General features: G+C 41.0%; 1 protein-coding gene across 4 annotated transcripts; it reads right to left on the reverse strand.

The window, feature by feature from the left end:
• Positions 1-14,549: 14,549 nt before the first annotated feature.
• On the reverse strand, positions 14,550-94,206 carry FAM107B (family with sequence similarity 107 member B). 4 transcript variants are annotated; one of them, XM_010590717.3, is made up of 5 exons: positions 94,082-94,097; positions 77,126-77,202; positions 29,326-29,509; positions 18,940-19,090; positions 14,550-18,323 (listed from the first exon to the last, which is right to left on the reverse strand). In XM_010590717.3, exons 3-5 carry the CDS (start codon positions 29,451-29,453, stop codon positions 18,207-18,209), a joined length of 396 nt encoding a protein of 131 aa, XP_010589019.1. In that variant the 5' UTR covers positions 29,454-29,509; positions 77,126-77,202; positions 94,082-94,097; the 3' UTR covers positions 14,550-18,206. The 4 variants fall into 4 exon arrangements, with proteins under 4 accessions (XP_010589019.1, XP_010589018.1, XP_023404669.1 ...); XM_010590716.3 differs by lacking the exon at positions 77,126-77,202 and having other exon boundaries at positions 94,082-94,206; XM_023548901.2 differs by lacking the exons at positions 77,126-77,202; positions 94,082-94,097 and adding an exon at positions 46,638-47,216.
• Between the last annotated feature and the right edge of the window lie 49,973 nt (positions 94,207-144,179).

The raw sequence follows: 144,179 nt of genomic DNA on the forward strand, positions 1-144,179 counted from the left end.
GCAAACTTTTATCTTGTTCAGAAACCTTTATGTACTTCAGGCTGTATTTGGAGCCTGATACTCAGTGTTGCTGATGTTTTCAAGACACTTGCAGTGTGTCGAGGAAGACAAGCATGGATTCAACCCTGTCATACATGACAAAGCATGACATATGTAAGTGACTCTCCTAGGGCTGGGACGAGGAGGGCGGGGGCATAGCACGGATGTTAGCAACAGCCTCATGGTCAGGGTATTTGAGCTGGGCCATGAGCAATTGGGGAGATTTCAACAGGTGGCAATGGGAGGGCAAGCACACCAGCTATGAGGTGAGCAGTACAGTAGTGGGAAGCAACAGGGGCAGTGTAGTGGTTAAGGGCCTGGGCATCCGAGTCAGGCAGATACGGGTTTGAATCCCAACACTGCTGTTTACTAGCTATGTGGCCTTAAATGCGTTCCTTACTTCTCTTTACTTCTGCTTCCCCGTAGGTAAACAGAAGATACTAATAGGACATACCTCATACAGTTGTAAAGATTAATGGGTGAAGCTATTAGCAGAATACCTGGCACATGGTAAGTTCTCAATAGAGGTAAATTAGCACCAATTACCACTGAGTCAACTCTAACTCATGGCGATCCCACGTGTGTCAGAGTAAAATTATGCTGCATATGGTTTTCAGTGGCTGATTTTTTTTGGAAGTAGATCACCAGGTCTTTCTTCCAAGGCACCTCTGGGTGGAGTTGAACTGCCAAACTTCCAGTTAGCAGCCAAGTATGTTAACTATTGACACCACCCAGGTTACATACTATTATTTCAGAAAACTGACTGTAGCCTGATAAAGCTGGCCAGTTTGATTGGGGCCATAGCTTTCACATTAGGTAAACTGGACTTTATTATACCCACAAGGGGGAAGGTTTTTGAGCAAGACAGTAATATGCTTAGATCTGTGTTTCAGGAAAATAGCAAGACAGCTGACAGTATTGTGAAAGGCTGGAAGCAGGAAAAGGTGGAAGAGAGCTTCTATTAGTGTGAGAAATTATTTAATGGTCTGTCTTTTTTTAATTTTTTTTTCTCTCCACAAAATGCCAGCTTCACAATGGCAGAAGCCCTGACTTCCTTACTCACCCGGGGATCTAGTGCCTGGTGTATACCAGTTTGCAACATACATTTGATGAACGGATGGGAGAGAGAGAGAAAGGAAGGAAGGAAACCCTCACAATACTCTGCTACGGACAGTAAAAATATTGTTAGCCCATTTTACAGATGAGGAAAACTAAACATCAGGAGACTCAGTGACTTTCCCATTGCTCCACAGCAAAAGGCAACACTGGAACCAGAAAATAGGACTTTACACTCTTTGTGCCAGAACCTATCATACCAGGCTGCCAGGTTTAATTTTAATACTCCTCATGATTTAAATTAGTTCATCTCAGACGAAGAACAGAAGATTAGGGTTCTGGAAAAAAAAAAAAAAAAAAAGCTCAAGACCAATAGAGTAATAATAAAAAATAAATAAATAAATTACAATTATTTAAAAGTAAAAAAATTCTTCAGAGGGACACTAGATGGCAGCATCATGTATCATTTTAAAGGACAGTAATAGTAACACTTGCACCCCTCCATTGAGGGTCTGTAGAGATCATTTAAACTTTAAAACTACTCGAGACTGTAGATTGAAAAATCCTAGCATAAAAGGATAAAATCCTGAGTTGCAGAAGCTAGTGACATCAACTTTCCTGTTGCCAGAGCAAGTATGGAGAGAGCTTTCCTTTCCTTTCCTGTGCGCACGCTGGCATTGGGCTGCTTTGCCTTATGTCTTGAAGAAGCCCCTGGGGGAAGACTTGAGTTCTAGATCCGTTTCAGTTAGTTGCTCTTTCTAGTTAAGAATGCGTAGCATGGACATAGATGTCCCCTGGGCCTTAGAATGGGCTGGGAACACCAAACTCTCTGCCTTCCTTCCTGTCCCCCTGACTTCAGTTGAGCTGAGCCACCCTGGTCATACTGCAACAAGCCACACCTGCCAGTGGCCAAGCACCCTCCCTCCAGGACCTGTCACTGAATACCCCAAGCCCATTGATGTTGAGTCGATTCTGACTCATAGTGACCCTATAGGACAGAGTAGAACTGCCCCATAGAGTTTCCAAGGAGTGGCTGGTAGATTCGAACTGCCAACCTTTTGATTAGCAGCCAGAGCTCTTAGTCACTGCACCACCAGGGCTCCTGTCACTGAAGAGCAAATATTTATTTGTTGAGCATGTACTATGCATATTATGCCCCAGATACCAACCTCCACCCTCACATGGCTTCACCTCTACACAATGCATCACCCTCCCCGTGTGTGCTGCTCTCCAGCTTCCTCAGGACTTCTACATTCTCCTTAGGAGGAAGTCAATGCCCTGCGGTTGATGTTCACTTTCTTTAAAGGTACAATGCATCTCAACAAGAGAAAAAAAATTCAGCAAGAAAATTTGATAATACAAATTCACCTACTCAACGTTTTATGTCAATTCATTGGTCTAGATAAGGAACCATGTATTCAGCTAGCAGCTAAGTGTCGAATCAGGATGGAACAAACTTCTGGATATGTTGTTGTTGTTGAAAGTAAATATAACTCCCAGAAAAATTGATTTTTATAAGCCACATGATCTAAAGAAAAGCAGGACATAATATAGGTCATCAATAATAAACTTCCCTCGATAAGCAATTTTTGGTGGAAGATAAATTTATTGATCGTGTCCAGTATTTTTTATTTACACCACTTGGCAAACAAGCTCCCAACAGATTGCCCTCTGACAGAAAGCAAGGCTAACTACCCTCTTGGATAGAGTTTCAAATAGCCAGTACTGAGGATTACTTGGAAATACTGCCCAACCACATCAGCCCAAACTGCTCTTAAGAAAAAAACACCTCTCAAATCTAGACACACACAGCGAGAAGACAGGGTATACGGTGATTCTCACTCTTCTTCACTCACACAGAGAAACATGTATGGATCTGTTTCCATGATTTACATCAGTTACATCATGAGAATGACCTTGAAGATCATAAAGATAATTTCTGACCTGCAGGCAATAAAGTGGTGTCCTTGGCCTTTGAACAATCTTTTATACAGAAATACGTAGAAATCCACATATTTAAGAACATTTCCAGAGTAACCCCAAGCCACGTCAAAAAATGTTGGAGAACAGATGAGATTTTGAGAACTATAGAGCCCAAGACATTCGTTTACCTGCACCTCTGCACATGTATGGCAGGCATTACTAAGTGTTCAATAATATCGGGGTTATTTCCTTCTCACAAGAGAGAACTGTACTTCTCTGCCCCTCAAAGTAGAGACAGTGGGGGCTTGTGTGATGCTGTGATGCTGAACAAGTTTCAGTGGAGCTTCTAGATTAAGACTCGGAAGGAGGGACAGGTTACCCAATAAGCAAGGTACCAGGCTTATTTGCACTTACTTACTAAACCGTAGTGCACAGTTTCATCTGTTTTTCACCACATCTTTGAAACCCACATGAAATTCTGCATTACAATTAGTAAGTAAACACCAGTAAGCCTGTGCCTACCTTGCTTACTGGTTAATCTGCCCCTGCTAGGAAGAAAGGCCTGGAGAGCTACTTCCAAAATCAGCCAATGGAAACCCTATGGATCACAGCAATCTGATCCACAGTTGATGGCAGGGATGGTGCAGGACCAGGCAGCATTCACTGTGCATGGGACCCCCAAGAGGCGGAGGTGACTGGATAGCACCTCATGAGAACAACGAGCCCCCTTGAAGTAGACGTGGCCATGTGAATGGCTTTGACCGCTGATGCGTGTCACTTCCAGGCAGAAGCATTTAACTGGGCTGGAGAGTGCTTTACTCTCCAGTCCACTCTTCACCTGCCACAGTGACTGTGGAAGCAGAGTGACATGTTGTTGCCAAATGATCAAAGCAGTATGGATCAGTCTGAGCCAACACACACAGGACAGCCACCCAGAAAATTTGCTGGACCCAGAGCAGGTTTGTATGACCAAAACCCAAACTTTTGTTGTTGCTGTTGTTAAGCCACTTAGATTCTAGAGCTATTCATTACCGTAGGTCCACCTGGTCTGTCCTCACTGATACACAGGCTTTGAAACTATACTTCCATTCATACACTCAACAGGTGCTTTCCAAACGTATAGTAGATGGTTGGCACTGTTTAGACCAATTGCTAGAAAAGAACATGTTTGGTTCAGTAGACAGCCAAAGAAAACAAGGGAAGCCTTCAGTGAGATGGATTGACACAACAGCCAGAACAATGAACTCAGTTATACCAACGATCATGAAAAGACGGTGCAGAACTGGGCAATGTTTGCATTCTGTTAACATCTCCAGGAGTTGATCAACTCGATGGCAACTAACAACAACAAAGTCACTGTTCCAGCACTGGCGACACAGCCATGGGCCAAAGAAACAAAAATCCCTGACCTCCTCTTGGGCTTTCTCCACCTATCCGTACCAGCCAATCATCTTGTATATGCTTATTCAAGGGTTACCTTATCCTTGATGATCAATGTTGTATTCAGGCTGAAACGTTTGCTGAAAGTTTTACAAACTGCTTTCTGTTCTTTTCATATTAAATATTGTTACGTTCTTTTCATATCAAATTGATAATATTCTTTTCATATCAATCTAGCTACCACCAGATACAATATTCCACTTTCTAATCTATCTTTTTTTATTTTTCGATAAGAATAATTTTCTTAGCCCTCTTCATTTTTATCACCAGCTCTTTTTTTTTTTTTTTTGCTGACTTCAGTAGAATCACACATGAGAACTGGTAGAGAACAACAAAGCCCCACTGAGCTGTGGCTGCTGCTCCATACTCTATTAAGGAAACACTTAGAGGCTCATTTAGAGTACATTAGCGTCAAAGTGTGTACAAGTTCTCTCTTCATGAAGACATTATCATGGTCATACCGAGGAGCGGCAGGGGTGCCAAGCCTCCTCTCTTCACAGTCTGCACCCTTTCCCTTTGCAGCTCTTATCGTAGCTGTCATGTTACATGCATTTGTGTTATTTTTTCAATAATGTCTCCTCACTAGCACCTAAAAAAGGCAGGGACAGGGTATGATTTTGTTCAACATTGTCTCCCCAACACTGAGCACTGTAAAACAAATAGCCTGGACATGAAATACATACTCCCCAGAGCCTCATTCATCCCTGTCACCGTATACCCTCTACAGGTACATGGGGACAGACTACCACTTAGTTGTTATTAACTGTGCCATGGGGGCAGTAGTGGTTCAGTGGTGGAATTCTCACCTTCCATGAAGGAGACGCAGGTTCAATTCCCGACCAAGGCATATCATGGGCAACCACCACCTGTCAGTCGGTGGAGGCCTGTGTGTTGCTCTGATGCCAAATAGGTTTTAGCAGAACTTCCAGACTAAGAAGAAAGGCCTGGTGATCTGCTTCCAAAAATCAGCCAGTGAAAACCCTATGTATCACAGCGACCTCATCCGTAAGTGAACTTGGGGATGGCACAGGACCAGGCAGCATTTTGTTCCATTGTGCATGGGGTCACCTGAGTTGCAGTCCTACTCAAAGGAAACTCAACAATAAAAACTATGCCCCAAGAACCTCAGGAAGGTCTTTGGAAGTAAGCAACAGATACTGCCTACCAATACAACAAGCTGTTGTGCATGTGGGGGCTGTAGTCTTAGTTTGCTGGCCCTCCCTCACTCTTATTATTGTTACTCATAAGAACCTTGGTTAACCTACCTAGTCTTGTTTTTCAAAGATGAGTCTGTGGCGCAGAGTGGGAGACCAAGGAAAAATAAAATTCATGTTCAATTTAAAACAGGGTCATCTAAACCATTAGTTTCCACTGCCTTCCTCAGAGAACGTTTATGTGATCATCAGCCTAGTCATAAAACCATTTGATTTAGTGTGTTTATTTTCCTTTCTTAATGTGTTCCCACAGTTCTTATTTTCTAGGTGTTCATGTGGCATTCTACCTAATGCCTGTTATTCTTTCTTACGTGTTATTTAATGCCTTATCTCGGAACAAGATTATAAACACCTCGAGGGCTGGAAGAAGCTCCTAGGAAGATATCTTGTAGTTGATTGCTCTGGCTGCTTATCTTTGAGAAAGCACTGAAACCACTAAGGAGGGAACGGGGATTAGAAACAAGGAGCATAAACTAGGACAACCCCTCCAGATAACAGAGCACCAGCTCATCAAAATAAAGCCAAGTTACAGTTTTTTTTTTTACAGTAGCCAGAAAATCCTCTTCATCTGAGTTTATACAGTGAGTTTTCTCATTAAGGTCCTAGTGTGTCAATCTGTTCCAAAGAGGCTGCTATGAACCCTGATTCTGGTTCACAGTCCAAAGTAAGACAGTGCCTTCCAGGTTAGCAGTAGGTATTTTAATCACTCTGCTTCTCCTCTTTGTTGGCACATGGCTGACACGGGTGCAATTTTCCCCAGAAATCTCTTAAATGAATAATCACAGGCAAATGACGAAGGGGGTATTCCTGGGAATATACCTCAAGTTTCAACCATGAAGTCAGGACCAGGTGACACTTCAGTCCATATCCTCCCCCTGCTAATTCTATTTTTTGAAGTCCTTGGGGGTTTGTGCAAATGGTTAAGGAGCTCAGCTGCTAACTGAAATGTTGGAGGTTTGAGTCCGCACCAGAAGCACCTTGGAAGAAAGTCGTGGCCTGGCAGTCTACATCGGAAAAATCAGGTATTGAAAAAGCTGTGGAGCACAGTTCTCCTCTGCCACACACGGGGTCACCAGGAGTCAGAACTGACTCACTGGCAACTGATTAATTCCATTCTAAGCCATTCTCTCTTACAGCTTCACAGGGAGCCAAAACTCATCACTTTGCTAGCCCTTGACTAGCCCCTTGTACAGGCTTGGATCTTAAGCATTCAACCAGAAGGAGCAGAAAGAGAATTAAAAGTACTTTTAGTATTATGATGAAAGCTCCACCTGGAATCAGGTGAGAACATAAACAGAAATTCCTTGAGCCCCTGGAAGTTTCAACATCATCTAAGAGAGAACATCTTTCAGGAAGACCAGGCTTGGCCGACCTGGTGCTCCCTCAAGATCTTTTGCAGATAGTCACATAATTCATTAGTGAGCAACAGTTTCTTCACACTCCCAGCCGCCTTGACCCCAGCCAACAGAAACAATAGTTGGAACAATGACAGCAGATTCCTGTAACTACATTACCTTAAATTCCAGTAGAAAGAAAAATGTAAAGGGCAAAGTTGTTTTCATGGTGAAGCCTAAATCCCTTGAATCCCTTACAAGCAGCCCCAGCTCAGATGTCTGTCCTACCTTAAAAAAAGAAAAAGAGAAAAAAAAAAGCAGTTGCCCTCTAGTTAATTCCTACTCTTACAACCCCAGGAAACCCTGATGGTGTCGTGGTTAAGTGCTATGGCTGCTAACCAAAAGGTTGGCAGCTTAAATCCACCAGGTGCTCCTTGGAAACTCTCTGGGGCTGTTCTACTCTGTCCTATAAGATCACTATGAGTCCAAATCAACTTGTCAGCAATGGGTTTGGTTTGGTTTAGCAACTCCAAGGGTGAGAGTAGAGCTGTGCTCCACAGGGTTTTCAATGGCTGATTCCTCAGAAGTAGGTTCCCAGGGGTTTTCTTCCAAAGTGGACTCCACCTTTTGGTTAGCAGCCCAGCATGTTAACTATTTGCACCACTCACCATTAGGAGTCGACACAGGGTCAAAACGTTCCTCGCCATAGTCTAGATTCTAAGCTTTTCTTTATTCCTTCCTTGGGCTCTTAATTTCTTTGACCCAGTGTCAATTTTAAGTCTGTGTCCTTAAAATAATTGGGTTCTTGAGAGTTTCTTAAAATGGATCGATTTTTACTTCAACGTTTTGGAACATTAGAGCCATACTTTCGTAATCTCTCCCTGTACAGGCACGCTACATGCAAATGATTATAAAATGAATAGCATTTACATTTTACGGAATCATTTTGAATTAAGCACACTCATTTTCCAAGTTTTTCTTGGCTTTTTATACCTTTTTTTAAACACTAGTGATTCAAGAACACATTCTTATTGTACAAATTTTTTTTCATTAGAAATATAAGATTAAAACATGGAAAGATAAAAATATATAAATAACAAAAAAATAAAAATAAAGCCCTTTTATCTATGACCCCGGATGCCTTCCCTTCCCCAGAAGCAAACACTGTTAATATGATGGGCAAACTTCCAGTCCTATTTCCAAGCAAATGGTTGCCTAGATACGTAAGGAGTCGCTGGGTGGTACTAATGGTTAAGCACTGGGCTACTAACTGAAAAGTTGGTGGTTCGAGCCTACCCAGAAGTGCCTCTGAAGACAGGCCACAAAAACCCTATGGAGGGCAGTTTTACTCTGAGACACATGGGGTTGCCTTGAGTCAGATGGCAACTGGTTTTTTTCAATGGATATATAATTTCTAATTTTTTCATGCAAATAGGATTATGTGTCTTGTACTGCAGCTTATTTTTTGTATAACAGTATAGCTTCAAAATCGTATTTCTGTATATATTTAATAATAATTTATTATTTTTAAAGATCTACATTATATTCCAAAATGTTTGTTGTTAGATGCCATTGAGTCGGTTCCAACTCACAGCGACGCTAGGTACAGCAGAACAAAACACTGCCCAGTCCTGTGCCATCTTCACAAGAGGTGTATCATACTTCCTGTAGTAAAATACTACTAGATAGGCGGGTTGTTTCCGAAAAAATTAGGAGAAATGCTGCAGTCATATCTTTAAACAACAATCACTGGGCACATAAATGTTTCTGAAGGCCAAATTTCTGGAAATATAATTGTTGGCTCAAAGGATATGTGCATTCTTAAAAGCTTTATTGAGGTCAAACTCACCATAAAAATTACCTATTTCAACTGTGCAATTCAACGATTATTGGTGTACTTACAGAGTTGTGCAATTTTAAGTCATTTCATTCTCTTCAAAAAAATTAACCTTGTGTCCATTTGCAATCAATTCTCATTCCCTCTCCCCAACCCTCAACCCCTGGCCACCACTCATCTGCTTTCTGTTTCTACAGATTTGCCTATTCTAGACATTTCATATCAATGGAAACATACACTACATGGTCTTTTGTGTGTAGCTTTTTTCACTTAGCATGATGTTTTTATGATTTACCCATGTTGTAGCATGTATCAGTACTTCAAACCTTTTTTGTGGCTGAATAATATTCCATTCTATGGATATACCACATTTTGCTTATCCATGGATCAGTTGATGAACATTTGGGCTGTTTTCTTTTTATGTAAAATGAATAATGCTGCTGTGAGCATTTGCACGCAAGACTTAGTGTGGCGTGTGTTTTCATTTATGTTGCATATGCTAAGAGTCGGAATCGACTCGACGGCACTGGGTTTGGTTTTTGGTTTTATATACCTAGAAGCAGAACTGCTGAAAAATCTAAGTTGACCTTTATTAAAAAAAAAAAAAAAAAAAACAAAAACCAAGATGTTTTCCAAAGGTCATCATTTTACATTCCTACCAACGATGTATGTGGTTTCCAATCTCTCCACATCCTCAACACTTATTATCTTTTTGATCATATCCATAGTAGTGGGTATGAGAATATGTGCATTTTTCAACTGGCTTTTCTAATTTGCACTCCCACGAAAGGTATACATAATGCCTCTTTCTTTATATCCTCACCAACAATAGCTATTATTAATCTCTTTAAATTCTTTGTGAATATTTGTGTAAAATTACCTCATTGTTGTTTTAATTTGCATTATCCTGATGCTGGTGACACTAAGCATCTCTTCATATATGTTTATGAGCCATTTTTATTACTCCTGTGAATTGGCTGTTCACATGCTTTGTTCATTTTTTACTGGATTGACTTTTATAGACATTCTGCATGTAATCTAGGTATTCATTAATTTGCTGTTATTTGCTTCTATGTATGTAGTATACCTTAGTCTGTTGTCTTTAACCCTTTTATGATGTCATTAATGTACAAAAATGTTTAATCTTCACTATTAAATCTACCAGTTTTCTTCATTATAAATTTTGTATTATATCTTGCTTAGGAGAGCTTCTTTCACCCCCAGGATGATAAAAATATCCCCTTCTAACTTCTTGTAACACAGCTATAGTTTTATTTTTGTACTAAAAATTTCGATAAATTTGGCTATTATTTTTACACATGGTGTTAGATAGGGGAGCATATATTTATTTGGTTCCACTTGCCCACAACTTTTCACTGAATTGCTTATCCTTTTCTAACTGATTTGAAATTAAGATTCTACCTCAATCATAAATTAAATATGTAAATGAATCTGTTTCTGGATATTACATTGTTTCATTGACCTGTCTACTCCTGGCCCAATGGCAAACCACTTAAATTACTATTGTTTCAAAGTGTGTTTTGGTATCTGGTAGAGCAATCCCCTCTCAAATTTTTTTTTTTAAGATAACATCTGGGCTAGTCTTCGTAAGTGTAATAAAAAGGTTTCTGGTTCAATGGGACCCATTCTAAAAGAAAAATAGGTTAGAACCACAAGAGAATAAAATGGAAAAGGCAGCATGATTTCATATTCTCTTGTCCCATCACTTTTGTCCACAAGCAAATCCCTTGTGCATCCCTAGTGCCCAGATTTTTCCTTCTTGATGGATTCTCCACTGAGTGTAGCCGGGACTCCTTGAAGGACACATAATCCTATATTTTGTGTCAAGGAAAAAAAAAATCAGGATTATCTGAAACATATTGTAGTTGTAAGAATGCTGTCAAAACTCTTGAAAGCAATACTTCACAAAACAGTAACAAAGGAATAAGATTGAAGGGCTTTCCACTGGCCAAGCGGTAACACTTTGGGCATCAAAAAAAAAAAAAAGGAAAATTATAATAAGAAATTGAGTCTGTAAAAGGCTACAAATTCAGAATGATGCTCAAAATAGAAAAGAGAGTTGTAATACAAAACAAGGATGATGATATGTTTAAGGAAGCATTCCTCTAGGTGTGTGATTTGTTTAATAATATACATGTTCATAAAGCATAGGTGTTTGTTTCTAACTTCATATACAGAAAATACAGGAATTTTGTAAGACAAAGAAACTAGAAAAACATTAAGTACAAAAAAAAAAAAAAAAGCTGAGCACCATGTAACAACCAAGCAGAAAATGAGTCCAGTTGATCAAACATACAACAATTAGAGGATCCAACAGTATATCCAAGATAATAAATAACCAAACGGCCCCAAGAAAAGAATTCACCATGTAGGCTTGATGACCTAGGAGTCATTAGACGCATTTAGTAGACAAAATTTCAGAATGATCCCACTAATTATCAATGAGATATTGACAAGGCATAACATAAGTTTTCAATAATGCTAATGGACAGGATCAATCTATCATACAGACAGAACAATGAGTTAGGTCATGCTGGCCATGCAAAATTAAAGCATACATCATTTCTGGGAAAGACACCAAGTTTCAAAAAATTGAATATGAAAGGCAACGTATTAAACATCTGATGACAAGGCCGGTAAAAATTGATGATAAAAAGAGACTTAGCCCGAGGCCTCTGGCTCATGGTTTCATCAGCTTGGAATGTGCTGCCAAGCCCCATATTCTAAGTAAGAACCAGTCAACAATCCAGGTTATGCACTCTCAGTTAACCTGAGGAAGTATTCCTCTTCTTTTAGGTTGATAAGATTACAAATCCAGGAAGGTCTCAAAAACAGTAAAACTGTTTTTGTCATCTGGTGCTGCTGTAACAGAAATACCGCAAGTGGATGGCTTCAACGAAGAGAAGTTTATTCTCTCACTGTCTAGTAGGTTACAAGTCCAAATTCAGAGCATCAGCTCTAGGGGAGAGGCGTCCTCTGTCGGCTCTGGAGGAAGGGACTTGTCATCGGTCTTCCCCTGGTCAGGGAGCATCTCAGCACAGGAACCTCAGGTCCAAAGGATTTGCTCTGCTCCCTGTACTGCTTTCTTGGTGGTATGAGGTCCCCATGCTTCTCTGCTTGCTTCTCTTTTTTATATCTCAAAGAGATTGACTTAAGACACTATCTAATCTTGTATATCTCATCAATATAACTGCCACTGATCCATCGCATTTCATCCTAGTGATAGGATTTACAACACAGAGGGAAAACACATCAGAAGTTAAAATGGCAGACAATCACACAGTCATACGGGGAATCATGACCTAGCCAAGTTGACAGATATCTTGGGGGACACAATTCAATCTATGACAAACTGGATCCCTAGAAGGATATGAAAGTACGTATTGCTATAATATAGTCTCTATCAGTCAGAATTGATGGCAACAGATTTGGTTCAGGCTATAATATTAAGAATGTATATTTTAATATGAAAGTAAGATAAAGCACAAATGTTGATTTTAAAAACAAATTTATGTGGACAGCGGTGGTTCAGTGGAGAATTCTCACCTTCCATGTGAGACCTGGGTTTGATTATCCGCCAAGGTACCTCATGTGCAGCCACCAGCCATCTGTCAGTGGAGGCTTGCATGTTGCTATGATGTTAAGCAGGTGCCAGGACACCTTCCAGACTAACACAGACTAGGAAGAAAGGCCTGGTGATCTACTTCTGAAAATCAGCCAGTGTAAAGCCTATGGATCACAATGGTCTGATCTCCAAGCAATTATGAGATGGTACAGGACTGGGCAGCATTTTGTTCCATCGTGCATGGGATTGCCATGAGTTGGGGCAGACTCAACAGCAGCTGACAACGTAGTCACAACATATAAATTATTTAAAAGCCTGTTAATGCTCATTGGTGTACAAGTCTTGGTTTGAGTCTCTGCTTTCAAGTCTTTTGAGCAAATGCCTAGGAGCGGAATTGCTGGGTCATGTGGTAGTTCTGTTTTTAGTTTCTTGAAGGACTGCCACACTACTTTCCACAATGGGTGTACCATTTTTGCATTTCCACCAGCAATGGATTAAAAAACCAAAACCAAATGCATTGTTGTCGAGTTGATTCTGACTCATAGTGACCCTATAGGACAGAGTAGAGCTGCCTCATACGGTTTTCAAGGAGCAGCTGGTGGATTAGAACTGCCAACCTTTTGGTTTACAGCCACTGGTCTCAACCACTGAGCCACTAGGGCTCTGTAGCGATGGATAAAGGTTCCAATTTCCCCACATCCTCACTAAGATTCATTTTCTTTTTTTTAATCTTAGCCATCCTGTTGTTGTTGTTAGGTGCCCTCAAGACAGTTCTGACCCTATGCACAGCAGAACAAAACACTGCCTGGTCCTGTGCCATCCTCATGAGTTAAGTGGTATCTCATTGTGGTTTTGATATTCATTGCAGCACTATCCACAATAGCCAAAAGATGAAATCAACTAAATGCCCATCGAGAGATGAATGGATAACAAACTGCGGTACATATATGCAGTGGGATACTATTCAGCCAATAGGAGAAATGAAGGCTTGATACATGCTACAATATGGATGGATCTTGAAGACACTGGGCTGAGTGAAATAAGTCCACTACAAAAAGACAAAGATTGTATGACTTCACTTACCTAGGAAGACAAAAAAGGCAAAACAAAACAAAACAAAAAATACACTGGGTATAAAGACTGAATATGTAAAATATCTCAACAATTTTCATGCTAATTACATGTTGAAATGATATTTGGACATAATCTGTTAAATTTTTTTTAAAAGCCTGTTAAATCATTGTATTCATGTTTCATGTGCTGTTTATAGAATTTGAAAGTTTCCCATGAATATCACTTTAGTTCAATCTCCTTTGTTGTGATGTGTGATTTCTGCTCTTCAAAATTTATTCTAATTTTCTTTGCTGCCTGACCCATGGCCAGGTTTTACAAATGTTCCATAAGTTCCATGCACAGTTTATTTTGGACTACGGGTTCCTATGGCCCCATTCTCCATTCTCCAAAAATCTGATCCTGTCTGCTTTCTATCTTTCAGGTATCCTCAAAGTTTCAGTTCCGCTGATATCACTCCTGCTTTGGGAACCGATTCTTCCTTTTACATCTTTTCAGACACTTCATAGGATTTGGGATGGGAGAAATGTAAACAGCATGTATTCAGTCTGTTTAGTCAATACTTCTTCCAAAGTTCTAAAGTGAATATCTACAGTAATGTTTTTAAGAAAAAAACCCACACACGTAACAAGACTTTTTTACATTTTCCTATCATGTAATGGAGAAATGCAAAGATCCTTTTTTATAAAGTACACACAAATACTTGATTATGTCTTCACAAAGAATTTACATTTTCTTTAAAAAAAAAAAATTCTACACGTTTTTACCTAAATTTCAATAGAATGTTATGGAGTCGTTTCCCTACAATCCCATCAATTCTTTCGAAGCCTTAGGATGCCATGGCTGGACCTTCCGAAATAGCACAGAATCCATTTTAATGAGTTTTACAGGACATTAATTACTATGCCATCACTAATGCTATTGGGTGATCCTACCGCCCCAGAATACTGAATGGGTATAATTCATACTGGGCTCATGGGTGACAGCTTCCACTAAATAACCAAGTGTCTTTTTTTTTTTTTGCCAGACTCAGGCTGGCAATTCCCATCTTGCTAGGAAATCCAGGGGCAAGTGGAGAAGAGACACTCAAAACCTCACAACTGACAATCAGAATGCATTTTCGTATGACGACATAGAGCACAACTGCCTCGTAGGGTTTCCAAGGAGCGGCTGATGTATTTGAACTGCTGACCTTTTTGGTTGGCAGCTGAGCTCTTAACCACTACGCCGCCAGGGCTCTGTAGTGCAATTACATGGACTGACAGCCTCAGAACTGTCATCTTGGGAAACTGCCTACTTATCCCAGGTATGCAGGTACTGCTCACATCATTTTTGGAACCTGTCTTCTGCAACGGCCCTTAGAACTCATGATACAATCTCAACAGAAGCAACAAATCTTCACTCTCCTGAGTAGATACAACTTTTTTTTTTTAAGAGTCCAAAGACATTGGGAGTTGGGTGATCAGGCTGTTTGATAATTTTGGGTTGCAAAATACAGGCATAATTATAAAATATGGAGATTTAACCCTCAAACTATTTTAGCCAATGGTATGCTGGAATCATGTGTATAGTCTCCCAAAATAACTCCTCTGAGGATAGCATTAATTTAGCTGAATAAGCAAAAATGAACAAAAATCTCATATTCACACTCCAGACATGCCATATGCACAGGCACTAAAAAAAGGGTCTTTCTCAAAATGTATCTCCCACTGTCCTACCAAGCTACCTAAAATTCAGAATACCTTCATCTGAAGAACTGACAGCTGCTGGTAAAACACCATACATGCTATGCAAAGGGTAGCATACAGAGCTATTAACATCTTAGCAAGAAATTGTTTGACATAATTGCCAGCCTTGACTGACACAAAGCAATACAGCGTAACTGATTTGGGGAGGAGACTGTCAAAGTGGGCCAGTCACCAGAGGAGACCCTGGAACCAACTTCTAATCTATGAACTGAGCATAACCCCGCCCCCACCTTCATTTCTAGGTATGCATATTAAACAGATCAGACAAACATGTTTGCATGGCCCAAGCATGTGGTGATTTTTATTAAGAATAACTTTGGTTCTATGAATTCCAACCTCAATTCTGTAATACTTTCCATTAAAAACAATTATATAAGAGCAAATACAAAAAATATTAAATTATGAAAAAAAAATTCATTAAGGCCCCCTTTATATATATTATATACACTCAAACAAGTCAAGATTTTTCAGAGTAGAAGAATAAAGTCAGCTGTTATAGCTTAGAAAGCAACACTACTTTACCTACTATGAGACTATAAAACACTGAACTATTTTAAGAAAACCATAGAGTGGAAAATGGAGCCATTTTAGTCAAAAAGTGGCTCAAAGCACAAACTGCTCCGATATGCAAGAGTCCTAGGGGTCTGGACTGTACGGTATTGAGGTGTGAGGGGTGACCAACCATCTTTTTAAACTCAGGCTTATGAGTCAAGCTGCTCTGATGACTGCAAAGAGCTTCTCTATTGTGCATCCCACAGTTTTGTCATCAAATATTACTTTACGCTATTTACAACAACGTCTTCTTTTGGCCAGACCTTATACTACCAACTGCACGTAATTCTCCAGATTTATAAGATTGGGAAGAAAATGGTTTTGTAATTTTTATTTCCCCCACAAAGACTGAGTTCTAGGTAAATTCTAGGAACAGGATCGGTCCTTCTAAAGGACCCTGTCAGAGCCCTTGAGAATTTTATCAAGTGGCAGAGTTGCTTCAAGGGTACAGACCTAGAGATCTAAAAACCAGTTAGACAAAAGGGTATGAGACAGTCCTGAATCTTCATTTTAAAAGTCACATCATTAGTCCATATACACAAAGAAGAACTCTAGTCAATAAGCAATCAGAAGTGTACTTTAAAGATGATCAGTCATCGCACTTTCTTCTCTCAAAAGGAAGTTGGATGGAAAAAATATAGTTACCCTTCCACACTTCAACAGCGAGCTATTATAGAGCAACATTTATCTTAAGCATCTCATAGTTTATCCAAATAATACTTGCTGATGAGATAAATAATCCACTTCAGGTGTAATCGACTAACATGTTCCTCTAACGAGCAGTATATTATCACTGCATTTACTTTTATCTTGATCACATTTAAGATTGAATATGGCCCTAATCATCAACTATTAAAACTAAACTGAAGCATTCCCATAGAAAGCTATTTTCTGCTATCCTTACGAAGGACTCAAAGGCTCGGGATCCAGCTTTCTATGAGCCTCTAAAGGAAACGTAAGAAGAATCTTGAATGTAGAAATCACTGCCTGAATTGACTATATGGAGAACGTACTGAACTCACACAAATGTTTCCATCCTACCCCGAGCAGAATGTACTCCTGCCCACACCAGCTGAATCGGATGAATTCTGCACGTGGATTTTGCTCATCTGCATAGCTCGGCCTGTACTCTGAACAGCATGCCAGCCAGAGTGAGTAAGCTGAGCAGCCTCTCCCGGCCTCGGCCCTTCCTGAGCGATGCAGTGAAGTAGTAGTCATCACCATCAGTATCAACAGCATCGTCACCACCAAGTGGTGAAACAGTCTTTCTTTACAAGAAAAAAGAAAAGGCAACGAAATCAGGAACTATTATTAATCAGCAACTTCAAAGCTTGGATTCTCATGATATTCAAAATGTACAAATACTAAAAATGTTCCAATTAAGTTTCCTTGAGACCAGCCTACATTTGCTTCACATTATTAAAATATCCACAGAACTCCTTACTACCCAGCTCCCAAGGGGAGCTTTTCCCACACTGCTCTCAGAAGAAATGAAGAGATTTTGGTCCCTCTACTTTTTGACACTGCAGTTCGGTTATATGGACTAGTCTCCATTCTCCAAAGGCTTGGGAGAATATTTCATCTCAAAGGACTAGCTCAGCAAAAAATTTTCAAATGAAACAAAAACAAATCCTATAAGCTGCCAAAACAATAAATGGATTTACACGATATACCTTTTCTGAACTTAAATGTCACCATGTAGCATACTATTATACAGAGAACCGAAAGGAACTGAAGTAGGATCAAGATGGGTGTTTACATATTTTTGTTTACATATTTTTAACATTTCCTGCCCTATTTCTAAGTGTAAGTGCCAACAAAGATAATCACTGTGCTCAACGTTAACATTGATATTCTCTGGTGTAAATTCTAACATGGGTGAAAGCATAAATTAAACAAGAACATTTCAGGTTCTCAAAATAGGATTTACAGATATTGAATATAACAGGTAAAATGCATTTCTACGCCATCTAAATTATCTCACAGATGACAAAAAGAAGACTTAAACACAGTTTCTCTAACTTTTAAAAGAAAAAAGGCTCTGTGCCCCACTTAACTTGGATTGCAAGAAAAGCCAAGTAGTGCAACTCTCAAAAATGTATTCCAGTGTCCTCTTTTTTTTTTTTTTTTTTAAAGTCTCTGAACACAGGTCCATTATCCCAACTTATTGTTGGTCAACGTCCTTCTTTTGGCGAATAGAACTGTAACTGTCACAGGCAATTTATCCACCCAGATTGCAAGGGGAGGAAAACCAAAACCAAATCCTTTTTTATGTAAAAATTTTCTGCTGGCTGGAATTCTCTCCAGGGCCTTCTGCCCTGAGATTAAGTGGTGAGGAGACACCTAAAGACACGGCTTCTGTGCGGTGGTGGGCTGGGACATGTGAGGTCTCTGGGCAGCCTCGACCTAGGACTCCTGGGCTTGGGCGACTTCTTGGCCTGTTCTCCTGAGATTCCCTTTTACCTTCACAAACTCTGGGGCATTTTCTTGCTCTTCTTGCAATTTCTGCTGCTCAAGTTCAAGCTAGATGAAATTCAGAAACAAGACAATTATTTGCAAGAAAAAAAAAGAAGCTTTTCAAAATACTCTCTTCCCAAAGTCCCCAACTACTTCATTTCCTAATGAAAAAAATTCTCTCCTGGTTTCTCTCTCTCTCTTTTTAATGTATGTTTCTGCAGGTAATTGTGCACAGCAGGGAAAAACAAATTCTGCACAGTAGGGGAAAACCAATTCTGCACAGCAGGGGAAAACCAATTGGTTGTTACTCCAAACAACCCCAAGAGATGACAAAGAATCTAAAACTCAAGTCTAAGAAAACAAAACACTGAGATCAACACCACAGTTGCTCTGGATTCTTAGTGAAGTTAAATTTCATTACATTGCCTGAAATCCCAACACTCTGCTGTGAATTCAATGACATTTCCCTGTTTTGGCTTTGCCTCCTGGATCTCCGTTAGGTCCTCGATAGAATCCTTGTGTCATCCTTGAATGTGTTTTACCCCATCTGCTGACATTTCATCTCAGATCTTTCTTTCATGGTATATACGTTTACATTTGACGTGTCTGATAAATCCTGCTTGCTCCAACATTCCTATTTCTCAGGACAAAAAAGGACGGACTTCACCTGAATCACCCCTACCTGCTCCAACTTCTGTTGCCGTTTTAATAGTTCTATTTCCAAGTCAGATTTCTTCTTTTGTGCTTCTTCTTCCTTCTGCTTTATTACTTGGTCGCGTTTTCTCTTTTCCATCACTTTCTGCAGTTCTGGTTTATTCTGAGGGGCAAGACCCCTGCAAAAAAAGCATTAACAAAAAGTATTTAAAAAAATATCTAATCTAATGGACACATTTTTCACATCAACAGAAATTTAAAGTATCAGCCATAGAAAAAGGGCCTAATAAATTAGCATGACTGTAATATTTACTACAAAGCTAACGAGTTAATAGACTACACTGGTAGTCTCAAAAATTCATAAGCATGAAAGGGCAAAAGCATCTTCCAAAAGACTATGGAAAATTCATTCATTCCAATACTAATGTGTTGAGCACCTACTGTGTGTAGACAAAGGAGGCTAGTATGGGTAGGGATGGTAAGGCTGGGAAGGCCAAGAACAAGGTGCTCAAACTATGGGTATTATGCATACCAGATGGAGGTGCCCAGAATATGAGATGGCTCCACCTGGAGTTTTGGAGAAAGCTTCCTAAGACCTAGGCCCTGATCCCAGGTATTAAATGTAACCTAGAAACCCAGGCTGTTACAGAAATTTAGACAGCAAAATGACCCTGGAGACCTCTTTCAATCCTCCGTTGCTCAGATCTGAAAGAGGGTTCTTGTGTATCTAAAGGCATGCCCAAAGTTATATACACCACTCGTGAGTGTTAGCAGCAGTCATCTTCCTGCTCCCAGTCCACAGTCCATTGCTCCTTTCACCTAACCTGTTTCAGATCAGATGCACAGTTTATTATTTACAAGTCAAGCTTCTGGAAAGTTCTGTATTTCTGAGAGATAAATGAGGCTGCCATCTCTTCAAATGGGGAGAAATAAAATTTAGGCCACTCACTAGCAACCTTCCATCTAAATTGTCTGAGGCAAGACAAGGGGAAGGCATTCATTAGCATCTCAAGTGAGATTTCAGACCACGTTTAATTTCTAACTAAACCAAAAGACCAAACCTACTGCCGTCAAGTCGATTCTGACTCACAGTGAACCCTGCAGGATAAATCAGAACTGCCCCATAAGGTTTCCAAGGCTACAGTATTTATGGAAGCAGACTGTCACATCCTTCTCCCACGGAGTAGCTGGTGGGTTCAAGCCACATCTTTGGGTTAGCGGCCGAGTGCTTAACCACTGTGCCACCAAAACAAAAAAAGAAAAACCCAAATTCACTGCCATCAAGTTGATTTCGCCTCATAGCGACACTATAGGACACAGTGGAAGTGCATCATAGGGTTTCCAAGGCTGTAACCTTCACTGCAGCAGATTGTCACATCTCTCTCTCTCTCTGGAAGACCTGCTAGCTAGGATTCTCCTTTTCCCTATTTCCCCTGTACTTCCGTAGCATTTCTCCAGTCCCGGCTTTCCAAGGTGCTGACTTTGCCAGCCTACCTCCTCCTCATTGTCTTAATTACTTTAGCCAGGCTCCACTAGCTCTTAAGTATTCTCAACTTGGTATTAAAATTTACTAAGAGCATTTAAAATAAAAATGAAACAAAACCACAGAACAGGAGAAACAGTACAAATTTCAGGCAGCAGAGGGTGTAAGTAACGATTACTTGCACATACTGACATGTATGCACACATACACCTGACAAGGATTCATGCTTTTCTGGACTGCAGGAAATGAGCACGGCTGAATCACCCTGCGGCTCAGAGACCGGCCCTGCACCCCACCCCCACCTTCCTGGTGATGGCTGCTAGTCTTTCGACCTCGGTGGTTGTTCTCTAAACTACTTCAAATCAACTAATGTGACTAATCAACTTGGAGTCATTTGAATAACTGTTAAACCAAATAATTTCAGAAGTATGTGCTCTGGTGATAAATTTAACATCATACTCATCTCAGTATCTTTCAAATTAACACTATCATATCTGTATGCTAATCCTTACTTTCATTGTTACCGTTGTTGCTAGGTGCCTTCAAGTTGGTTCTGACTCACAGTGACCCCTGGTGACAGAGGCGAACTGCCCCATAGGGCTTCCTATGCCCATGCAGTAGTGAAGAGCTATAGTTGCTAGCCAAAAGGTCAGCAATTCGAATCTACCAGCCGCTCCTTGGAAATCCTGTGGGGCAGTTCTACTCTGTCTTATAGGGTCACTATGACTATGAGTCAGAATCTTTATGGGAGCAGACTCCCCCGTCTTTGCTCCTGTGGAGCCGCGAGCGCGTAAGCATTGTACTGCCAGGGCTTCCTTCTTACTTTCACGCTTGCTGGTTAAACTAATTATACTTTAAAAAAAAAAAAAAAAACTCTGGCATCTCTCCTACCTACATATTTTTTTTTAATCACATGAAAAAAAATTTTTGTCACTGTTGTTTACGATATAAAAGTCAGGTATCACTGAAGATAAAGAAACACACAGTCCCAGTAATATGTATGTCCCTACTTTTCCAACTTTCATTAGCAGAACTTTTGGCAAAAAATAAAAATATCAAATTCAGTCAAGACTCCAGTGAAACAAAAACGGCAGGTTACTTTTATGACTTCATTTGTTTCAGGTATTAAATGGTATTGGGGGGCAGAAGCATAGAAATAATATTCTGAAAATTAAATCCTTCATCAGCCCCATAAAAGATGCTTATGAGTACTTTAACAGCTCAAAAGAAATTGTTTTTAAATAATCTGAGTGAAGACCCACTTAGTTTGACGACTGTCACAAGCCTCAGTATGAGGCTACAGAAATAATTAAGGGGGTTAAATTTTAGGATTAAGAATTTAGCATAATTTAAACTTCAAACATTTTTCTCTCCCTATATTTCAAAGGCAAAATTAACTTCAACTCTTATTAAATTCTTCTGTATTATGCAAAAGCTTCTGAACAAAATTTGATATATGACACATTAAGCTGACATTCCATCGTAACACGTGAATGGGTTTAACTATTACGCAGTATTCATTTTTTGTTCAAAGATCCCATACAATGGTGACAGTGAGATAAAATATTTAGTAACAGGAAACTCAGGAAAAATTGAGCATTTATATGATAAATGCTCTACACTTAGAACATCTAGAAGTCATAAAAACTTAGTTAATATTTTATTATGGTGGATCACTTAATTTTCTGCACTGAATGGAAAAAGGCAAGTACTGCCCACATGATTCTCTAAAACTGGATCAGATGTGCAAAGCTATTTTCAAGACTGAAATAAAGTTCTCCAAATTTTATAACAATTACAGTATCATTGCCCTTGCATGAGAACAGTTGATTCTCTTTGATTCTAGCATGCATAACTAACGAGTAACGTTAATATCTATATAGAGGGACCAGTCCCTGGAGACATCATGCTTGGTAAGGTAGAGGGTGAGCAAAAAGAAGAAGACCCTCAATGAGATGGATTGACACGGTGGCTGCAACAATGGGCTCAAGCGTAACAACGATTGTGAGGATGGTATAGAGCCAGCCAGTGTTTCGTTCTGTTGTACGGAGGATCACTATGAGTCAGAACCAGCTACATGGCACCTAATAATAACAACAACGTATGACTCACGAGTGCTCAAATCCTGGTGGCTTTATAGCACCCAAGACCAACAGGTACTCCTCAGTCAGCTTTCTGAACATGGGGCTCCTGTGACTGCTATACTGGGCACAGTCAATTTTTTAAATTATTTAAAATGACTATGTGCTCTTTGCAAAGAATATACATACATAAAATAAAAAGCGAAAGCACATCCAACATCCCCCATTACACAAATCACGGGAGCAACATTTACAGCCTATTCAATAAGAATTGTACAAGGTAGAAGCCCTGCGTCCTCACCCCTTCCTATTCCTGTACCAGAGAACACTGTTACTCAGAGTGTGGCTCCTGTTCCCCCACCCTCTGCGCCTGCTCATGCATACAGCCCTCTCTTACCCTTCTTCACACCTGCACCAGCCAGCACAGTACAGAAGTGTCATGATTTTGTCACTCCTCTAACTGACCAACATTTAGGTCGTTTCCATTTTTTTTCGCTATTAGAAACACTGAGACAGTAAACTACCTTGTACATTTATATTTGCACTCTTAACACAAGTATTTCCATTGGCTACATTCACAGAAGAAGAATATCTGGCTAAGCGTCTGCACATTTTACATTTTTACACGTATTGCCAAAATGCCTTCCAGAATGACTTTGACAATTTATAATCCAATCCCACCACCAGTGTGCGAAACGTACAGGCAACTCTTAAAGGTATACTTCACGTTTCACATAAATCACTAAATACACCCAGGGGCAGTGTGGAAGAGTCCACGTTCATTCCATTCGTTCTACCCCCACCTGAACTCCCAGTGCACTTAAACCCACATAAATGAGATTTCCTATCACCTGGGAAAGCACTTAGCCAAAGGGAAGGTTGGGCTCAAACCATAAGAAAACCTGCTCGCCTGCTCACCCAGTCGAACAGCTCTCAGCCTAATTTTTTTTCCCAGGGGGTAGGCGTAGTTTGCATTTATCTTTATCTCTCATCTAGTTTGGCCTGCCTCCCCTACATTGCTGGCTTAGCCATTCTTCTCTGCTGGATACAAATGCAAGTACTTCTATCCTGTATCACTAGAACTTCGCATCTTTTTCCATGTTGCACATCAGCCAAGTTTTTATTGAGGAACTGTTTGTCTAGAAAAGCATGGCAAAAGACGACCAACTAAAAACACAGGAGCAGTCTATTTTGAAAGTAGAAACCAAAGCACCAATTTCAGGGATGTGTTTAAGTCGATGATCATTCTGTTTACCTAAAACAGTATTCTTTATACAGTACTAAATTCTATTTTCTAAATTATATTAGAAATATTATTGATTTTTTTAAGACCTCTTAAACACTGGTCTTTCAACAAAAAAAAAGCCTCTTGAAATCTGTCTTTTTATGCCATCCAGAACATCTATAGAACCCGACAACCTGACAAAGGATCTTAACTATCAGACCTATTAGTAAACTGTGACCAGATCCGAATTCAAACAATTTTAACCTGAAACTTAGCTGGGTCCAAAAGATAGTAAACAGAGGGGCTATATTATACAATTGAAAGAGCCTTGCTGAGTTCGAAGACTGTCATGGATTGATTTGTGTCCACCCAAAATATGTGTCAACTTGGCTAGGCCATGATTCCCAGTATTGCATGATCGTCCACCATTCTGACATCTGATGTGATTTTTCTGTGTGCTATCAATCTTACCTCTATGAGGTTAATAAGGCAGGATTAGAGGCAGTTATGTTAATGAGGCAGGACTCAATCTACAAGATTAGGTTGAGACGTAAAAGAGAGAAGGGGGGCCTCCTATCACCACGAAAGCAGAGCTGGGAACAGGGCGCATTCTTTGGACCAGGGTCCCTGCACTGAGACACTCCTAGACCATGGGAAGATTGATGACAAGGACCTTGCACCAGAGCTGATGAGAGAGAAAGCCTTCCCCTGGAGCTAGCACCCTGAATTCAGACTTTCAGCCTCCCAGACGGTGAGAGAATAAATTTCTCTTTGTTAAAGCCATCCACTTGTATTTCTGTATAACAGCCCTAGATAACTCAGACAAAGACCTGTGAGTATTTGTTCTCCTAAGCAGTGGGCTTGCATTTATCTTATGATCTCTTAAAAACTGTAAAAAAAAAAAAAAAAAAACTCTTTGAATTAACTACTACACAGCTTTGAGCCAATGTGTGGCTATTTCAAACAAAAGTACAAGGCTCCATGTAAAACTTGTTTTGTGTTGATCTCACTTCTGACTTCCTCTCATTGCCCCACCACCTTTTCTAATTTTTATTATTACTGTATTTGATTATCTCTATAAATTCCCTTAAATCCTTTGTTTATTTCCAATCTTCCATTCCAAAAAAATACCATAGTGTGATCTTGGGAAGATCCCATAACTTGTCACTGAGTTTTCTCTTACTCGTGTATCAAAGTGTGATGATATCAATATAACACATAGTACGTTATGAGAAAGACCACTGGATAACATAATATATGGGAAGGCCCTGTATAAACTGTAGAAAACATACTTCCAGTACAGAATCAAGTATGGTTATTCCTTAACCAAAATACACATTCCTGATGTGCTGCTTCCCGTTATTTTAGAAATAAATTTTTTCCAAAATTTTAGAAATAAAAATCCTACAGTCTCTAAAAAGGTGTATGTGACAGATGATGAATAAAAGGGAAGAAACTGCTTGAGAAGTTTTCACTCTGAAACCAGCTGTATTTCTAATAAGAGGACTTTACCAAACTAATATTTTACCTTGAAAAACCCAAAGACATAGAATGAGATACACTCATTTGATTCTGAAACCTGTCTTTTCCCTCTCTCTCTCTTCTAAAATACACTTCCAGTCAGACCAGAACCTTTCAAGGAGAAAAGGAAAAAACAACAAATTTCCAGATGATGCCACATGGGAAGTAGAAGACGGATGGGACTAACATTTAATTGTGCATTTATTATATGCCAGGTACCTTAGTAGGTATTTATACATGCTCTTTAATTTTTATAAGACTGTCTTATTCTCTACTTTGTAGATAGAAAAACAGACCTCAGGAGGTGGAGACCTTGTCCAAAATCACAAAGCTAGATCAAGTTAAATGGTGAATCAGGATTCATACCATTTCTCTCTGGCCTGAAAGCCCATGTCCTCTCTATACCATGGAAACTTCAGGGAACACCAGCATTTTCCCTTACCAGTGGAGATGGACCTGGCTAGAGCCAGCAGTGCAAACAAGGCAAAGAAATTGTGGCCCAGAGAGAGACAGGAGAAAGGAGATTTATTTTCAGTGAATGTGCCTATCCCTTTGCTGTGGAGTGGATTCCGACTCATAGCAACTCTATTCTAGACAATTTGGAAATGAGCTCCAGTGCACAGACCTATAAATTTTACAGAGATGTGACCCAGACTACTAAACATAGTCCTACAGCCTACACTTCAGACAACATTTATTCTGCCGATTTTTTGATTTTACCTTTTCCTCTATTCTGACTTGGGAGTCTTTTTCATCGTTTTAACATTTAAAAAAAAGAGTTTGAGCTAGAATGTTTATACAGACCAACCACATCCCCACCCTCATTTTACAGATAAGGGAACTGACTTTCAAGAGGTAAAGACCATCAGAAAATCCTTCACTGGCCACTGTTACTCTGTTTTGGATCTTCCCAACAAAATGCAGACACGACTTCCTAGGCAGGAGTGCTTCCAAACTCTGCGGGCTATTTACAAACTTATTTTGTCCTGTTTTGCTTTGAGGATGATGATGCCAAATTTATTATTTTTTCATTTGTGTGACAAAGAAGCTAAAGCACATTCACAAAAAATCAAATTTGTATTTGACTAAAAAATTAATCCAACAGTACCACAGCGTATGCTGGGGTAAAGAGGGGTAAGCCACATTCCCACTGTCTAGGAGAGATATATTTACAAAGACTTCCTGGGACAGGAGTTACTAGTTCTGGCATGGGTACACTCAGAAAAAAACCAAAAATTCCCCAATCATTTTTATTTTTTATTAGGCATTTCCTCCAAAACTTAATGTTTAATTGGTCTATATATGTTTCATTTTCAGTTGGATGTATACCTACCTTTCATCAGGGTTTAGGAAAAAGGGGTGAATGGATGATCTTATACTCCCATCACTCAAACCAACTGCTTCATTAAAAAAGATCTCAAAAGATTTCTAAATAAAACTTAATTGTCTTAAATAAAGTAACCTTGTATCCTATTAAGGAGCCCTGGTGCAACAGTAGTTAAGCGCTCGGCTGTTAACTGAAAGGTCATCAGTTCAAACCCACCAGCCACCAGCTGCACCTTGGAAGAAAGATGTGGCAGTCTGCTTCCGTAAAGATTACATCCCTTGAAACCCTATAGGGCAGTCTCACTCTGCCCTGTCGGGTCGCTATGAGTCAGAATCGACTCGACAGCAACAGGTTTTTGAGTTTGTTATCAGGTGCCATCAAGTTGATTCTGACTCATAGCGGCCCTATGAACAACAGAATGAAATGCTGCCCGGTCCTGTGCCATCCTCACAATCCTTGTTGTACTTGAGCCCATTGTTGCAGCCATCTGGGTTGAGGGTCTTCCTCTTTTTCACTGACCCTCTACTTTACCAAGTATAATTGATCCCTCCTGATAATATGTCCGATGTACAGGAGACGTAGTCTCGCCATCCGTGCTTCAAAGGAGCGTCGTTCTTGGTTGTACTTCTTCCAGAACAGATTTGTTCGTTCTTTTGCCAGTCCATGGTATATTCAGTATTCCTCGCCAATACCACAACTCAAAGGCATCAGTTCTTCCGTATTCCTTATTCATCGTCCAGCTTTCACATGCATATGAGGCAACTGAGAACACCATGGCTTAGGTCAGGTGCATCTTAGTCTTCAAGGTGACATCTTTGCTTTTCAACACTTTAAAGAGGTTTTTGCAGCCAATTCACCCAATGCAATGCATCTTTTGATTTCTTGACTGCTGCTTCCATGGGTATTGACTATTGATCCAAGTAAAATGAAATCTTTGACAACTTCAATCTTTTCTCCATTTATCATGATGTTGCTTACTGGTCCAGTTTTGAGGATTTTGGTTTTCTTTATGTTGAGGCATAATCCATACTGAAGGCTGTGGTCTTTGATCTTCGTCAGTAAGTGCCTCAAGTCCTCTTCACCTTCAGCAAGCAAGCAGGGTTGTGTCTCCATGTAACGCAGGTTGTTAATGAGTCTTCCTCCAATCCTGATGTCCTGTTCCTCTTCATATAGTCCAGCTTCTCAGATTATTTAAAATGCTCAGCATACAGACTGAAGAGGTATGGTGAAAGGATACAACCCTGAAGTACACGTTTCTTGACTTTAAACCATGCAGTATCTCCTTGTTCTACTCAAACAACTGCCTCTTGGTCTACGAACAGGTTTCTCACGAGCACAATTAAGTGATCTGGAATTCCCATTCTTCGCAATGTTACCCATAATTTGTTATGACCCACACAGTTGAATGCCTTTGCATAGTTAATAAAACACAGGTAAACATTTTTCTTGTATTCTGTCTTCAGCCAGGATCCCTCTGACATCAGCAATGATATCCCTGGTTCCACGTCCTCTTCTGAATCTGGCTTGAATTTCAGGCAGTTCTCTGTCAATGTACAGCTACAGTCGCTTTTGAATGATCTTCAGCAAAACTGTACTTGCATGTGATATTAATGATATTTTGGATTTGGTATCCTAATAAATAAAGTAACCTCGTATCCTCAGCAATCCCAGTCTACTGGCCCTACCCAAAATCACTTAAAAAAGCAGAGTACGTCAGCCCAACATTCAAAATTATTTATGGCACAGATGGGGCTCAGAAACTGTTTACAAATATAAGGTAAATGTTTTGCTCCTCCCCCTAAAAATTAATAAAAACAGAAATGATGACAATAGTCATTTAAAATGCTACTCAAAAACAAACCAAAAAAAAGCATGTTCTTATGTATTGCTAAGTTTAATGCATCTCTAGGGACTTCTCTCTGCTACGTACAAATGTTAAAGCAGGCAGTATTTTTATCTGATCCCTACACTTTTCCAAATGTAAAGGAACTATTCAGAGATTTTACAATTTTAAGAATGTATTTCTCTTCTACTTGAAAGACTCTCTTCCACCTTTAATCCAGTCTCTTCCATCCGAATTTTAACATATGCACTCATTTCAGAAGGGGAAACAGGACGCAGAGCTCGGAATGTCACAGAGAGTGGCAGCTGCAGGGGGCTTTACTCTAGGCTGGAGTTGTAACCTGGCTCAAGGATGCTAGAAGAAATAAAGAAGTCTTAATAAAATATGGAAGGAGCCCTGGTGGCACAATGGTTAAGCACTCGGTTGCTAACCAAAAGGCTGATGGTTAGAACCCACCCTAGTGGCTCTACAGGAGGAAGACCCAGCAACCTGCTTCTATAAAGATTAAACCCCAAACCCACTGCTGTCAAGCCGATCCTGACTCAAACCAACCCTAAAGGACAGAGCAGAACTGCCCCATAGGTACTTTGAGGCTGTAAATCTTTACAGAAGTACACTGCCATCTTTCTTCCATGGAACAGCTGGTGGGTTTGACCCACCAACCTTTTGGTTAGCAGCCTAATGCTTTAACTACTGTACCACCAAAGCACCCAGTAAAGATTACAGTCTAGGAAATCCTATGGGGTAGCTCTACTCTGTCACATGGGGTCACTGAGTTGAAATCAACCCAACATCACCTAAGAACAACAATAGTCAAGAAAAGAAAAGAAATCTTTGAAGCCTTTGAAAACATAAATAAAATTAAATCTAATTATCTTAAAAGTCTCCTAAGGACTTCACTCAAGTTTCAACTTTGCTCAAGAAACCATCTTACCTTTTTTGATTCATAAGAAGTTCTCGGTGAAGATCTTGATGGTTCCGGGATGTTTTGACAGGATTGATTAGTTTCTGGGGTCTAATTAGTTCAGGATTGTCATCTTCTATATAGTCTGGCTCAGCCATGATGTTTCTTGGAATGAGATATGAGTCCTTAAGGTCAGTATCCTCAAATGGGCTGTCTGAAATAGAAAGATGAGAAATACACATTTGTAGTCCTTTTCCTAAGACTTCTCTCACAAGTGCTGAGGCCCAGGACAGATGTGCACAGTATATGACACTAAAAAATGTCATCATCCCGGTCCACTTCTGTACTTCACACAGAAACCTGCTAAAGCTTTCTCAAGGTGACTGGGGAGTACAAGGTAAGAGAAGAGTGTCCCCATTGTTCTGTGTCGCCTGTGACTAAACAAGAGGCCAGACAACTGGGCCATAGTTGCAGCGTGAGTCATGATCAATCACACCTTGGAGTTTCAGGTCACATGAGGTGCTTCCTCTACCACGTCTGTCTTAACATCTACATAATCACTATTAGCACGTGGGCACCAGGTCCAGGTCCTATACTGCTTCCTTCTGCCCCAGCAAATGAATATGGACTATAAATGTACAAGGAGCCCTGGTGACACAGTGGTTAAGAGCTCAGGCCGCTAACCCAAAGGTCGGCAATTGAAACTCACCAGTCGCTCCATACAAGGAAGATGTGGCGGTCTGCTTCCGTAAAGACTAAAGCCTGGGAAATCCTATGAGGCAGTTCTACTCTGTCCTATCTATCGGGTCAATATGAGTCGGACTCAACTCAACAGCAACGGGTTTGGTTTTTGGTATAAACGTAACAAAACCTGACCACCCTGTATCAACGAGGGGGTTTCTAGAGCCCAGAGTAGTGCTTCTTACTCTGTGGTGCTGACTGTCCTCCTTCTCCCTGTACTTGAGTGCCTTCTGGGCTGCATTCTGTTCCTATCCTCTCAGCTCTTTCCTCAGATGTCACCTTCTCAGAGAGACCTGACCTCCTGACTCCCTGTTTAACAACACTGCAATCCCACCCCGACCCCCAGCACTTCCCCGCTTTATCACCACTACGGGTCTTATGTAGAGCATAAGGAGCTCCGGTGGCACAGCCATTAAAGCGTTCAGCTGCTAACCAAAAGGTTGACAGTTTGAATCCACCAGCTGCTCCATGGGAGAAAGATGTGGCAGTCTGCTTCTGTAAAGATTACAGCCTTGGAAACCTTACGGGGCAGCTCTGCTCTGTCCTTAGGGTCAGTATGAGTCGGAATCAACTCAACAGCAACTGGTTTGGTTTGGCTCTACCCTCAGTGCCTAGAACAGTGCCTGGTTCATGACATACACTAGTAGAGGGAACGGTAGTTTTTTCCTACCCTGTAGAGTCGCTATGAGTTGGAATCGACTTGACAGCAATGGGTTTTAATTTTTTGGAGGGAAGGGAGGGAGGCTGGTTTGTAGAAGAGCCTTCTGTTAGCTTTCTGCTGTTGTTATTGGGGGAACTGTGGAGGAATAGCTATTACTGGAGTGTGTCAGAAAGAACAACTCAATGCTAACACCTGGACAAAATCACTTAACCTTTCTGGGCCTTGGATTCCTGAGCAGTAAAATAAAAGGGGCAGATGAGGACCCCTACAGTCCCTCCTCCCGTTTGTTTTTTAATTGCTCATTCTTGTTCAAGTGTGTGTCTCCTCTCCAGTGAGAGAGGCTCCTGGAGAACAGAGTGTATGTCCCCCTCTCCTTACGCCCCTGTAACTAGCTATCTAGGGCAGCGTGCAACTCTAAAGGCTGCTCCATGAGTATCTGTTACATTTGATGAAGACAGGAGAAAAAAAGCAATGGCAGCAAGAGCTGGAACAAGCCTGGTGGCTCATCAGCTGGAGACAGGCCCTGCCGGTCCACTGGTGAGCATCCAACTGCTGTAGAGCACATAGCTTGATGCGGACCCCATCCCTGCTCCCCTGCCCCCCAAATACACCTGGCAAATATTTCTAGATAATTAACACAGCATTTTATGCTTCCTTGTCCTTGTATGACGATATTATCTTTCAAACCAAAAATCAGACACAGAGTTTGACAACCAGGCAGAATATCTGCCTTGGACCTTCCCTAGAAAATCCAGAGCACCTGATTACTAATTCTCTGGCTACTTCTATGCCACAAACACTAAGAGCCTGCTAAACACTGTTGAAAGGGCTATGGGTCAGCTCGGAGTGGCTGCAGTGGGCAGTTAGCAAAGGTGCAGCAGGAGAGCTGGAAGGCCTGCCTGGAGGCCCTGGTTTCACGTTCTGAGGTGGAGAGGCTCCCTGGAAGTTTTTACACCACTGAATAATAACATCGAATTGCATTTCAAACAGTATGCATTGAAAACCACTACCTGAGGGGAACGCAGCCTTTAATTTCAACAACTGGTAGTGATTATAGTAAAGTCCACTATCTCAGAAGATAAGGAAATTCCATCCTTAGGGATAGCATTTGATACTTGCTCTTCGTATTTTTCCCTTTCAAAGGTTCATTCTGGGGCCCAGCTCTATGCTGATCCCAGATTCTGTGCGTTAACTGCTTCCCAGACAGAGAAATACCATTCCCACTGAAAAATTTCACAACTTGGCTAACAAAACAAACATTTATTGCAGCTGAGTTTCCCCATCATCCTGTTTTAGCTCAACTATTGAATCTCAATGCTACCAGGAGTTCATCTGCATATTACCCCATCAAAAAGATAAAATTCAAAATTTAATCCTGAGATTTAAAAACCAGAATTTAGAGATTAAGCTACTTTTCATGTTTACCTAAGCACTTAAAATCTAATCCTACACAGAAGTACTAATAATTCAAATCTTTTTATAACAATCTCCTGAACTATGATAACACATACAGTTTGCAGGTATATTATAAACCAACCAAACACCGAACAATTAAATTTCTGAACTGCTAAAACAACTTCTGGAAAGTTAAAAATAATTCCAACGCATTCTTTAAGAGAATTTGTTTCCCAGGCTGTGCCTGGCAGATTCTAGAAACCCTCTAGCAATACCCTGTGCAGTTCAAGGTACATGAGATTGCAGGCAGACCAGCTCCAGGCCTGGGTTAGCCTGACAAGAGAAGGGCACTCCTTAAAAAAAAAAAAAAAAAAAGTTTTTTTTTTTTTTTTTAGATCCACCTTAATCTCCCCCTCCTCCTGTTCCCTGCCAGGGAGAATGAAGCTGAGGAGAAAAGTACCAGAGAAGCATGACTAAAGTGGGAATTTCTCCCAAATAGCAAATGACTTCGTAAGACAAGCTCCTGACTTGCCCAGCCCCGGGGCAAATTTAAAAATTCAGTCTTGGACCAGGAAGACAGTGAACCCATGTGGTAACCAAAAGCATTGGACAAGGGACCAGGGGACCTTGGTGGCCACAAACACTACACCAAGGCGTAAAAACAATACCTAACCAGAGCAATCTGGCACAGGCGGAGACATGTTTTTCACAGTCTGCTCAGCCCCACTACTGCCGGAGAAAACCCCCCTTTGGCTCCCTAGGCCAGCCATTTAAAAGAACATGGAAACTCTCAATAAATTTTCCACAAATATGCTGCTGCACAAATGCCAAACAGTGATGCTCTTGGGAAAATATTAAACTTATCTTCTCATCAGTTTTATCATCCCCAAAATATGCACTTTTTCCAAATAAGGCAAATATTTCGTATTTAGAAAATGGGAACGGAGGAGGGAGAGATTACTATCGAGGGGAAGAAACATCAGAAACAGAGAATATACACCAAATTTAAACTGGCCTGGGTGAGACAGGACCAGTCAGTAGGTGGCGATAATACCGCAACGACTAGATGCCAGGAGTTAGAACGAGTATTCCCATAACGACAACCAGGGGGAATGGCAGTGATGCCTCGCCCTGACCCTCAGCACCGTTTGTAAAAGTACACACCAAGGGCGTTTTGTCACTTAGAGATACCCCACAAAAGGAATCCATTTTGGAGTCACTGTGTATCTGCCTCATGGCAAATGGCTGGATGTCAGAACGGAACTGTGCCCCACAGCGTCTTCAGTGGCTGACTTTTAGGAAGTAGGCCACCAGGGCCTTCCTCCAAGGTGCCTTTGGGTGAATTCGAACCCCCAACCTTTCGACTAGCAGTCAAGCATATAAACCAAGTGCCTGGGTGGTGTTTGGTTGCTAACTGAAAGGTTAGAGTTCAAGTCCACGAAGAGAAGCCTCAGAAAAAAGGACAGGCAATGTACTTCCAAAAAAACAGTCGTTGCAAACCACATGGAGCGTAGCTCTACTCGGACACATGAGGGGTCGCCATGTCGGCATCAACTCAGCAGCAACTGGGTTTTGCTTTGATTCGGGGTTTTTCTTTTTTTGGTGTATTTGCCCTAGATGTTGCATATGTATAGCTTTTTGCCATCATTTAATGTTCACATCACAGCCCTGTGAGAATTATTATTCCCCACAGCCTCCAAATGAGGCTCCAGAGCCACAAGAGCACGGGCCCTGGATCAGGCCAACTGGGTCCAAATTCCAGCTTTCTCGTTTACTGTGAGGGGTGACCTACGGCAAGTCTCAACTGTTTAAAAAGGAGTGACAGGTTATCCCACAGGGTTGTTATGAAGAATAAATGAGAAATGCATACAAAACACAGTTTCTAAAACAAGGAATGTCGTGTTTTATTAGTGCTGTCCCTGGTAACAAATAACAGTAAGTTAGTAACAATAACACTGTTTATCACTGCCCGAGTTGCTGTTGCGCAGCTGGTAAGCGGGCAGGACAAGTACCTGAGCTTGAGCCTGATTCCCAAGGGATGTTCTTAAGCATTAGGTACAGAAGACACATTTTCTTAAAACGTATAAATGTTTTTATAATCATGTTCACAGTGGGACTAATTCGTAATTGCCAACTGGGAACAACCCAAATGTCCTCTAACAATAGGATAGATAAACAAATTGTAGTGTGTTTATATCATGAAAACACTACGCAGTAACGAAAATGAACAAACTACAATTACGCTTAGCAGCAAGAGCATCAACAGGGCCAAAATCTCACAAATATAATGTGCTACATTGTAATAATTTTGTTATTTCATCCATTTTAAACCATGTTTAGTCCATGAGAAGTAATGGGGTACAGCGGAAAAGACCACAAGGTTTGAAGACCACCATTCTGCATTTCAATCTCAGTTCTGTCACTTAACAGATACATGATTTTGTAAAGAGTTTTTTCTTTTTTTTTTTATTTTACCTAAGTCTTGATTTCCTCAAGCTGTAAACTGGAGACTGCCCATCTACTTTTGCAGGATTATTGTACGCATTAAGGAAAACTTATGGAAATTTTCTACCATACAAATACCTTCTAGCTTACAAATGCCCAATGCTTTGCTAAAAATAGGACTTTCCTATATTGCCTAGTTACATCAAGCTTTGGTTTGGGGTTTATCTTTTTTTGGTGGATTTGCCCTAGATATTGCTCAAAGCCAAAGTAAAAGAAAAAGCGATTCTTAAGTAATCTGGCTTTGCTAGAAAATTAGAGAATTCAAACTAACTAGAAAATGTTGGAAGATGAAAATGAAAACAAAGACACTCTGGAGTTATGAGGAAAAGAAGTTTCTAGGTAGAACAAAACTAACATAAAATAAAAATACATTAGGTTGCTGGAGTAAAGAAGGGGTAAAAATGGTTTAAGAGATGAATAAAATCCTTTGAGGGCCCTTAGCCAACTATTACATCCCCTTGGCAGGAGGCTGACACTTCGTGATTTTTTTACTCAAATACTGAAACAACCCTGCACACCCCCACGCTCCATCTGCGGTGCAGATTCTAGAACTCCCTGGTAGACTGAGAACGATGTGAATTCTGTGAGCAGTCAGTGATGGGAGCAAGGGTTGCTACTCAGCCTTGGCCAACAGCACACATGAAAGCAAAGAGGAGAAGCCCATACTTTTGGCATCCACAGCAGTGTAGTGACACTTAGCACAGTTGTATGTAGGGGGCCCATAAAATAGAGCAATTACTGGAGGAGAAGCCTGTTACACTTCTTGGTCCTGCATGTCCCAGCCTAGTTAGTCCTACATAAGCTGCAAAAGCACAGAACGGTTATCAACCACACGAATGCATTTGGGCTCATCCCCAGGAAAATGGCTGGGTCTGAGTATTAGCCTGAACTCGTTTCAATCTGAGCAAGGCCTTGAAAAACATCCTTCTTGCAAACTGCTATCTAGAGTGTTGACTGTGCTGACTAGTCGAATATTCCTTCAGATAAAAAGTCCTGTGCTTCCAGCCCTCTACGTTTCTTCACAAGGGCTGTGATCTACTTCCTAAAGGAAAGCCGAGGCAGCCAAGGACAAATGCCACCAGTGGGTCACTAACATAAACAGATTACATGAAACAAATGTGATTCAACAAACACTACCTGCAAGCATTTGCCACCTGCCCAGGGCATGCAAATCAGGAGATGGCACCAGGGAAGGGAAGAGGTTGATGAGTGTCATCAAGTCAATTCCGACTCAGCACCCTACAGAACAGAGTAGAACCACTCCTTTGGGCTTCCTAGGCTGTAACCTTTATGAGAACATATAACCAGATTTTTCACTCACAGAGACACTTGTTTTGTCAGTGAGCCGCCAAGCACTTACCCACCGTGCCATGAGGGCTCCTAGGGAAGAGGTGGAGCCCCCATAACAGCAAGGTTGTTTCTATTTGCATACCTATTAGTTCACGTCTAGGAGGTTTTCCCCCAAGAGTCCTAGGGCTTCTGGCTTCTTTTTACGTTACTTTCTCCTCAGCTTCTTCCTGAAATGTGATGCTGTTGACCAAAGTCTAAACCAAAAAACCCATTACCATCAAGTCGATTCCAACTCACAGTAACCCTACAGGACGGAGTAGAACTGCCCCATTAGTCTTCCAAGGAGTAGCTGGTGGATTCAACCTGCTGACCTTTTGGTTAGCATCTATACCTTTTAACCACTGTGCCACGAGGGCTTCAGCTTGAAAATGAGTCTCTCTGAAAACCTTCTCCTGCTTCCCCCTCACTTTTTTGCCCAAACTTCCTTCTCCAAGACTCAGTCCCTAGCCTTATACTCTCCTCTCCGTCTTGCCTTTGGAGACCCCTCATGTGCTTACCCTTCTACTATGTGAAGCTCACAAAGGGATGGCCTGACTCTTACTCATTTTCATCTGCAGACACATCTCATTGTGCCTTCCACATATTGCTCAACTGAATCTGATCAGTTAAAGCTCGGGCCAAGCCTAGGAAAGCAGGGCTCAGATTTATAGAAGGGGCCAAAAGAGGGGACAATGAGGAGGTGAGACATCAGCCCAGACTCTGAACAAGTTCTCTGTGCTCATTTGATCTTGAAGATGCTCAGAGCTAGTTATAAAGTTCCTGCTTCTCTCAATAAGATCAGTACAGGGAACCAACGAACCCAATTTTCCAACCAGCAGACTATTATACCAAAAAACAAACCTGCTGCTGTTCAGTTGATCTGGACTCATAGCTACCAACAGGACAGAGGAGAACTGCCCCATAGAGTTTCCAAGGAATGACCAGTGGACTTGAACTAATGATCTTTTCGTGAGCAGCCATAGCTCTTAATCACTGCGCCACCAGTGCTCCAACCAGCAGACTAGTAAAAAAAAAAAAGCCAAACCTGTTGCTGTCCAGTCCATTCCAACTCATAGCAACCACACAGCACAGAGTAGAGCTGCCCCATTCGGTTTCCAAGGAGCACCCGGTGGATTCAAATTGCCGACCTTTTGGTTACCAGCCATAGCTCTTAACCACTATGCCACCAAGGTTTCCAAAGCAGACAATGTTGTTGTTAGGTGCTGTCGAGTCGGCTCCGACTCACAGCAACCCTATGCACAACAGAACAAAACACTGCCCAGTCCTGAGCCATCCTTACAATCGTTGTTATGCTTGAACTCATTGTTGCAGCCACTGTGTCAATCCACCTCGTTGAGGGTCTTCCTCTTTTCCACTGACCCTGTACTCTGCCAAGCATGATGTCCTTCTCCAGGGACTGATCCCTCCTGACATGTCTGAAGTATGTTAAGTACAGTCTCGCCATCCTTGCCTCTAAGGAGCATTCTGGCCATACTTCTTCCAAGACAGATTTGTTCGTTCATTTGGCAGTCCACGGTATATTCAATATTCTTCGCCAACACCACAATTCAAAGGCGGCAACTCTTCTTTGGTCTTCCTTATTCATTGTCCACCTTTCACATGCATATGATGCGATTGAAAATACCATGGCTTGGGTCAGGCACACCTTAGTCTTCAGGGTGACATCTTTGCTCTTCAACATTAAAGGTCCTTTGTAGCAGATTTGCCCAATGCAATGCGTCTTTTGATTTCTTGACTGCTGCTTCCATGGCTGTTGACTGTGGATCCAAGTAAGACGAAATCCTTGACAACTTCAATCTTTTCTCCGTTTATCCTGATGTTGCTCATTGGTTCAATTGTGAGGATTTTTGTTTGCTTTATGTTGAGGTGTAATCCATACCGATGGCTGTGGTCTTTGATCTTCATTAGTAAGTGCTTCAAGTCCTCTTCACTTGCAGCAAGCAAGGTTTTGTCACCTGCATAACGCAGGTTGTTAATGAGTCTTCCTCCAATCCTGATGCCCTGTTCTTCATATAGTCCAGCTTCTCATATTATTTGTTCAGCATACAGATTAAATTGGTATGGTGAAAGAATACAACCCTGACACACACTTTTCCTGACTTTAAACCAATCAGTATTCCCTTGTTCTGTCTGAACAACTGCCTCTTCATCTATGTAAAGGTTCCTCATGAGCACAATCAAGTGTTCTGGAATTCCCATTCTTCAAATGTTATCCATAGTTTGTTATGATCCACACAGTTGAATGCCTTTGCATAGTCAATAAAACACAGGTAAACATCCTTCTGGTATTCTCTGCTTTCAGCCAGGATCCATCTGACATCAGCAATGATATCTCCTGGTTCCACGTCTTTTTCTGAAACCAGCCTGAATTTCTGGCAGTTCCCTGTCGATATACTGCTGCAGCCATTTCTGAATGACCTTCAGCAAAAAGCAGACTATACTCCCTCTTAAATAAATGACACAAGAAAACTCTCACTAAAAGTTCGTAACACTAATTACTGTATATGAGCAGTGTGTCCTTTGCTATGGAAAAATAACTCAGATTGACGTCTGGTGACGAATAAATATTAGTGTGTTGGCTTGCATAAATACTCTCATGAAGTAATTAGTTCTTCATTAACATGCAGCACATTAATCTGAACGAACCTCTAAGCAACTGAAATACTGCCCAATTAACCGATTTCTTTAATAATTGATTACCTTAAACTCCCTGGCTTTAAAATTGCCTTACATTGCTAAATTACACTTACCAAATAACATTTGACGGATGCCTATTAAGCGATTCAGTTTCTCTCTCCTTGATGAAATCTCTCTAGCTTGATGAAATCTGGAGTTTAAGGACCCTTCATTTTACCAGTGAAGTGTTCTGCGGCCTAACAGTGTCACCCAGTGGTAAAAGGCACAGTTCAGGTCCAGAGCAGCAGCTGCTTCTTAAAAGAAATAATTGTCACAGTTTTTTTTTTTTTAAACTAAAAAGAACAGGAGAAATTTTTTTTTTTTTTGATTCCACTAAGAAAACTTGACTATGTAAATATTTTAAAACATGGGACTGGCACCAGAAGAGAGCCACTCTGCCTCTTGTATATACTTGTATATAACCCGATGCCGTGGGGTCGAGTCCAACTCATAGCAACCCTATAGGACAGAGCAGAACTGCTCCACAGAATTTCCAAGGTTGTAAATCATTATGGAGGTAGATGCCACATCCTTCTCCCAAGCAGCAGCTGGGTAGATTCAGCTGACCTTGCCTTCGGTTAGTAGCTGAGCACTTAACCACTGAGCCACTAGGGCTCCTCGGGAGGATCATATAGTGGTGTGCAAATCCGAGCTTTGAAGAGGCTCTAACCCTCCAGCTGAAGGCAAACATGGTGAAGTACCAGTGACTCAGGGTTAGCGCAGCAAGCAGTAAAGCCAGGGATCATCCTGGCTCACTGTTTTACTGTCTACTCTTCCTGTTCTGCTTGTCTACCATTAGGTCACTTAAATTTTCCAAAGTTCAGCTCCTCCAGAACAAAGGAAATAAAAAGCATCCACTTCTACCCTGAGATTGACTATCTGGTTTTAAAAGTTTTGTTTTTTTTTTTTAACAATAAGTGTTATGAGAAGCTTAATAAACTGAACGTGACTTAACTTCCCAACAACAACAAATCTGTAAAAAGAGATTAAACCAGATGACCCTTAAGATCCCTTACTACTTCTAAAGTTCTATTAATAAAGAAGAGTTCAGCTTCTCTACTGGTCCCCACAGGGAGATTATAACCAAGGGCTGCAGAGCTCAGGCCACTCTGTCAGGTAACCACCCCAGCCAGTTCGATCTGAAGAGGGCGCTCCTTAGATTCCACACACACCCCACCTTGAACTCCAGTCCTCCTCACCCGCTCCCAAGGATCACTGGCTTCTCCATGTGAAATCTACTTTAAGCGGGATTTCTGGTAGAGATGCTGAATTTCCCCGGATGCATCCACCCTCACTCCAAGTGGAAGAGTCTTAACTATTTGGCCTGAGGCTACAACTGCTCAGACAGGAATGGACAATGGACTAGACCTTTTTAGACCAAAACTCTTAAACCTGAAGGCTTTTAGGTATCACAGTCAAGAAAAACTTTTTTAATTAAGACCCTTGAACTAGCAGCAATCACGCACACAATAAATCAAAATAAAATGATGCTTATTCTTTTTTGCATAAAACCACCTATATCACATACATATTACATCATAACTAATAATTTAAATCCTAAAAACTACCTTGAAAACTAAGTCATAATCTAGCCCTATGACTACTTCCCTGGTTTCTCCTGACATATCTCTGCCTACTTTATTATAATCCATGGATAGTCTTCTCGCCCACCCGCCACTAAAGCCCAGACATGAGTTAAAAAAAAAAAAAAAGAAGTTAATAACAAAGTTCTTTCTCCTCATTCTCTTAAATTCAGAAAACCAGTGCCTACCTTCACATATTATGTCTAAGAAAATGAATTTACTACTACCTTTCTGAAGAGTTTTTAGCCTATTAATTCCACTTCTAGGAGTTTATCTCGAGGAAATAATCACAGGCATACACAAAAATTTATGCATAAGAATATTTATCTCAGCACGATCTGTGATTGTGAAAAAATGAAAATCACTTAATAAAGTACAATGCAAAAAAAAAAGTACAATGCAGCTTAAAAGTCATATTAAACAACAAAACGGAAGAGCGTATCAGGTTGGAAAACAGTACACCCCTTACGTTATCAAAATGAAAGCATGAGTGTGTGTTTCTATCTACAGAAGAATATGTTGTTGTTGTTAGTTGCTCTCAATTCCGACTCATGACAACTCCATGTGTACAAAGTAGAACTGCTCCATATGGTTTTCAAGGCTGTGACCTTTTGAAAGCAGATCACGAGGCCTTTCTTCCAAGGCACCTCTGGGTGGGTTTGAACCACCAACCTTCCAGCTGGTAGTCAAGCACTTAAGCCTTTTGTGGTACCCGGGAATTCAGCACAAAAGCATGGCGCAGTGTTATCCAAAACGGGGTGCCAGGACCAACAGTATCAATCAGGATCACCTTGAAATTTGTTAAATGTAAATATCCTACCTGAGATCTACTAACTCAGAATCTCAGGGGGTGGGGTTCAGCAATCTATGCTTTAATAATTATTTACGATGTGCCATACAACCTTTCAGGTAGATTCTAAAACCAGATCCATTTTACAGATGAGGAAATTGAGGCAAACAGTAATTCACCTAAAACTACAAAGCTACAAAGCTCATAAAAGGCAGAGTCACTCAGCTAGCTCCAGAATCCAGGCTCTGAACCATTTCACTGTACTGCCTCTCTGTATTAACTCTCTTATTTGGAAGCGTGGTCTTTCTCCTAAAGGGACAGCATGGTGCATCTCACCAGTTGTCTGGTCTTCTTCACAGTGTTCTGGTGTTACTGGTTTTAAGAGTCTTTCTGGCATCATCGCTAGCACCACCATTAACATACCTGTAGATGAATACCTGAACATCTTTGAAGTCTATAAAAATAGGTGTAAATTTAAGTGAACATTAAAATACCAGCACTACATCTGCAAAAGCTTTAATGCCCACCAACAACAGCATGGGTCACATGATATGGACTTTAAGATGGATGTATTTCCACTTCCAGCTAAAGTGGTGCTGCCATGTGGTAATCCCATAAACAGTTTATAAATGATGTAGCCTACCATCTCGCACAGGAGTCCTGCTGGCACAATAGTTAAGTGCTCAGCTGCTAACTGAATAGTTGGTGGTTGAAACCCACCCAGTAGCTCTGTGGGAAAAAAGACCTGGCAATCTGCTCCCATAAAGATTACAGTCTAGAAAAACCTATGGGGCAGCTCTGTCACATGGGGCTGCTATGAGTCGGAATAGACTCAACAGCACCTAACAATAATCAGCTTGAAATTATGCAACTTTTGATCAATTTAAGTTCTTGATTTCTGCGTTATTTCAAAATATGTACATAAAGTAATACTTAAACGTTTATTTTATAGTTGCAAAATTCAAATTTGCATAAAAAGTTATCACACTTTATTCCTAAACTACAAATTCCTGAATAAAATGGCCTCCCTTGGTGCTTTTACTGTATATTATTTTTCTAAGGAAAGAATACCTCAGTCATTTGTTTCAGGAAACTACAAAAGGGATGGTTTGGGAATGTGGTTAATTCAGGCCTAGTCATTCCTGAAAGGAAGGAAACTACATAGAGCAGAAAAAGCTTTCTGCTGGACGACCTTTCAGAGACCTCAAATATGCTTGTCTTCAAGTGCTGAATAATAATTCTACAAACTTCATGACCTGGCCCAAAGAACCAAACTAATATTTTTAAAAGAAGAGACTCTACCTTCAAAAGGACTTAATGACAAAGACTTTAGGCTGGAAGGAACACAGAGATCATCTGTTCAATTTCCTCATTATTACAGATGAGGAAACTGAGGCTCAGAGGGATGAGATCTTTCGGTTCTGTTCACAGAGGGGGTGGCAAAGCCAGGACTAGGACCGAGGTCTCACTCTGGGTCTAGACTTAACTATCTACACTGCCTCTCACTCCTGTTGCTACCTTAACCCAAAACCCGCTGCCATTTAGTGGATTTGGACCTATAGCGACCCTGAAGGACAGAGTAGAACTGCCCCACAGGGTTTCCAAGGAGCGCCTGGGTAGATTCAACTGCCGACCTTTCGGTTAAAAGCCGAGCTCTTAAGCACTGTGCCACCAGGGCTCCCCTGCTATCTTAAAATTTCCAAATTGATCTTTGAAATTTTTTAGTGATTTTGTGGCACGTGTCCTTGGCATTACTACTAGCACACCATTAACATTACTTTTGATGAATACCTGGATGGCATCTCTGAAGGCTATAAAAATGTTTAAATTATGTGTACTTTAATAACAGCACCACAGATATACCTGCTTCTGTAGTCTGCTAAATTTAGAATAGTACTAAGCCATCTTTTTTTTTTAAGCCTCTCAAGGTAGAAGGAAACTACCCTTTTGCTTTTCTTTTCCTTGAGATATTAGCATTGAGCAACTACAATGTTAACCAAAAACAGTGACTGCTCGGACACAGTGCCTTCAGATTTCTTCTTCATAGTCTCTACTTACCATCTCATCTTCCTCCTATGAAACCTACCTTTCCTCAAGCATCAGCACTCAGGATAAAATTTAATAACAAATTATTCAGAAAGTGAAAACCAACCCTATCAACACTAGAGAAGTGAAGACTGGTCTTATTGACAACCAGACCCCAATATTCTCAATAGAACATAAAGAATGTTCAGAACAGGGTATAAGGAGCTTATACCACTCCCACAAAAATTATACATCTCCTTTTTCTGACACTTATGACTGCTAATTCTCTACTAAATGTCAATTCTAAACCCACTTTAATCTCCTGCCTCCTAAGTAAAAATTGTTAGGATACCCAATCACTGGTCTGTGCCTGCTTCTTAGAAACATCCAATCTGGATCTGGCCTCATTTCCCTAACCCTTCCTTTGAATCACCCAGCATAAGCACAGATCCTACTCTGCCTTCCCAAGGTTCCTTTGAGGTATAATCGCCCCTGCTACATAAACCAAGCTTTGCTACGACTACGAAAACCCCGGTGGCATAGCGGTTAAGAGCTACGGCTGCTAACTAACCAAAAGGTCGAAAGTTCGAATCTACCAGGCGCTCCTTGGAAACCCATGGGGCAGTTCTATTCTGTTCTGCAGGGTCGTTGCTATGAGTCGGAATCGACTCACTGGCAATAGGTGTTTTTGGTTTGCTTTATAACTACAGGTCTGTTTCTGATGGTTTTCTGCTGATGGGATTCAACACATTTTTGTCTTAGTAAGTTACCAGTAATGCATGGTAGAACAGAAAAAACTCTAAATAAAAAGTCCACAAACCTAAGGCCTGGCTCTATCGCTTCTCTGGGTCTCCTTCCTCCTTGGTACAATGACACCCAACAAGCATATTATTTTACAACTCTTCGTTTCAAATGTGCTACATTTCAGCCATAATGTGGGTCAAATAGGTTCGCTTCTAAGGCAGAGTATGTTCTGACTTCCAATTATTTGACTTACTATTTCATTTTTTAAATGCAGCACAGTTAAGAGTTTTTCCGGAAAAGCTTATTTTTTAGTCTTAAAGAAAAAGAGAGAGACCTTCACGCCAGAAACAATGGTTGTGATTATGATTTTTTGTTTTCTTGTATGGTTAAAATGTTTCATAATTAAAAGAACAAGAGTGACTCATTTGATTTATCTTCCAAGATGAAAAATTAGTGTGAGGATTGGGGCATGTCTGTCTGGGTCTTTAGAGGATTGTCTGTCTCTAACTAAACCCCAGAGAGAATCTATTTACCTAGCCTATGTACTTTTAATTAAAGTTTTTTTTTTCCTACCTACTTCTCTTCAGTCTACCTCGTGAGCTTTCTGTGAACAACAAATAGCCGGTCTTATTATGAGGACACCAAAACCAAGGCAGGAACAGCAAACCAACAGTTGTCAGCAAGATCAAAATCAAGAGAATCACTCATTTACTTAAACATTCACTGGATACTATGCACAAACAATGAGTTACGCCCTGAAGACCCAGAGAGGATTAAAACATCATGCTTGACATCAAGGAACTCACAGCCTAGCGAAGAAGACAGGCATAAACAATAAATACAGTGAGAGAAACAACAATAGCATATAATATGTACACCTTAGGGATAAAGTATAGGAAGGTTTCAGACAGAAGACATTCTTAGACTGTAATTTCTTCCAATTCCAAAAGGGGGAAGGTTTTCTGTTGTAGACTGTATCACTGAGGATGCTTTGGGCTGCAAGGTGCTATGTAGTTGATTCTAACTCATGGCAACCCCATGTGCGTCAGAGTTGAACTGTAACTCCACAGGGTTTTCAATGGCTGGTTTTTCAGAAGGCACCTCTGGGTGGACTCGAAGCTCCAGTTTTAGTGTTAGCAGCCAAGTGCATTAATCATTTACATAACCCAGGCGGGATTCACACAAGAATCTATTCACTCACACAAGAATTCTGGAGTCAGACAACTCAAAGCTGCTTCAGAGCTCAGTGATATCTTCAAGGACCTGGGCTCTTCCCGTCTTTTTGCTCTACCTCGACAGCTCCACGTACATGTAAGAGTAAAGGAAGGCATGGAAAGCCTCCCCTCAAGCCTCTCTTTTTATCAGGGAGGTAGAAGTCACTCCCAGAAGCCCCCAGCAGACTTCTTAAGTCTCACTGGTCACTGTTTCATGTGGCCACCCACATCAGAAAAGGAAGCTGGGAAAATACGAATGTGGCATTTCAGCAGGGAAGAAGGGGGGGAAGGAGTGGCTGCCAGGTAGGCAGTCAACACTGCCACACGTACATACTAAATTCAGTTGTCTTCCAAGGTACCTCAGCCTTCTATCAAGTGGCTCATCACCCCCCTCTATTCTGAACCTCAGCTCCAAAGCTGAAATAGAAACTAGAGCAATGATAATATTTTTGGAAATGTTTACTACTCACAGGATCTATAATAAAAACTGTAATAAGTAACAAAGAAGAAAGACTTCAACGGAAGCCCTTTTAGCCTTAGCTTTTCCATCTACACTAAAACGAAAAACCAAACCCGCTGCTGTCTGAGTCGACTGCAACTCACAGCAACCCTACAAGACAGAGCAGAAATGCCCCACAGGGTTTCCAAGGCTATAATCTTTACGGAAGCAGACTGCCACATCTTTCTCCCGTGATTCAAACCAGTGACCTTTCGGTTAGCAGCTGAACGCTTTAACCACTACACCACCTGGGCTCATCACCGTCTACACTAAACCTCACTTTTTAAACTAAAGGGGTTTTGAAAAAACTTCAAATGTAAACACATCTGTAGTGGGCGTAGGCAGTAGGCACCCCAACAAAGGAGTTAAGTACACTGGCTTTGAACGGCCCCTGCTTGAACTCTGGACATTAATTCAGCTCCCTCAGGAGACTTGTCATTCCAAGACCCAGAGTCTTACCATTTTCCCACAGGCTGCCCTGCCTAGTCGCAGGAAAACAAAAACAACACAGCCCCAGCTACATGAGACTGGTTACCACAAACAGTTATTTCAGTCACCCCCATCTCACAGGCACACCCGAATCCAGAAACTGGGTTTGATCTCCCCACAGAGCTAATGCTGAATGAAGCCTTTGACTATCTATATGCACACTAATAGCCATACGAAAACTTGAAAAATTGGAATTGGTGAAAAAAATGGCAGTAACATACTTGGCAAACAAGAAACTAAGAAAAATTAAAGCCTAAAAACAAATAGCCAGCATATAAACAACCATGTACAAAGTGCCAAAATACCTGAAAAGCATAGCAGCCTTTTTTCTTACTGGGAAGAGAGCTCAGTGTTTGAGGAAAGAGTCAAGATTTCAAAAATTCATATAGTTTTAAAGTTAAAAGAGGCCTTTGAGAAATAACCACTTTATTTTAGTGATGAGGAACAGATACACCAGCCATAACCCAGATCCTAGAGAAGCTGGGTCATTTAATTTATCTTTATTCAAACAGGGATGCTTTTAAAGAAAAATTAAGACTACTGCGATGTTCTCATATTTCATTTGTAAAGCTTCCATGCTTAAGTAAATTATTTCTCTCTTTTAAAACAAAGCTTTAGCAGTCATCCCTTCTTCGCCCGGTGGAATTATATGAGAACTCAAACCACTTACCCCTTTGTCTACAGTTCTCACCAAGTCCTCCAGTTCCGAGTGCTAGGACATTTACCCCAAATAACAACATATCCTCCGTAAGATTACTTCACTCTGGCAACTCACAGCATTTCAGTCAAACCTGTTATTGCCTAATAATACTACCATCAAATAAGGCTCCAAAGCCTCCACACACCATCTAGCTACTTAAATCCTACAGCAGCAATGTTTAAGTAAAAACCAAACAGAAGAGCAAGTGCATATGAAATGGGGAACCCTGTTTCTCTCCCTGAAGTTACCCAAGTTTTAATGTCCTCATTTCTTTTCTTGTAATAGGATCTGTTACTCAAGAACTCCAGACATTTCCCATCAGCTTTGACGTCTCTCACAGCTCTCATCAGAGCTCAGAGCTTTATTTTAGCTGCATCTGTTTGCAAATACGCACAGAAAGGGGCTACTAGTCACTTTAATTAAATAAACAAGATGATAAAAATGGTACGTAAACACAATCATAATAAAAACTTGTCCTTTACTTACAGCTGGTTGTAAAGGAAATCAATAATCGATTCCTGAAGAACAATTATAAAATCATTCTCTAACAAGAAATGACTGATGGATCACGATAGCTAACTACTTCCCCTTTACTTAAAAAAAAAAAAAAAAAAGCTTAATTAAAGTAGGATAGTTATTTTACCTACTGAAATAGATCAAGTATTTGAAGCAAAATGCAACAAAAGGCCCATGGAAAGAAAAAGCTGAGATAATTCTTTTAAAAGTTTTTCAAGGGAATTTAGAGTTCAAAGAACAAAATCTGGAAATAAATTCACTATATTCACTGGTTTGTAATCTTACCAATGTCAAATTGAATAAGATTCCAAGTATTTGAGAGCGCAATTTACCTAAAAATTTTAATTTATTTTATAGTAGAAAATACACAATGGTACATGTGATGTGTTATTTAGGAAGGACAGTAACAATTTTATTTTCTTAATTTCATCTATGAATCTTCAGAATTGAAATCACAAATCTTATTTCCCACTTACAAAATGTATTACCTCTGGAAAAAAAAACGAAACTTCTATACTACCATTTCTAAAAATCATGATGCCCAATAACAATATGTTGATAAGATTTGCCTCCCACAAATGTTAAGGAATCTCTCCTTCTATAGTTTATGCCTGATAACGATATAGTAACAAGATCTGCTTCCCACAAACGTTAAGGAATTTCTCCTTCTATAGTTTAATCCTCTAACAGAATTACCAGTCCTGACAACAGTCATTATTTCTACCTCTTTATGTTTACCAAGTTCTAACAAGGCTCCCTGTGCTGTAGAACGTTTTTGGTGAATCAAGATGATACTCGTTGCTGTCGAGTAGATTCCGACTCACAGCAACCCTACAGGACAGAGTAGAACTGCCTCACAGGGTTCCTAAGGAGCGCCTGGTAGATGTGAACTGCCAACCTCTCGGTTAGCAGTGGTAGCTTTTAACCACTACACCACCAGGGTTTCCAATTAAGACGACAGTTTCCTATATTTCAACCCTGCACAGGTTTGACTACCCTCTTTTCTGTCCACATTTACCACACACTTAGCCTCCTTTTTTTGTGCTATATCAGGTAGTTCTGTTGTAAAGGATCTAGAGCTATTACATTTAATATAGAGAAAACAAAAATGACAACTTTCAGAGAAACAAGAAGGCAATTTTAATTTGAAAATCATGTGTGGTCATATCCAATCTGTTTAACTGTGCATGTGATGGTGTGTCTGTGTGTAACTACCCCACCTAGACATGACCCTTAGAAGGATCAGGATCGTAGTGGGAACCACAGAATTAAGGGAAAACATTATAAAACAATGTCATTGTTATGACCGACGACTGAACCCCTAAAAACAGTCACAGTGAATCACCTCGGATTGTGCCGGAAATGCAGCTAAGACTCAGTTGTAGATACTTTCCTTCTGTGGTACAATCAGACTTACTCAAAATAACTTAAATAAACTTTCTAAAATACCCCAGATCAATGGCTTTCAAACTTTTCTGTAGCCCAGGACACACATGCGATGTAAGAATACCTGAAGCAAAAGCTTCATGAAGCAGTCACTTTTATTACATGCTGTATAATCTGTTTATTGTTCCAGGTTTTGGAAATGCTTGTTGTGACCTACTAGACTGATTTTATCACCCACTAACGGAGTCACCATGAATCGCAATCAACTGGAAGACAACTGACAAGAATAATGGACCAACCCACTGTTTGAAAATTCCTACCCTAATTCATTTACTTAAACTAGCCACAATACTTTGGCAGCTCTCTTAAAAACTAGCTAAGGCACCTGAAAGATCCCAGCATACATGTACACTGGATAAGCTGCCGTGTGCCAGTTGTCATCATCCATTCCAAATGGGAAACACTTAAAAACCAGGATCTTTCAAAATGTTTATTTCAGCTGCTAACTGAAGGTCAGCAGTTGGAATCCACCAGCTGCTCCTTGGAAATCCTACAGGTCAGTTCTACGCTGTCCTATAGGGTTGCTATGAGCTGGAATCAACTTGACAGTGGGTTTTTTGGTTGTTATAGCCAGCATTTTCTCTTCTGTCTAATCTTTAAACTATGTTTACTCCAACCATTAAAGAATAACCTCAAATCCTTCTATCCATGTGTGAATGAGTGAGGGAATACAAATTAAAGATTACCTGAAGAATTGTATTTCTCCAACGTTAGATTAAGATTTTTTCCCCTGCCGACAGGGGTAGTGGTGGCTGAGAAAGTGGTTTTCCCCCTTATTAAAACAGTTTATTAGTTTCTCCATGCACAAATAAAATGATAGATCCTGTAAACCAAACATTTAAATTAGCTTTAACTGTATTTGCATTTTTTAAACTACAGTGTGACTCAGCTAATAATATACTTCCTAATGCCAAAACCATCATTCCATTTACGCAATTTTTTTTAGAAGCAGAGCAAAATTTCACACTCTTAGCTATAGTTAACAATGCGTAAGAGGAAGTCCTCTGCTTCCAGGTACCCATCACTCAAAAGTCAAGTATCAAAGACCATTTATCCCCACCACACAGAACACTAGGCAGAAAATTTTAAGAGGAAAAAACCAGAAACTTACTTCTCTTGATAAAAAGAGATGGGGCAAATCAAATACCATTATGAACAACAGTAATAACTACAAAAATCAGCTGCCATCAAGTTGTCTCCAACTCATGGTGACCCCATGTGTGTCAGAGTAAAACTGCCTTCCATAGGGTCTTCAATGGGTGATGGGGTGGCAGATTGCCAGGCCTTTCTTCCAAGGTACCTCTGGGTGGACTCAAACCTCCAACCTTTTGGTTAGCAGCCGAGCACGTTAACCGTTAGCACCACCAGGGACTCCCAACAACAGCAACAGCAGTGTGAAACAGCAGAAACAGCCTAAGCTTTAGAGTCAGAGAAACTTAGGTTCAAGCCCCAGTTCTGCCACGTGTGAGCCGTCCGACCTTAGTTCAACAATAAGAATAACTGAAAGAATCACTCAGTAAATACCAGCTGCAGGCAGGGCACAATCCTAAATGCCCACCTTCATTATCTCATGTACTTTTTACAACAATGCTCTGAGGTAGGTTCTATTACTATTAATTTACCAAAGAGAACACGAAGGGCCCATAGAGGCTAAGAAACTTGCCCAAATTCATACACAATTAATAATGAGAAAGCAAGAATTCAAAACAGACTGATCCATTTCAAGGAAGTTCATGTTGCCTTCAGAGCCCCGGTTTCCTTATCTTTGCCTCTCAGGGTCATTATGTGGATGAAGGCTCTGGCCTGTCATAAGCACTCACCACCAAGATGATCCAGGAACAGAGCTGTCACTAGCCCTGGGTCACACAGTGGCTCAGGGAAGCCTGCTTCACCTGCTCAGAGGGTTAGGAGCTGGCTTTTTCTTTACCTTTCTCTTTTCTACCCTCCCACTGCCCCACCCCTTAAACATACCTTCCCCAGGAACACTTTTCAATGACTTCAGGAAATATGACCTCTTTTATCAGTACTGTAAACATGAGTAATATAACACTTATTACTGGTGTGTTTACTAAAGGAAGGGAGGAAGGCGGCTAACATTTTAAGGCAGGGTAAAGTTTTCAGGCTTAATTCAAAGCCAAGACAATGACAGAAGGGGGTCACAAAGGCTACTAGCACTTAGACTGAGCAGCCGGAGTGTGCTAGAACAATCGCTCGGGTTAAATTTCTTTACCCAGCAAGGTCTTTACCATCAACAGAGTAAGGCACAACAGAGGCTAAGGCCTATACTGATAGTGTAAAATGGCTTGGGCCGGTTGTAGCTTGGGGATCTGGCAGCAACTAGAGGGGCAGAGCCTCAAATATGCAAAGAATTCTGCTCAAGGCAATCTTCAATCTCACAGTGTGGTGCAGGGTTGCACTGACATCAGCTCTGGAACCAGGAAATACCCGTACCAAGCAGCTAATAAGTTTTGACAGACTTTTTCAAAATAAGATTACATTCTCCCTTTCACCCCGTCTACATTAGTTGGCAAATACCATCCATCCCAAACCCTTACCAAAAAAAAAAAGGGTAGGTAAATAGAGGCAATGACAGGCTATTAAACGGAAATAACCAAAATACATCAACCAAGTTAATTTAACTGAAAAGCTGACGAGAGACATGCCGATAATACACCTTCACCTAAAGCATTTTTTAGATAAGTATGAAGTATCTGTGAGTATGTCTGATCCTGAGCTATATAAAGCAAGTCAGCTATAAATGTTAGACTTCAAATTGTTAGTTATCACAGCAACCAAAAACCAAAACAACCCACTGCCATCGATTCCGACTCACTGAATTTATTCATGTTCAAAACACAGGGCACGGTTGTTATAAAGCTACTTAATAATTTGAAGAGAGATGTTTGTTGTTCACCCTAAAGGAAAAACTGATCATGAAAATGACTACCAGACTATATAACAACAAAAGTAGATTTAATAAATCTATTATTTTAATTAAATTAAGTACCGATGGCATTATGGAATTGGCATCATACACCCACAGACATTATAATTTAATGCCTGACTATAAAACAAACATACGAAATATCCTAGACTAACATTTTGTCTTTAATATAGTTTTATTTTTGCCTGACTCTTATGTTTGAAAGAGGAACAAAGATGTGGCAGTCTGCTCCATAAAGATTACAGCCTTGGCAACCCTAGGTGGCAGTTCTACTCTGTCCTATGTGGTCACTAGGAGTCGGAATCGATTGGATGGCAACAGTATGTTTTAAATAAGTTTTGTTTCCGCCCCATTGGCAGTTTTGTTTTCTCATGTAATGGCTCAGTGCAGTAAGATTTAATTCAGTGAGTTGGAATAATTGGGCATTATATAGTTCCTCATTAAATCGGTTACTGGGCCATTTTCCTTACAGTTAACTAAACATCATATCCTTATCAAAGGGCACAGATCCAAGCATCAGCAGTATCAGGCCCTATCCTCAGCTCTGTCTCCAAACAGGCTCTGTGCCTTCAGAAAACGACTTTTTCCCCCTCGGGGTCAAAGTTTCCTCATCTGTGAAACACGAGTCCTGGACTAGGTGATCAGGGTTCTCGCATGTCGGTAGCGGATTCTCAATGTGCAGATTTCCTTGACACACACAGAGGCACAGACGCACTGTACTAAGCAATGCAGTCAGGCTATAGGAAACAGGCTTTTCAAAGTCACACCAAAAAAAAAAAAAAGAGAGAAAGAGAAAAGTGAGACGTGTTTTTTACCTGTCTGCAGCTATACCACAAATATAAAGGGGGGCTCCTAAGAGACCTGTGATACAGAAGGAATCCACATTAAATAAAGTCTGTGCTTGAAATGCGCCCCTCAGTACAGTGTTCGGGGCTTTCAGTTCTCGGAGGTGACCAAGTACAGAGAACACAAGCTGTGGAAAACAGGGCATTACATTCCTCAGTACTCATTATAAAAAATAGCAGCAGTAACTGATTAACAACTATTAGCTTAAAATGACCTTCCAAAGAGTCCTTCTCCATTATCAGAACTGACTTGATCTGAAGGTCAGTACTTAGATATCGAAAATTTACAACGAATAAAACAGGTCCTTTCAAATGCACAGGACATCCGGAAGCGCTGATTCTTGGAGTTTCTGGACTGTTCCTGGCTTGGCCTGAATACCATGGTTGAAAAAGGAAATACAGCAGTCAGCACAGAGAATGCCAGGTATTAGACCTGGGTCATAACACTGGCGTTTGTCATGGTCCTGACCTAATCAGAGTACTGCTCTTGACAAAACAAAGCTATGCCAGAACCTCCAAACTGCTTAGCAACCTACTGCACGCTCTGGTGCCCCTGTTCCTCACAAAGGGATCTATATACTGTGACCTGGGCCACGGGCCACGGGCCACGGGCCACGGGCCTGGCTTCACAATTCAGCCTGCAATATAATTTCAGGGTAAAAATTTAGGAGGCCACACTGGCATTCCCACTGGTCAAATGCACCTAAGCCAAAATCAAACTTACCGCTGTCGTGTTAGATCCCAATTCATAAAGACCCTACAGGGTCTCTATGGCTAAAACAGAAATGTTTTTGTTATCGAACAGAAAAATGTCAAAGCAGGAAACCTAACTCTAAAAATGGAATTTTTCCCCATTGGATTCTTCTTAACTTGTAAATCAGAGCAGGTCACTCCCCAATAGCTTCTCACAGCAGATGAAGATCCAAATACCTGACACTCCCTACCTGATACAACCTACTTCTCACACCTCCTCCCAACCTCTCCCCTTACCCCAGTGCTCCAGCCACTACCCACAGGCCTGCCTTCATTTCCCTGAAGGCGCCACACTTGTCTGGCTGAGTCTCTGCATGTGCAATTTCTCCTGAATAGTACACTACCTCCCAATCAGCCCCCTAACCCACATCTTTCTGTACTGCTGGCTCATTCTCACCCTTTCAATCTCTACCTTCCCTGACCATCCTAACATGGTTCCCTCCACCGTCAATTTCTGCCCTAACCTTGTTTCACACCTCTCTCAATCTGTAATCGTTTGATTTATTGCTGCATACTTGTTACTTGATCATTTTTCCTCTAGATAGTTAGCTACATGAGGAACAGTACCATTTGTTTTGTGTACCACTCTATCTGCAGGGCTTTAAAAAAAAAAACAAAAAACCATTGCCATTGAGTTGATTCCGACTCACTGCAACCCTATAGGACAGAGTAGAAATGCCCCACAGAGTTTCCAAAGAGCGCCTGGTGGATTCAAACTGCTGACCTCTCAGTTAGCAGCCGTAGCAATTAACCACTACACTGTCAGGGATTCCTCTCCAGGGCTTTAAAAAAAAAAAACACTGTCATCAAGTCAATTCTGACTCACAGCGACCCTACAGGACAGAGTAGAACTGCCCCACAGAGTTTCCAAGGATCGCCTGGCGGATTTGAACTGCCGACCTCTTGGTTAGCAGCCATTTCCAAATGTTGAGTTAACATCTGTTAAAGTGATTAAATATTTCAATAAACTTTACAAGGAGAAAAGATGCAGTCTGTAAACATTCTTGCCCTGAATCAGGCATGGTGCAAAAAAAGCTGTTCATTCATCTTGGTCAAAATAAATTTCTCACCGCCCTATTAAATACCTAACCTGGTGGAGTCTGTGCTTTACTGCAATCCCTTACTTACAAACAGGTTTGTTTGCTATTTAATTGTTTGAAACTTGCAATAGAAAACTATATTATCAATGACTGCTTGGTTCCCAGGTAATCCATAGAATACCATCCCTTCTACTTATTGTTGGTATTAGGTGCCCTCGAGTTGATTCTGAGGTGTGCAGAGCAGAACTGCTTCATAGAGTTTTCAAGGCTGTGACCTTTTGGAAGCAGATCGCCAGGCTTGTTTCAGAGGCGCCTCTGGGTAGGTTTCAACTGCCAACCTTTTGGCTAGTACATTTTGAATGCTTACTGTTCCAGGCTGTCTTAAACTGTTTCAAACACTACACATTTCATCTCATTTAACCCTCATAACAGTTCTACTTGGGGGTTATCATTATCCTAATTGGCAGAAAAGTGGCTGAGGCACAGGGAGATTAGCAACTTTCCCAAGGTCATGCAGTTGGAAGGTCAAGACTCAAGCCCAGTCAGTCTGCCCCCGGAGTGTGAGCTCTGTAAACTCAAACCAGTTGCCATCAAGTAGATTCAGACTCCAGGTGACCCATGTGTGTCAGAGTGGAACTGTGCTCTGTAGGGTTTTCGATGGCTGATTTTTTAGAAGCAGACTGCCAGGCCTTTCTTCTGAGGCCCTTCTGCATTCGGTTAGCAGGCAAGCACATTAACTGTCTGCATCACCACCACCGGAACACTATGTCTTGCTAACACAGTCCATGGCCTAGAAGGAAAGAGAAATGAGGTACAGCTGCCTCTTTCTGTTTTGTAGCCAGGCAAATCACTAAATAAAAAAATAATAATAATAAGTTTTTAGAAAAAATATTAAACTCATCTTCTGATCCGCACGACCTCAGTCTGGGAAATTCCTTCCTAATTCCTCAAACTTGCCTTTCCTGTTCTCCAGTGCCCTCCCTCCCACCTCCCTGAATCCCCTGTTAATACACCTGTTTGCTTTGGAATCCATGATACAGTCCATGATGGCCTGCCTGCCCCATCTATCATGTCATATATGTGTGCGCACACGTACGTACATACATACACACTCAAACTCTCTAGGTCTTAGACGTCAGCAGGTTAAGAACTTCTGGTAAGAAGCTTGCCTAATTATTTCACCCTGAGCTATAAAAGGTAAATTATCTTCTTGACTTTCCTAGAGAAGTGAAAACGTGTAATTTTTAAAAGGCTGCTTGTTAACAAAGTATATTTTGAATTATTACACAGCTTACAATGACCAAATCAGGATTGAAATTTTAAGAAGTAGAGAGACCAACTGGCAATGGCAGATCCCGATTTTCTTAATTATATTCCTTCCTCCATTTCTGAACTCACGGAGTTTATGCTGCTCACAATGGTGTGTCTGGTGAGGGCAAAGGGGGATTGGAAATCTGGGGGGGTGGATGGGGGCCAGAGAGGGGGATTTCTAAATCTAACGTTTAGAGCTGGAGATCACCTATACTTTGTTGAATTTTCTCAAACACATCAACACCTTCATACCATGTTCTGCAAAGTGTAATAAAAAATGTGCCCCAAAGAGCCTGAATTTTTATTAGCTGCCAAGAGCTAAACGTGAAGGGAAATACAAATTAGCAGACGAAAATGTAGGGGAGTGAAAGGAGGAACTACTGAGTTGTGTGGGTCCAAAAAAAGAACAACAAAATAACACATCCCAAAAAATGTGCTGATTTTGTGTATTTACGTGGGAACCAACTGCCCTAAGTTAACCTCCGTATCTGTCAAACATTGTACGACTGTGGTTTTCAACCCTGGCTTGCAGATCATAACCACCTATGGAACCTGACAGAAATACTGGCATCTAGCTCCAGTGCAGAACCACTGTGCTGAAGAATCAATCATGATCACCACATGTACAACAAGGTCCGTGCCATAACACAACCGCACCTTCCATCTCCAAGACCAAGCAAAGGAACCAACCAGCTGCCCATCATTTACTGAACCCCTCTTGTGCCTGCACTGGCTGAGTCCTAGGGATACAGTGGTGACTAATACCGGCAGAGATGCCCTCAAGGAGCTTCCATTCTAGGGGAAACTATACCAGGGAGATTTAAGTTACCTTATTCTTAAAAAAAAAAAAGAAAGAAAAGAAAAGCAATTGAAATTGCTTTTCAATACATGCAATTTCCATACAGTTTTATTACTGAATTTAAGTCCTTCAAGCCCCATGGCTTCTTATTCTGTTCTCAGAGGAGTTCTTTTTCTGTTGTTGGATTTTGTTTAAGGAACTGGTGAGTGCCTTCTCCAAATGTGAAGGGAAGCTCAGGCCTCAACATCCTTCTCCTTACCAGGCTGAAAAATTCTAGTTCTTCTAATTTTTCACACCATCTCCAGGTTTATAAAGCCACAGCACCTGCCTAACCAATCTCATTTCACCTGGCAGGCCAGGCACTATACAACACATTGTCTGGATCAGGCAGCTCAGTAGAGCAATCAAACTATATTGTTCAGTGTCCCTTATGTGCCCCACACCCTCAAACTGGGTAGCCAGCATGTTCCAAAAATTAAAAGTTTGTCCTATCAGCATTCTGTGTCTCATTTTTTTTTTTTTTCTTTCTTTTCTCATTTGGGACAAATGCTCATCACAGCCTTAAAAACCCAACCCTTAGGGGATGATACAAAAGATGTACAGGAGTCCCTTGTAAGAGTTTTAGTCCTTTTGTTAGGAAGAAATGCCTGGCAATCTACTTCCAAAAATTAGCCAATGAAAACCTTATGGATAACAACAGAACACTGTCTGGCTTGCTTGCTTTGAACACGTCAACCAGAGTGATCAATCGCTAGAAAAGAACATCCTGTTTGGTGAAGGAGAGGCCCAGGCAGGGTGAGGGGGAACTTCAGTGAAAGGGACTGGCACAGTGGCCGCAACGATGGACTCAAGTATGCTGGCAATCGTGAAGACGATGCAGGACCAGGCAGTGTTTTGTTTTGTTGTATACAGAGTCCATGTGAGTCCGAGCTGACTCAATGACAGCTATCTAGCTGGTCTTTTTGTAAAAGCTAAACCAAGATATTCAACATATGAATATTACATCCTAATTAAGAACTAAATTGTATAAAGCAGTGAGAAAAACAGATAAGAGTGTGAAGCTCCACTGAAACAAGCCTTGAAAGAAGGGAATGGACAGGTGGAGAGAGCAAAACTGCACAGGATCTTTCAAGGAATATCAAAGGCCCACAGAGGAGGACGCACTACATGGAGAAACTTGGAAGAAACAAGCCTGACTGAATCAAGGAGGACACATCAGGTAAGTGGCAGCAAATAAGGCAGTCTAGGTAGGATGAGTAATTAAGTCCGGGTTCTGAGAGCAAGTGAGGTTTACCTGTGACATGGTCAGTAAGAGAGGTGTGTGGCAGGTCCCTGAGAAGGAGTAAGGCATGATGGAAATTGTTTTAGGCACGTGGAATGCCATCAACTCTCTGATGTAGCCTATAATATATGTCTATCACACTACTTATATGCAACAACAACCTAGTTGAAGCTCGAGTTCATACTCCTTCCATTCCTACAGCCAAAAATCACAACAAAGTATGCCAAAGCTGAATACTAACAAATTAGAAATTTGAAACTGCTTCCCACCAACCTCCCCAGCCTTTTCATGCCCCCATTTTCTCTACTTACAGAGCATACTACTGACCTGAGAACCACTGATAGAGATGAGTATAAACAGCCAATTATTTGACCATCCAACTGTATCTGTCCTATAAGCATCTGAGTATCAACCGCACCTCAAGCACACTGTTTGGCACTGGATGAGTCAAGCTACAACGGAACAAACTCTCCATTTTGTCTTTTAAAGAACATATAACACTGGGGAAGCAATGCAATACTGTTTATAGTAGCCCACAATAGAGAGTCTGGTAAATTAACTCTTCCATTAATTCATCAAGTATTTACTCAGTGTCTGTTAAGTTCCAAGCACTGTTCTAAATGATGTGGAACTAGAAGTAAAGGGAAAAGCCCATGCCCTCAGGAAGTCGACATTCGAATGGGCAAGCAGACAATAATTACGCAGACAGAAATACAGTATCAGGCAGTGATACCAAAACCAAAAACCCATTGCTGTCGAGCAGACAGAAAAGAACTTCCCCATAAGGTTTCCAAGGAGCAGCTGGTGGATTCAAACTGCCGACCTTTTGGTTAGCAGCCAAGCTCTTAACCACTGCGATACCAAAGTCTCTCACTAATCTAAGAAATAATTAAATGCAAAGAGTCATTTCAATAAGAAAAAGAAGAAACCACCAGGTTTATCCGGAGTCCATTTTCTAGCTTCCAAAATGTTCAATGTAAAACAATATTAGCATAGGCAAAGTAGTCTCCTATCTCTACACTTCAAGATAAGCTGTGCCTTAGTAAACAGTCTTGGGAGAAATTCCAAGTACTGATAGTCACTAACGCATTAACTAAGGCCATAAGACTATGCATTCAACTAGAAATGTCAAAGCGATGGTGGTTTCGGCTTTAGGATGGTAAGTGGAAGATGCAAAACCGTTCACTTCATCCTTTGTGGATACTTAGTAGCCTCCATAGTAATTACACAGGGGCCTTGGTGGAGCAGTGGTTAAGAACTCAGCTACTAACCAAAAGGTTGGCAGTTCGAATCCACCAGCGGCTCCTTAGAAACCCTATGGGGCAGTTCTACTGTCCTATAGTGTCACTGTGAGTTGGAATTGACTCAACAGCAATAAACAGTAATTATATCATTGTTGTCTTGTTGTTAGGTGCCGTCAAGTCAATTTTGACTTAAAATGATTCCATGAACTGCCCCATAGCGTTTTCTAGGCTGTAATCTTACGGAAGCAGATCGCCACATCTTCCTCCTTCAAAACCACTGGGCGGGTTTGAACTACCAACCTTCCGGTTAGCAGCTAAGCACTTACCGTTGCACTACCAGGGCTGCTTTAATTGTATCATAAGGAACAGAAAGCGAAGAAGAACTAACGGGATGAGATCCTCCCTTTTCAGGAAAAGGGACCAGTGGATTTGGACTCTAGTCCACAGACCTAGGACAAAAGCCTTAAAGAGGCAACGCTTTAGAACACCACCACATCAGCTGCGTGATAATCAGCAAATACCCTTTCCAAACCAGGGGCTCAACAGGAAGCTAATCCCCAGATGTGAGCTGCTCTTTGCGTTTCTCTGAAGCCACTTCAACTTCCAGCTATAAAATCGTAAAAGAGAAACATGCAACACTCACGCCCCACCGGTAAAACTACTCACCAAAACAACTAAGAAGTTAATTACATAGTAATGTTCATATTATTTCATATTATTTCTCAGCTAAGAAAGTAGCTCTATTATTTACTGTAGGGCAAGATATCCTTTTGCCATTTTACTTGGACAAGGAACAGTGCTTAACTGGTGTATCCTAAATCAGAGAAAATTCTGCCCCTGCTAGATATGAAAATTCAACAGCTAATCACTTTTCTTGAACAACAGTTTCTCAATTAACCGCTATTAAAATAAAGGGGAAAATTTTGAAGCTTAAATAGAGGCATAAAAAGGTTATATTAATCTGTTAAACAAAAACCTGAGAGAGGGAAACAGATCTTTGTTACCACTCCAGTTGCAAACAGCCTACGAAGAAAACAGCTTAATAAACATGCTTATCTCTCCCTTAAAAAAAAAAAAAAAAAAAAAGCTCCCCTGTCCCCCACCACTAATTTTAGAAGCAATAGACTGGTTATTAAAAATTTTAGAAAATACAGAAAATAAAACATCATGCCATAAATGTGCCACTAAACATATCCGTAATTTTGATATTTTTTTTCAATTATACATTTATACCTCTTTTTATTTTTTAGCAAAATAAGTACACTGTGCCCACAATTTATTACATTGTAAGCACTTCATCTATGATAAAATACTTATTAAATATGATTACATAATATGCCATTACATGGGTGTATTACAATTGACCTAACCCTCTACTGTCCTACTAAAATGCAGACAGACCAATGAATTGTAATGTAACCGAGTAAGAAAATATCCCTGTTATGGTTTCAGAGTCCACATTACACTGAAACTACCACTTTTAAAGTTTTTGTGTGGTGACAAAGAATATCCATGAATTATCTAACAATGATGTAACAATACTCTCACCTTTTCCAACTACGTATGTGTGAGACTGAAATTTCTGCATATACTTCAGCCAAAAACCCCATATCACAACAGACCAACTCAGGTAGCAGAACCCAGCTCTGCTCTATTAAAGTCAGTCATGAAAGAGGTTTGCAAAAATATAAAACAATGCCACTTTTCTGACTACACTTTTCTGTTTTGGAAGTTACCTTTCATGAAAAATGGACTTTTTCTTAACATTTAACAGATTTATTATGTTTTTTTTTTTTTTTAATTTTTTAAAAATTCTCAGTTTTAATTTCTAACACAATAAACTCAATAGAAATACCAAATAAAACTTCTTTGGAGTCCTCAAATACTTCTTTTTAAGAGTGTAAAGGGGTCTGAGATCAAGTTTGTGAATCACTGGGCCATAAGATAAAGAGCTTAAAAAATATATAGACCCCTGCATTATTCTGTTTGCTTATCACTGAGTTCTGCTCAAAATGAGGCTGCTTTCATAGATTAGCAGTGTCTTCCTCAGGTGAAATCCTTCCTCTTTTAACATACTTTCAGTCTCTACGTAATCAGGCCCCAAACCAGAACCAAACCAAAACTCGTTGTCATCGAGTCGGTTCTGACTCATAGCAACCTTATAGGACAGAGTAAAACTGCCCCACGGGGTTTCCAAGCCGGAATCTTTACAGAGAGGACTGCCACCTCCTTCTTCCACAGAGCCACTGGTCGGTTCCAAACACCAACCTTTCGGTTAGCAGCCAAGTGCTTAAGTAGTGCACAACCAGGTTTCCCTAATTAGGCCCCAAATACTTTGTATTTCATCATTCTATTACCAAACGGGGCCCTGGTGGTACACTGGTTAAGTGCTTGGCTGCTAACCAAAAGGTAAGCAGGTTGAATCCACCAACCACTCGTTGGAAACCCCATGGGGCAGTTCTACTCTGTCCTACAGGGTTGCCGTGAGTAGGAATCAACTGGATCACAATGGGTTTTTTTGGTTTTATCACTGAACGCCTTTTCAAAGCAGATATTGCAAGCTCATGAAAAATCTGGGCCCCACCAAAATCAGAGATGTAGATCTCCAATGGTAACTATCTCTACTTGTTGGTTAAACAAAAACTGGTAACTATTAAAATGCATCGGGAGTTAAGAGCAGAGCAATTCAGACGGTGGTGCTGACCCACACTTACCTCCACTGTCTGGGCTTCCTCCCTCCTGACAACGCCACACCAATAACTCTGTGAAGTCAGCCCAGCAAGTGATGCCTGCTCCCTGCCAAGTCACAGTGCACACAAACTCAACAGAAACGAGAAAACACCCATTTACTTCCTGCTAACTTTACTTTCTAACCAATAATCAAAAGGCCAAGTATCTCAGGAAAGGAGCCCTGGTGGCACAAGGGTTAAGGGCTCAGCTGCTAACAGGAAGATTGGTGGTTCGAACCCACCGAGATTCGAACCCACCGAGTGGCTTTGCAGAACATCTAGTATCGCTTCCATAAAGATTACACCCTAGAAAACCCTATGGGGCAATTCTAGTCTGCCACACAGGGTCACTATGAGTCAAAATCAACTTGATGGCAGCTAACAATGACATTTCAAGAACAGAAATCCTATTATGCCATTTTCCTACTTTTACATTACACAGTTTCTACAAATGAACAAGACTGCCACACTTTAAAAAAAATCAAGCAGAAATAAAAACTCTTTCATTAAAATACATCTTCAGATTGTACAGCATGTGCCAAGCACACTTCTTTCTCAACACTGAGAATCAGCAGCAAACAAGGCAAAATCCCTACGCTCATGATGCTTATATTCCAATAGGAGAGGCAGACATTTAGCAAAGGAGTAGTGATGAAGTCTGTTGGGTTTTGTAATAGAGGGAGCCCAGGAAACCATGAGAGCAAGATGGCCGGAGTCCAGGAAGACCATCCCGATGAAACACAGGATGAAACGAGAGAGTCCCTAGCAGACACGTGGCAGACATACTTTAAGGGTAAGTAAGATTGGCCAAAGAAGAAGTTCCAGGGAGAAGAAAGGGCATCAACGTGGATCTGGGAGAGAAAGAGCGACCACGTATACAGAAATCCAAAGTCAGAGATCTGGGTAGATGTCATTTGCTGAAATGAAAGAGAGAGAAAAAATAGGTTTGGGGGAGTCAGAGACAATGCGGAGATGGATTTTAGACATGCTGCATTTTAGATGCCTGCCAAACTTATAAAGAACATATACAGGAGGCATCTGACATACATGCTTGAGCTCAGGAGTCAGATGTGGGCTGGATATGTAGATTTGGGAGTCAAACACAAGAAAGCTCTGGAAACTGCTGATATTACTCATCAGGGTAAGAAAAGTGCTCCCCAAAATGCCAAAATATAAAAGGGCGGGTAGAGGAAAAGGAGCCTGCAAAAAAGACTAGAGTATCCAGAGGCAGAAGAAAAATCTGGAGAGCACAATATCCCAGAAGCTAAGAGATACAAGAATACTTCAAAAACAAAGACATTCTCAAAGTGGTAAACTCTGTCAGGCAAAATCTGCTGACTGGTCAAGTAAGAGAACTGAAGTACCCACTGGCTATTGCAACAGGGAGGACGGCCTCTCTGCAGCGCCTGCACCATGAGCACAGACCCCACACAAGGTTTAATGTTCTGCTATCGTCATCTTGAAATTCTTAATAATTTGTGAACAAGAGGTCCCACATTTTCGTTTTGTCCCAGGCCCTGCAAGTCATGTAACTGATCCTACCTCTCTGAAATCAGTTTCAGCAAAATGGTGAAGATTAAAACAAAAAACAGAATATAATGATTTGAGGAGTGAATATGGGTAAGCAATAGAGACATGATGGACAGACTTCAAGGTGGCCCCCATTATCTCCGCCTTCCATCGTTCACTCCCTTGTATAATCCTCCCCCCTTGAGTGTGAACAGGACCTGTGACTTGTTTCTAACCAACAGAATACGACAAAGGTAAAAGGATGTCACTGCCATGATTGCATTACAGGATGTAAGAGTACAGATCCCACCTTGCTGGACTGAGTTTCTCTCTCTCGGTTCCAACTGTGAAGACGCAAGCTGCCATGAAATAAGTGAAATCCCCTGTGGCAAGGAACTGTGTGTGGCCTCCAGGAGCTGAGAGCAGCCCCAATGCTGCAACGGCAAGGAAATGAATTCTGCCAACACCTGGTGAGCTTGGATGCAGATTCTTCCACAAATGAGCCTCTGCCGATGAGACCCTAGCCCAAACCTGGATTGCAGACTGGTGAGACCCTTTAGTAGAACTCAGCTAAGCTATGCCTAGATTCCTGAGAGATAATAAATGTGTGTTATTTTAAATTACTAAGCTTTTGACAATTTGTTGCACAGCAATCGATAATACAAGACAGAGTGTAGAACACCCTTTCAAGAAGTTTAAACAAAGAGACAAAAAATGACAGCAGAAAAAGGAAGGCACCAAGGAAGGCTTTATTTTGGAGGATGTTTTAGGTTTTTTTTTTTGAGATGGGCGAGACTTGAGCATTGTTAACTGATTATAAGAATACAAGGACAGAGGTTGAAACGCAAGGTGGAATAGAATGGTAGTGAAAAAACTGATTCTTAGAAAGTGAGAGGAAAACCTATTTATTATAAAGAGAAAAAGGAGAAAAGGCTGGATCCAGGAGCAGGCTTGATGGCAAAGGTGTAGCAGGAAGAAAGAAAATGGCCTTCACGTGACTGTTTTATTAGTAGTAGAAAGATTATCTGCTGAGAGGGAGAGACAAATTGGAGGAATGGGGCTGAGTGTGGAATGGAGATTTAAGAAAAGCTGAGGGGGTGGAAATAGCCGTCATGGAGAATAAGAGCACTGATGAAGAAAACAATTTCCAAGCAGTGTGGAGGTCCTGCTGAAGATGGTGACCATAATCTTAGAGAAACACCTTTCCTGGGCAGAACTTGACAGTCCAGGGACAGTTGTGGAAATGGGAGGCGGCCCAATCCTACAGGGCTGGGACATGCCCAGATGGTAAGTGGCAGGGGTTCCAATGTGTTCATACAGGCAGGGCATGGCTGACACAGAGTGAAAGCAGGGGGAAGGGGGTTAGAAATGGACCTGGAAGATAAAGAACTGGTATTACTTGGGATAATCTACCGGGTGATCTGGAAAAAAGTTGCGGTCAGGACGTAAGACGTCTGATCAGAAGGAGCTCCAGTATTAACAAGATCTAGAGCAGTGAATCCTTTAGGGTGACTCACTCATCCTGGTTTGCCCAGGACTTTACCAGTTTAGCACTGAAAGCCTTGTGCCGTAGGAAACTCCTCAGTTCCAAGAAAACAAGGATGGTTTTATTATTTCTTTTTATAATTTTTATTGTGCTTTAAGTGAAAGCGTACAAATCAAGTCAGTCTCTCACACAAAAACTTATATACACCTTGATACATACTCCCAATTACTCTCCCCCTAATGAGACAGCCCACGCTCTCTCCCTCCACTCTCTCTTTTCATGTCCATTTTGCTAGCTTCTAACCCCCTCTACCCTCTCATCTCCCCCTCCAGGGGGGAGATGCCAACATAGCCTCAAGTGTCCACTTGATCCAAGAAGCTCACTCCTCACCAGCATCCCTCTCCAACCCATTGGCCAGTCCAATCCATGTCTGAAGAGTTAGCTTCAGGAATGGTTCCTGTCCTGGGACAACAGAAGGTCTGGGGGCCTTGACCACTGGGGTCCTTCCAGCCTCAGTCAGACCATTAAGTCTGGTCTTTTTACGAGAATTTGGGGTCTGCATCCCACTGCTCTCCTGCTCCCTCAGGGATTCTCTGTTGTGTTCCCTGTCAGGGCAGTCATCTGTTGTAGCCAGGCACCATCTAGTTCTTCTGGTCTCAGCATGATGTAGTCTCTGGTTCATGTGGCCCTTCTCTGTCTCTTGGGCTCATAATTACACAAGGATGGTTTTAAAACTTCAAGTCCCACAGCCCGGAAAGCCCAACCCCTCTCCCCAAGTCCCAAACAAGGACGGCTGGTCACCCATCTCTGCCACTGGAATCACCAGGTAAGCTTTAACAAACACTGAGTCCTAGAACAGAAGATTGCACTTTAGATGTCAAAATCTTGAACAAATGAAGGGATATGACTAGTAGATGACAGCAGTGAGAGGCAGAAGACAGAGAATGAGTGAAATGAGCCTCAAAAGGAGCAGGAAATAGAAGAGTAATGATCTAAAAGTGGCAACGAGGAGCAAGGTCCCCATCCCCTGCTTCCAGACCTCAGGTACACGTGGTATGGGACTTCCACTTGCAAGGGCTGCTGGGACAGGAGTGGACTCAGAAAAGCAGGTTTCAGTTAGGACCAGGTGGTGTAGACATTGGGTGAGGAGGCCCGAGAGCTGGTTGATCCCAGAGTAGTCAAGCCTCAAAGCACACAGGAGAACAGTCTGGAAAGAAAGAGAGAAGTGGAGTAGAGGGACAGAGGGGGAAGCACAGAGCAGTCCTAGGAGGGAAGTCCCAGAGGGCAGGACATGGTGAGGTCAGCAGACCAAGAGTTTGGGAAGGTCAACAATCCCATCTCTATTCCATTTAGGAGGAGGCTTGGCTGTTCCAGCAGCTGTGGTGGGCAGGAGCTGGGAGGCAGGGGGAAGCTAACGGAGTAACTGCAGGTGGAAAGGGAATGGGATATGTCATAGGAGGTTAATACCCTGTGGTATGTGGGATGAGTGGCTCGTGACATAGTAAATGACAACTACAGTGAACTACTGTCCCACAGTGTCAGTGGGACATCTAAGCCATAAAAACCAAAACCTGTTGCCATCAATTCCGAATCCCAGTGACCCTATTTTAACACACTTGAGATTGCTATTTGGTACAAAAGAAAGACAACAGACTAGGGATTTTCTAAGCTCCAGAATGGGCTCCTTCTGTCCTCGCCTAAATGTCCCCAGGGCTGAATCCTTTCCTCTTAGGACTTAATTCTCAGATACCCGTTTGGCAAATAATCATCCTTGTTTTGATATTTGAACCTTCACCCAATGCTGAGGTTCTCCCTATAACCCCTTCATTTTGCTAATAACATGTATTTGTCAACCAAACCCAGAAAATTCTCATGGATCCGACAACACAACTGCCAATAACTAATGGAGAAATATATAGTGTAGAAATATACTTCTTGACAATAAAAAAAAAAAAAAAAAAAAAAAACCATGTTAACACATCACCCTGGAAAGAAAAGGAGGACATGTGTTGTGTTTTGTGTTGTGTGGAGGGGGAGGGGTGTGCACACACACTAAGATTATACCATCTGGTGATTTAAGTCGTACAGTAGCTAGAATGACAACAATGAAGCACACTGCTTCTGCAAAAACTTTTTAGCATTATTTAGAAAAGAACATAGGCATAAAAATTTCCTCTGGAAGAACAACTCAAATACCTTGGTTTAGTCTAACCTGGCTCTCAAGTTTGGGGGAAGCAGAAATAGTTAAGCCAGGCCTGGGACTGCGGGGCGCCCTAATCGACCAACAGAGAGGGACAGCAAGCTGGCAGGTCACCAGATGTAACAATTGCTCCATATTTCAGAACCTGAAGGAAAATTAAGAGCCCTTTACCTTGTCTCTCACACAGTCTACAAGTTCTCTCCTCTCATTCTCCCACAGTTCAAAGCTGTGCTGCACAGAAACTACAGCTGGGACTCTGGTGCCTGCCTGGCGGTGGGCAGAGTGCCTCACAGGCACGCTACCACGGTTTCCCCCAGATCTCGGGGAGCAGCAGAGGCAGGCACCTTCTCTGGCCTTGGCCAAGCAACCAATCAAGCAGGCCGGGCAAGCCCAGAGGCGCATCAAAGCACAATATGGAAACTGCAGCAGAAGCTTCCACAACGGAGTCCGTTTTCTACAACACAGTTACTGGTAAATATTTATAAATCATTCTCATACAGAAAAAGCATACTTTCATAAAATAAAACTTCTGAATGGTAAGTCAGTATGACTTAAGACCAGATGGCATTTACCACTGCTACTGAAATTTTTATACATAAGTAGGAACGCACACAAGGTAGGTGAGTACTATACGGTAGTAAGAGTCGCTCATTTTTTCCCCAAAACACACTGCACACGCACCCACCAAAAAAAAAGTTGTCTGTGTGTGTTTGCAGTCTGTCTGTCTGAATCAACATCATCTTTTCACCAAATATTTGTGCACACCTTGGCCATGCAGGACAGTGTGGGGAAGCAGTAAACAGCGAGAGGAGAGAGCGCTTCAATCCCTCTTCTCGTTAGATAGGTAAACACTGTATCCAAAATAGACATGCAAAAAACTATCTTCATTAATCCCAATAAAGGAATAAGAAGCAAATTAAACTCCATGCATACCCAAATGTTTTGTTGCTGCTGGTGTCACTTGTTTTTTTTTTAAACCAACAACTATTAGAAAGAAGGTGAATGCACTGAACAAAACAATTTCAAATCAAGTGCTATTTTACTAAAGTGAAGTACTTCAAAATATACACCAGTCCTGTAATTTTCATGAAGTCCCTCAGCGGTGCACACAGTTAACACGCTCGGATGGTAATTGGAAGGTTGCAGGCTCAAGTCCACCCAGAGGCCCCTCAGAAGAAAAGGTCTGAAGATCTACTTCTGAAAAACCAGTCAAGACAGCAAATAAAAAGATCACAGTAAGAATACACTTCCCAACAACAGGAGTTCCTTACAGTAAGGAAGAAAAGCATCCAAAACAAAGAGTTTATAACCATCCCCCCAAAGACCCTTCTTTCCGGAAATCAAGAAAGTCACAGTTCAAGTTCAAAGGGAGGAGGGAGAAGCTGTACTAACTTCGGAAAGCAGAAAAGCTTGTACGCACATCTCTGTGTGTGCAAGTGAATGGCCTCATATGGCATAGAAGCTAGAGCAAACAATGAAAAACAAACTGTGCGAGCTCTGGTACCAGTCACCAGCCTTCCGAGCCAATGGAACATGCTGTCTCGGGTAGCACAAGTAAAATTCCAATTTACATAATCATCTACTCTGCCTAGAAGCAAATGCTCTCTATACAAGCTAACTGAAATCTATTAAATAAAGCAAACATTTTCACTTACCAATCAGCTCCCTCACTAAGTGGCATGGCAAAGACACTGGGATCTCCCCAGCCCAACAATCACACAGGTAAGCACCGTGACACATGACTGAATCTGCTCTCCAACTGTTTACAAACGCCCTCCTTAACTCAGAAGGCTGGGTTTTAACACTCATTATAATGTCACACCAATACCCGTAGCATACACACATTAAGACAGCTAAAACTTTAACTCATAAAGGTAATTCATAACGTTATGGTCCACTTATGAAATGTGCTAAGATTTTTCTTGTTTTCTTTTTGGGGGGGGTAGTAGGGGAGTGTTTAACATAGTAGAAAAAACCACAACCAAGGAAAGAAGGGACTTGAGTTCTAGCCCTATTTCTATCCAACTGACCACTGAGTTTAAGCGTCCTCCTCTATTTAAAAAAGTAACTGGGGAGATGCTTTCTTCTATTCTAAATTATTATTACTGAATTATTAGGAAATAAATCTAGTTCAGGTCAAAGAGTATGAAATTACACATAGGGAGGCATCTACAGACATATATTTAGTGAATTCATTTCAGCTTTGATCCACAAGTACACTCTAGCTCCTGTGCCAAGCCCAGCATACCAGAGATGCCAGACGCCCTCCAGCAATGCTGTCGTTTCATTCGGTGCACTGTGGGCGAGGGGGCTGTGTGACAGAGAGCTGTGGGAGAGAGAGCCATGCGAGAGACGGCTGTGTGACAGAAGGCCGGGCGAGAGACGAGCACAGAGATAAGGGTACCACAGAGAACGCTGAAAACTGTTTACAAACAATGCTGTTTGGCTCACTTTGGGGCACTCAGATTCCTTCGAGTAAAGCATTGTGGATATGGAATATGAAAATAAAAATAACATGAAGTCCCTGAGTTTATCTGCTCTTCCTGCTCCTTCTTTCATATTCTACTCCTTCCATAATACAGGCAATACTGCATAGCTCTCAACGTGGGAAGTGTCAGAAAATCTTGCAGAAACTTAAGAGTTCAACTCCACTCTGCTTGCAAAAAAAAACTTAACTCACTGAGAATAGGATTTAGTGCAACACACCACCACCACCACACATGCAAAATCTCAAAAAAAAAAAAATCTTTAGTATGTATTTAATGGATAACCCATTGCCGTCAAGTCAATTACGACTCATAGAAACCCTATAGGACACAATAGAACTGCCCCATAGGGTTTCCAAGAGGAAGCCGGTGGATCTGAACTGCCAACCTTTTGGTCAGCAGCTGAGCTCTTAGCCACTGCACCACCAGGGCTCCAATTAATGGATAACAACGGGGTAATATTTTCTCAGGCATTCTAACACTTCTTCACAACCAAATCCGAAAGGATGGAGCCAAAATCATGTAGCTGTAAGTATTTTTTTTATAAGTATATTAATTTCACAAAAAATACTTCTATTATCTTAAATAATTTATAGCCACCATACCAACTAGATATATTCATCCAGTATCTCAAAAGTTTGTCATGGTTTTTGTTGTTGTTTTAATCTATTTACTCTTAAGAATGATCTTCAGTAGGGCGTTCTGCAGACTGGTAAAAACGTAACTTGGACCAACAGCATTTGAGAAACACTGTTCATACCTGTATTTGTAGAGCTCTTATTCTGAGCTCCTAAAGGTCAAGAGTTATCACGATCATCCCAAACCTCAAAACAAAGTAGATGTGGATGATCACAATGGCCAACCTCTTTGGGATAAATCAAATAATCCAGAAACTACTGGTTTGGTCCAATGGATCAAAATTGGCTAAGACAAGAGGCTGAGAAAAAAACTGAGCATAAAGGTCTCTCACAGAATGATTAGTATATTTTAGTAAGCTTATAGAAAAGGAATTAAGAAACTGTTTTCTTAATATATAATATTTCTTAATACTACATCTCACCCCCAACAGAAGTCACACAGAGCCCTATAAATTCTACATAAAGATGGCAGAATCTCCTCCTAATTGGTCACAGCTATTCTTTGAATTCAGGTATGTTTTATTCTAAGATCATGCTACTCTCGGAAACCCTAGTGGCATAGTGGTTAAGTGCTACGGCTGCTAACCAAAAGGTTAGCAGTTCAAATCTGCCATGCGCTCCTTGGAAACTCTATCGGGCAGTTCTACTCTGTCCTACAGGGTCGCTATGAGTAGGAATCGACTCGACAGCAGTGAGTTTTCTGGTTCATCTACTCTCTACTAGACTGAACCACATCTGAGAACACCAGGAAAAGAAACATGACATTCTCTATTAGCATACTCTTTCCATGGTGGCCTTTAATAAAAACACTGACTTTGCTGACCTATGGGATAAGCAGCTCATAAAACCAAGTTTCTGCATCACTCCACAATAAGCACTAGAGGGGTTGAGCTTCTTGCATTAAATAAAGCAGGAGGTGTATTTTTTTTTTAATTCTAGTTTAAGTAGTTTATACTTGCCTAGGTATCATACAGTAGGGTGATTTTCATTAAAGAGGCAGACAAGCTTGGCAAAGAGAAAGCTATCCGTGATAGTCTGGCACTGGCATGACTAAATGCCCAAGGCACCAAGGGAACAACCACACAAGCAACAAAGGGGCTCGTGCAGGACATACATACACAAGATGGCCTGAAGAACTCCAACATTTAAAGGACCTTTTAGGGTATGGCTTTCAAACTTTTTTGACACCCACCTACAGTTAAAAAAAAAAAAAAAAAAAGGCATGCATACATACACAACAGAAGTTTCACAAAATAATATTTAAGCCTGATGTGGGCACCCATTTTCTAGCCTATTATTTTATGTTTTAAAATGCTGCTTGTGACCAACAGTATAAAAAAAACACTGAGTTAGAAAGCAGTCAACGTTTTGAAAATGCCACTAAAACGAAGCCTTTCTATACTCTCAGACATTAGTAACATCGGCGCAACGGGGAAGAAGTATACTGTAGTGTTCAGTAGCATTAGAATCCTAACGGCGTACTTACATCTCTGCACCTTAGTTTTTTCATCTAGGAAAAAAGGAGTAACAATTTTACTATAAAGTAAGGAAGGTCACAATGCTCCAAACGTATTTGCTGATGGAAAAGTTGAGAACACTATGGGAACTTAGTTAAGAATAGAAATTACCAGATCACTGAATAGAAAAGTCTTTTATTAGACTAAATCTTCCCTACGTATTTTGGGATCAGTAGTGTGCCGCTTCTACTAAAAACTACGAAAAAGAAGAAATTAAACACTGATTTCAGGCAGTAAACGAAGATAATCAAGCAAGACTTTTTTGATCAAAAAGTTGTTCCTTTTTTAAAACTCCTTTTATTTTCAAAGGAACACTAATTATATCACAGTGTTCACCCCTGCTTTTTAAGTTGAGATTCTAGGATTTCTTTTACCCTGATCTCAATCCAGTTTCCCGAGCGTTAAGCCCTTTAAGCTTAGATCTATAGACCTATTCTTATACCATGACAACAATGCCCAAATTGGTAACTCTGGTTAAGTAGACCTAATCCTTCTACCACAAATGTGAATAAAAATCTTTACTTATAATCCATAGTTTTCTACTTACACACCACTCCAATATTACAGTTATTTTTTACTCCAAAGTAAACATTTTCAGACAATTTGTATTTCTGTGATTACAGAAGGCCAGGAATACATTTATAAACTAAGTTTTATTAAAGGTACTACCATTGTGTGTAAGACCGCCTTTCTCCCAGTTCTTCCTAACTGAATTCAATCCTTAAACTGACAGCTATTTTAATGTTTAAATGGGGCTTTCTGGGGCTCTCAACGTCTAGGCCTAGAGCACCTGGATGGGGTACAAAGCTTTCTTTTAATTAAGGAAAGTTCAACAAACGAAATGGCAGAGACTTGACTTCTGAGCAAAATGAGCAACTTACTCTGTCTAACATTTTTGTTCACTTTTTTAAGCATGCACCTAACCTCCCTATTAGACTTATGTTCCCTCAGGGTAAATACCCTCTACAGTTATTTGTGCTCAAGATGCTGGATCTTTCATTAGGAGTTTAGGAAGCATTGGTTGAATTAATACAGTCCATAAACTCTGATTGGGTTTACTCATCTCTCTTTACTTGACAAACCTCTCTGAGTTCTTTTCTGTTTGGAAATACAGTGAAGAAAGATCGAGAACAAAACAAGTTCATTCCTTAACACGGGTACACATTTCCTTTCGAGATTCTGAAACAGTAATACTGGCTTGTAAATATGACAAGTTCTCACTGGGAAGAAGAATCTATCTCAGACTTGCCATAAGGCAGGACTTTACCAAACTACTCGCTTTCTGGTCCTGTTTACAAAGTACATGATAGCATTCTTCATTTAGGCTATTTCCCATAGGCAGAAAACAGCCACTAGCCACCGAGAAGGCAAGAAAACTTCACAAACTGCACACTCAGGCAAACGGAAAAATTATTGGGAATTTCTGTTTAGTAAAAGATAGAAACGACTATTTTAGATGCAGTTAAAATGAGGGGAGAACGAGGCAGGAGAGAATTATGCACGTTATCGATAACTAACGCTGATAGAATCAAATATTACTTTAAGGAAGGCAGATACTTAATGTGCCTACAGTTTATCACTATGCCTCAGTGCCTTTTTCAACCAGACTCTCTAAAAATAAAGTTTTTGCAGACTAAAAATGAGAACCTTGTTCACATATTCCATTTTAAGACTTCACAAAAAATTATACTGAACAAAAAAACACACTCATTTTCTATTAATTTCTAGAGACCTCTCAGAAAACTCTGGAAGAGAGCTACTCACTATATTAAGCATTAAACTCAAGTTGGTAAATAAACTGATTTTCTAAGGAGAAAGGAGTTTCCTTAATTTGCTTCTGAAATATTTTTTTTTTTTGAGACACCAATTTTGAAAGCCAATCTATTAAAACGTAAGCTTCTGGAAAGCAGGTTCAGCTATTTCAGGATATTTGTAAACACCTGGAGCACAGGAAGGCACTCACTAAGTTACTGGATAAAAAAACTCAAACGCTTAGGAAACAAACTGTATTTTAATATTCAGAAATCAGTTATTTGGTTTCCCTAAAACAACGCCTATATACCTTAAAGCCTCTACTGCAAAATAGCCAAAATCTTGCACTGAAATAAACCAGATAAAACCACTAAGAGATTCACCTTAAAACTGTACTCTAATGCCACTGAGGTGTACATGTGAAAATGTGTGAAGTGGCAGATGTTTTACATACATGTATTTTTTACCACTGCTTTTTAAAAAATATCGCCCCCAAAAAACTGTTCTCTGGTTATTTACAATTTCCTACACAGGCACACACGCCCACTACCCAGCTGGCAACTATCCAAAAATTGCTACCATGGGTTCACTAGCTAAAGAAATGGGAATTCTACCTATGCAAATATAGAAATTTGTCAACCGTGTTACCCAAGTTAAAAGACACAAGGGCAACAGAATTTCAAAACCAACTTGCTTACTCAATACCTCTATTGGCAGATGAGAGGAAGATAACATTTTTGTTTCGTCATTCTCTAGTTCTTTCCAAACACAACTTGGGTTGTCTAAAAATAAAATTCATATATACAACTAGGTAAATAAAATAGGAAGTCAAGGTCACTTACAAAACAAAGAGCCCAAGTGCTACACGTAAGGACTAACACATTTCCAGACCTGACTACTAAATGTAGTTTTGAGCTTCCTAGTGGCCAGGGGAGAAAAAAAAAAGTTTCGTACTTTTCATTAGCAGAAAAAAAACAGCATCTCAACCTCTCAAAGAAAAGAAAAAATATGGCACTATAGTCTAAAAGAGGTTTCCTCCATGAGGCGCGATATAAAGAACAATAAGCAACAGTAAAGGCAATAATGTCTATTTGTTTCCCTACAAATAAAAGTGCAGCAAACACATAGCTAAAAAAATTAAAAAAAAAAAAAAAAAACCTGTTAAGGGCCAAAAGCATAAGGCAGAGGATGATGATGCCTGGTCTTTAACTCACTGGACTTCAATTCATTTTAATTCACTGTAAGAAAATCTTAGCCTTCCAAGATCCTAACTTCACACCAAGACAAACTTAAAATAACTTATGTGGCAGAATTTTCTTCCCAAATACGAATTCCTTCTGCCAGTCTATGGAGAAGACAGAAAATTCCGCTATCCTCTGTGACTAAGACCTAAAGAGCTCTTATTCTGTCGCTTTGGAAAGTAAGATAAGCAATCTCACTTAGTGGGAAGTCACAAAATACAGCAAGAACAAAACAAAACCCCTGATGTCATTAAGTTTATGTTCTAGTGGCGACGGAAAGACAGAGGAGCATATCATGTATCTGCAATGTACCTGGTGGAATGCTGGAACACAGGTAAAGCAGGCTAACAGGATACACACAGCATGTCAAAACCAACCAGCTGCCACCTAGTCGACTCTGACTTATGGCAACCCCATGTGTGTCACAGTAGAACTGTACTCCATAGAGTTCTCAAAGGCTGTTTTTTCCGAAGTAGATTGCCAAGCCTTTCTTCTCAGGCATCTGGGGGTGAACTCGAACCACCAACCTTTCAGTTAGCAGCCAAGCGCCTTACTGTTTGCACCACCCAGAGACTCCTCGGCATGTCAGGGGGGCTATTCTTAAAGGGCCATAAGAGAAAGCCTCTAAATGTCCAGGTACAAGCTTTCCAGAGAGGGCATCTGGAGCGTCCCAGAAACAAGTATGTGCTTGGCTAGTCTAAAACAGTAAGGAGGCCTACGTAGCTGGAGCAAAGGACACGGAGGAATGGCTAGAAACTAGGTTACAGAGATGACAGGGGTGAGACCAGCTTCTGACTCACTTGAATACTTGAAGAAATGGCTGATTCATGTCTTAGAGTTCTATACCATTGAACGTAGCAGAAATCAGCCAGCCTGAAAGATGCTTAGGCAATCCTGTCACAGTCATACAGCCATCAGAATGTTCCCAGGGAACACCCACTTCTGGCATCACCTGCAGGTATCCTCACCAGTAGTGGTTTTGAAACCAATGCCCAGTTACTGTACCAGGACACACTGTATGCAGGCAGTTTAGTATTGTTTAGAATTGTGTTCTAGCAATTTGAATGTAGGCATAGTGCTGACACAGTCTTTGCAGCAGCAACTAAAACTTCAGGTTATGGTACATTAGAATGAAATCCCACCTAGAGCCATAGAACATATTATCACCATCCTGTTTGCCACAGGTTACTACTCCAAAGACAAGGGTTTTCCGGGACCCTCCCAATTTCAAATATTCTTCCCTGCTGTCTCCATAAATGCAGCCCTGGTGGCACAGTGGTTAAGAGTTCGGCCCCTAATCAAAAGGTCAGCTGTTTGAATCTACCAGGCACTCCTTGGAAAGCCTATGGGGCAGTTCTTCTCTGTCCCATAGGGTCGCTATGAGTCATAATCGACCATACAGCAAGGGGTTCAGTCCCCATAAATGCATGTACAGTTCCTGAACAATTCAGACTCATCTTCATTTGAAAATACATGGTAGCCATACCTCTAAGTGATAGTTCTTCTAAAAACAGCACTAGAGCACTGAGGTATAACCCATATTTTGAGATTTTACTGAGTACTTCTTATATGCAGGCACACTACTAATCATATTACCATAAAACTCTCGGAACCAAAAACCAAACCTGTTGCTGTCGAATAAATTCTGACTCATAGCAACCCTATGCAACAGTGTAGAGCTGGTCTGTAGGGTTTCTAAGGAGCAGCTGGTGGATTCCAACTGCTGACCTTTCGGTTAGCAGCCAAACACTTAACCACTTTGCCAATAGGTCCCCCAAACTCTCTGAAGTAGGTCCTATTTTACTGACAAGGAAACCGAAGTCAAGCAGGTAAGTTCACGTGCCTAAGGTCACAAAAGGAAGCCCTGGTGGCATAGTGGTTAAATGCTACGGCTGCTAACCGAACGATTGGTAGTTTGAATCCACCAGGGGCTCCTTGGAAACTCTATGGGGCAGTTCTCTGTCCTACAGGGTCGCTATGAGTCGGAATCGACTCGACAGCACTGGGTTTTTTAAGGTCACAGAACTAGTAACAGAGAGACCCAAGAGGTGGGCCCAAGCAGTCTGATTCCAGAATCTGTCAAATCATACCACCTCTCAATTTAAACAAACTGGAAAGATAAACATTATTCATTTGACAGCAGTTACCCACAGAGAGGGAAGAGGATGAACCCTTTCCCATTTGGCTTATTAGACAATCCGTGTCTTATTTAAGATCCAGAGTCAGGACCCTTTAGGGAGACATATGTAATCCAGAGCTAAACGTGCTGCAGGCAAAGTCTCTACCGCTCATTAACTGCAAGCAACATGAAATGCTGAACCACAGTACAGATGAAAACAGGATGCAGGTTCACCTGTCTGAGCATAAAACCACCCCCCACCAGCTGCCCTTCTTTTGCATTTTAAGGTTCTTTCGTCTACAGAAGATCACAAGCATGACCCATAGCTCTCCATTTGTCTTACTTAAAAAAAAAAAAAAGAGGAGGAGCGTTACGGAAGTTGTGGTGGACACACCACCCCACCCAAATCATAAAGATAGGGAAGGTGGATGGAGGAAGAAAAAAAGGCTACGCCCAAACAACCTACACATTTACTTGTTAACATCAGCTGCCATGAAGGAAGGGGAAAAATTCACAATGGAAGTAAGCTATACAAGAAGAAACGAGGGAGAAAGAGAGAGAGAAAAAAACGCTAAGCTAACACACACGTTTGTCCACTTACTAGAACAATCTTCTGTATTTCAACATTGCTAGGACGTTCTACTCCACATCACAAGGCCATCTTTTGGGATCCAGGGCCTGGGAACACAAGAGAAAGTACAAGAGAACACTTTCCCCTCAGAGATTTGTTGTAGTTGCCGCTCCTGTTGTCATATGAGCGTGCATTTTGAGGTAAATCTTTAGGATGACAGGTTTTTAGCTCAGGAAATATGGGATTAAAATAATACAATAGCTGAGGTATGAGATGCTTTTTAAAAGTAATCCCTGGCTACTCCTACAGATTCCACGCATGCACGCACACACACGCACACACAATGAAACAAAGATTGATTGAAGAGCTAAGCAAAAAGGCTTTATGAAACTCAGCCCAGGCCTACCTAAATAAACAGCAGCACGCCTGGTCTGAGTCCACTTAGGCAACATCTGACCCAGGACAGCAGCAGTTACTTAGGAAGCACTCACTCTCTATAGGACTCTACCAAAATAACCCACTGCCATCTAGTCAATTACCAACTCATAGTGACCCTACAGAGTAGAACTGCCCCATAGTTTCCAAGGAGTGCCTGGTGGATTCAAACTGCCGACCTTTTGGTTAGCAGCCGTAGCTCTTAAACACTACACCACCAGAGTTTCCATACGACTCTAAAGGGGACACAAAAATTAGGATGACAGGGTCCTTGTTCTGAGTTTCCGATCATATATGGAAAACTGCAACACACAATCAAGTAACCACAAGAGAAATCCAGAAGTGGAAAAACACTTCCAGGGTGGCGGGGGCGGGGGGGGGGATACACAAATCAAACTATATTTTCTCACCCGACAACACTCAAACACTCTGAATCTTTCCTTCTATGTCATCATAAACAAAGGAGTCTCAAACCATGATAATCTCATGTATGACGCTAGTAACCAAACAGCCCATGTGGAAGCTCAAATAAGAATAAAGCTTTTGAGGGAATCAAACTCGTACCACAGGAGATCGAGAGCCCTCACAAACAGGGAAGAAGAAAACACACATGTGGTGCTCCTTCTACAATTATAAAACAGTACCACGATGACATACTGGACCCTGGTCACCCCACTTCACATTCCTCCACTCCCTCACACATTTTCCAGGCAGTCAAATAAGAAAAATATTTTCCATAAGTCTTCTGATCTGGCTGAAAAAAGAGAGTGTCCTCTCTATCTTTCTTGCCCCCTGCCATCTCACACCAGTCCCTGCTCCTAATGCTTTATTCTAGATGGGCTACTGTGCCCTGGGGGGCCTCAGGGAAAGTAGTTTCCTGAGGAACTCCAAGCAAAGAAAGTTCAATTAGTTTCTGATGTGTAATTTTAATAAAGTATATGGTATTAGCTGACCACTACCAAAACAGAATCAACTAAAACATAAGACAGAAAACAGCTCTGAAAAATGTAATGTACAATATTCTTAGAATTCCAGTAGTAAACAAAAAGATGGCAGCCAAGTTCCTCCCATGCAACAGGTAAACCTTGGACTCACCACAGAACCACATTTTGGTCAAATCTTTAGTCAGGATCTTTATTTATACACAACGAATACTTGTCTGCTACCAAGTACATGTAAGTAGAATAACCACACAATTTACTAACCAAACCAGGTCACTACTAGGTGTGAATGAGGGCTCTATTAATAATTAAACCTGAACAAAAGGACATGAACCAGACAAAACAGGAAGTAAGCTCTCCTTCAGTATAAGGCACCACGTGGGCTGTTTCTCCACATCGGTTGCTGACCCCAGATCACCCTTAGTTGGTGATGTTATCTGCCTTCACCTAGCAATCAGTTCTGGCATTAACAAGAACCCATGAAACAACAAATCAATTGGGCCAGATACTTTCTTCAGCATCTCTGTCAACTCTTGGTTACTGATGTTCTGATCTGATTTTCTCCTCTTTGCCTTCAGTTTCCTGACCTACAGTTTCACCTCCATTCTACTAATCATATATCCTCCTTACTTTTGCCCTGGCCACGGACAATCTATTGTCTCAATGGAACACTTCTTTATTTCTAAGAACCCTAACTGCCCTAAGAACCTCTGCTCACCTTGGCTATCCATACCTTTGAGCCCAATGATCCCTCCTCCACTCTCAATTAGGCTGAGAGCTCCAGTTTTGGTTCTCTCACTCCCACCTCCCTAACCTACCTATACATTCTACCACGACTCATAAACCTGACAAAGCATTATAGGTGTAGGAGGCCCACGAGGACGGTACAGGTGAAACAGGCACTTACCCATGTAAGGAGGATGACCACACAATTTACTGACCAAACCAGGTCACTTCTAGGTGTGAGCGAGGGCTCTATTAATAATTACACCTAGACAAAAAGGCACGAACCAGGCCTTTCAAAACAGAACAGGGAGTAAGCTCTCCTTCAGTATAAGGCACCAGGTTTTTTTTTTATAAGTGAGTCCTAATCTTACTGAATAGATTTTGTTCCACTGGATGAGAGTGAAGACAATCCTGATGACATCATAGCCATATACCAACTTGAGGGGGGCACACACAGGGAGAGCACTAACGTTTGTTAACACATATGTGCAGGCACCACGCTAGGTGTTTTACCTGCATCACCTGCCTAATATTCACACTGTAGAGATGAGAAAAGTTGAGCTCACAGAGGTAAAAGAACTCGCCACATGCCACCTAGGTCTATCTAGCGTAAGGTTCACATTCTTTCTAGAGTACTAACGTTGCAACTAATTAACCAATGATAACATACACCTAAAAAAGTTTTGTGAGTAATGGTGATGTGAGAAGTATCCTCCAACTGTCATGGGAAGACCTCACATATTTAATCACAGGAAGCTGCTCAGCGCAAGAAAATGTCAAAATGTATAAAACAACAAACAGCCATCAAAGACAGTTCTCACTCATTTAAACAAATATCTAGGCTTTTATTATTACTATAATATAAATAACTTTTAATATTTAATGTTTTAAAACTTTGTATTAATATGAACAAGAACTAAGAAGGCACATAAAAAAAAGGCAGTGTTGGGGGTGTCAGAATTGTGGGGGGTTTTTATATCTTTTTCTGCAATACAATCATCATCATCATCATCCCAGTAAATAGAAAGCTTTGGTTTTGTTTTTATTATTTTGTGGTGGCAAGTACCAGCACATAGAGTAGGGTGAGACAAGGAAGATAAAGGCAAAAGACATAGTCCTTTGACAAGGAGTCAAAGGAAGAGAGGTCTAGTCCTGGATACAAAGTAATCAACTTAAAAGTTCTTGCCAAGCAGACTAGCAAACTGAAGTGAGCCAGATGCAAGGTTGGAAAAATGTAAAGATTTATTCACATTATTCACAGTTTGCAAACTGGGAGGCAGGCAGGGTCCCAAATGTAAAGATTTATTCACATTATTCACAGTTTGCAAACTGGGAGGCAGGCAGGGTCCCGTGACCTAAGGCTGCCAGCTCCCTGAACCAGGGTAGATTTGCTCCTTTTATAGGGAGTGGCATACATATGCATCAACAGCGAGGGGAGGATCTTCAGTCTTGTAATGCGTGAGCAGTCCACATAATTTTAGTGAATGAGTTTTTGCACACAGCTCTAAAAATACTGCACACAGCCCTAAAAAAAATGGTGATGGCTTGCTGCTGCCATCCCAGGAAGGTCATACCACCAGTAGATTCACAGCCAGCATGCCTGCCTGTGCCTCAGCCTCCTGCCAGGAGAAGAAACCTGAGGCTTCAACCAATCATGGTGAAGTGCTGTAAAAGTTGTAACAAAAATGTAGCAAGAGTAGACTTTTCTGAAAAACAACTATTATGGGATGGTTAATAACCCTTAATAACCCTTTCATGACTGCCTGCTTCAGATATGCACTGAATAAATAGCATTGTAACCTGGCCAACTCACTCAGCATCGCAGGGCTTCAGTTTCCTCTCTAAAATAAGATGGCTACATGTTCTCTAAGGCCTCATCCAGCATTAAAAGCAGATGATTATTGTGAAAACCCCAGCACGAACTGATTACTAGAGTGACACACATTAGGGAAATGTGTGTGTGCACTCAGAGAAAACTACCAAACTAATTATCCATGAGGAAAAAATAAGCTACCTCCACTTAAAAACCTGTGTTAATCTACAGGACTTTAGTAGACAGAATATCTCATGTCTGATAATTATTCTGAGGAGGCTATAAATAGGCAGTATTTGAAGTTAGTCAGCTATGTGCCATGGTTCACCAAGAAGCACATGTATGCAACATGTTCCAGGCTGCATCTGCTGTTTTGTTTCTAGCACAAACGGAGAGGGGGAGGAGAAAAAAAAAGTCCTGGTAGATTTAATCGTAAGTGTTTGAGCTCAGGAAGAATTGCGATTTAGAAGTGTTTAAAACAACGTACTGCAGGAGCATAGATATGAATAACAGCAAAGCCAAATCTGTTTTTATTTTTCATACATTGTTCAAAGTCATCAACTGGCCAGAGTACAACCACATCCAAGGGGACACTGGCCTAGACATTACCAGGCTCTCCATGTTTCCCCGCTCCCTCTGTATCCACTTAACACAGGTCTAATAAACACCTCTGTAACAGGCTCTTTGTTGGCAGCACTGCCAGAAGAAAACGTGAGCCTGCCAGTATTAAGAAACACGAGATACTCAGAAAATCAACACCAAACACCCTCTACCATTTCCAAAGGAGTAACTTCTCACTTCCATCCCCCCACCCTGCCCCTCACACACCTATCTCCTAGAAAGCATACTTGCTCTTCATGCAATCTCTGCTACAGGCTGCCCTTGAAGCTACTGAAGGGGGCAGAGGGTGGGTTGGAAGTGAGAGGGGGAAGAAGTGGAGGAGACGAGATGATGAGAATCTCGTGGAAGAAACTTCTGCTTTCTGAATCCATCAAAAGTCAAATTTCTTGATGATGTTTTCAAACATTCAGAAGATAAATGGGTTTTTTTTTTTAAAAAAAAGAATGATCAAAAGACTATTTTATTTGGTTTGGCACGGGGTATTTATCAAAACAAAGAAGTTATCTGTTTGAACCTACCTAGACATCTTTTAAGAGTCCTGAACCATCTACACCCAAAAACTCTTTTAAATGCTAAAAAGGCAAGCAAAATTACCTATTATTTCAGTAATATTTGTTACAGCTAGCACACCATTTTCCATCGACCATTATTTGTAATAAATTAGACCTGGTGGGATTTTAATATCGATCCTAATAGTATACTGAAGGCCCTGGACAGGCAATGTTTATGAGCCCTTAAAAATAAGGTACTCTGGTAAAGTTTTAAAAAAAAATAGTGATACGAAGCAAGGGAGGAAAAGAATGCAGGAGAGAGGGAGGGAGAAAGGGAGGGGTGGAGAGTAAGGCAGAACACCTTAGGGTATGCAAGAGCACATCCTCCGTAGTGAGCAGAGCTGAGTGCTACGTGATCTTGGGGACACATTAGATGTCTCTGTCTCAGTGTCCTCCTCAGTAGGATACAGTCAATTACCATCTTGCACCACAGGGTTGTTGTCAGGATCAAATAAATCATAAATGTCAAACGTTTAGCACGTGCATAATAAACATTCCATTAGTGATCATTATTCTGGGATCTGTTTTAGTCCTAATCTGCTGATAATTAGCTGTGCGGTCTTGGGCAAGCTATTTAACATCTCTGAGCCTCCACTGATTCACCAAAAATGAGGGTCTGGATTAGGTGATTTCATGATGTTTACAGCTTCTCTAGGCTCAAACCCTGTCTGACAATACAGTAGAGTCTGATTCTTTTAATTTTCAAGTTCTCAGACCTTTCTTTTATGACTCATTGATCACGAAAGACAAAAAAAACCTGTTGCCGTTGAGTCGACTCTGACTCATAGCGACCCTACAGGACTGAGTAGAACTGCCCCGTAGAGTTTCCAAGGAGCGCCTGCACTGATTACAGCCATGGTTTATCTGATACCAAGTGTTTGGTCAAAAGCCCAACTCCTGATTATGAGGCTATGCCTATGGGAATCCTGGAACCTGCTTCATGATAATCCTTTTTACAACGTGGTTTACAGGAACACATTGTGGCAAAAGGAAGGCCTGCCTGTGATGGACAGAATCGATCATTTCCGTTTCAGAGGCCCTCGAACATTGAGGTTGCCCCGTAAGCAGACTGCTTGTGTAGTATGTCATGGTGCAGCCCCGGAGTGACAGAGCATACATAAATTCATTTGCCACGACCACACTCCTTTCAAAGGAACTTCCAATTACTTCCTGCTGGAAATATTGCAATAACTTGTCCCTTCCAAACACTCTTAACCTGAAGTTGAAAGTTGCCACTAGAGGTCTATTTCCATGTATCTTGGCAAAACAGAAACAATTTCAGATTTATCATTCTCGTCTTGTTTTGTTTTTTTTTTTAAGCTCATCAATGATTTACCTTTTCTAAGCAAAGCCTGGACATAAAAGTCCTTACATGTCAGGAAATTTAAAATGATTACTGTAAAGACAATTTATCATGATGTATACCACCACATGGAATTGTATCTCATAAACCTATGTAATAATCTCCTAATTTAAGTAGTGAGCAAACACCCATATTATGTAAACAATAGGGTTAGCATATATGAACGGATTTTAGTGTTGATGTTAAGTAAGACTTATAACAAAATTGATCTGACACAATAATATTTATGAAAAACTGCGCATACAGTAATCAGCTTTAATGATGTCCAGTACTCATAATGACGGGATAAAGCCAAACCAATCTTTGCTTTTCTCGATTAATTCTCTAGCTATCACTAAACTGCCTCAATGTTGACAATTTTCCCTGACACTCTGGCCACTTTAATTCTCATCTCTCTAACATGTTCATTTAGAGAAACATATCAGCAACCTCTAATGAAATAATTTAGGCCACAATCATCAATAGATGCTAACAACATTGGGAGAAAGGTTGATGAGGAAATTCACAAGGGAAGAATGGAAGTTGCCACCACCTGAACCCAATGATGAGCATTAGTAAAAGCAAAACCACCAGGCATCTTACTGATAGGATACAACATGAAGTATATACCACCACCGACAGATTAATCTTTCCAAAAAGGCTGAACACGAATCTAATCAAGTTTCTGTACTGCCATCCAGTTTACAAAATACAGGGACTAGTGGAACAAATTTAAAAAGAAAAGGAAACTATCAGCCAAGTCCGGAATGTGGGACATTCTACCAGACAACTGACCTGATTTCTTCAATAAATCGATAGCATGGGGGAGAAGAGAAAGTGGAAAGAGCTTTTTCTAGATCTCAAGAGTTTTAAGAAGCATAACAATTCATTGCTATGTGTGGATTCTGTTTGGATCCTGGTTCAAGGAAACCAACTACATATTAAAAAAAGACATCTTTGAGCTAATCAAGAAAACATGAAAATGGACTGGTTATTTGATATTAGTGACTTCTTGTTAATTTTGTTAGGTATGAAATGGCACTGTGGTTATATAAGAAAAAGAATACGAACATATTTGGGGTAAATGACATGGTATCGAGGACTTGCTTTAAAATACTACAGCAAGTGGAACAAAAAAAGATCTAAAAGAAGCAAGTGTGCCAAAATGCTGATTAACTGCTGAATTGGGGGAATAGGTACATAGGTGTTCAGTATAGTGTTATCTCTATTTTTGCACATATTTGGAACTACTTCTAAAAATACTTAAATAAGAAGAATCTTAACACTAGCTTCTAAGGGCTTCCTGTGCTCAGCCCTGACTCTTTGATCATAAGACACTATTATGTCAAGATGATTTCCGCTTTAAATAACATCATGCCCAACTCAAACTAAATTAAACAATTAGAAAAATATATATTGGTTCATATAACTAGGTGGACTTCAGGGTTAACTTAATCCAAGGGCTCCAGGGGTGAAATCAAAATTGAAGAAGACAAGATATTCTCAAACGGCACACTCAGCCACTCCCTAGTAGAAAGGGCAGAGCCTAGCCACAGAAAGTAGGCTACGGATGGCCAGGCCCCACCCAGCTAAGCACAGGGCAGAGAAACCATCAGGTAATAAGGCTTGTGCTTCGCCGAACAAGAGGCAGTACCTGGGGCTGCTCAGGAAGGTCTGACAACAGGTTTCCAGCAACTCCAATCTTCATCTGAAACCCACTCTTGTGTAAAAAGCACAAACGCACTGCTCTGAGATTATTAGCATTTGACTGGATTGGTAGGGAAACCAGCGTTTGGTAGAGAAGCTATGAAGTGGAAGAGAAGAGAAAGAACTGAACACCACCAAGTAATAACTTCAATTCTGCGCTCTTGAATGGTGCTCAACTCCAGCACCTCTACTTCCTAGAGGTTTTTTGGTTTGTTCTGTTTTGGTTTTTTGTCAATCTTTTTTAAATAACTGAGGTATAACTTCAATAAAGTATACAGATCTTACACATACAGTTCAATCCATTTTTACTCCCTCCAATTTTAATTTTGTTTATTTGGTTTGGCTTTCAAATACAATATCCCTGTTTTCAAGGTTAGTGCCAGTCAGAAGCAAACCTGGAATGGAAAAAGACAAAGGTTGTGGCCTGCTTCCAGCTTCTAGGCTCTGCATGTTGGTGGCCCGAGCAGCTGAAGCATGTTGTCAACCAAAGCACAAAGACCACAGTTGAACATAGTGGCAACTAAAGATAAGGCTTCTTTCCTGTACCTTTTAAGTCAAGTTTCCACCTCTACCCGAAATCCTACTTTCCCAAAACTTCTAGCTCAAGCCATAAGGAGTTTTAGCCTGCCTCCCCTGTCCCCGCCAGCTGTCCACCGATATGAACAATGGTTGCCATCTTTCCTTGATTTTGAGAGCCTGGCTTTTCACTGGTCAATCTTCATTTTAAAAACAGCACACTCATCTAAAAAATATAACCACTTACCTGTGGTTATAACCACACAGAGATGAACAAAGATTAGAAGAAAATATTTTTAAATTGAAATTTAAAATTGAGTAATTTTTTACTCTTAAAACCAGGTATTTAAAAATAAGTGGCTATTCTGAACTAGTAACTAGATATAATTAAAAATCCCTAAAGATGAAAAAATGTGTTACACTTAAAAAGTGGGTATAATGATGCCATAATTCTACTTCAGAAAGTGAGGAGGCTGTGACACTGGTAAAAAGTGGTTTACCAGAAACCAATGGCAGAAACTAGGCTTAAAATTAGTCCTTATTCCAAAGAATAAGACTAAAATAATATAACTTGCACTTACCAAGCTACTTAATAATCTAAAAAAGAAAACACTGAGGTTAAAAATATTAGATGAGGTTTTTAAAATCTTTTCAAATTTTTTGCAACACCTGTGGTAAACAAAGAATTCCCCTGGAACACGGATTATGAGATCTTCCAATGTGGACTACATGTGGGTAGGAAAAAGTACTATCAAATTCAAAACTTTCCAAAAAGAGAGCGAAATACATTAATATAGAATACAATTATGGCAACATCTTTAAAAATGCATGATGCCTAATCAAATCCCATTTACTAATAAGATAATAGCCTCAGGGATACCTGCTACAAAAATGGTTTCTCAAGAGACAGAAAGGGCCACATGAACCAGCGACTACATCATCCTGAGACCAGAAAAACTAGATGGTGCCCGGCTACAACCGATGACTGCCCTGACAGGGAACACAACAGAGAAACCCTGAGGGAGCAGGAGAGCAGTGGGATGCAGACCCCAAATTCTCATAAGACCAGACTTAATGGTCTTAGACTGGAAGCACCCTAGTGGTGGTCATGGCCCCCAGACCTTCTGTTGCCCCAGGACAGGAACCATTCCGAAGCCAACTCTTCAGACATGGATTGGATTGGACAATGGGTTGGAGAGGGATGCTGGTGAGGACTGAGCTTCTTGGATTAGGTGGACACTTGAGACTAGGTTGGCATCTCCTGCCTGGAGGGGAGATGAAAGGGTGGAGGGGATTAGGAGCTGGCGAAAAGGACACGAAAAGAGAGAGTGGAGGGAGAGAAAAGGCTGTCTCATGGGGGGGAGTAATCAGGAGTGTGTAGCGAGGTGTATACGGGTTTTTGTGTGAGAGACTGGCTCATGATTTGTAAACTTTCACTTAAAGCACAACAAAAATTATTTTAAAAAAATGGTGTTTCCAATAAACACGATATTTAAAACACGGCTCCAACACACAAACTCTGCCTAATTACATAATTACGTGTTTTTACTTTAGTGACATCCTCACGTTATGCCTAATTAAGACGCTGTACTTTCCATATGGGAATTCCAAAATAAAAATTCAGTACAAATACTCTCCTTAAAACTTTAATTTTAGATTTACTTTTCAAGTACATTATTCCAACCGGAATTCCAAAGCCCTACCTGAAGCTAAAAAAGTCAAAAGCTTTATGTACACTATTGAGGTAACACAGAGGAATGGCTGAGACACAGCTGTGCAAAGAGACCACCTGAGTTTGATTCCAGCTTTATAATCACGGCCAAGCTTTTTAACGTATGCTATAGGGTCACGGGAGCCCTGGTGGCACAGTGCTTAAGCATTCATCTATAACCAAAAGGCTGGCCATTCGAATCTACCGGCCACTCCTTGGAAACCCTATGGGGCAGTTTAACTCTGTCTTATAGGGTCACCGTGAGTCAGGATCGACTCGATGGCAGACAACAACGTGCTTTAGTTTCCTCATCTGTAAAACACTATTGGTACCCCCCTCACAAAATTATTTGGAAGATCACAGAAGATAATGAACGTAACAACGTCTGGCATTCAGTAAATGCTAGCTAGTATCATCATCTTCAGGCACAGCTCACTGGAACTTAGTCTCATCAGCACAGAGTACCTCTTTCTGACACAGGCAAAGAACGTTCCTTAAAAGCAGGTGTGTTATGCAATGTTGGAGGAACCTCAAAAACATTATGCTAAATGAACAAGGCCAGACACAAAAGATCACGTTGTATAATTCCATTTGTACGAAATTTCTAAGAAAGGCAAAACCTCTAGAGACAGAAAAAAGATCAGTAGTTGCCTAAGGCTGTGGGCGGGGACGGGAATTGACTGCAAAGTCTCAGACTGGACTGGGGATGATGGTTGTACAACTATATAAATTTACTAAAAATCACAGAACTGTATACTTGCAATGGATAAATTCCATAGTATATTAGATAGTAAAGTACATATATACTCTAAGTGTACAGTATATAATTTATACCTCAACTGAGCTTGTACTTAAAAAAAGAAGATGTGTTTCCAAAGTGCACAGGTACTTTCACACCAATCTGGTATGAGAGTAAATTTAAATATTTCAGAGTAAGTTTATCTCACAAATCAGAAAACGAAAACTCACGGTGCTTATGTGAATTTGCTGGACGTTACGAGCTGGGGCCTGGATTCCAACTCAGATGTGTCTCGTTTCAAAATTTCACTAAACCACATTAAGAAGCCTGGCCCATTGCCCAAGTCCATTCTCCTAATCCTGTGCTGTGACAAAGCAGGACTGGAACCCATGGATGCTTCTGTGCAACATAAACTGGCACTGACAACAAAAAGGAAAACACAGCAGCTAATAGGGAGAGGAGAGGAAACCCTCCAAACCACCTGTACCTACACCTGGCCATGACGAGGACAGATGGTCTCCAGCCTGCGCTTGGTCTCTAACCTGCACTTTTTCTATCTTGTTTTCTGGAGGAGACAAGAAATACTTAACCAAGACAGTTGCATGGGCTTAGCATTAAAGACTTCTAATGATTTGTGTTCGGCTATTAACCTAAAGGTTGGCGGTTCAACCCCACTCAGCCGCACTGTGGAAGAAAGCTCTGTCAATCTGCTTCCATAAAGATTACGGCCGAGAAAACCTTACAGAGCAGCTCTACTCTGTAACCCGTGGGATCACCCTGAGTTGGAAATGACTGGATGGCAATGGGTTTGGGGTGTTTCTGGGAAGTCTAATGAGGTTTCAGGACTTAATGATTCAGTAGCATGACCAGGAAAAAGTAGCACTGCTGAACAGCCCAGGGAGTCCCCTGCCATTCAATGGTCTCTAAGAAGGTGCTTTCCATCACACTCCAGATCTCTCTGCCACAGCTCAGAACCCCAAGACTTTGCTGTATATAGAAAACATTACTGTCACCACATCGCATCTCCAGCATCACCCCCGCCACACACACACAAAACACGATGAATCACAGACGATAACTACTGTTTTACAGTCGCTCTGTAACCAGCTCATCATCTTAAATGAAATCTTTGGTATAACTGCACCGTTAAGAGTTCAGCTATTGTTAAAGCAATACTTGCTCCTCTTTTCTGCACCTCTCCCCTCTTTCTTCCCACAGTTTACCTCATGATTTTGAAAAATATTCTTAAACAAGTCTCCTCACTCTTTCCCCACCAATCCATCTTATCTTTTAATTTATCACAGAGCTCTGCTGGGCACAGACATAGTCGGTTATCCCCCTGCAGAGCACTCACTCTCAGCTCCTGGAAATCCTCAGGCCAGCCAGGAACACCATGTCTCCATCACAACTGGTTTCCCAGACGACTGGCCTTGGGTTTTATCTTTAGCAAAGATATTAGAATACCATAAAATTTCCCGGCCCTTCCTCAGGTCCACCCTACCATATGTTCTGACTCAGCCAAATTACAGACAAAGCTAAACAGCCTTCTTAATATCTTCATCCAAGTACCACCGTGTCCTTCCTTAAATACATTAGTCCTGGGCCAATCATGCTCCTTTCCCTCCAGAACCAAAAAAAAAAAAAAAAAACCAAACCCATTGCGGTGATACCTCCCCCTATTCCACCTATGCGTTACACATTCAGAAACCCAATTCCATGTCATTAGCTGTGATTTACATCATTCTTTCTGAGATGTCTTAATTCATGAAATGCTACTTTCCCTTCATAGCCCTTAACTACAAATAATTTTTGCGTAATTTTGTGCAACTCTTTAAATATCTTCCTCGCCTGCCCTGCCATGAAGGCAGGGACTCCATCAGTCTTGTTAAATGCAGTATAGCCCAAACTGGGCCAGTGCCTGGCACACGTCGTTGCTGGCCGCCAGGGAATTGGCCCCCTACTCATGGCCACACCATGCAGGATGGAACCTAACACTCCCCAGTCCTGCACCAACCCCATGGCTGATTGCTTATCGGGCATTGTGATCCACAGGGTTTTCACTAGCTGATTTTCACCTGGCACATACAAATAAAAAAATTTTTTAAGAGGTGCTAATTAAACGTTTGTTAAATAAAGGAGCGAATGAAAAAAGCAAAGTTTCCACTATCAGCATTAGAAACAGCCCCTCGTAGATTTCTAAATGGCCACTCAAGCCAGGCTGCCAAATGATTTCTTTTACTGACAAGCTGCTGAAATCAATAATATTAGATGGGTCAAGGTGTTGATTCCTTTTCACCGGCTTCGCCTAAGTACTTAGGGTGAGGAAAAGTTCAGATGGATAAGGCCTAGGACTTCTTAACTAGAAAGCAAAAGCGGAGAAATATGGTTTGCTTCCAGAAGGAAAAACAAAATAGGCCAAAATTAGACAAGGAAACTACACAAGGAAATGAACTCAAGTCCTATCAGGTCATCTCAACACTATGCATGCCCCAATTCCGCCTACACTGCCTTCTCATCAGCAAAGCAGCTGTCCCAACACGTGCCCAGAGTGGATGGAAAAATGGGTCCATTCCCACAACTACTTTTTTTAGACTTGAAGAAGGGTGACAACTTCCCAGGACTTCTACACACACACAGAAATCCACTGCCATCAAGTTGATTCCGACTCATAGCGGCCCAACAGGACAGAGTAGAGCTGTTCCATAGGGTTTCCAAGGAGCAGCAGGTGGATTCCAACCACCCACCTTGTGGTTAGCAGCTGAGCTCTTAACCACTGCGCCACCAGGGCTCTGCAGGGCTTCTACAATGTTCGAAATCTAGATTTCCCTTAACCAAACCCAGTGAGCCATTTTCTCACTTTATATAAGGATTAAAACACTTGTATAGAGAACTCTGAAGGGAAAGGTCAGACAGGATATTAACATTAAGCCATATTACTAATCTATAACGTTCCCTCTTTTTCCGTCAGGAGAAAAACCTTTCATGCCTCAATCAGGCCCAAAGAAAATCAGTAAAAAACCTTTTCCACCTTTACTTGTAACATCCTAAACAACCGAAAATCAAATAAATGAAGGAATGAATAATAGCATCCGTCCCTCCTACAGCCCAGGAACAGCACTAGCACTTCCTCCAAGCATAAATCAAGTCTACTTTTAAAACCCTCAGGCATAGACTCTCCAGTCCACTTGAATAGGAGACTGGCCAAATAGCCACAGTAAGTCCTTGACATGAGCCACTCCCAAACTTTCCTCCCTTCTTTGCGAGGCAACAGAAGTGAAGAGAGCAAGCCTTACTGAACTTCGACCTCAAGTCCGGCTTAGCTGTGCAGTTAACATCATTTAAGCTGCACAGGAGGGTTAGTTTAAAAATCAGATTCAGACATTCTAATGTATTTCTTATTTGAGTTTCTTTTGACTTTTTAATGTAGAAAACGATCATTATTTCTGACGGAACGCTGACAGCTGCAGCAAACTATGTGTTTCACACACTCACTACAGCATGTGTAGTCACTACTGCATTGCAACAGCACCCTAAGTATGCACTCAGATTAAGGAGCCCCAAATGTTGTGTTATGGTTGCTGCTGGTTGCCATTAAGCCAAGTCTCACTCATGGCAATCCCCTGATCACAGAGTAGAACTGCTCCATAGGGTTTTCAAGGCTGTGACGTTCAAAAGCAGATCGCCAGCCCTGTCTTCCAAGATGCCTCCGGGTAGGTTCAAACCATCAGCCTTTGGGCTGGTATTCCAGCGCGCGTAACCGTTAGGAACCACCCCCTTACCACCAAAAAAGCACCTTATAGTACGTAACCGCAACTTCCTCCTTATAACTTCTAACTTCAAGAAGTATTGCATCATCCTAATGATCAACCTACTTTTAAACGGCTGTCTCCAAGATCTCTTTTTACTTTGCACATTAGAAAATAGAAACCTCCAAAAATTGTACAAGTGGAAAATTAGCAGATACAATGATAAAACTGTTCAGGAGCCAAATCTGTGGCTGAACAACAATAAATTTTTTTAATCACAGAACACACACACTCAAAACTACTTACTACTTATAGGGAAACACTTATTTTACTGTTTTTTCAGAAGCAATCGCGTATCCAGCTCTAAAATCAGTGCTATTCCTTCTATAAACTTCGCTTCCATCCCGGATTTCCCATGAATCTCTGAACACAATTTTATTTTTCAAAGATTTTTTTTTAAAACTAAAAGATCTGTTTTCATTTTTTTAAAGAGTCAATCCCAAACTACTACTGAAATCCAAAAAATAGTTCATCAAACTTTTTTTCTGTCAACTCATCTTCCAAATTAAATGGAAATTACATTGTTTTTCCTGTTTCTTGTATCACTCTTCTGTATAGGTGGTTATCTGCAAGGCTAGAAGAAAACACATTTCAGAACAACTCAGTTTTAATCATGCCTGAAAGTGGCAAACCACTATTGTAGAACTATGGTTATTAGATACCATGTTTCAAACTGATATAACTGGAAAAAGTTCACAATCAGTAATTCCATCACTTAGTGTCTCTCTCTCACACACACACTCACTCACATAAATGCCATAGCTGCCAAACCATAAATCAAGAAAAGGTGCCTTCAAGGTGTGTTCAAGTGGTGGCCATATGAGTAATATTCTTCTGTATTTTTTCCAGTTTTTTAATAAATATATACAATTTTACAATTGAAAGTTGTAAACTTAAAATCCCTAGTACTAAGAAATCTTTTCTAAACACTATTTCAGCTAAAATTCCCAGAGTCCTGGAAGGAAAACACGATCAGAGGAGAAAACTGATGGACCTGTTGGCAAGAAATCCTCAAGTTTAAAAATAATAGGAAGTCTAAAAAGGCCCTATTTAGTTGTTCTGTATTTCTTTTTCATATCACACTCATTCTAATCAAATAAGCTTGCTCTACTATCACAGACTAAAATCCTTTCTAAGGAAGGTAACCTTTCTTTCTATGGTACCTTGCTGCAGAGAATAGGATCTGTATTTATCCTCAACATAATTCCTCTTCAAATTTCAGAAGGGGCCGTTACCGTCATCCTACACGGCATGTTAAAACTTGGCCATACACATCAATGCCATCGCCTAGTGACCTGAAGATCCCTGAGGGAAAATTACTGGAACCAAATTTGAGAACTCCTTGTGTGCGGACGCCACTCCGTATACTGGGCTCCCTAGAGTAGTACGAACTGAGAACAGTCAAAAAGGGTAAAGTTAACTTTCAGACTGTTTGGGAACAATTCTAAGGTCACCTTCACATCAGCAGGGGCAAGCCCCACGGGCCCCTCCTTTGTTTACAGGAGCAGACCTTCGCGTCTGGCACCCAGCGCCCGGTCCCGCCGCCCCCGGGCGCTCCTGGGCGGCGAGGGGCGAGTCCGGCGTCGAGGACTCGGCATCTGGCCGCGGCGTTCACAGCTTAGCAGCAGCATCCCCGCTCCAGGCAGGGTCTCTCCATTTTCAGGATCAAAGACGCAACAATAAGCCAAGCGGCCGCCTGGGCTCCCTTTCCTTGTAGCGCCCCTCGCCTCCCGCCACCTCTTGGGCGCGCGCCGACCCCTCGGGCCCCGCCACATCCCAGCCCTGCTCCCCAGGACCTTCCCGGCTCGGCGCGGAGTGACGGGGGCTCCCGCACGTCCACCCGCCCCGCGTCTCAGCCTCTCGCGTACCCAGAGACCCCCGCCCCCATCGCCCCTCGCGGCTCTGACGGTTGGTCGCGCCGAGGAGCAAGGCAGCTTCCTTCCCGCCGGAGGGATCCCCCTCGCCAAGGGTCGCTGGGAAGGAGCAGCCGCTGCGCAGTTCCCCGGCGGGGCACTCCTCCTCCCCGGGTGAGCCCCTCCGTCTTTGTGTGCAAAGTAAGTGTGCGAGGCTGAACCTACCTCTCCGCTCACAAAGGAGCGCGCGGCTCGTTCCCCAGCGCTCGGGCGGCCGGGCGGCCACGGCAGCGCGAGCGGCCCGGCTGCTCGGGGCGGCCTGGCGTAGGTGAGGCGGCGCGCTCCGCTGGGTCTCAAGGCGACGGCCCGACCCGGCTCGCCCGTCCCGCTCTGGGCAGCTCTTTCACACCCCGCGGCCCGGCGCGTCTGAATTAAGCGGCGGGGCGGGCCGGGGGCGGGGCGCGGCTGCTGAGTCACAGGCCCGCCCCGCCGCCCGCCGCGGCTCGGTGCTCGGTGCTCGGGCTCGGCGCGCGGGACCCGGGCTCCGCGCTGTGGCTCGGGCTCAGAGCTGCGGCCGCCCGCGTGGACTGCGTGGGGCCAGGGAGGAGTCCGGAAAAAGTCTTGGGATTGGTTCAGGAGCGTTTTGTTTTTGTTTAGTTTGATTTGCTTCTGACACTCTCGAAAGAGGAGAGGGAATTGGAAGGAAAAGACTTAAATGTCACCAGACGAAAGGGTGAAATGGGAAATCGAATGTGGCAGACGCACGTTCACGGGACGCACAATTGAAGACCACATACACACACACACACAAATGCACAGGAGTGTTTTGCTTGTTGGCGTCTTTGCTCCATTCCACGTTTATGATACTTAGCAAGACTGTCCGCGGTGAAATCCTGCCAATAGTCACTGAATAAAACTCAAAAGCAACCCAGGAAAGAAAAAGAAATAGTCTCGTAATTGTACAGCTTTACTGTCAAGTCAGGGCTTTAAAACCCAGTGACCTGGAAGTTCCTCTTTCTCTCTCCGATACCTTCATCAAAGGATAATTGGAGATTTAGGTTTGTGCATAAGGAGGAAAGGATTTATTTTACCTCTTTTCCCTCTGACTTTAGTTTTGTTCAGTTCTCTTACAGGAAAGTGCTTCTCTGCTGAATCCCAAGCCTCTAAGATTACCATCTACCTGAATCACAGCAGGCACGAAACAGGAGCTATCCGTCTCAGAGTAACCAAGGCAGCGAGTTGATGGACTCCAGATCAAAAGCTTTTTAATTTTGACAACAGATGACTGAGGGTTTATTTATAGGGAGACATTTCTGAATAAAACAGCTTGGGTCATGGTCATAAAGAAGCCATATCAATTATGGATTTCGGTAAACAAGGTACTTATTCCAAAGATGTCTATCTTACATAGACCTTAAAGCCACAGACTCTTAGGGTCCCTGAAGCTTGCCACGGAGTGGAATCACCTGCCACAGGATTGAGAATGAGAAAAGCCGCTTCCCAGCTCAGCTGAACTGCAGGAAGTTTATCCATGAAGTTTCCTACCATTCTTCCTTCTCTCCCAGGCCCTCCAGTAGGTTGTTTCTATCCTTGAGAATGGTTCCACTAGTCGCTCCACCAGAACCTGAGATCCATCTGAGATTTCCCCCCTCACTCCCCACATTAGAGTCAATTCCAAGCCCTATGTATTCTGCATACCTAGATGTTCCCCTCCCCCTCCCACTTGCACTGCCACAGTTGGTCTTTGGAGCCCATCACGGGAACTGTGGCAGTGATCTCTTGACTGCCCCCTCCGTCCAGTCTCACACACTTTTCCTCCTAGCTGCTTCCTCAGTGAACTTTCCAAGCATAAATCTGCTCAGATTCATCCTCTGCTTAAAACTAATGGCATTCCAATTCCTCCTACAGGATGGAGTCCAAACTCCTCAGGGAAGTACCCCAGCGCAGCATACTTCTCTGATGCTGTCTGAACCGCTTCTGTCTGCTGCTTCTTATAGCCACCCAACTCCCAGGCTCCACTGGGCCAGGCTGCCGTATTTGCTAAATGGCCCTGCTCTATCAACACCCATTGGCTGGAAAAAAATGAGCATTTCACCTTGCTGTGCTCTCCCACACGCGTCTCCCTCTGTCTAGCATACGTTCATCCAATGCCACTCCCTAAAGAACCCTTTTACTATCAAGATCCCGGTTCCCCTAATAAACCTTCCGTGACTTATTCAAAGCTGAATAGATTTTTTTATACCCCTTCCATATTGAGCAGGGTATTGTGTTTATTGCGCTGTATGTAAATATGTGCTCTCCTTGAGCACAGGGTTTGTGACACACACACACACATACACCTTTACATGCATGTACCTAATACAGTGTCTGGCATATGAGCAGCATGCAACAAGCATTTGTTAGATTGATTCTAGAGTCTAGCCTTGCTAAAACACTAACCTATCAGTGGGTCTACACTGTCCCACAAAGCAACCTGGACAAATCTGCAATCTCTGGCCATGGAGTAGAGTGTCTGGATATGATAAATGACAGGCAGTCTTTTCTCTGCCCTCAGAGAAATGTAAATGTGGATCATTCCATAGTCTGGTGTAGAAATGCCCACATGTGCTCAATCATGGTCCTGATCAAGTACCATAATTTCTTTGAAACCAAAACAGATACATGGAGATCAAATATTTACTTTGAACTTCTCAATTCAAAGCTTTATTAAAAGACAGGACACTAACACCAACGTATTAAATCTACTGTTTTACGCTGAATGTTCATATCGTTAAGTGATCTTACAAGAATTTTGATCCAGTATAGGTAAGATCAAGTCTCCAATTTGGTTTGGGACCCCTGGATCTACTGTGAATGGGACCCAGAACTAAGAACTTTAAGGTTAAGGACTAGGGTGGTATTTATATTTGTATCTATAGGATTTTCCACAGTGCCTGGAACATAGTAGGTATGTAATAGATGCTTGTCCAATTAATAAGCCTGGCTTTTTAGAGCATAGCTTGACTTCCCAGGATTATCTCAGGTGACACCAAACTTTCAGCCCAAGTCTCATGTACTACTGTAGAGTCCATATTCTGGCTCTGAACAGAACTCTAGGAAAGGTCAAGGCCAATGGCCAGGGAACTACTCCACTGTGGTTAGGTTTCTGTTCCTGGGCTGATGTTTATCAGGTCGCATGGAGGGCCTTGCTGGCTTGCTTTGTCCACATAAAAAGAAAATACTCCTCTGAATGTTTTCTGAGTCATCCAACCCATCGCTGGTGACAGATTCTCTCATCTCACATTACTGGAAAGCTTGCATAATTGTTTTCCATCATTTAGCGCTCATGCACAAGGTCACCTATATACACTGCTTTAATCAGATCCTTTTGCTTTGACATCTTGGTACCTTTTAAACTCATCCCTAAGGAAAATGGAGGAAAGCAGAAATGACTGTTTGGGGACATAAAGTGGAGCAAAGCAAATCAATTTGAATAGGATATGTTGTTTTTTTAATCTTCTCCTTTGGTTATCTTCCCTATGTAAAATGTTGACATTGTTACTTTATGTCCTAACTAACATCCTGAAGAGCTCTCAATAGTTAAAAGCTTAACGATGCCTTAAAGGAGGAAAATTTATTTTTGTGTGTGTGTTCTTTTGTACCTTTTACATTTTGTACTGCATACATGGACATTTGAATGGACAACAATTTATTCAAAAAGAAATAAAGTTTTAATAAATTTTTAAAGACCTGTTCTATATCAGTTATGTATTATATGCATAACAAATGCATATACCAAGCAAGTTATGCATAACAAATCACCTCAACACTTACTGGCTTAAGACAAGAATGATTTATTTTCTCACAATGCTGTCTCCTATGGGTTGGCAATTTGGACAGGCCCAGCTGGGGTAGCTCATTTCTGCTCCATGTAATTAGGTAGCCTTTCTTGTGTGTTTGCAATTGGTTGGCAAGTTGGCCAGGGATTGACTGATCCTGGGTGGCCTCAAAGTCCAGTTGTTAACTGGGGAAATCAGCTTGGGTTCCTCAGATCCCCTTCACGTGGCCTCTCAGTAGGTTAGCTGGGATTTCCTCACATGGCGACTGGGTCCAAGAGGACCAAAGAAGAAGCTATAAAACCTTGTGAGGTCTAGCAACATTCTGTTGTTCAGAAAAAGTCACAAAGTTAGCCCAAATCCAAGGTTTGAGGAAATAGACTCCAGCTCTTGATGGTAGAAGCAGTAATGACATTGCAAAGAGGCCGAGTACTAGACTAGGAGGAGCTGTTGTGGCCAGCTTTGCAAACAACCTTCCCCTGACTCAGATTTGAGAAACTATGCAGTGAAAGGTCCCAGTGACAGATGACAAAGATAATTGGTGGGAAATCTCACCAATTATAAGTAAGCAAAAACCCATTGTGATTGACCATACAACCCACAAAACAACAACAGATTCAGTAAATTGGTATTGGCTTCCTGTCCTGAATTGACAGAGTAAAATAAATACTTGATTTCTGCTTATTTGTTTTTGGTTTAAAATAAGAATGAGATAAAAACATAGAACAAAACAAACAAACAAACGCAAAGACTTTCAGGACTCTAAAGAAGCCAAGGCTGACCAGGCTCTAGGTCAGTGTATCAGCTATCTATTGCTATGTTATCTACTGGTGCATAATAAAAAAAAAAGTAAAAAATAATTTTTTTTTTTTTTTTAGCAATTTAGAACAACACCCATATATTAGCGCATTATTTCTGTGGGTCAGAAATCTAGGTACTAGCATGGATGGATTCTCTCTGTTCAAGGCCTCAAAAGGCCAAAACCAAGACCGTGGCAGGACTCAAAGCTCATTTCATCTGGAGCTGGAGGTCCTCTTCCAAATTCATTCGGACTGTTGGCAGAATTCAGTTCCTTATGGTTGTAGAAGAGAGGTCCCATTCCCTTGCTGGCTATCAATCAGCAGTCACTCTCAGCTCCTAAAGGCTGCCCACACTTCTTATCACCTGGCCCTCTCCGTCTTTAAGTCAGCAGTGGCTCATCAAATCCTTCTCCTACTTCACATCTCTGACTTCTTCCCTCCTTGACTTCTAGACCTAGATTTAAAGGGCTCACATGATTAGGTCAGGCTCACCGGATAATCTCCCTATGTTAGGTCAACTGATTTGAGGCCTTAATTACATCTGCAAAATCCCTTTCAAGACGGGAGAAGATGTATGTACATTAAAAAAAAAAAAAAAAAAAAACCAGTTGCCATGAAGTCGATTCTGACTTACAGTGACCCATGAGTTTCAGAGTAGAACTGCACTCCATAGGGTTTTCAATGGCTATGATCTTTTGAACGTATATTGCCAGACCTTTCTTCCAAGGTGCTTTTGGGTAGATTCAAACTGGCCACCTTTCTGATAGTAGCTGAACACTTAACCATTTGGGCCACCCAGAGACTCCTGGATGTACATTGTTGTTGTGTGCCGTCAAGTTGGTTCCAACTCATAGTGACCCTATATGACAGAGTAGAACTGCCCCATAGGGTTTCCTAGGCTGTAATCTTTACAGAGGCAGATTGCCAGGTCTTTCTCCCACAGAGTGGCTGGGTGGGTTCGAACCGCCAACCTTTTGGTTAACTGAACACTTAATCGTTGCGCTACCAGGGCTCCTTGTATGTACATTAGGGACCAGGAATCTTGGAGGCCATCTTAGAATCCTGCCTACCACAATCAGGAATACAAATAAATGGATGGATCGACAGACAGACAGATATCCCTAGAATAAAACTCACAGAATGTGAGGTCAGGCAGAAGATGGGAGCCTTGGGGAGGTATCACATACAAAGCTTATCAGGTACTTTGGTAAACCAGGAGGTGGACCTAAGAAGGAATTCTTATTAGGTGATAGCGTTGCTCCCAAATAGCTCAATGGGCCTTCACTGAACCCTGATGACCTGAATAGACATTAACAAAAAATAGGGAGAGGGAAAAAAAAGTTTAAGAATATAGCACCCTAATTTTATTACTTAAATAGCATGATAATACAAGTATAATAGTGTTTTCATTTTACTTGACTGGTTTGCACTGTTGTTGCATAACATTAAAGCAATGTTCTATAACCTATGCAGATAATACTTTTCAATCAAGGGACTTATAGAACTCATTTGTGAAAACTTTGGTGAACAGGTTTATGGTTTGCCAAGCAAAGATAGCATATATGTACATTTTAAAATTAATAGTCCTTAAGAAGGGATCAGAATTATATACCCAGATTTGAAAGGAAGTACTATAAGCCAGATGGTAAGCTGTTACATTAAATAGCCTCTTTGCATGACCATTTGTGAGCAAAGGAAAAGTATCATGTTTTAAATATGCTAACAGCACCAATAAACCACACGTGTTGCCATCAAGGTGACTCCCACGCATAGCAACCCTATAGGACACGGTTGAACTGCCCCACAAGGCTTCCAAGGCTATAATCTTTATGGATGCTGCAAAAGGCTTCTTCAAAATGTTGAAAAGCAAAGAGGACTAAGGTGCACCTGACCCAAGTCACGGTATTTTCAATCACCTCATATGCATGCGAAAGCTGCATAATGAAAAAGGAAAACCGAAGAAGAATGACGCCTTTGAATTGTGGTGTTGGCAAAGAATATTGACTATATCATGGACTGCCAGAACAAACAAGTCTACCTTAGAGGAAGTACAGCCAGGGTGCCCCTTGGAAGCAAGGATGTTTAAACAGAGACTTCACCTTATGTACTTTAGATATGCTATCAGGAGGAACCAGTCCCTGGAGAAGGACATCATGCTTGGTAAGGTAGAGGGTCAGCAGAAAAGAAGAAAACCCTCAGTGAGATGGATTGACACAGTGGCTGCAAAAATGGGCTGAAACATAGCAATGACTGTGAGGATGATACAGAACCAGGCAGTGTTTCATTCTGCTGCTATGAGTCAGAATTGACTCAACCGGCACTGAACAACAGCAATAATCTTTATGGAAGTAGACTGCCACATCATTCACCCCTGGAGCAGCTGGTGGGTTTGAACTGCCAACCTTTTGGTTTAGCAGCCAAGCACTTAAATACTGTGCCACCGGGGCTTCTTGAAGAGCACCAATAATAAAGTGAATATTCTCCCTTATAGTAGTTACCACTATAAAACATTTTGCAAGCTCCACGACAGAGCTGTATTTCATAACATAATTGAACACTTTGCCATTTATTTTTTTAATTTTAATATTTTTTTAATATTTAGAATAGCTTTAATTGCAACACATTTAACATATATGTTCCCTAAAATGATCAATTCATTTTTCCTAAAATGCTTGCTGATTGTTGATCATTTTAAAATCACAGGGGCTCTATAAAATGGTGGCTCTAACTTGTAACTAAATATCACTTACGAATCAAGAGAACAGCTGTTACAAACATAAACAACTACTGAATGATGCTGAGATCTGAGTTTTACGTCTTTTTCTTTACATGAATCCAAAACAAGAAGAAAGGATTTCCTGAGAATCTTCCTGTACATTCAAACTAAAATCTCTAAAAAGCTAAGAGATGGGGGGGGGGGGGAACAACTCTCAAACACTGACACTGTCAAAAATACTGTAAAACCTGTGAAAGCCAGAACTCGGGTCTACTTTGTTTTTCCGGGTCTCAAAAATTTTCTGCCTTTGACAGGGTACAGTCTCACCACTTTCCTTCTCTATTAGTGGAAAATATTTGAGTTTTTCTTCTATGACAGGCTTCTGCCTTACACAGGTTCTGGCTTTTTGCAGGTGTTACTGTATTAAGACAATAGTGTATATTTATGAGTGAACAAGCCATCTTTTCATTAAGGGCAATAAAGATAATTCACATAGATTATTTCCCTACAAGGAACCCTGATGGCACAACGGCTAAACGCTTGGCTGCTACCCAAAAGGTTGGCAATTCAAGCCCAACAGCAGCTTGGCAGGAGAAAAGACCTGGTGATGTCCAAAGATTGCAGCCTAGGAAACTTTAAGGGGCATTTCTACTCTGTCTATAGGGTCGCTATGAGTCGCAATCGATTCGATGGCACACAATACCAACAATATGTAATACAAATGACCAATTTACTAAGAACATTCTACATTTTGTTCCAACTTTTTTCTTCTTTCTGATAACCATTCTAGATACACACACATTTCCATTAGAAGCAAGTATCCTTTGAAGTGCTCACATTGGTAATGACTAGTTGAATGTCATATGTATATATTCACTTATCTTTTATGTGACATAAAAAAATAAGTTGATGAAGTGATGAAATAAGGACTAGACTAGGACTGAAGAGGTCTGCTTTCCAGTCCTGGCTCTACTACCACCTAGCTTGGTGACTTTGGACTAGATAAACCTGTTGCCGTCAAGTCAATTCCAACTTATAGTGACCCTATAGGACAGAGTAGAACTGCCCTATAGGGTTTCCAAGGAGCAGGTGGTGCATTTGAACTGCCAAGCTTTTGGTTAGCAGCCATAGCTCTTAACCACCGCACCACCAGGGCTCCATACTAAACCCATTGTCAGCTTCAGTTCCCACCAGATTTACTGGTTTCATACCAGAACATGTATATTCTCATACGTATGCAAAAGTGTGGCACTAATGGTCTTGCTTCCCAGACTTCACTGGAAAGCTGGAGCTGGGGTGAGGGGGGTGGGGTGGGGGAGCGCTTGATCCACAACTAAAGTCCAAACTACAGTTAGTGCTAAATCTTGCCAGGGAGAGTTTGCTTATTAACTCTGCTTAGGGAAGTGTGACATCTACACATTTGAAGTGCTAATGATTACTGGGCTTTAAAAAAAAAGTTGATGTTTTTTTTTTAATCCGTTTTTATCTCTTTTGTCCTTTGCTCTTATTTATTTATTGTTAGCTATGTTATGCTTTTGTTTTGGTAACCAGTTTCCTTAGCTTTGCAGTGTGCACTGTCAGCTCATCTGTGGTTTCATTATCTTCTTTTATTGACTTCAGATTTTTTTTAATTTTTAAAAATTCTTTTAAATATGCACTTAACAAAGTATATAAGCATGAAATTTGCCATTTTAGTGTACAATTCAGTGTACAATTTAGTGGTATTAATCACACTCACTGCCATCTTTTTCCAAAACTTTTTCATCACCCCAAACAGAAACTTGGTACCATTAAGGGAGAAAAAAATGCTTTGTGAGTGTTAACATTCTTGTATTTGTTCTGCCAAACCTCTAACTAATGCTAGCTTTAGCCAGGTAATAGTCATATCAGTAAATGCTTGAACTTTACAAGGAAAAAGAAAAAGAAAGAATGACAAAAGGATACAGTCCTTCTCGGGCAGCTAAAGGCGGTTTCTGGAGATGTTTTGTAATGCTTCCTGTTCACCTTTGAGGCAGCCACCACCACTGCTCAAAACAACCTGCCTGTCCTCAGATTTTAGCTTGCCCTGATGACCCCCTTCCCAAAGTCAACAGCCAAGACGCAAGGCAGAAAGCTGTACTTTGACCTGCACCTGCTTTCGCCAGATCACTTCTGTCTATAGCAACTGCTGAAGCCATCTGCTATCCACTACACCAGAGCACAAATAATTACCTATAATTGATAAAAGAAACAAAGAAAATGTGAAGATATCACAAAAACAATGTTTTTCTTTGAAAGACCAAAAAATTGATACACCTCTGTCCAAAATAATTACCATGATGATGACAGAGAGAACAAGTAAAAAAAAAAAAAAATTAGGAATGAAAATGGAGACATACTATAGATACCTAAAGGTTAAAAAGAATACAGAAATAGTATGAACAACTTTATTTGAAAATTTAAATAAATTTTTTAAAATTCCTAGAAAAATACACAACCTTCTACAACCAACTTAGGATAAAATAGAAAACCTGAAGAATCCCAAACCTTTCAATGAATTGAATCACCAATAAAAATTTTCTCACAGCTTAGGAGGAGCCTAAACATTTTGGGTTAAACCAAAAAAATAAACCCAAACCTGTTGCCATCGAGTCGATTCTGAGGAGTCTAATACCGTGGAAATAGATTTTAAGATTGATTTGCTAATGGCATTGCATAGTGTGGCTGGAGATAACTCTTCGTCTTCTGAAGACAGTTTAGTATATGACTGACAAAAAGCAGAACTTGTCATTTTCACTCTTAACTTCCTTACTTACCCATATGCCCCATTTCAAGAGTATCCCAACAGTCTGTCTCACAGGCTTCAGGATAATCTTCATTTCTTCTCTCAGACTGCATATCTACTTAGTGACATAACGAAAGCCATTGCTTTTTCTATAATTTCTCTCAAATCCTCTTTCTTCTCCACTCCTGACAAATTCTGCCTGGACCACAGACACCTAATCCTCATTGAATGTACATGTACGAACGTTGCTTTCCTTCCGTCTACCCTACACAATATACAGTATCCCCCAAAGCACATCACAAGCAGGCCATTTTAACTAGGTTAATCTAGTATAATAAATTGCAATACTTCCCCCCACCCTCAAGTCTTGACCACTGGCTTTTGTTTTATTAAGGTCCAAAGTTAATTCTTTCTTTAAGAAATGATTGTCTTTGTCCCCAAACAGTTGTTCTATGGAGCCATTGCAAATGAGGCCAGCTGAACTGAAAATAAAGAAAATATATAGAGGTAGAGGAAATTCACTCTTATAGAATGATGCATTTTTTTTCACAAGTTGTCAGTTACATTGGGATCAAAACTGTTACTTTGAAAGAAAAATGATACACAAGTTTATAAATTGTAGCTTCTTAAGGATTTAGAAAGAGCTGTGTCTTAAATATTATTATTTATTAATTATTTAACATAATGAACAATTATCAAAACCTATATATAGATAATTGTTTCCTAATTAGCTATTTTCTTTGTATGCTTAAGATTAAAATAGATCAGCCAAGTCATGAAGGATTCTGAACATTTCTTCTTTCATGAAATTTGTCTGATACACTGTACTACTTGGATACTAAATCTAATCCAATTCCTGTTATTTCCTGTCTTCTCAAAATAGAAGTGAATTACAGAGTGAAATCTTTCATAGTTTATAAAGCGTCACTCGGATTTAGTATATCCTTTTATCATCCTTATTTATTTTTCAGAAAATTATGACTCACAATAATGAAAAATACAAATTCCTCATGTTACAGAGAAGCCAGCAAATAATATAATAAAAAGCATCTTGGGGAATGTCGCAACGACTTGTATAGTGTAAAGCAAAGAATGCTTGCTTTGCCCACTAGAGAGGCAGGGTACAGACTCTGAAGACCAATAGATATGAGTTTGTATCCTATATGCCCCGTTTACCACATAAGTAACCTTGACTAAGTTATTTGACTTCTCTAACTCCCAGTTTTCTCATCAGTAAAATGAGAACTCATTCATTTATTTAATAAATATTTATCGAGCACATTTCTTTTGTGCCAGGCACTTTTCTCAGCCCTGATAATAGAGCAGTAAACAGAACCGACAATCCCTGCTGTTACGGCACATACATTCGAGAAGATACATCTATTTCCCGATCACATAGGGTATAGAGTAAAAAAAAAAAAAAAATGGCACTATTAATGAAGTAGAAATTTTACATGAGCTGGAATCACATCAAAAATCTAGATGAGGGTGTCCAACAGGAAGGGAAGAAATTTCAAAAGTAAGTAAGGAAGAAAGGAGGAAGTGAGGAAGTAAAGAAGGGATGGAGGGTAAGAGGGAGAGAGGGAAGGAAAAAAGGGAGAAGAAGGGGGGGAAGAAGGAAAGGAGAAGAGAAGAGAGGAGAGGAAAAGGAGAAAGATAAGAGGCAGGCATATATCTGGTAATTCAGTTTGCTATGGAAAAATAAGTAAATAAAGCCAGGAAGGGGGATAGAAAGTGGTAGAGAGGGATGAATAATTATAAATATGGTGTTGAAGGAAGGCTTCTCTGAGAATGTGACATTTGAGCAAAATCTTGAAGAATGTGAGGAAGTTAACCATGCAGATACCTGGAGAAAGGCTTTCTAGGCAGTTAGAATGCACATGCAAAGGTCTTGAGGCTGGTGCACATGGTAAATTCAAGGAATAGCAAGGAGGCCAGTGTGGCTGAAGATTGTGAGCAAGGGCGGGGGGGATAATAGATAATAGAAGATGAGGTGAGAGAAGTAATGGTGGGGGGCAGATCCACAAGGCCCTGTAGGGTATTATAGACTCTGGCTTTCACTCTGAGGGAAATGGGAAGCCACTGGAGGGTTTTAAGAAGAGGAGAGATGTGATCTAATGTAGATTTCAAGGGCTCACCTGGATGCTGGATTGAAAACAGACTCTAGGGGACAAAGGTCGAAGCTGAAAGACCAGTCAGAAGGCTGTTGTGTTAATCCAGAAGAAAGTAGGTTGTGTTTGGCACCAGAGTGATGAGAATTGGTCAGGTTATGGGTATGTCTTGAAGGTAGAACCAACAGGAGATAGGAGAAAAAAGAATCAAACACGACTCCAAGGTTTTGGGCCTGAGGACCTGGAAGAATGGAGTTTCCTTTTTTCTGAGAAGGGGGAAAGATATAAGAGAAGCAGTTTTTAGAGAGAAGATCAGGAGTTCAGTTTTGGATATGTTGAGTCTGAGATGTGTTTAGTCATCCAGATGAAGATATCAAGTGTAGTTGGATATGGGTTTAGAGCTAAGAAGGGAGGTCCAAGCTCAGAAACCACCTGTGTATGTATGATACTGAATGCCAGGAGACTATATTACATCCACCAAGGGAATGACTGAGGTCTGAGGACCAAGCCTTTGGTCACCCAAATATTTAGAGGCTAGGGAGATGAGTGGGAACTAGCAAAAGAGCCTGAGAAGTAATAGCCAGTGAAAAAGAGGGAAAACCAATAGAATGTAAGTCCTCGAAGCCAAGTGAGGCAAGCGTGTCAAGGAGGAGAGAACGATCAACTGTTTCAAATGCTGTTGACAGGTCAAGTAAGGTGGAGATTGAGAGTTGATCACTGGTTTACCACTGAGGATTGCTGGTGGAGTGGTGGGGAAGAGAGCTTGGCTAGGGTGGCTTCAAGAAAAACTGGAGGAAAGGGGTGGAAACAGTACAGGCAGCTTTTCAGAGGGTAGTAAAAGAAGGGGAGTACAGGGCCAAGAAAGGTTTTGCTTTTAAAATGGGAGAAATTAATGGCATGGTTGTAAACTGATGAGAATGATCCTTGTCTTAGTCGTCTAGTGCTGCTGTAACAGAAATACCACAGTGGATGGCTTTAACAAACAGAAGCTTAATCTCTCACAGTCTAGTAGGCTAGAAGTCCAAAGTCAGGGCATCAGCTCCAAGGGAAGGCTTTCTCTGTTGGCTCTGGAGGAAGGTCCTTGTCATCAATCTTCCCCTGGACTAGGAGCTTCTCCGCACAGGAACCCCGGGTCCAAAGGATGGACTCTGCTCCCGGTGCTACTTTCTTGGTGATATGAGGTCCCCGCATCTCTCTGCTTGCTTCTTTCTTTTATATCACAGAAGAGTTTGGCTTAAAACGGACACTAACCTTGTAGATCTCATCAATATAACCGCTGCTAATCTATCTCATTAACATCATAGCGATAGGATTTACAACACACAGGGAAATCACATGAGATGATGAAATGGTGGACAATCACACAATACTGGGAATCATGGCATAGCCAAGTTGACAGATATTTTGGGGAGACACAATTCAATCCATGACATGCCTGTGGAGAGAGAATTAATGAATATCTTCGTTGGCCTTCTAAATATTTAAACCTAAACATTTAAACCCAGGCCTTGCTGAAGTCAACTCTCTGCTCCAGCTAATTTTCCTTACTTTGTCATGAATGACACTTACTGTCACCCCTGAATCTTTATTCATGCCATTCCCTCTGGCAGGAATGCTATTCTTCCCACCCACCCTACCCCCCCCCCCCTTTTTTTTAATTTGTGCTTTAGGTGAAAATTTATGGCACAAATTAGTTTCTCATTCAAAATTTTATACATAAATTGTTTTGTGAAATTGGGTGCAATCCCTGCAATGCATCAGCATTCTCCCCCTTTTCCACCCTGGGTTCCCCATATCCGTTCATCCAGTTTTCCTGACTTTTCCTGCTTTCTCCTCTTTGCTTTTGGGCAGATGTTGCCCACTTGGTCTCATATAATTGCTTGAACTAAGAAGCACGTTCCTCACGTGTTAGTGTTTGTTCAAACAAGTTAACAGTTGTCTACTATTTAGTTAGTGATTTCCCCTCCCCTGCCTGGTATTTATTGAGGTTTTTCTGTGTGTAAACCTTTTCTTGGGTTTTTATAATAGTGTCTCAGACAATATTTGTCCATTTGTGACTGACTTATTTCACTCAGTATAATGCCCCCCAGATTTATCCCTTGTTGTGAGATGTTTTTTGGATTCCTCATTGTTCTTTATCCTTGCATAGTATCCCATTGTGTGTATGTGCCATAGTTTGTTTATCCATTCTTCTGTTGATGGGCACTTAGGTTGTTTCCATCTTTTTGCTATTGTGAATAATGCTACAATGAATGTAGATGTACGTATGTCTATTGGTGTGATGGCTCGTATGTCTCTAGGATCTATTTCTAGGAGTGTGAGTGCAATATTGTAATATATTTCTATTTCTAGCTTTTTAAGGAGGCACCATATCATTTTCCACAGTGGTTGTACCATTTTACATTCCCAACAGTAACTGATTTGTGCCAGTAATGCCAGGATGAGATGGTACTTCATTGTAGTTTTTATTTGCATTTTTCTCATGGCTAATGATTGTGAGCATGTCCTCTTGTGTCTGTTAGCTGCCTGAATGCCTTCTTTGGTCCTCCCCCTTTTAATAGATCCAAGGTCTAACCATACGTTAAGTTTTGGCTCAAATCTTACTTCTGCCATGAGACCTCCCCTAACTTTTGTAATCGATACTGATTGCTTTATTTTCCTTTTATAACACTTCATATTTATAAAATACTTAATAACTATCTCTGTGTATAAAGGAGTGAGCTAGATTTTGGGGGAAAATAAATAGAAAGAACAGTATCTACATTCAAGGAGCATTGGTGGCCCAGTGGTTAAGAGCTTGGCTGCTAACCAAACCCACCAGCTGCTCCTTGGAAACCCTATAGGGCAGTTCTACTCTGTCCTGCAGGGTCACTGTGAATTGGAAGGGATTTGACCACAAAGGGTTTTCAGTTTTTAATCTACATTCAAGGAGCTAGAAAATTTTTATCTATTGTTATGAATTGAATTGTGACCCCCAAAAATATGTGTCAACTTGGCTATGCCATGATTCTCAATATTGTGGGGTTGTCCTGAATTTTGTGACCTGATGTGATTATCCTATGTGTTGTAAATCCTAACCTCTATGATGTTAATGAGGCAGGATTTAGTCTACAGGATTAGGTTGTATCTTCAGTCAATCTCTTTTGAAATACAAAAGAGGGAATCGAGCAGAGAGGAGAGGGACTTCCTACTACTAAGAATGAAGAACTAGGAGAGGGGGTATGTCCTTTGGACCTAGGGTCCCTGTGCTGAGAAGCTCCTAGACCAGGGTAAGATTGATGACAAGGACCTTCCCCCAGAGCTGACAGAGAGAGAAAGCCTTCCCCTGGAGCTGGCGCCCTGAATTCGGACTTATAGCCTACTGGACTGTGAGAGAATAAACTTCTGTTTGTTAAAGCCATCCATTTGTATTTCTGTTATAGCAGCAGAAGATAACTAAAACATCGATCATATACATAATTTTTTTTCATAATTACATTTTAAGTCTTGGAGTCAGTGTTTGCATCTCTCCAGTATTTAGCACAATGAGAGGTCCATATGAAGACCTGGATAAATATTTGTTGACTTACATCAAAAAATTAGTATGATGGAGTTATTTAAAAGCATCATCCTATTACTTTCCAATTATGGGAAATAACCACAAAATATATCTCAATGATGATGGAGAGTGAGCTACTTGTGTCAGGTGGACACTTGAGACTGTGTAGGCATCTCCTGTCTGGAGGGGAGATAGGAGGGTAGTGAGGGTTAGAGGCTGGCAGGATTGTCACGAAAGGAGAGTGGAAGGTCTGATTCATTAGGGGGAGAGTAAGTGCGAGTATGGAGTAAGGTGTATGTAAGCTTATTTGTGACAGACTGACTTGATTTGTAAACGTTCACTTAAAGCTCAATAAAAATTGTTTAAAAAATAATATATATCTCAAAACTTTATTCCTTCAAACATTTTTATAACAATTATTTTAAATCTCTCTTTTCAAATGTTAAATATTTCCCTGCTATGTTACGTAATGGCTGTTAGCAACGTTATTATAAAAGATGATTCTGATCTTTTTGTGAACGGCAGAACTGAGTGTCTTCGTTGGAAATTTCGATAAAGCTGAACTTAGGGCACATTGCACACTTGCTGGGATAATCACTGTTCTTAAGACTCAACTTTACATCTAGGAAGAGAATCTGATTCTGGTTCTATGGAGCTACTGAAAACTCATGCTTGGACAAATACCAATGCAAATGCAAAGACAAGGTGCTTTGTTTTAGCTGAGATTTCCACAATTCTCAGCACTCTCCCGATGACATAGGGTAAGCCCGGCGGAGTATTAACGAGGTAGAAAATATGAATATGCATGAGCTGAAATCACACCAAGAACCTGATAAAGAGTATTGTTCCATTGCCTAAGCCTCCCTGCTATAAAAAAGCTGAAGGATTCAGTGGGAATATTATTGTCAAGTTTGTGGCAGATTTTCTTCTAGGCTTATTGGAGAACACAAAACTTTATCAAGTAAGAACGGCAATAATGGAAGATACACTTCAGTCCCTTATAATGTCTGTTAAAAAGAGTGGGAAATGTTAAAAAAACAATAATTATAACAAGGTGGATGAGAGGATGAGAACAGAAGGGTGAGAAAGGAGAAAAGAAGCAACGAGAGAAAAGGAAGAGAGAGAAGGAAGATGGGAGGAAAACCTGATGTGGACAAGAATAGGGTGGGAGAGAAGAAAAGGAAATAAAGGGGCTGGGAGGAAAAGGAAATTAGCAGTGAGAAAGAGTTGAGATATTTTAGGATTTTATTTAAAGGTCATGCCTTGCTTTTCACTATGAATTAAAGACTCAGGAAACAAACCTTCCTGTTGAGGCATGTGTGTAATTCTTGTTAGGTTCATTGTAAAGAATTGTTGTGTATTATAAAAGTATCTGTAAAGAGAAGGAGGTAGCACCTGAAGGCTGAGACCCTTTCTGGTTTAGATCCCTGGGGAAGACATATGCCTCTCAAACTTGAAACAGGAAGTGAGGGAGAGCCCTGGTCTTGCTCATGACAAAATCAAGCCATCCAAGGGACACTGTCTAAAAAAAAAAGGAAAACTGGTATAAATTGAGTATGATTTAACATAACATTGTATATTCTACCATGTGAAGCTTAGTATATCACAATTTGACCATTAATGGCTTCTTCTTGTTGCTAGTTGCCTTCGAGTCAGCTCCGACTCATGGTCCTACATAATCTTCATCATTGTTGGTATGCTTGAGTCCACTGTTGCAGCTAACGTGTATTTTGAGTGCCTTTAAAAAAAAAAAAAAAAACTTTTTTTTTTTTTTTTAACCGAGGGGCTCATCTTCTAGTACTGTACTGGACGATATTCTATTGGATCCATAGGGTTTTGTTGGCTAATTTTGGGAAGGAGATCACCGAGGCTTTCTTCTTAGTCTGTCTTAGTCTGAAAGCTCTGCTGAACCTGTCCACCTTGGGTGACCCTGTTGGTATTTGAAATACTGGTGGCATAGCTTCCAGCATCTTAACAACACACAAGCCACCACAGTACAACAAACTGACAGAAAGAGGTGGAATGGCTTCTTAGAATTAAGGAAACATAAGAGTAGCTGTCTACATGTGAGTTTGGACAAAAGGAGAACTATAAGCCCAGAACCAAGCCAGACGAAAGCTAAGAGCAAGCTGTCCTGGCATGGAAGGCAGAGCACAGTCATGCCTAGGAAAGGGCTGTCGAGGGACAAGAAATAAGTAGGGAACAATTCAGCTAGATACCAAAGAAATAGCACACATAGAAATGCACACACAGGCACCAAGGCTGGGACTCTGATTATACCTCAACCTTTAGGAGGTTTTCTAAACCTCAGATTGTCTTAAGGGCAGCCCCCTATACAGTAATCATAGCAACACTCCTCTGAATTCCAGACTCTGCCTTCCTGGAGGTTTTCTTCCTTGATTTCTAGCCAGGGGATCCTCAGCTGATGTTTACTAATCTCAGTGTTAACCCTAATACGTCTACCAATCTTTGTTACAAATTTTAATTCCTCAACTGAGAATGGTGTTAAATAAAGACTGCCTACAATGGGAGCTCACAGAATTATAGATTCTGTTTTGTTTTATCCCAAGTATTTTTGGTTTCCAAATTGAAATATAACCTAAAACCTAACCTGTTGCCATCAAGCCGATTCTGACTCATAACGACCCTATAGGACAGAGTAGAACTGCCCCATAGGGTTTCCAAGGAGCGGCTGGTGGATTCAAACTGCTGACCTTTTGGTTAGGAGCCAGCCAATCTCTTAACCACCGTGCCACAAGGGCTCCAAATTGCAGTATATAAGAATTTTTTAGAAAATCAGTTCTCTTGAGGCATAATCTACACTCGGTAAAATTCACTCTTTTTGATATACAATTCTATGAGTTTCTACAAATGTATTCAGTTGTATAACCACCACCACAATTAAGATAGAGAATATTTTCATCACATGAAAAAGTGCCCACATGCCCTTTTGTGGTCAGAACTCTCCTCCTACCCCTAGTCCCTATGACTACTGATCTTTGTCCCACAGTTTTGCCTTTTCAGAACACTGAAAAAATGGTATTACACAGTTTGCAGTCTTTTCTGTTTGCTTCTTTCACTTATCAAAACACTTTTCAAATATACCCATGTTCTTGCACCCATCAGTAGTTTGTTCTTTTTATTGCCAAGTCGTATTCTGTGGTATAGATGTACAACAAATTACCCATTCATAGTTGATGCCCATTGGGCTATTTCTAGTTTCTGGTAACTATAAATAAAAAAGCTGCTATAAATTCTCATACAGGTTTCTGCGAGGACGTATGTTTTAATTTTTCCTCTGTTACTACCACTGCCCTGCTGGTACAATGATTAAGAGCTACAGCGAGCTATGGCTGCTAACCAAAAGGTCAACAGTTTGAATCCCCCAGCCATTCATTAGAAGCCGTATGGGGCAATCCTGTCCTGTAGGGTTGCTATGAGTCAGAATCGACTTGATGGCAATAGGTTTGGGTTTTTTTAATATCTAAGAGTGAGACTGTTGGACTGTACAATATGTGTATATTTTGCTTTATAGGGGCTGCCAAATTGTTTTCCAATGTGGCTGTATTTACACTCCCAGTAGCAATGCGTGAAAGTTCTAAGCTGGTCTGTAGGCTGATCAGCACTTGGTATTGTCAGAGTTTTTTTTGTTTGTTTAATTTTAGCCATTGTAATAGGTGTTTGGTGATATCTGAGCTGCTCCTTGGAAACCCTGTGGGCAGTTCTATCCGTCCTATACGGTTGCTATGAATTGGAATCAACTGGATGGTGACAGGGTAATGACTAATGATGTTGAGCATTTTTCATATACTTATTTGCCATCCATGTATCTTCTTTAGTGAATTGTCTATTCACATCTTCTGCCCATTTTTAATTGGATTATGTATCTTTTTATTTCTTGAGTTGTAAGAGTTCGTTTATCCTTTATCAGATGTATGCTTTGCAAATATTTTCTCCTGGTCTATCATCCTTTTTATTTTCTTAATGTCTTTTGAAGAGCAAAAAAAAATTTTAATTTGATGAAGTTAAATTTATCCATTTTTTCTTTCATGGTTTGTATTTTGTGTCTTAGCTGAAAAATCTTTACCTAAACCAAAGTCACAAATACCTACTCCTATTTTTTCTTGTGGAAGTTTTAGTTTTTGCTTTTACATTTAAGTCAGTGATATAGTCTAAGTCAATTTTTTAATATGGTGTAAGGTAAGGGTTGAGTTTTACTTTTTATTTTATTTTTTGGCATATGGATGTCCAATTGTTTCGGTACCATTTGTTGAAAAGGCCATTCTTTATACCTTGAATTACTTTGGTAGCTTTGTCAGAAATCAACCGTCCATGTAAGTGTGGTTCTATTTGTGGACTTTCTATTCCATTCCCTGTATCTCTACGTCTATCCTTTCATCAATATTCTGTTTGTCTTGCTTTATAGCGAGTCTTAAAATCAGGTAGTGTGAGTCATACAACTTTGCTCTTCTTCAAAATAATTTTGACTCTTCCTTTGCTTATCTATATACATTTTAGAATTAAGATGTCAATTTCTTCAAAAAACTTGCTGGGATTTTAATCAATATTATATTAATTATAGCTTCAACTTGATCTTAATTTGGGCAGAACTGACATTGTGTGTGTGTGTGCTTTAGATGAAAGTTTACAGCACAAATTATTTTCTTATTCAAAAATTTATACACAAATTGTTCTGTGACATTGGTTGCAATCCCCACATTGTGTCAACACTCCCCCTTTCGCTTTCCACCCCGGGTTCCCCGTGTCCATTCGTCCAGTTTTCCTGCCCCTCCCTGCCTTCACGTCTTTGTTTTTGCACAGGTGTTGTCCATTTGGTCTCATATACTTGACTGAACTAAGAAGCACCTTCCTCACATGTGTTATCGTGTGTTTTATAGGCCTGTCTAATTTTTGACTGGAAACCCTGGTGGTGTAGTGGTTAAGAGCTATGGCTGCTAACCAAAAGGTCAGCAGTTCGATTCCACCAGGCACCCCTTGGAAATCATATGCGGCAGTTCTGCTCTGTCCTATAGGGTCCTTTTGAGTCAAAATTGATTCAACAGCAATGGGTTTCGTTTGGGTTTTTAATCTTTGGTTAGCAGGGTATCTGGAGGCCATCGTCTCAGGGGTTCCTCCAGAGAACTGACATCTTAACAATATTTAGTCTTTTGATCCATGAGCATGATATATCTTTCTATTTATTTGGGCCTTCTTATATTTCTGCCATCAATGTTTTATACATAAAAATTTTGCCCATATTTTGTTAAAGTTATCCCTAAGCAGTTCTTATTTTAAAGCTATTGTATGTTGTACAGTATTTAAATTTAAATTTCCAGTTATTTATTGCTTGTATATAGAAATACAATTGATTTTTGTATTCACTTTGTATCTTATGAACTTGCTAAACTCATACATTCTAGGAGCTTTGTTTTTTTTTTTTTTTTTTTTGAGACTCCTTTGAGGTTTTTTATGTAGACAATCACGTTATTTGCAGTAAAGGCAGTTTTATTTTTTCCTTAAGTTCTCTACTTTTTGAAGCTGGTATTCCTTTCAGGGGAACCAAGGAGAAGCGTCATGCCCACATCAAGTAAGAAGAATGAGATCCAGTTTTATATTTGTATGCCTTGGAAGCCAAAATTAAACTGCTGTTTATATTAAATGGATTTGTTTAATTTTTTTTTTCTGTTAAACTGTGTGTGTGTCATTTATGGGACTGACTCCTGCTTTAAGCTCTTAAGAGTTCAAATAATGATGTTCACTTTGGAGGAGATATTTCCTCTTGTGATCCACTTTTTAAAATGTATACAAGACGGAACGTTTCACGGCTAGACATAAGCCAAATGCCACAGGGCAAGGGTAAATTAAAGCAAGACGCTTGATTAAAGAGTTAAGACCAAGAATGTAAAGGACAAAAGAGAAGCTAAGGCTTAGGCTACAATTCTATTAAAGGAAACAGGATACAAGGACTTGAGAACTGCCTGAGGTTCCCAGACTAGAAGCATGTGTTGATTTGAGGCTGAGGAAGAGAGGAAGGAGGATAAACAAGATACGAAACGGAAGGACTCGGATGCTTTGAGGCTTTCCCAGCCGATGTGGGATGGTACCAGCGCTTCTCCACAGCTTGCTTGTTAGCTGTTGGAGACAGAAAGTAGACACTGAGGACAAAAACAAAGGACAAGAAAAATTCTACATGGCCAAAAAAAACACAGAAAAATATCTTGCAGATGTCCCAAGACAATGAAGACTAACAGTAAAATACATTCAACTTGCTCTGTGATCCCAAGGTAGTTTCTCTTCAAGCTTATTACCTGGCACATTTTAAATACCGGAGAAAGGAACCCCTTATACCAAAATGCTTTTTCACACTCTTCCCATAAATTAATACAACCCACCGCCCCCATGGTTATTCCATCAACGCCTTTAATGACGTCCATCTTTCAACATTCATTCAACAAGCGTTTGTGCATCTACTTTGGAGTCAGACATTGTTTCAGGTGCTGAGAATATAGAGATTAAAGACGAGTTCCTTTCCCTCAGCAAGCTGACAGTCCAGTGTAAGACACAGACAACTGAGCAGTTACAGCGTAACAAAATGCTATAATGGAGAAACACTTGGGAGCAAATATGAGCGACTCTTAACCTGGACAGGAAACAGAAGTCGAAGAGAGCTTCCTGGAGAAAAAAAATTTTTTTATTCTGACTCATGGAGACTCCATGTGTTTCAGAGTAGAATGGTGCTCCACAGGGCTTGCAATGGCTGGTTTTTCAGGTGTAGGTTGCCAGGCTTTCCTTTTGAGGTACCTCTGGGTAGACTCAAACTTCCAGTTTTTCAGTTAGCAGCCAAGTGTATTAACTATTTGCACCACCCAGGATTTGTACAATGGAGACCCTCTTGTCAGCTGTTGGTTCCCGTAGAAGTCAGTTAATCAGAGTAGGAAATTATATTAAAATAATGTATGCATGCCTTAAACACTTAATTTTAATTTAAGCATATATTGGGCATTTGTTCACCAATTTATTTAATTGTAGGGTCAAGGTTTTTCTTTTAATATAAGCCTCCTAACTGGTGTTGCCTAATTTCTTTCTTGCAAAAATCACACCCATAATGCATTAACTACATAATTTTCAGTTTCTTTCTTTAAATGGGAGCAAGAACGGTAAGATAACTGCAAAGCAATCTGTGTACAGAAGAGTTTTTGAATTTTACTAATTTACCAGTCACATTCAGATCTCTTGCCTACAATTAATTTGACAGCAATTTGTTTTAAGGTCATCTTCATTCTTTACAAAGCTCTTGACTTGATTTTCATAATAACAACCCTCTTTCTTTTAGCACTCATATTTTGTTGATATTTTTAAATGTTTGATTATGTTACATTATTACAATAACAAATACAACTGGTATAACCTTTGAAGCAAACACAACTTAGTTTGCACACAGCTCAATCAGTAGAAGCCAAAGCATGTGGATGATAGCTTTGCTGTTGTTGTTGGCTGCCATCAAGTCAATTTCAACTCATGGCGACCCCATGAATGTCAGAGTAGAGCTGTACTCTTTGTGATTTTCAATGGCTGATATTTCAGCAGTACATTGCTAGACCTTTCTTCCGAATCAAGACTTGAATGGCCAGCCTTTGGGTTAGTGGCCAAGCATGTTAACCGTTGCAGCACCCAGTGACTCCCAGCTGCAGAAGTTGAGCATGTCATGAGACTCGGCCTGTTCCTTACAGAGGTATTTACAGTAACTATTAATCCAGGCGGTGCTTAAGCAAAGATCTGTTGGAAAAGCATCTACTATAGAAAAGTCACAAAGGTCCCAGGAAGTGTGAGCGGCACTGAGGTATGGAGATAGACACACAGATGGAGGACACAAACAAAACACAAACATATGGAGGAGGAAGAGGAGTTCAGACTTCAAGCTAAATAGCTCACCGTTGTGCTTTGCATTTTAAAGACAGACAAAGCAGTCCATTTTCCTTGATTTTTCCATTCTTAACAAAAAATGGAGCCCTGGTGGAGCAGTGGTTAAGAGCTTGGCTGCTAACCAAAAGGCTGGCAGTTCAAATCTACCAGGTGCTCCTTGGAAACCCGATGGGGCAGGTCTACTCTGCCCTGTAGGGTCACTGTGAGTTGGAATCAACTTGACAGCAATGGTTTTTTTTTTAATCAAAAAATGTTAACCTCACCTTTCTCAACATTACCACTAGACATTGCTTTTTGAATGAATTTGCCTACATCATCTACAAAGGATTCCTCTGAATAATGAAGCATTATAAAATATAGTTGCCCATATCATGAACCGCCACTGTATTCACCCCCAAACTATTCATAGCAAACTTAAAACAATGTAGAGGCAGGTGAGGCTGGTGCCCAATTCAGAAAACGTATGAAAGAAACCACTGGAAATATCCATAAGCAAAGAGGTCTGTGAACAATGCAAACAATGTAGTCATGCGAATAATAAATAAAACCATGAAACCCATCAGAAGACGTGAGAGGTGTGGACACGGTTCCAACATGGGGTGAAAAGGTTGAAGAAGAAATTGCAGAGCTACGCAGTTCCCACTGGGCCAAGGTTTTGTTTTTCCTGCTTTATCTCCAAGTAAAAAAGAACTTGGGATTTGACTCTCAAGGAGCCTGAATGTCCCTAAATAACTTTCCATATTTGGGTGGGATATGCTACTCTTTTAACAAATGTGGCAAGGTAACTCAAGCAGCTGATGAATTTAGGCAGAAAAGAACAAGGCAGATAGAACTATTAAATCAATAAGACAGAAAGTCCAATAGCAAAAAGCAGATGCATAACAAGGTTTATTTATCTTGATCAGTGAATGTCCAAGATTACGGAACACTTGTCCTCTAATAGCTCATTGACTTAGTTGCTTGAGAATGGGGCTGTTAATCAGAATGTCACTCTCCTGTGAGTACGTTCGCGTGCATGTGTGCGTGTGTGGGTATGAATCTCTTCCAACCCTGATGACTTTCCAGCCCTGCACTAAGCCTCTGCCCTATCTCAGGGTCGTCCTTCATTTCCTCTTCTTTGACCCTCTGACAAAGCCTCCCGTAGCCCCACACACCTTAGCAGAACAGGGAGCAGGGTTTGGCCTGGGCTCTGAGATGAGGACTTGGTACCAGCTCCAGCCAAGGCCTGACAGACATGAATATGACTGCTCTGGCAGCCCTTCAGGGATCTCATAAGGCAGGGAAACAGGAGGGACCAGCCCTGCTTTGCAGCTGTGACGTGACGTGCCAAAATAGGCATTAATGTCGTGTGGAAGAGAACCAGGCGGAGGGACAGAAAGGATTTGCCTCCCATTAGAATTGAGCTGCATTTTACAATCCAGATCAAATTTCTTGGTCATTTTTTTCTGGTGAAATTCTATCGGTTTCAAAATCTAGTGGCATTGCTTAGGATAATAATAATTTAAAACACAGCATCGAGGAGTAATTGAAATAAATATTCAGGAGTGCTTTAGCCCACACCCTCTCAGTTTGACATAAGCAAAACAGTCCAAGCCTGCATGCAGCTGCTGGTGGACAAATGAACCGCTCATTTCAACAGGGCTGTTGAATAATCAAGGCTTAAAAGGAGAAGTCCTAATGGAATCTGATCTCTTGCCTAGCTCGTTAGAAAACATACAGCTGTACATCAAAGCAAAGTACATCCTCCTCCCTCATTAGAGCCGAGAGGAGGCCCAGGGCACTGGGTCCCACCCCAAGGCACACTTGGGACTCTCAAGCCAGTGGTCATTTTGAAGCTGACAAAGCAGAATAGCAGAGAAAAGCCATCTCCTCTGTATTTAATTCTCTAAGGCTGGTGACCACTGGTCACCGCTGGTTACCGCCAGGCCCTGGGAGCATGAATGAGCTGTGATCCCTGCCCCCTCCTCTGTCTGTCTTCAATATACAATTCATTAGAGGAATTCTACAACAATGCTGTTTTATATTTGAATGGTGACCTCACAGTTTTCACTTGTATTGTACAATTGTCCAAGAGCTGGACATCTTGGAGTTTAGGTACAAAAGAGCATGTTCCCCCACAACACTCCTGCTGTTTGATATCTCATTTGGGGTCACAGTTATCACAGGACCTGACTGTAATGGAAACAAAACAAACGAACCAAACACACTGCCCTCCAGTCGGTTCAGACTTGTAGTGACTCTACAGGACAGAGTAGAACTGCTCCATAGGCTTTCCAAGGCTGTAATCTTTACAGGAGCAGACTGCCACATCTTTGTCTCAAGGAGCAGCAGGTGGGTTCAAACCACTGACCTTTTGGTTAGCAGCCGGGTGCTTAACTACTGCGCCACTGGGCTCCTTTCTCTCCTCACAGGAAGCTTTAATTAGATATGATCATGCCCTGAGGTGAGCTTCAGACAGGATATTTACAAGACAGACACTGGTGGGCCTAGTTCCTCCCAGGCACCAATTTCCACATGGGCAATTTAGTTAAATTGCCATTGCTTCAACAGGGGAGTCTGAGCTGTGGTCATATGATTAAAAAAAGGAAAATTTCCTAATGAATGTTATTAATTCTTAAAGTATAGCAATCTGACTCTACCAAAACATACTTTTATAGCAGTCCTTAATTTTCTATGTCCAAATACGTTTAAAGTGAATGTTATAATTAGGACAACTTTAGAAACTGGGAAACTCTGGTGGCATACTGGTTAAGCACTACAGCTGCTAACCAAGAGGTCGGCAGTTCGAATCTGCCAGGCACTCCTTGGAAACTCTATGGGGCAGTTCTAGTCTGTCCTATAGGGTAGCTATGAGTTGGAATTGACGGCAGTGGGTTTTGGGTTTAGAAACTGACCAGGCAGCTAGGGAGACAGGAGAGATGGGCAGAATCTAAATGATGTTATTCATATATCATTTAAAGTAACAACTCTGCCAGGTAGAAAGAATGTAAAAAGAATTCACAGCACAAACAAGCATTAAATTGATCAGTTGGATCCAATGAAGAGGTAAAGCAAAGTGAAAGGGGTCAGAACTGGTATTTGGAGGAAGGGTCGTATGATATCATTCGCCTTAATCAGAAGACACATTGAGAGTAATTACAAAAGAATGAGCATGCATTCAGAAGACCTAGTATGTAGGGTGGGGTCCCTGGGTGGTGCAAACCGTTAACATGGTTGGCATTTACCAAAAGGTTGGAGGTTCAAGTTCACCCGGAGGTGCCTCAGAAGAAAGGCCTGGTGATCTACTTCCATCAAACCAGCCATTGGAAACTGTGACACACATGGGATCGCCATGAGATGGGGTCTCTTCAGCCTATACTGGTTGTGTGTAGGAAACCGGCTAGGTGTCCACTGCTGGCATAAGCCATTTTGAAAAAGAGGCTCAGTATGGCAGTCTAGTAGTATCTGAGTCATCCAGTGCTGCTATAACAGAAATACCACAAGTGGATGGCTTTAACAAAGAGAAATTTATTTCCTCACAGTACAGTAGGCTAAAAGTCCAAATGCAGGGTGTCACCTCCAGGGGAAGGCTTTCTCTCTCTGTCAGCCTTCTCATCAATCTTCCCCCGGACTAGGAGCTTCTTTGCACAGGAACCTCTGGTTCAAAGGACGCTTTCTGCTCCTGACACTACTTTCTTGGTAGTATGAGTTCACCCACTCTCTGCTTACTTCCCTTTCCTTTTATCTCTTGAGATAAAAGGTGGTGCGGGCCACACCCCAGGGAGACTCCCTTTACCTTGGATCAGGGAGGTGACCTGATAAGGGTGCTGTTACAATGCCACCCTAATCCTCTCAACATAAAATTACAATCACAAAATGGAGGACAACCACACAATACTGGGAATCACAGCTTAACCAAGTTGATACGCACATTTTTGGGGGGACATAATTCAATCCACGACAAGTAGTGAGAAAAATTATGCTGGATGTCTGCAGCACTTCATTTCACACCCAGGCCAGTCTCTCTAGTTTATGTGCAACTCAGAGACGGTAACCCCAATGCACTTGGAATGGAAATCCCAACTTCCTTGGATTTCTTGGTCCCAAATTTCTTGGAAAGATAAATGAAATTAATGTGGGACTGCAATTGGTTCTTTGGTGGGCACTTGTATCTTAACCCAAGGCAAACTTAGAGCTAAGCTTTCAAGATGTTTAAGTAAATCAAATCATATTAATATTTTTTGTGTTAAATTGGGGAATAGTTTGTGTGTGCCTTGTACCTTAAATATTTGTATCGCATAAAAAAATTGGCATAGATAATTAATTTAGGCTCATTTTTTTAAGTTGACAAGGTAAAGCCAAGTTTGTAAACTGTATTAAAAATTTTGCATTGCAAGCAGCCATCTAAGATGCATCAATTGGTCTCAACCCACCTGGATCAAACGAGAATGAAGAACACCAAAGACAGAAGGTAATTAAAAGCCCAAGAGACAGAAAGGGCCACATAATCCAGAGATTACATTAGCCTGGGACCGGAAGAGCTAGATTGTGCTCGGCTATAACCGATGACTGCCCTGACAGGGAACACAACAGAGAATCCCTGAGGGAGCAGGAGAGCAGTGGGATCCAGACCCCAAATTCTCATAAAAAGACCAGACTTAACGGTCTGACTGACACTAGACGGACCCCGGTGGTCATGGCCCCCAGACCTTCTGTTGGGCCAGGACAGGAACCATTCCCAAAGCCAACTCTTCAGACAGGGATTGGACTGGACAATGGGTTGGAGAGGGATGCTGGTGAGGAGTGAGCTTCTTGGATCAGGTGGACACGGGAGACTATGTTGGCATCTCCTCCCTGGAGGGGAGATGAAAGAGGGGGTTAGAAGCTGGAGAAATGGACACCAAAAGAGAGAGTGGAGGGAGGGAGCGGGCTGTCTCCTTAGGGGGAGAGCAATTGGGAGTATGTAGCAAGGCAACTCAACGTACTGGGTTTGCTGGGTAGTAAGGTATATATAAGTTTTTGTGTGAGAGACTGACTTGATTTGTAACCTTTCACTTAAAGCACAATGAAAATTTTAAAATAAATAATTTTGCATTGCTCAAGTTGTGGGGAGATTCTGGTGTTCGACTAATTGAAGGACTTAGAAAGAAAACTAAATATATAAAATGTATGAATATAAGCATCGATGTAATTTAAAATGTTTAAAGAGCTTTACATTTGTAAGTGGGACCAAATATTAATCAAAGACTAAAAGTTCTTTTAAAAAATTATTGGCATTATATATAGCACGATAAAATCTATAAGCTTAAAGAAAAATCATGATTTTTATGGGGATTTGTGGGACATATGGTATCCTAACCACTTCTTACCCACTGGAGTTCTTTGTGAAGGCAGTAGTCTGATTTTCACACATTTAGCCTCAAGATGGGAGTCTTTTGACACGTGTGAAACTCAAGAACCCTGAGTGGGAGCCGCATTATTATGTAGAATGAGCATTCTGTTAGGTGATGTCTCCTGGGTGTATGAGTTTTGTAAACTTTTGACAGATTTGCCTTTATTTCTATGAGATAAGCCTCCTCAGTACGTTTCCCAGTTACTATGTTCTCGTGAGAATGTACCTATCGCAAGAATAAGCTATTCCTTCATTCAGTCATAGTGGCCATGTTCTCCCTAAGACCATTCGCTGTTTCCAGGTGCCACTGGCTCCCTGCTCTGCTTTGAGTCTTTGCAGTCTTTTAGGGCTTCTTTTCTAGCTTCCCAAGAGTAGTAAGTGATGCTTTTGCAATAAGGAATAATGCACTGCAGTGGTACTTTTCAAGGGGCTTGAATTTCTGGAAGTTAGTCTTACCCGCATTCAATCTTAGGGCCCAGTCATTGCTTCCATGTGTAGCAGGTGGCTTGCACCACTGTGAGCAGGTCTGCACTATTCCAGGGCAGCTGCTTCTGCTTCTTAGCTGATAGTACTGCTTTTCTTATAACGAAGAATACATAGCAATGGTAATTTTTCTGAGATTCAAATGCCTTTACTTTTACTTATTTGGGCTTTAAGTACCGCTTTTGCAGTAATGAAGAGTGCATTGTAGTGGTAATTTTCCTGAGATAATAAATCCCTTGGCATTATTTATTTGGGCTGTTAAGTACTGCTTTTGGAGTAAGAAAGAATGCATTGTACCATGTTTTGAGAAGTGTCATGAAAATAATAAAAAGGCTAAGAAAAAGGAGACTAGAATAAAATGCATGTGTAGTCATTGCCAGGTGCCTTCATGCTTTACCTCATGTTTTGCAAATTTTCAAGAAATAAAAAAAAAATTTTTAAACGATTTTATCATTGACTCATATTGATAGGATTTACTACATCCAGCGTCTACTGGAACATATGTGATACCAGATAAAGGATCTCAAAGTCCATAACTCATAACAAAAATTCTAAATCAGTCATTTAATCAGCACGCCTTCCATCAGTGAAAACACACGGTATTAGCAAATTCAAAGGAGAAAATATTTGTGTCACCAAAGGGTTAAAATTTACTTTTTCAAATCAAATATTAATGTTAAAAAATACAAGTCACATAAGTGTAGTCTTTCCACCTATGATATATGAAAAATATATATCTTCTTTGAGGTTACACAGTAAACGAACAGTATGTCCGGTGGTAAAACTCTTTGATAAAGCTTTACCTCCTTCCTCAGGATGCTGTGTATGGATGGGGGTTTCCTTGGCTGCAGAATTTCCTGTTCTCCACATCTCAGGCTCAATGCAGTAATCATGACTTTCAAGAAAACATTCAAAATGCTCTTCTTTTTGCTTGCCTTGGCAGTTGGTTCTAAAGTAAGCACATTATGCCCCACACACAATGTTAAGACTTAGTTGTTGTGTTCACTATGCCATCACTTCTCCCTCAATGTGTTAAAAGATACAATGGAAATAGAATTACAAAAAAAAATCTGAATGCAATATTTATCGTAGTAATCATTAGCAAAATACAGGTTGTCTAACCATTGTTCCCCAAGAATCCTAACTTATAAGAAAGATAACAATGCACTTAAGAAGAGCTAAAATACACACATACATACATGCTATTGTTGTTAGATGCTGACAAGTCAGTTCCGGCTCATAGCTACCCTGTGTACGATACAAAGAAACACTGCCTGGTCCTGCACCATCCTCACAATGATTGCTATTTTTGAGCCCATTGTTGCAGCCACTGTGTCGATCTATCTCATTAAGGGTATTCCTCTTTTTCACTGACCCTCTACTTTACCAAACATGATGTCCTTCTCCAGGAACTGGTCCTTCCTGATAACATGTCCAAAGTACGTGAGATGAAGTCTCACCATTCTCACTTCTAAGGAGCACTCTGGCTGTACTTCTTTCTAGACAGATTTGTTAGTTCTTCTGGCAATCCATGGTATATTCAGTATTCTTCACCAATGACATAATTCAAAACCATCAATTCTTCTTTGGTCTTCCTTGTTCCCGCCATGCATCTGTCAATTTGTCCTACTGTCGTAGCTTGCATGTTGTGATACTGGAAGCTTTGCCACAGGTATATCAAATACCAGCAGGACCATCCCTGGTGGACAGGTTTCAGCAGATCTGCTAGACTAAAGACTATGAAGAAGGACCCGGCAGTCGACTTCTGAAAAAACTGGCCAGTGAAAAGCTTATGAATAGCAGTGGAACATTGTCTGATATAGTGCCAGAAGATGAGCCCCTCAGGTTGAAAGGCACTAGGGAAGAGCTGCCATCTGAAAGTAGAGTCGACCTTAATGACATGCATTGAGTCAAGCTTTCGGGACGTTCATTTGCTGATGTGGCATGACTCAAAATGAGAGGAAACAATTGCAAGCATCCATTAATAATTGGAATGTGGAATGTTCCAAGTATGAATCTAAGAAAATTGGAAGTCATCAAAAATGAAATGGAATGCATAAAGATCGATATCCTAAGCATTAGTGAGCTGAAATGGACTGGTATGTGCCATTTTGAATCAGATGATCACATGGTCTATGATGCCAGGAATGACAAATTGAAGAGGAATGACATCGCATTCATCGTCAAAAAGAACATTTCAAGAACTATCCTGAATTATAAGCTGTTGGTGATAGGAAAATATCCACATGCCTATAAAGAAGACCAGTTAATATGACTATTACTCAAATTTACACACCAACCACTAATGACAAAGATGAGGAAACTGAAGATTTTTACCAACTTCCGCAGTCTGAAATTGATCAAACATGCATCCAAGGTGCATTGATAATTACTGGTGATTAGAATGCAAAAGTTAGAAATGAAGAAGAAGGATTGGTAGTTGGAAAATATGGCCTTGGTGATAGAAATGACACTAGAGATTGCATGATAGAATTTTGCAAGACCAATGATTTACTCATTGCACATACCTTTTGTCAACAACATAAACAGTGACTATACACATGGACCTCACGGATGGAAAACACAGGAATCAAATCAACTACATCTGTGGAAAGAGATGATGGAGAAGCTCAGTATCATCAGTCAGAACAAAGCCAGGGGCCAAATACAGAACAGACCATTACTTGCTCATATGCAAGTTCAAGATGAAGCTGAAGAAAATTAAAACAAGTCCACAAGAGCCAAAACATGACCCCAGGCATATCCCACCTGAATTTGGAGATCATCTCAAGAATGCATTTGACACACTGAACACTAACAACTGAAGACCAGACGAGTTGTGGGAAGACATCAAGGACTTCATACGTGGAGAAAGCAAAAGGCCATTAAAAAAATAGAAAAGAATAAAATGGATGTAAGAAGAGACTCTGAAACTTGCTCTTGAACATAGAGCAGCTAAAGGGAATGGAAGAAATGATGAAGTAAAAGAGCTGAAGAGAAGATTTCAAAGAGGAGCTTGAGAAAACAAAGTAAAATATTATAATGAAATGTGCAAAGACCTGGAGTTATAAAACCAAAAGGGAAGAACATGGTTGGCGTTTCTCAAGCTGAAGAAATGAACAAAAAAAATCAAGCTTTGAGTTGCAATTTTGAAGAATTCTATGGGCAAAATATTCAATGGCACAGGAAGCATCAAACGTAGTTTCTCATTAAATAATTAATACACATATTATTTTGTAACACTGGCTGCCAACCCCGTCATGTATCAACACTCTTCCCTTCTCAATCTTGGGTTTCCCATTTCCATTTGTCCAGCTTACCTGTCACTCCTGCCTTCTTGTCCTTGTCCCTGGGCTGATGTGCCCATTTAGTCTCATATGCGTGGTTGAGCTATGTGTATTATTGTTTATTTTATGGACCTGTCTAATCTTTGGCTGAAGGGTGAACCTTCATTACGGAGCTAAAAGGGTGTCTGGAGGCCATACTCTCAGGGTTTCTCCAGTCTCCATCAGACCAGTAAGTCTGGTCATTTTTTGTGAGTTAGAATTTTGTTCTACATTTTTCTACAGCTCTGTCCAGGACCTTCTGTTGTGATCCCTTCAGAGAGTGGTGGTGGTAGCCGGGCACCATCCAGTTGTGCTGGACTCAGAATGGTGAAGTGTGTGGTAGTTGTCTACAGACAAGTTTTTGCTCATGACCTTCCTGGTATGAACTTGTTTGTTTACATTCAGTTACCTGTTTAGATGGAAGAGACTGGCCAGTGTATAAATTTCATGGCAGGCATTTCAGAATCTATCTATTTTTAAAGATGGATTCCTTTTCTAGAATTTGGCAGGAACTCTTCAAGCATGGATCAGAATTGACTGTGATCATCTGAACAGTTCCCTGACTGATTTACAAAAAAGACTACAACTATGCTCCCTACCACCCTGCAACTTAATGAGATTCCCAGGGAAAAAAATGAACACTGCTAAAAGACAATACCATCTTCCCTCCTTCTCTAATCTCCTGGTCCCCTACCCCAGCGACTTCATCATCAGCCTTACTCTTCCTTTTTCCTCCATCGTGAATCGCACCTCTCCTATCGCAGGTCTGGCTACAAAACTTGTGGTACCCATACCCATTGCTGTCTAGTCAGTTCCTTATAGAACAAAGCAGATCTGCCCTGTGCATTGGGTTTCCAAGGCTGTAAATCTTCCCAGAAGCAGGCTGCCACATCTTTCTGCCACAGAGTGGTCAGTGGGTTCAAACTTTCGGCTAGTACTTAACCACTGCACCACCAAGACTCCTGTTATAACCTATGGGGCCCAGTGCAAAATGAAAATGTAAAAAAAAAAAAAAAAATGATTAAGAATTTCAAGATGGCAACAGTAGAGCATTAAACCAAATGTGGGGCTCATTTAAACACAGAGCCCTGTATGACTGCACTGGTCATATACCCATGAAGAAAAATGTAGATTTTGAGCCTTTTGACGCAGAATCTGTGCCAATAGAGCTCTGAAATCTACATACAAGAATTATTATGTAAAGGAAATCCCAAAGTAACTTTTTTCTCAGGGAAAAGATGGGGACAAAGAAAGGCTAGGGGATGAGGTGATGCGGAGATAAAGATAGGGAAGACATAGAACATGGCAGAAGGATTGAGAGATTGATGGGCAGACAGAGAGAGAAAAGAATGCAGAGCAAGAAGTGGCAGGGGGGTAGCCGAGCCAAGCCCGCTGCCACCAAGTCGGTTCTGACTCATGGCACTCCATGTGTTACAGAGTAGAACTGCTCCATAGGGTGTTCTTGGCTATTATCTTTATGGAAGCAGATTGCCAGGCCCTTCTTTTGAGGTGCCACTGGGTGGGTTCAAACCAACAACCTTTAGGTTAGTAGTCAAGTAGAAATTGTTTGTGCCACTCAGGAACCTAAAAATGAGACCGGAAGTCCATTTATAGGAATAAGCACCCAATTTAAAATCATATAGCCAATCAAAATTACTGAATGAAGACCTCCTTCGAGACAAAATGTTTAACTTACATGGGTTTTTAAGTGTGAAACTGACTAACTGAAAAGAGAATCTTTACCTAATACTTTAAAAGAATCCATACATTACTCATGGACTCCTGAATTTTAAATAATAATGCAAGGAGATATAATTGATGCTAAAACTATCACAAGCAAAAATTAATCTATCCGATACTTCAGGAAGGCATTTCAAGATCTGCAATACCTTGGAGTTAACCATTAGGAATTTATCAATGAATTAAATTATTTCATTCATTAATTTATCAATTAACCAAATTAAATTCATGAATTAAATTAATTTCTGGATGAATTAAAGTATTAACACACCAGCTAATTCCTAATTTGCAGAATACTAAGTTATCTTTCATTAAAGAATCTAAATTGAATAATATATAATAAGGAGGGCTCTAACAAATAAATTGCTGAGAAAATGAATAAAAGGCTAAATGCAAACAAATCCTTCATTAGCTTCCAAATCTCAGAATTGCAATTTTTCAATCTGAAATTTGACTTCTTTCACAAGGTGGCCAGGGCAGACGGTGATTAAATAGACACCTCATTTACAGAATTAACTTCATATTTCTTATATTCTCCCACATAGCAAGAAATTTAAAATGTTTCTGGTCAACCGCAGAGTCACGTTGTAGAACATAAATAAAATTTAGGGAGATTAAATGAGTCATAATGACGAAGCCCCAACCTTTATGCCCAGAAGTGAAGGAATGTATGAGACACTGTACTGCTTTCCCATAGTGCTTATAGACTGTGATGTTTTTCTCTGAGTCATACTTTTAAAACATCATTATTGATTTTACAAATCATATAAAATAGCTTTTTAAAATTGCACAATATATGCTCAGATCCAAAATATGGAAAATAGGCAAACTACCTTGGGTTTATTCACAGGGCATGGTAGCTTTTCAAGAGGATGAGAGTAAATATTGAGAAAAGGTGGTGAGGCTCTGCTTCCAGAGAACTATAAACATTTAATAAAAAACAAAGAACCTACCTGAAGGCCTGGAGAGTGACCAAAAGCAGGCAGAGGCTGGAGGGGGTTCTACATTTGGGATGTGAATGTCGTGGGCTGAGTTTCTCAGCTTTTAGCCTGAAGTCCTACAGTGCCATGAGGGTGGAGGGGTGGGCAGGGGAAGGGAGAAAGGAGTGGCTAAAAGTTGAGCAGAAACCTGCAGTCTTTCAGGTTGAAAGAACCAGAGCACAAAGACAGGGCAGCCATGGCAGCTGGAAAGTGGAGAAGTCCGGAAAAGAAGGGCAGGAGAGACGGGAGCCACAAATTCTCTGGATGAGCTCCACCCAGATCTCTAGCTGACTGCTAAACTATGCTTGCGCACGTAGACTTCAAGCAGCCCAGCTAAGGCAAAAGAACTGCCCACTACTTATTAAAACGAAACACCAGTACCTCTGCCTGTGGTTCTCAGGTGGGTGGGTTGGGGAGTGGCAGGGGTATAACTTCTTGCAATGTGAGAGATGGCCTAGCCTAAACAAATAATTGCTCTACCCAAAATGTCAGTTGTACTCACCCTTAATGCTGTTCTAGGGAGAGATTTCAGACCTCCTCAAGTAGAGCTCCAAACGCCTTTTTCCATGGAAATGTTGTTATGAATGAGAGTTAAATGTGACTCAGGTATAAAAAACGGAACCAGTCTCTGTGGATCCATTCCAACTCATGGTGACTCCATACTTCAAGGTAGAACTGTGCTCCATGAGATGGGCAATATTACTTGTAATATTGATTCTATGAGAGTGTATGTCCTGATGTTCTGAGTTTCAAATAACTCACTTTGAAATATCTGGAACATAACTATTGTGAGATGCTGCTTCTGCTTCAAGTCCAGCTACCTTCACCATTCATCTGACCATCACTACTGATTCAGAACGCAATCAGGATTTTGCCATATTGTGACTCTCTTTAAAACATTAATCTCCAGGACTATATTTCAGAGAGCAGATCGGTGGGGTCACTAGGGTTGGTATCACTCTCTGCAGTAACTCATGGTATCATCCCCCCCCCCGCCCCACCTGTGCGCAGGGCCCAGCACCAGTGCTCTTCCCAGTCCCACCCCCTTACTCCCCCCACCCCGCAGTTCCTCCTCTCTCCCATTGGCCAAGGCGGAGATCCACTTGCACCCTGACTGCCTGGTGACTGAGGAGAAGAGGGGGGAATGTGATTAGTTACCGCACTGGGTGATGGGTGACACCAACCCCAGTGACGCCACTGCCTTGGTGGCCCTTCCTGTGGAGGTGCCAGCCCACCCACCCCCGCTGCTGCCACCACGGATCCCCGGGTCATTTTGGTGTCACTCCCTGTGACAGGGTCAGGGGGTGCACCCCTGTACCCCTCTAGTGATGCCACTAGTGAGAAGGACCAAAACAACCCAAACCTGTTGCCCTTGAGTGGATTCAGACTCACAACTACCCTATAGGACAGAGTAGAACTGCCCCATAGGATTTCCAAGGAGAGGCTGTTGGATTCCAAGTGCCAACCAACCTTTTGGTTAGGAGCCTGAGCTGTTAATCACTGCACCACCAGCATTCCCAGATCACCTTATTCTTACATCTTATGTCTTTCTTCTGTTTTAATTTCCTTCTCCCTAAAACTCCCCTAGTAGCTCATTCAGCCATGGTTTGTTAGTGGTAAACACTGTCATTGTTTTTCTGAAAATGTTTTCATTTTACTCTCACACTTGAATAACAGTTTAGGTGGGATTAAAATTCTAGGTTGATGGTTGTTTTCTCTTGGCACTTTGAAGAATATTATTTCTTTGTTTTCTTCCTTCTTTTAATAAGTCTTTGATTTAGTAAGCCTTCTGTCTGTCCAATTGTTGCTCCTCTGTAAGTAATTTCTTTTTACCCTCTGGTTTATTTCAGGACCTCCTTGTCTTTGGTGTTCTGCATTTTCACTACAGCTGTCTAGATGTGAGCTTCTTTTTATTTATTTTGCTTAGGACTTTTTGTGATTCCTGAATCTGAGGACTCATATCTTAAATCAATTTCAGAAAATTCTCAACTATAATCTAACCCTCTTATACTCTCTATTGCCTAGTACTGGAATTCCCATTAGATAAATATCCATCCTTCTCATTCCATTTTCAATCTCTTCTAACCTCTCTTTTACCTTTTACATTTCCTTATCTCTCTGTGCTCTATTTTGGGTAATTTCCTCAGAATTATCTTCCAGTTTACTAATTTTCTAATAATATAACCTGCTGTATTAACTCAGAAACCCTGATGGTGTAGTGGGTAAGAGCTTCGGCTGCTAACCGAAAGGCCGGTAATTCAAATCCCCCAGGAGCTCCGTGGAAACCCTGTTGGGCAGTTCTACTCTGTGCTATAGGGTCGCTCAGATCCAAATCCACTGAACAGCGACAGATTTTGCTTTGATTTTTTTTGTGTGTTAACTCACTTACTGCATTTTAAATTTCAAAGACAATATTTTTCATTTCTATAAATTCTATTCGATTCTTTCAAATATTCCTTTTTTCAAGTGTCTAATTGTTTTTTTATTCCTGTTTATGTCCTTGACCATTTTTTTCTTGATCATTTTTAACATTCTTATTTTTTACCTTTTCCATACTACTCTCTTTTAAGTAAAGTTCTTGGGGATATAATTCTACTGCTTGTGTCTGCTAACTCTAACTCCTAATGAATTAGCTTCTCTTAGGTTTTATAATTTGCACTTGCGGACTTTATCCCAAGGGAGCTTTATCTGTGAGTATCCTTCCAAAGGATAGCAGGCCTATCTTTGAAAAGAGGTTTTGCGTTTGGTTTTGTCAGGTATCCTGGGTGGAGGGGTGTTACTGATCCAGGACATTTTGTTCCTTTTTTAGCTTGGGGATTCATTGGCCTATGCAGGTAAACTTGAATCTCAAACCTATACTTGGTATAACCTGTGATTATGAATTCTCAGGGGACACTTTTTTTTCTACCCATGCTGAGTCAGACAAGCTTCCCTTCCCTGGTATCTCCCTTTTAGTGAAAGTGTGGTATCCCAAGGTCCTGGCTTAATGAGGGAGTCTCATTTCCAAAGTCGCACTTTCATGGGACCCAAGCCTTTTCCTCCCTGTGGCAGACGTTTTCTTGGAGTGGCCCCCATAAAGCCTGCCTCCTCATATTCACAACCTTCTGGGATCCCCTCCCCTTGAGCATGGGCAGGACCTGTGACTTTCTTCTAACCAATGTTGTTGTTGTTGTTAGCTGCCATTGAGTTGATTCCAACTCATCGTGAGCCCACATGTATGGAGCAGAACCGCTTCACAGGACTTTTAAGGCTGTGACCTTTTGGAAGCAGATCACCAGGCCTGTCTTCCTAGGCACCACTGCAATAGAACACAGCAAAGGTGACGGAATGTAAGGGATTACATGATTATATTACAGAACATTGTAGCACCCATCTTGCTGGGGTCTCTCATTTTCTCACTGGCTTTAAAAAACAAGCAGCCACACCGTGAGCTGTCTGTATTAAGAGGCTCACATGCCCTGAAGGAAGTCTTCAGTCCCACAACTGCAAAGAGCTGCATTTTTATAATGTCAATACTGAATTTTACCTGAACCTTGTGATATTGGAAAACAACAATGGTTAGAGAAATCCCTCCAACCCTCGTATTCAGGAAATGGCTTGCTGCACATACTTAGATTACGGATGCCCCCTTGTTTACCTGTGACGAGGCAGACACAGACCCTTCAAATTCCCATTCTTGGCCTCATAAATAAATAACTAAACTGCTTGTCCCTACTTGTCATTCAGAAACAAAGTACTTGTCAACCAAACTTTAGTTAAGCTTCTCTCCTTCCCCCAGGTCCCTGAACTTTGGCCCACCCTCAGCATGAGCCAGCATACTGAAAAAAAAAAATAATAATAATTCCGACTCATAGAGACCGTATAGGACAGAGTAGAACTGCCCCCATAGGGTCTCCAAGGCTGTAATCTTTACGAAAGCAGACTGCCACATCTTTCTCCCTCAGAGTGGCTGGTGCATTTGAACTGCAGATCTTTCAGTTAGCAGCCAAGTGCTCAAGCACTGGACTGCCATGGCTCCAACATACTACCCCTCTTTAAGGATCACTCCCAGAGAATAGGCTGGCCTCGGCTTAAAACATTCCGTTATTATCAGAACTTCAAACCTGTTTGTTCTGGCTTAACCTCCTGCAAAGAATTAGCATTTCCACCCACATACACTGAACCAGAAGTCTACATTTTAACAAGATAGCCAGGTGATTTTTATGTATGCATAAGAATTTTAACAAGATTCCCCAGGCGATTCTTAAGATTCAGTATATCTGAGATGGAAATACAAATCCTCAGCAGGGGGTCAAACGGGACTGAACCTTTTTGAAGCCCTAGTTATTATCTCATGATGTTACCCATTCATCCCAGTTCCCTACATCTGTGTTTTTCTAGCTTTGTTTACTCTCAATCTCTATAAAAGAAATATGATTTTCCCTAATTTTTTGAGATGTTTGTGGATCTTATGGCCAGAGTGTTCTCCCTGTTGTAGAAGTCCCCCTCCCTCACTGCTATGGTAGTCCCTTTCCCTTTCCCCGTTTTCTTTCTGAATAAAGCTTCTCCTGGATTTTTTATTTGACACCAACAAAAATGGATTCTTCCCCAGTGTAGACCACAGCCCTACCTGGCCCTGGATTGCACCCACTTGAGACCCTAAGCAGAGGATCTAGCTAAGCTGTGTTCGGACTCTTAACCCACAGAAATGTGTGTTGCTTTAAGCCACTGAATGTATGGTAATTTGTTACACAGCAAGAGATAACTAATATACTCCCCAACTCAAGGGTCTTTACAACCCAAGCCCTGAGAGCTCCAAGACCTTCTGCCCTGAGGGCAGCCACAGCATTAATTTACAAGATAGGACGCTGGTGTTCGGCTCTTCTTTGTTTTGGGACTCTAAAAATTTCCATTCTTTTCTTTAGCCATTAGCCATGCATTTACAAAAATCTTTTTTGCTTTTTGTTGTTAGGTGCCGGGGAGTCCATCTGACTTATAGCGACCCTATAAGACAGAGTAGAACTGCCCCATAGGGTTTCCAGGGAAGGCTAGTGGATTCGAACGGCCAACCGCTTGGTTAGCAGCCAAGCTCTTAATCACAGAGCTGGGTTTCTTTGTTGTTTTGTTTTTTAAAAGCTGGATGGATTTCAGGTTATAGAAGTCTCCATATAGCTAGAAATGAAAGGACCCCTTTAGATTATTTTCCTCCAAAAACTCATCTAGTTTTTAAGTTCAAATATGACTTTGATATCTATGACACACAAACTTTTATGTCAAATGGTAATCTTTTCCTCAAAACTCCAATCTACCTTTCCAGATTCCTTTTACAAATATTTTTCTCTTGGAGACCTTATCTTGACATAAATACCTTACCTCCCAAAATTCCTGCTACCTTTTTTTTTTTTTTTGTCAGTCTTCCAGATCAATTATTTTCCAGTCATCTCCCAATGCTACCTTCCAGTCACCCTTTATCCAGTGACCAAGTGCTCTTTATTTTTCCATAAAATTCTCTTCACACCTGCTTTTCTCTTTTCATTGCTACTGTCAGCTTTTAGTTTAGGCTCTCGCTTTCTCATGACTAAATTAGTGCATTATTTTCTCTTTGGTGTTCCTTCTATGCTTTCTTAATTCCTCACCTTTGCTCATGCTCTAGATTGTTCTCTGCCTACCAAAATATTGTTGCTGTTCACTGCCATTGAGTCAACCCCTGACTCATGGTGACCCCGTGCACAGTGGAACAAAACACTGCCTGCTCCTGCGCCATCCCCATGATCAGTTGCAGATCAGACTGTTGTGATCCATAGGATTTTCATTAACTCGTTTTAGGAAGTACATTGCCACAACTTTCTTCCTAGTCTGTCTTAGCATGGAAGCTCCACTGAAACCTGTCCAATGTCATAGCAACACAGAAACCTTCACTGACAGATGGGTGGTGGCCATGCATGAGGTCCATTGGTCAGAAATCAAGCCTGGGTGTTCCGCAGAAACGTCAAGCTCCAAGACATCTGCCTCCATGGAGCTTTCTCTGACGAATCCAAGTCAGCTATATCCTCTGAACTCAAAATAGTACTAGCAATGTTAGGCTAGGTACTTCCATGTTTTATTTCTTTGTATCTTTGCCTGACATAATGCTTCTATATACATTATACATTATAAAATACATTATAATGTATAAAATACATTATGAAAGATTAACTGTTAATTCAGATTTGAAAGGCTACCTGATCCCTACTTCAGGAAATGCAGGAACAGTAAGGAAATCTAGCACAAGGAAGTAACATAAATTTGGGAATCATGAAATCTGCAAAAACCAACAAGATTTCTTACTCCCACCAGTCTACTCTAGGATCCACCAGACCCTGGATCCAAATCCAGTCCCATTCTTTTGATTTTCCTTTTTATTCCAATTCCAGCCTCTCTCCTAGAGTGGCTCCAGAGCTGCGGGCTTCCTGGTTAAGGTATTCTCTAGCTTACGACAGCTTCAGTGGCTTCCTCGGAACATAACGTGCTCCTCCTATGTGGCCCCCATGGTTTCATCTACTCGTCTCATCTAGCTTCATCTCCTACTGTGCTTTCCCCTTTCCCCTAAATTCCACCCATACCAAATACAGTCATCTGAATATAAAGAGGATTTGCACTGTCCTGCTTTATCTGATACTGCCTTTACTGGAATGACTTTGTTTTTCTTTGTCTAACAAAGGTCTATTTCAATTTTGAGACTCAGCTGGGGTTACTTCATCTATGAAGTATGCTCTACCACTCCCCTTCTTCATTTATATTACTACTGTGATCTTATCCATAGTTGCATCTCTGAGAGTACCTGTTTGTACTTTAAAACATAGAGCTTGGCCCTGGTAACGCTTAACATTTATTGAATAATTTCTATGTATCGGGAACTGTTATAGATATTTTATATGTATTACCTCATTTAATCTTCACACAGGTCTTTGAGATGAGGACAACAGGTGAGGAAACTGAGACGTTGGGAAGCTTACTCAAGGCCACAAAGCATGTAAGTGGGATTTGAACCAATGGAATCTGACTCCAAAGCCAGAATCATTAACCACATACCATCACCACTGGGAAACCCCAGTGGCATAGCGATTAAGACCTATGGCTGCTAAACAAAAGGTCAGCAGTTTGAATCCACCAGGCGGTCCTTGGAAATCCTATGGGGCAGTTCCACTCTGTCCTGTAGGGTTGCTATGAGTCGGAATCAACTCAACGGCAATGGGTTTGGTTTTTTGGTTTTTGTTTTTTTTTTAATTGCCATTGATTGCTATTGAGTCAATTCCAACTCAAGGCAACCCCATGAGTAGAACTGTGCACCATAAGATTTTCAAGGCCGTGTCTTTTTGGAAGCAGATCATCAGGCCTTTCTTCCGAAGTACCTCTGGGTGGGTTTGAATCACCAACCTTTTGGTTAGTAGTTGAACACTAACCATTTGCACCACAGCCACACTGCCTCTCAATGAATATTGTTTAGATGAATGTATGCATGAATGAATGCTAGAATGATAGAAGGTAATCAACCATCTTTCTCATATGTCTTCATTCCTCACTTTTGCACATCCGTCATCAGGAAAGCCAATCGCTGGAAAAGGACATCATGTTTGATAGTGGCAGGTCAGCGAAAATGAGGGGCACCATCCATCCACAAGATGGATTGACATGGTGGCTGCCACAATGGGCTCAAACATACCAACAATTGTCAGGATGGTGCAGGACCTGGCAATGTTTCGTTCTGTTACACATACAGGGTCAGAGTTCACTCGGATCCACATTGCTCAAGGAAGGTTCTCATCTGTTACTCTTCTTCTGGAAATAAAGTAGAGTGGACTAATCAACTTGAACCAAGGGAGCTCTAACATGAGCCCAATATGACTTGGTTAGGTGGTAGATACTACGTGATAAAGCAGAGTTTTCCTCCAAGTGAGAAAAAGGCCAGTGAGTTTTCTTTTTATTTGCTGGATTTCCTAGGATAGCATCTTGCCTAAGTCCTGGCTAGATTATCAGAATTTTAGAACTGGAAGGACCTTATAGATAGATGATGGATTCCAACCTCTTAATGACAAGGAAACTGAAGCTCAGATCAGTAGCATAGTCAAACTGTCCATGGTCACATAGCTAGTTAGTGATTCCCAGGTTAGAGTCCAGAACAGACAAAATCTTTCAAAATACATTGATGCATCTTTTTCTTCCAAGGGAAATGCCCAATTCTAACATTTTTCCCATTCCTCTTTTTAATAGGGAGCTTGCTTCAAAGGAGCTTTAATCCAGATGTAATTATTTCACCCTTTATCTCACACGATTATCCATTGCTTCCACTTCCAAGTGGGTTTGGATTCAAATGATTTATGGTGGCTCTTTAACATCGTATTAGATGAATGTGCTTTTGTCCCACAAATGAAGAGACTGCTTTATTTTCCTTACCAACAGCTTTAGCAGAAGGGGAAAATGTACTTTAACCAAATGTGTTTGCTTAAGTAACATAATCAATCATCCACAAAACCCTACCACCCTCTGTAGTTTCTTCCTAAGTAGATAAAACAATCAAGCTCGTGCTTAGTGCTACAGCTGCTAACCAAAGGGTCAGCAGTTTGAATTCACCAGGCACTCCTTGGAAACTCTATGGGGCAGTTCTACTCTGTCCTATGGGGTCGCTATGAGTCAGAATTGACTCGACGGCACTGGGTTTGGTTTTTTTGGTTTATTTCTAATGGCCTCAATTACCAAGATGCATAATAATTTCCAATTTTGATAGATAATCCAAATAAAACACATTTTCAGGGTTTGGGGTCCTCTGCCACATGAGACTTCTGAATATTTAAGGCAACATTGGTTTGGGGAAATGAACATAGCTGCATTGAACACTGTATTTAAGTTAGGCAAACAGATGGAAAGCCAAGTTAAGTGAGTTTGAGGTGACTGAACCTATGAATGGAAACCCTGGTGGTGTAGTGCTTAAGCGCTACAGCTGCTATCCAAAAGGTTGGCAGTTCAAATCCACCAGGCACTCCCTGGAAGCTTGATGGGGCAGTTCTACTCTGTCTTATGGGGTCGCTATGAGTCAGAATCAACTCGATGGCAATTGGTTTGGTTTTTTTGTTTGTTTGCTTTTTAGTCTATGACCATGACTTCAGCACTATTGCAGGAGGCCAGGAAATAATTCCAGAGGGCTACTTAAACAAAGTCACTTTGGGCAAAGACATAAGAAAACAGCTGCCCAGTGTAAGATTTTAAAGCTGTTGTTATATTACTTACTTAGAAGTTACCTAATAATACCAGTAATGAAGAGAAGAGGTCACGTAATAGAATGAAGGATATTTCCTGTCCCTCTTTGTCTGCTTCTTCTCTCTCTTCCTGTACTTAATCCTGTTATTGCACTGAGATGGCAGAGCTGTGGCAGGAAAGGCCATTTATTAAGCACTTACAACAACAATGTTATTGTTGTTAGTTGTTGTTGAGTCAGCTTCGATGCATAGCAACCTTATGTATAACAGAATGAAGTGTTGCCTGGTCCTGTACCATCTTCATGATCTTTGAATCCCTTGGTTTGGCCGCTGCGTCAATCTATCTCACCAAGGGCCTCCCTCACCTTCTCTGACCCTCCACTTAACCAACCATGATGACGGGTCCAAAATAAGCGAGCTGAAGTCTCATACTCCTCGCTTCCAAGGAACATTTTGGTTGTATTTCTCATACAATTGTAATGATGATGACTAGCAATTATTGAGTGCTTTTTTTACTATGTTCCAGGCACTCTTCTTATTTAATTTAGTCCTTTACTATGTGCCTGGCATTGTGCATTCCATATATTATATCGTGTTAACTTCCCTCCTGCCTGATGAGATAGGTCTTGTTATCCTATCGTACAGATTAGGAAAGTTCCCGAAGTCACACGTCAAACCAGTGGTTGCGCTAGGATTTGAATCGAGCATGTTTGACTTGGAAGCCCATTAGTACAGTATACATTAGCAAAAGTAAATGCTACAAACATGATTAGTATTTCCTTTTGTGCTAAAAGTCACATACCCTGAGGGTTTCATCTTGGTTTTACTTCTAATCTGCCACGTGACCTGAAGTAAGTCATCTAATTTCTCCTTGACTCGATTTTTTACCTATAAAGTGAAAATACATCTCTCCCACTATATATGGAGGTCTTATCGTGACAGATTAAAGAAGATGCTTATAAAATTATTATGAAGAATGCTATATGAATGCAAGCATTGGTATGACCGTGCTTACTACAAAATGCTGGAGACAGGCTGGAGGAGTCTTTCTTATATGCTTCCTCTATTCCTTCGTCTTCATGCCCAGCTGTGCAAAGCGGGAAATAAATATCCCTCTTAATTATAAGAAGTGATATATAGAGAGGGTCTGGTCTAGTAGGTGCTCAATAAATATTCATCTCCTTACTCAGTGTGAATGGGCATAGAAAGCAAAGCCTTGTATGTTTTCATCAAATATCATAAGGGATTCATTAGCCACATCCCCAAAATAATAATCAGCCATGACCTTTTCATAGGAGATTAAGCTTAAAACTGAAATGGCAGATCCACTGGGTGTGGTGGAGAGAAGGAAACACACCCTAAGAACGGCTTAGTTACATCAGAACCCCAGCCTCATGATTCAGGACATGTCCTTGGGAAAATTCAGTTCTTTTCAGGGGTGAGATCTCACTGTGTTTCTGCCCTAGGGTGCAAATCACTTATTTGGCTACAAAAAGCTCCTTTATTGCCTGTCTTGCATTCTCCACTTCATAAATCTTCAGTAGGTGTCAACTCCACAGAAGGCAGTGGTTATTTTGTAAGTCTGCAATGATCCCCAAAGGCTTGTCACCTGGACACATTAAGAACGGCTTTTACAATTCTGCGCCCCATTAGCCTAAGGGAGCCTGAGAAAGGATACATAGTGGCATTCTGATTTTGGTTGGTGCTTTCTTCCCCCATATCTCCATTCTTTTATAACTTGTTTTTTCTGGTTAAGCGTGACCATGGCCGACTGTGTCCACTAGACTGGATAGATGCCTCAGCTTGTGAGGGGACATGGCTATTAAAGAGAGAGCCAGGCTCCCAGGGGGTTTGACTACTGAGACATATTTTTCTTCCTTTCTCGTTTACTAGTGGAAAATAACGCCTGGCAGGAAAATAAGATAAACAGTGGCAATTCAGATTTCCCTTAAGCTAGGGTTTATTTTTTACTTTTCCCAGATCCTAGATAAATTCTCTTCCTGCTTTTTAAGTCATTTTGGCAGATATGTCAAGTTCTTAACATTGATTAAAATAGCCCTGTTTGGTGGAGACAGAGTATCACTATGCAGGGAGATTTCAGACAGAGTATCATGATGCAGGGAGATTTCGCTGTTATGTTTTGTTGTTTAAATGGATTTAAGCCTAATGAAAATAGCTGGACTTACAGTCTTGGAGCCCAATCCTGTTTACCTACAGAACAGATATAATGTTTTCAGTTCTCCTTCTCCCTTGCAGTCGACCTGGTCACCCTGAAAGATGGGTCACCCAACCTCCACCACCACCCTCTCGCAGAAAGAGTTGATTAATTAGAATAAGTATAACTGCACATCCTATCTTTTTTTAGACTACTGTCTTTCTTGTTAGTTAAGTAGGTTAACATGCCTTGTTGTTGTTAGATGCCATTGAGTTGATTCCAACTCATGGCGACCCCATCTGTGCAGACCAGGCCTGTCTTCCAAGGTGACTCTGGATGAGTTTGAACTGCCAACCTTTCAGCTAGTAGTCGAGTGCTTAACTACTTGCACCACCCAGGGACTCCACTCATCGCATTGTACAACCATCACCACTAACTGTTTCCAAATTTCTCCATCATATTTAATAGAACCTCAGTGCCCCAAGCAATGGCTCCCTCTTTCCCTTTCCCTTTCCCTCCCACCCCTGGTAACCATTAGTAGACTTTGCTGTCTATACATTTGCCTATTCTGGGTATTTCATATACGTGGGATCATACAATATTTGTCCTTTTGTTACATGCTCTTTTAAATTGAGATCTTCCTGAGGTTACAGACTGTATCATTCACCTTTTTCCTCACATAGCACCCACCGTGGTATCTTCCAGATAGGATACACTCAATTACAAATACTTGTTGGCTGAATGAATGAATAAATGACTGAAAATACTTAAAAAAGATATAGGTGACAAGAATTCTGGGGGCCATTAGGCTCAATTATACTTAGCTATACGCATCATTCACCACCAGTAGTGTTGACCAGATTTTCAATCCTACAAATCAATGCCAGCCAACTGGTAGAGATGTGGAACCACCTCCTGTAAGAGCTCTGTTCTCTTATACAGATTGCTGTTTGAAAACAAAACAAGGTGTTCTAGTCAGCAACTCTCAACCCTTCCTACATGTGCTACAATTTGTACAAATTTATACTTTCTAAAATAGGACATGGGAGCTGAGAAAGGAACAGGATCAGTGCCCCAGTAAGGACTGTCTCTTGACCTAGTATTTTGCTAGACTGAAGCAATATTGTAAACCTTCTCTAAAGAAATATTTTATTGTTGTCGCAACCATCCTGTATATTAAAATGTGTATTGAGATGCTGACATACGTAAGAAATGAAGAATTTGGTTTGCTTCTGTGGAAAACCTGAAAGTAAGAAAGGGGTAAGGATCAATTCTTTGGGGCAGGGAGGTGGGTAGGAAGGTAAACGAAACTTCCGGTAAGAGATTTAACACATTGAAAAATATACAAAAAAGATGATTATTGAAAAACTCAACTGAAAATTTTCTTCAGGCACCTCAGTATTTTCCATTTCTGGTTAAAATCTGAAACACAAAAGAGGAAGAATCAGCTGAGGTAAGTATGGTCTAACCAGGAGCATAGCAGGCTCCAGAGCTCACATGGATGCTTGACCAAAAGAGGAACAGAGCCCTTTGACTCAGTAAAACCCAACTGCTGGAGTTTAACTGTTTAGGCCTATTGAGAGCCGGTGCTATCCCTCTAGTCATTTTACTGACAGGCAACATGGAGGAGAGTAAACAAAAAGCAGGGAAGAGTGCTAAGAGGCTTTCAGAGACTCCTGTTGCTAGGGAAACCACTTCCTCTCTGTTCATACACAGCTAACTCCAGCTATTCAGTTATCACTCAAATAATCTTCCTTAGGCTCAGGCGGAAAAGAAACAGCTCTCAAAGCTCAGACTTTGGCCATGGTGACGCCAGGCAAGGCCTGGCTTTTCTAGCAGGCACTAAAGAGTCAAGCATGCCGGGAAAGAACACAAAGTGAGCAGGCATTTTGTTTTTATTCAGACACAGGACTGACCCCCTTCTGTCTTCACCACTTGGGCATGTCTGTTGCAGTCTCTCTCTCTCTCTCACACACGTGCGCGCGCACACACACACACACACACTCATACAATTTTATTATTGCTTGTTAAACAGTGGAGACCATGTTTTATTCATCTTCAGATCCCCACATCACCCAACACGGTGCTTTACACATAGTCCCCAAAGTTTGTTGAATTATATTAATTTATTTCACAGAGATTTGTTGAAGACCTGGTTCTGTGTGCACCATGCTGAGTGTGCTTTGATGGAGATAAAAATATGCAGGTACGCTTGTCCCCTCAAGGGGCTTCCTGGTCTTATAGGAGAAACATAGCCAGGATTAGGTTTGGCTGTAAATAACAGAAACACAAATAACAGTGGTGTAAATGAGATAGAAGTTTTAATTTCTTTATTCTTTCGCATAAAAGAAGCCTGCAGGTAGGCAGTTCAGAGTTGGTATTGTAGCTCCACGGTCATAAGTGACCAAAGCTTCACCTATATTTTCCCTCCACGATCTTCAACACATTGAGCCCTGGTGGCACAGTGGTTAAGAGCTATGGCTGCTAACTAAAACGCAGTTCGAATCCACCGGCCGCTCTGTGGAAACCCTATGGGCAGCTCTACTCTGTCTTATAGGGTCGCTAGAAGTTGAAATCGACTTGATGGCAACAGGTTTGACTTTTGGTTTTATCTTCAACACATAGTTTCCACCCTCAAGGCCACCACATGGTACAAGATGGCTGCCATAACATCCTGTCGATGTTCCAGACGGGAAGAAGGGCGTGCTCCCTTGAGGGAGCTTTCCCAGAAGCCCCATGGGAATAGATGTTGATGCCTCCTCAGCTATATTCCCCTACTCTTACCCCTTCAGTACACATCACCCCACTTCAGACTGCCAGGACCTGAAGTGCATTCCAGAGTTCCACGGTAGGATAAAGATCCAGTCCCTGAAGCGGTTATTCCGTAATAACTAACCCTTTTTTGGCTGCCTTCTTTAGCCTGTTTTACTGACCCTTTCTGCTACCTGGAGTCCCTGGGTGGTACAAACAGTTAACACGTTTGGCTGCTAACTGAAGTGTTGAAGGTTCAAGTCTGCCCAGAGGTGCCTCAGAAGAAAGGCCTAGCAATCTGCTTCTGAAAAATCAGCCATTGAAAACCTTATAGAGCACAATTCTACACTGAATCCTTGTCTCAGGGTCTACTTCTGGGGGAACTAAACTAAAAATGCACCTGACAACTTCAGCTCGTATCTCATTGGGAAATGTAGTTCTATAGCTGGGCCTATAACTGCACCCAACAATATCAGGACTCGAGGTTAAAGGAGAGAACAGGAATATTGGATGAAAAAATGACAGTCTTTGCCAGAGGAGATAAGACAAGTTTATATATAACTACAAATTAAGGGTCATAAGAGAAGCATTGGAGAGACTGTTTTTTGGTATGGCCACGGAAGACTTCATCGAGACTG

This window comes from Loxodonta africana, chromosome 4 (assembly GCF_030014295.1).
Source record: "Loxodonta africana isolate mLoxAfr1 chromosome 4, mLoxAfr1.hap2, whole genome shotgun sequence".
Taxonomy (NCBI): Eukaryota; Metazoa; Chordata; class Mammalia; order Proboscidea; family Elephantidae; genus Loxodonta; species Loxodonta africana.

What these genes read in the sequence shown, in the direction of transcription:
- FAM107B (XM_023548901.2), bottom strand. Translation starts at nt 46,707, where the DNA reads ATGTTGTTATTTGGGGTAAATGTCCTAGCACTCGGAACTGGAGGACTT. An exon ending in TGAGAACTGTAGACAAAGGG is followed by an intron (nt 29,510 to 46,637) that starts GTAAGTGGTTTG and finishes TTTCTATTTCAG; the next exon opens with ACAGCCCATTTGAGGATACT. An exon ending in GGCAACAGAAGTTGGAGCAG is followed by an intron (nt 18,324 to 18,939) that starts GTAGGGGTGATT and finishes AATTTCATCTAG; the next exon opens with CTTGAACTTGAGCAGCAGAA.